Source organism: Panthera onca, chromosome B4 (assembly GCF_046562875.1).
Source record: "Panthera onca isolate mPanOnc1 chromosome B4, mPanOnc1 haplotype 2, whole genome shotgun sequence".
NCBI lineage: Eukaryota > Metazoa > Chordata > Mammalia > Carnivora > Felidae > Panthera > Panthera onca.
The window spans coordinates 122,239,539-122,383,717 of NC_138345.1; the positions used below are offsets into that span (position 1 = coordinate 122,239,539).

General features: G+C 39.1%; 1 protein-coding gene and 1 long non-coding RNA gene across 6 annotated transcripts; one reads left to right on the forward strand and one right to left on the reverse strand.

Annotated features, from left to right (window-relative positions):
* Nucleotides 1-17,548: 17,548 nt before the first annotated feature.
* On the reverse strand, nt 17,549-95,390 carry IGF1 (insulin like growth factor 1). 5 transcript variants are annotated; one of them, XM_060656588.3, is made up of 5 exons: nt 95,058-95,386; nt 90,273-90,429; nt 39,765-39,946; nt 38,207-38,258; nt 17,549-24,347 (listed from the first exon to the last, which is right to left on the reverse strand). In XM_060656588.3, exons 1-5 carry the CDS (start codon nt 95,118-95,120, stop codon nt 24,322-24,324), a joined length of 480 nt encoding a protein of 159 aa, XP_060512571.1. In that variant the 5' UTR covers nt 95,121-95,386; the 3' UTR covers nt 17,549-24,321. The 5 variants fall into 5 exon arrangements, with proteins under 5 accessions (XP_060512571.1, XP_060512572.1, XP_060512573.1 ...); XM_060656589.3 differs by lacking the exon at nt 38,207-38,258 and having other exon boundaries at nt 17,738-24,347; nt 95,058-95,379; XM_060656590.3 differs by lacking the exons at nt 38,207-38,258; nt 95,058-95,386 and adding an exon at nt 93,117-93,200 and having other exon boundaries at nt 17,738-24,347.
* On the forward strand, nt 83,360-105,260 carry LOC144616876 (uncharacterized). The gene is made up of 4 exons (XR_013556671.2): nt 83,360-84,423; nt 96,508-96,607; nt 96,709-96,878; nt 105,140-105,260. It is a non-coding gene; the product is annotated as an uncharacterized LOC144616876 (long non-coding RNA).
* Nucleotides 105,261-144,179: the final 38,919 nt, after the last annotated feature.

Genomic DNA, 144,179 nt, shown 5'->3' on the forward strand with positions numbered 1-144,179 from the left:
ACCATTTTTGTACTTTCTCTTGGCCTCACAGCAGCTCATCAGTACCTCCCAGAAAGGAGCTCATATACTTGTCTGGAGCCCTGATTTTTGCAACGTTGCCAAGGAGATACCCCCAGATCACCTGGTTTGAAAGCCAGCAGGATTTACAATTGCAACCCCACAGGACTGTGTATGTTTACACATTTTTAAAGCTGCTTTCTGATGTTCTAGCTTCCAATCAGCCTAAAACTAGGTGGTGACCGAGATCCCTCCCTCTGGAACATTTGACACATCTCAACAATAGGGTTCTATCAAGAATAAATCAGGCTGCTTGGACAATAACAAAGGCTCAAGAGACAACCAAGAGCTAGGGCAAGGTTAAATAATGTTCATCTTCTATACAAGGCTACTACTTCAAGACTGGGAGAGATGTTTCACCTAATACATAAAAACAAACAGTGAGAGTCAAGCAAAATGAGGTAACAGAGGAATATGTTGCACATGCATGATGAAAGAACAAAATAAAACTCCAGAAAAAGCCTTAATAAAACATAGATAAGTAATTTACTTGGTAAAGAGCTCAAATGGACATAAATATGCTCTCTGAACTTGAACTTGAACTTGAATATGCTCACTGAACTTAGACATAAATATGCTCACTGAATGGATGAACACAGAGTTTCAACAAAGAGAAAGTATAAGAAAGTACCAAACAGAAGTCACAGAACTGAAGAATACAATAATTGTATAAAAAGCAGCAAGGGAAAAACAACTTGTTAGGTATAAGGGAACCCCCATAAGACTGTCAGCAAATTTCTCAGCAGAAACTTTGCAGGCCAGAAAGGAATGGCATGATATATTCAAAGTGCTGAAAAGAAAATACTTCCAACTAAGAATATTCTACCTGGCAAAGTGATCATTCAGAATTGAAGAAGAGATAAAGAGTTTTCCAGCTAAGTAAGAGCTAAGGGAGTTCATCACCTACTAAACTGCCTTTAGAAGAAATTATATAGTAAAGTTAATGGATCAATCAATTATAAAGCTAGTATGAAGGTTAAAAGATGAAATTAGAAAAATAACTATAGCTACAATACTTAAGAGATACATAAAATAAAATGTGATATCAAAAACATAAAACATAGAGGGTGGGAAGTAAAAATGTAGAGTTTTAGAATGCATTCAAATTTAATTCACTATCTATCTATATATGCCTTGTGGTAACCATAAAAAAAAACCTATTGTAGATACACAGAAGGTAATGAGAAAGGAATCTAAGCATAACACTATAGAAAAACCACAAGGAAAGAAAGCAAGAGAAAAAGAGAAGAACTACAACACAACTAGAAAATTAACAAAATGGCAGTAAGTACATACCTACAATAATTATTTTAAATATAAATGGATGAAACTCTCCAATCAAAAGACATAGGGACTGAACTGTAAAAAAAAAAAAAAAAAAAAAAAAAAAAAAAGAGATCTATATGTGTACTGTCTACAGGAGATTCACTTCAGATGTAAGGACACACAGAGACTGACAGTGAAGGAATGAAAAAGATATTTCATGCAAATGGAAACCAAAGGAGGCTGGAATAACTGTAGTTATATCAGACAAAATAGACTTTAAAACAAAGACTGTAATATAAGACAAAGATAGACATTACATAATGATAAAGGGGTCAATCCAACAAGAAGATAAAATTTACAAATTTTTATGCACTCAACATGACAGCACTTAAATATATAAAGCAAATATTAATAGACTTAAAGGGAAAAATTGACAGTGATACAATAATAGTAGGGGACTTTAATACCCAATTTACACCAATGGATAGGTTATTCAGATAGAAAATCAACGTCAGCCCTGAATGACACATTAGACAAGATGGACTTAATAGATATATGCAGAGCATTTTATCCAAAATCAGCAGAGTATAACATTCTTCTCAAGTGCACATGGAACATTCTCCAGGATTGAACATGTATTAGGCCACAAAATAAGTCTCAAAAAATTTAAGAAGATTGAAATCATATCACACATTGTTTCCGACTACAATAGTAGGAAACTTACAAGAATAAAATGGAAAAAAACCCACAAATACATGGAGGTTAAACATGTGACTGAATAACCAATGGGTCAATGAAGAAATCAAAGGAGAAGTAAAGAGAAATAAAAATACCTTGAGACAATGAAAATGGAAATACAAGATACTAAAATCTGTGGGATGCAGCAAAAGCAGTTCTAAGAGGGAAGTTTATGGTGATACAGGCCTACCTCAAGAAACAAGAAAAATCTCAGATAAACAATTTAACTTTACACATAAAGGAACTAGAAAAAGAGGAAAAGTTAGTAGAAGGAAATAATAAAGAGCAGAAATAAATTTAATGGAGACTAAAGAGATAATAGAAAAGATCAATGAAAGTAAGTTGTTTCTTTGAAAAGATAAACAAAATAGACTAATCTTTAGCTTGACTCATGAAGAAAAAAAAGTGCAAGGATTCAAATAAATAAAATCAGGACTGAAAGAGGAGATGTTACAACTGATACCAAAGAAATACAAAGAATCTATAAACAAGTATATGCTAACACATTAGACAACCTAGAAGAAATGGATAAATTCCTAGAAACGTGGCACAAAAACAGACACATAGACCAATGGAATCGAATAGAAACCCCAGAATTAGACCCACAAACGTATGGCCAACTAACCTTTGACAAAGTAGGAAAGAACATCCAATGGAAAAAAGACAGTCTCTTTAACAAATGGTGCTGGGAGAACTGGACAGCAACATGCAAAAGATTGAAACTAGACCACTTTCTCACACCATTCACAAAAATAAACTCAAAATGGATAAAGGACCTGAATGTGAGACAGGAAACCATCAAAACCTTAGAGGAGAAAGCAGGAAAAGACCTCTCTGACCTCAGCCGTAGCAATCTCTTACTCGACACATCCCCAAAGGCAAGGGAATTAAAAGCAAAAATGAATTACTGGGACCTTATGAAGATAAAAAGCTTCTGCACAGCAAAGGAAACAACCAACAAAACTAAAAGGCAACCAACGGAATGGGAAAAGATATTTGCAAATGACATATCGGACAAAGGGCCAGTGTCCAAAATCTATAAAGAGCTCACCAAACTCCACACCCGAAAAACAAATAACCCAGTGAAGAAATGGGCAGAAAACATGAATAGACACTTCTCTAAAGAAGACATCCAGATGGCCAACAGACACATGAAAAGATGCTCAACGTCGCTCCTCATCAGGGAAATACAAATCAAAACCACACTCAGATATCACCTCACGCCAGTCAGAGTGGCCAAAATGAACGAATCAGGAGACTATAGATGCTGGCGAGGATGTGGAGAAACGGGAACCCTCTTGCACTGTCGGTGGGAATGCAAATTGGTGCAGCCACTCTGGAAAACAGTGTGGAGGTTCCTCAAAAAATTAAAAATAGACCTACCCTATGACCCAGCAATAGCACTGCTAAGAATTTACCCAAGGGATACAGGAGTACTGATGCATAGGGGCACTTGTACCCCAATGTTTATAGCAGCACTCTCAACAATAGCCAAATTATGGAAAGAGCCTAAATGCCCATCAACTGATGAATGGATAAAGAAATTGTGGTTTATATACACAATGGAGTACTACGTGGCAATGAGAAAGAATGAAATATGGCCCTTTGAGCAACGTGGATGGAACTGGAGACTGTGATGCTAAGTGAAATAAGCCATACAGAGAAAGACAGATACCATATGGTTTCACTCTTATGTGGATCCTGAGAAACTTAACGGAAATCCATGGGGGAGGGGAAGGAAAAAAAAAGAGGTTAGAGTGGGAGAGAGCCAAAGCATAAGAGACTGTTAAAAACTGAGAACAAACTGAGGGTTGATGGGGGGTGGGAGGGCGGGGAGGGTGGGTGATGGGTATTGAGGAGGACACCTTTTGGGATGAGCACTGGGTGTTGTATGGAAACCAATTTGACAATAAATTTCATATATTGGGAAAAAAATCCAGTAAAAAGCAAAAAATAAAATAAGATAGATAAATTCCTAGAAACGTATAGTCTTCCAAACTCCTTTTATATGGCCAGAATTATCCTGATGCCAAAAGCAGATAAAACATATCACAAAAACAAATTACAGACCAATATCCCTGATGCATATAGATGCACCACCACTCCCCCCGCTCAACACAACAAAATATTACAAACGAAATTCAGCAATGCATTAAGAGGATCATTCATTATGATCAAGTGGGAGTTATTCCAGAGGTGTCAGATGGTCCAACATTCACAAATCAATCAATGTGACATACAACATTAATGCAATAAAGGGTAAAAAACCAAACATCATCTCAATGGATGTAGAAAGTCAGCATCCATTTATGATAAAAACTTTCAGTGAAATGAATATAGAGGAAATGTAACTAAACATAGTAAAGGTCACAAATGACAAGCCCAAAGCTAACATCAAACTCAACCGTGCAAAAACATTCAGCATTTGATCAGGAACAAGACAAAGATGCCCTCTCTCACCAGTTTTATTCAATCACTTTTATTCAAGTAGTAGCTGGAACAATTAGACTCTTAGGAGAAAAAATGAAAGGTATTTAAATTGAAAAGGAAGAAGTAAAACTGTCACTATTTGTAGATGACATGATTTTACATACAGTTGACCCTTCAACAATGCAGCATCTAAGGATGCTGACCCTCTGCACAGTTGAAAATCTGTGTATAACTTTTGACTCCCCCCAAATTTGACTTAATTTCTAATAGTCTAATGTTGACCAGAAGCCTTTCCAATAACAGAGTTGATTAGCACATATTTTGTGTATGTATTTTATTACTGTATTCTTACAATAAAATAAGCTACAGAAAATGAACATGTTATTAAGAAAATCATAAGGAAAAGAAAATATATTTATAGTACTGTACTATATTGAGAAAAATCCATGTATAAGTGGATGCACAGAGTTCAAACCCATTTTGCTCAAGGGTCAACTGTATAGAAAATCCTAAAGCTCCACTAAAAACTTTTGAGCTAATAAACAAATTCAGTAAAGTTGCAGGGTACAAAATCAATATACAAAAATCTGTTGTGTTTTTATACGCTAATAACAAACTATCAGAGAAATTAAAACAATTCCATTTATAATTGCAACAAAAAGAATAAAATACCTAGGAATAAATTTAACCAAGGAGGTGAAAAACCTATACACTGAAAACTGACATTGATAAAAGAAATTGAAGAAGACACAAATAAATGAAAAGATATTCCATGCTCATGGATTGGAAAAATTAATAGTTAAAATGTCCATATTATCCAAAGCAACCTACAGATTCAATGCGATCCTTATCAAAATTCCAATGACTTTTTTCACAGAAATATAAAAAACATAAAGTTTGTATGGAACCACAAAAGATCCCAAAAGACAAAGCAATCTTTATAAACAACAAAGCTGGAGGCATCACACTTTCTAATTTCAGACTATATTACAAAACTATAGTAATGAAAACAGTGTGGTGTTGGCATAAAAACAGACATATTTATCAATAGAACAGAACAGAAAGCCCAGAAATAAATGGATACATATATGGTCAATTAATTTATGACAAAGGAAGCAAAAATATTCAATGGGGAAAGGGCAATCCCTTCAATGAACAGTGTTGGAAAAACTAAACAGCCACATGCAAAGCATGAAACTATATCACTATCTTAAATCACACATACAAATTAACTCAAAATGGATTAACAATTTCAATGTAAGGCATGAAACCATAAAACTACAAGAAAACATAGGAGATTAATTCCTTGACATCAGTCTTAGAGATAGTTTTTTGTATTTGACTCCCAAGGCATGGGCAACAAAAGCAAAAAATAAACAAATGGGAGCACACCAAACTATAAAGCTTCTGCACAGTGAAGGAAATCATCAACAAAATCAAAAGGCAGCCTACTGAATGGAAGAAGGTATTTGCAAACCATATGTCCAATAGGGGGCTAATATCCAAAATATATAAAGAGCTTATACAATTCAATAACAAAACAAACCAACAATCTGATTAAGAAATAGGCAGAGGATTAATTAGACAGACACATGAAAAGATGCTCAACATCACTAATCATCAGAGAAATTCCAATCAAAACCACAATGAGATATCACCTCAGATCTCTATTATCAAAAAGAAAAAAATAACAAGTGTTGGCAATGGTGTGGAGAAAAGGAAACCCTTGTGCACTGTTGGTGGCAATGTAAATTGGTACAGCCACTATGGAAAATAGTATGAAATTCCCTCAAAAAAATTAAAAATTGAAATATTATATGATTCAGCAATTCCATTCTGGGGTATTTATCTTAAAAAAATGAAAACACTAATTTGAAAATATATATTCACTCCTACATTCATTGCAGCGTTCTTTAGAATAGACAAGATATGGAGGCAACCTAAGTGCCCATGGATGAATGAATGGATAAAGAAGATGTAATGTATACATAATGGAATACTGTTCAGTCACACAAAAGAATGAAATCCTGCCATTTGTGACAGCATGGATGGACCTTGAGGGTATTATGTTAAGTGAAATATGCAAGACAGAGGAAGAGAAATACTGTATGATTTCACTTATATGTGGAATCTAAAAAAGAAGACACATGAACAAACAAAACTCATAGATACAGTGAACTCATTGGTGATTACCAGAGAGGAGGGGGTTAGGGAGTATGCAAAATGGATAAAGGGGATCTATAACCAAGTATATAAAAGGTACACACTTCTAGTTATAAAATAAATAAGTCATGGGGATTTCATGTACAGCAGGGTTACTATAGTCAATAGTATTATATATTGCAAAGGTGCTGAAAGTGTATATTTTAAAAATCCTCATCACAAGAAAAAAATTTTTGGTAACTTTACATAATGACAGATGGTAACTAGACTTATTGTGGTGATGATTTTGCAGTGTATATAAATATTGAATTAATATGTTGCACACCTCAAACTAATATGTTATATGTCAATTACACTTCAATTTTAAAAATGGACACTTTAGAGTTCCAGTGTCTGAGAGTGCTGAACCAATTCGGGTAGAGCTTGAGGATTCTTATATGCAGCTGGCTTTTGCCCCACTGATGTGCAGGCCTAGAGTAATATCAGTAGTTATGGAACAGGAGGACATACTGGAGAAGCACCAGGAATGCAGAATGCGAGGGCTTGATGGCTAAGTGGCTACAGGAATGAAGGAAAGAAGGATCAAAGATAACTCACTTATACCTATTGTTTCTCAGTTCATTCACAAAAACAAAAAGAATACTGCTCATTTAATTAACGGAGAAGCTCTCAGAACAGGTTTTTTTTTTTCTTTCAGAACAGCATTAACGAAGGAGCACCGAACAGTATTCTTCAAATGACTCTTTGATTTCAGAAAATAAATGCCTGATAGATTGCACACTTTTTGATTAACTGTATGTTTACTGAAAGTTGAATGAAAGGAAAGCTTAATGCTGTACATTTTCTCTGGTATATTTAACCTACAGTCACAAATGATTATATTGGCATATATTCTCAACTTCAAATAGACATTCTCTGCTAATACATTTCTCTACTAAGGTTGTCCTCCTACCTGCCACAAAAAATGTATTTTATACCTTTTGCTCCCACCTCAAACTTTGACCTCCTCCACTCCCCACATTGCCCTCACTTTTTTTTCATTATATGTGTTTCAGTTGTACAGCATTATAATTCAACCTCTGTTTACACTACAAAGTGATAACCCCCAAGTCTAGTTATCACCCATCACCCTGCAGTTGGCCCCCTTTGCCCCTTTGCCCACCCCCAGCCCCTTTCCCTCTGATAAGCACTGGTCTGTTCTGTGTATGTATGAGTTTTGTTTGCTTACATGTTTGGTTTTGGTTTTGGTTTTAGATTCCATACCATATGAGTGAAGTCATATGGTATTTTTCTTCTTCTGACTTAACTCATTTAGCATAATACTCTTAAGTTCCATCCGTGTTGTGGTAAATGGAAAGATTTCATTCTTTTTATGGTTACCTTGAATCCTCCTACTTCACAGGGAATGTAGACGTCATCAGACATGCACAACCCATTTCTTTTGCTACCGGATTTATAAACCTACCTGCAGTCGCACTGCTTTCTTCCCTTTTGCTACCCTTCAGGAAGTATCCCTTCTCTTATCAAATAACTTTTTTTTTCTGCAGGGGTCTGGATCTTATCCCTTCTAATCTTTTCAAGGAGTTTGTTCTTCAAGTTGTTCCTTTTCTCTATTTTAATCTTTGATCTTCACCTTTTTTACTGGGTCATTTCTCTTAACATACCTTCTCTAGTATCTTCCATTAAAAATAACTCTGGGGCCCACATTCCCATTGTGTCTCTGACACCTTCTTGATCAAAAGTTCTCTATATCTTTTTCTTCATTTCCTGACCTCTCATTAATTCTTTATTTTTGCCTTAATGTGTTGCTCTCTCTTGTCCAAAAATTAGTCAAGAAAAGCCACCAATATCTGCTATGATGCAAAAGTAACCTGCTAAACATTTTATCACCTTTCAATGTAGTGGAACACTGATAGTCTCCTTGTAACATTTTGTTGACCTCACTCACTGCACCTCAGTGTTCTGGCTCTCTTTCTATATTTGTGACTGAAGCTTCTCAGAACCCCCTTCCTTTACCCAAACTGAGTAATGTAGTTCTTTGGGGTTTAGTCCTGGGCCCTCCACTCTTCTCCATACTCTCTCCTTAGGTGTTCTTATCCATTTTCTCTTTCTAAATTGTCTTCCTTTTTTCCTCCCTCCTTCCCCCACCTCTCTTCCTATCTCCTTTTTTTCTATCTATCTATCTATCTATCTATCTATCTATCTATCTATCTAACATCTATCTCCATAGAAAATGCACTGTTTTGTTTTCTATTGCATATATTATAGGCTACTTTAGATATAATTATAAATCTTAAATTTTTTTTAATGTTTATTTTTGGGAGAGAGAGGGAGAGAGAGAGAGAGCAGGGGAGGGGCAGAGAGAGAGGGAGACACAGAATCCTAAGCAGTCTCCAGGCTCCAGGGTGTCAGCACAGAGCCCGAAGTGAGGCTTGAACTCATGAACCACAAGATCATGACCTGAGCTGAAGTCAGATGCTTAACTGACTCAGCCACCCAGGTGCCCCTTGATATCATTCTAAATCTTTCTTTGAACACCTAATCATATAGTTTATAGAGATATACCCCATTTTTCAAAACTACATGGTAGTGCTCATTACTGTGAATACATTCACAATTATTTAATCATTACCTCCCACCTCTGTCAACATTGATATTATTTACAGGTTTTTACTTTAATAAATAGTGGTGCATCAGATATCCTTGTGCTTTCCCCCATGCATACACTCGTGAGGACTTCTCTAGGGTAGTAAGTAGAATTGATGGAGGATATGGGCATTTTAAATTTTACTAATTACTGCCCACTCACCCTCCAATGAACTAGAATATACATCCACAAGTAGAATATGAGAATATGTTTTTCCACACTCTTGTCAATACTTGATATCACTAAACCTTAGAACTTTTACCAATATTATGAGTAAAAAATTCCATTTCACTGTGGCTTAGATTTTAATTTTTCTCACTATAAATGGGAGTGAGCACTCTTTTTCATATGACTATCAGCCATTTGTATGTTCACTTCCACAAGTTCTCTGTTCATATCTTTGCCCAATTTTATACTGGGTTATTTTTATTTTTATGTTGATTTATAGGAATTATGTGTAGATTCTGGGCAGTTTCTTCTGTTACGTATGTTCACGCTACTTAATATTCCTAAGCTCACTTTAGTCAATAGGTAATCATGAATACCTAATAGAGTTATTTTGAGGATTAATTGAGATAAGATATTTAAAGCCCTTCATCCAATACCTGGCACATAGAATTCCTCAAGAAATGGTTGCTGCTGCTATTGTTTATATTTTAATTGTTTTTATTTTATATGTTTATAATAAATAATATATTATTATTGTTTATATATCATATTATTATATTTTATTATTGTTTATTATATTTTTTTCATCACAAAATCCTACCACATTTTCCTCAGGCCCCAACTCAAGTTTTCATTCATTTATTCATACATCTCATGAATCTTTATTGAGGACCTTATATGTATCAGAAACTGTTGTAGGTGCTGGAGATACATCACTGAGGTCAACCAACAGTAAGCAAGCCAATACATAAGCATATGTATAATATAGAGCCAGTGGGAAGTGCTATGGGGCAGGGTAAGGGGATCAAAAGGCCAAGACAGGGTATGCTATTTTAGATCGAGGCCAGGGATGGCATCTTTTCTTTTTCAGTGAAAACTGTGTGAAGTAGGAAGATCCATGGGAATACCTGGGAGAAAGAGCAAGTACTTTGTTCATGTATTTGTTTATTTCCCATCTCACTCTTACTGTGATATACGACTATACTATACTATTACTATCATATAATGTTTTTTTTCATGACTATATTCCCAGAATGGTACCTCTCACACATTAGAACTCAATGAATTCCTATGAGATGAAAGCCAAATCCCTGAGTTCAGAGAATCTACAATATGGTTGATGGACAAGTGTTACATAGAGGAAAAATAAACTAATGATGGATTAGTAGAGAATTAGATTCCTAATGAATGTACTGCTAATGAGGGGTTCAGGAGTTTAAAAGAGTGAAAAATCCAGGAAAATCCTGGCTTGAAATAGGCTAGAGAGACAGAATTTTAACATGAGCCACATGTTAAATCATGGCTAGCCTTTGGATATTTGGAAAAGAAGGGGGGCACTTTCCAGGTAGGGTGAATGGTTTATGCAAAGGTGGGATACATGTCAAAAGTTTAGTTGTAGTAGATATTGGGAAAATTTAAGATATCAGATTGGACATTTGAGACATCAGTATGTAGTCACTGAGGTTTTTGAGAAGATATGCTAACTAGGATTTTTAGAATTTTATATAAAATAGATTGGAGATGGGAGAGCTTATAGGCAGTCATTGCAACTGTTCAGAAGGCAGTAGGTGTTGCACTATGGTGATGTCTTTGGTGATAGACAGAAAGAGAGATATGAAAGATGTTTGAGTAAAGATCTCAGGGGGATTTTGTTTTGGCCTAAATATGCATTGGATGGTCAAATGTGTTGCTAAGGACAACTCCAAGGTTCTTAACGTGATTGACTGAGTGATGGTGCCATAGACAAAAGTTCCAAATGGTAAATTCCTTTCAGGGGTAGGGGCTGAGAGAGGAAAGTGAGTAGAAGTCAAAGTGATGGAAGATATCCAAGTGGAAATTTCCAGTAAGACTTCAGATGACTAAGGGATTTAGAGAATGTAGTCTCTTTCCAAATATTTTTTTTCTTTTTGCCTATATAAAAAGTGTTTACTTTATGTGTTTCCCTGTGGCTCTGTTGATTACATTCTTATGTGTGGTTTGAAGCTCCTCTGCTTCAAACCTGTATTTGTTTTGGGCATGGTTGGAGTAGGGTGCTAATGAGCCCAAGGTCATGGGTTTGATCCCCAGAAGGGCCAGTTAGTTTCATGGAGAGGAAAACTGTGTTCTGTGGTTCACAGACTTCACCTCTAATCCTGTCTACTTGTCTCTAAACTATGTAGCATTGGTCCCAAGGCGGGGGACATGAGAAAGTATGAGTGATTATGTGCAATCCATTAAAACTACTGGAAGAGTGGCTTCACGTGGGTTTATCTGGGTTGCTTCTTCAAGAAATTTTGTTTGCCTTTCTTCAGAGATCATATTTTCAGAGACAACGTCATGACCAAATGCACATGGAACAGTATCGTTTATGGCCACCCACATCTGTTTTACCACATTTATTTACTTCTCAGGTAAAAGGCAGTATGATGATCCAAGAATGTGTTGTTCAGTGCAAGTGTCTTCTTGGAAGTATTTGAATATTATCAGTCTGACTTTGGGAATTGGCTTACTAATATTGTACAAATAAACCCTGGAGAACATGAATGTGCCCAAAAGACTCTCTAAGCAAACCTTTTACTGACATATTTTCCTTATCTTATCAGGCTGCTCTAGCTTGCTGCATACCCTTACTGGGAAATACAAGTCTACACTCAGAATTCTTGCGAAATGATCATACGTGGATGCAGCATAGAATGTGCTGTGTTTAAAAGAGTGACGGTGTTCATAGAACAACCTTTGGACAAACCCACAGAAGGCATCTTCTACATAAGTACAGAGTTGCCAAGATTTGCTGGGATAGCATCTGAAGTCTGTTTTTGTGGATACTGCATTTTCAAAAATCAATCCTAAAGGTTCTCAAATTGCTTTTCCAGTTGACTGATACACCCCTGGGTCCTGCAAGAGCAACCCAAAGAAGATTTGGAATAATGTTACACACATATTGAAAGATTCAAACTAAATCCTCAGTTTAAGAAGCACTTGAAAATAGGTTCACTTTTCTTTCAGGGACTCTTGTGTTTGCCACATCAGGGATATTTCTATTTGACATTATGGAAAATTTGAAAGGCTGAGTAGTAAGAGACTAGACCATCAAATATTATTTAACAGGTTGCCGAAAATTACAGTGATGACTTAGAAGAATACGGCATGGAACAAATATGACTAAAAGTAAAAGGTAGAATAACTGAAGTTATATGCTGATGAATTCAGGAAAACTGATTAAAAAGTTATTGGTATTTAGGTTGTGCATAATGAAACACAAGGGACTTATTTGCATTGTTTTCTTGAACTTATAGTAAAAGAGTAGTTATTTTGATATTATGTTGGGGCAGCCTGAAAATACCATATAAGCTCTTAAAAATCATTATATGGAAAGTTTGTACCTCTGATGGCTGGGCTGGGCCAGGATGAATAAAAAGAAAGGATCAGTGACACAGCAAGAAAATGCTGGGCTCACATTTGTGATGCAAGGATTTTCAGGTTCCAACAGTTCTTTTCACTTGATTTTGCTGTCAGAATCAAATTAAGGAAAAAAGTGGTCACTTGGTCAGTGTCAGAAAAGTTGAGGCCTTGAACCAGAGCGTACATAGGAAAGGGTGTGACAAGCCAATGGAGAGAGTTCTACCTTGGGTATCTTAGGTCTTTAATTACCTCTCTCATGACTAATAAGACAATGGAAGTAGAGCTAATGAAGGAAATCGTACAAAAGTTAGGAATCACACTAAACAAGAGCTGATGAGCAGACCAATGCAGAACTGTGCCAGTGTTTTAATCTAGACATAGAGAAATTGAAAGGATGAAAAGAAAAAATTAATACAAAGTGATGAGTTTCCATAAAGGTTAATTTATTAAATTTAAGAAACTTCTATTTATTCTGAGATTATATCCATGATATTTAAATGCATTCCCTTGTAATTACAGAAAGATTCTTTTTAAATGTCCTTACTGTAGTCAAATATATTTTTCTACCTTATGTCAATTTACACGTTTATTTTTGGAAATTGCACTATTTTGAGAAATCTAGAAGTTTAGGGACTTACATGATAATTTTCAATCCTCAAATACTAATATTAGGTAGACTATTATTATTATTACTATTATTATTAATTTTTACAAAAGAGGAAACCGAGACTCACAGAAGTTGTTTTAATTTGTCCAAAGCAGCCAACTAGAAATGTCAGAACCACAACACAAACCCACATCTGCCTGATTTCGGTGCTCATGCTTCTTACCACCATGTTATCCCTGTGGGTATGAGTTAGGGTCCAGTGAGGGGAGCAGAAACCATTCTAGGTATTGTAAACAGAGGGTATTTAATACAGGTGATGGAAGAAATGAGTATCCAAATAAGAAAGGGGAGTCAACCCAGAGATCAACATCAGGAAGTCACTACCATCGTTGCAGACAGGAGGTGGTGTTCCCATCTGAGAAAAACCATCTGGGTGGGTCTAGGTCCCCTCCTGGCACAGGGTGCTACTCAGGGTGGGAGCAGGAACCATGAAGGACTTGCCATCAGTGCCAAAGATGCTACATGAAACAGAGAGAGAAAATGGGGAAAACACCCCGGGTTCTTCCTTCCTCCTGCCTTGCTTCTTTTGTCACAGTGCCTCTTATTAGGCAAACCTAGTCAGCAACCAGGGAACACAGGGACTGGGAAATGTTCCTTGTGAAATAGCGAATGAAGGGAATGTTGGGAAATGGGTATGAGCACAAACAGATAAACATTCTAGTGTAAAATATGTACCTTTTACTGTGGCTGTGAGGTCCAGAGATACCAGGAGAAACTTTTCAATATTAACAGTGTAAGAGAATTTATTTGGTATAGGAAGGGGATGGGAATGTTTCCATTTCCAAATGACCTTTAAAGCAGAGAGAGGCAAAAGAAATAAGTATTTTGGTCTTAGGGTAACCTTGCCTTTGAGTATTTTAGGTTCTACGAGGGTGGCTGAAGTAGAAGTTCTGGGCCAAATAAAGTGGCAGAGCACAACCCTGGGTATGGTTTCTGCTTCTGATACTGTTGTCTCCTTCCTTCTTTACAGGAAAAATTACTTTCTCCTCACTGTCTCTCAGAGATTTGAGGTGGGAAGGACAGTCCCATAGTTGTGGGGTGGAATGATAGATTCAACCATAGTACTTATATAGAGACTTGCCATGAATAGAGATGATGACCACCCCACACCCCACTCCCCATTTCCATTTGGAGAGAGACTGTTACTACTGTTCCCTGAGAAAGAGGTTGGGAGCTAAGTAGGAGCCACTGAGTTAAATAAACAAAGTAGAGCTAGGAAATTATAGGACAGTTACTCCATTTTTAACTTTCCTGGTAGTAGTCATTAAAAAGAGAAACCTCCTTTCTGGGCCACATTTCCTACCTTGCTTGAAATCCAAGGTCGAATTTTACTTCGGATGTGCTGCTGCAATTGTCTCAAATCCAATTTACATCTGTTTCTGTTTTTACTGATTGCTTTATTCTTTTCAAAATCATCTCATCCCATCACAGGGTGAAGGAAAGAACATTCAGAAACCAGATGTTATATTAACCATAACCATTATCCTTTATTGGATCCCAGAGAGATTTAATCTCTATCCATAAACAGGTGAGGAAGACACCAGCTTTCAGCTCAGCATTTATACTTTAAAGACGCCTCACTGAGAAGAGGGCAAACCCAGGGAGGATCCTAATTGGTATGTATAGCCCAGTGGTTCAGTTCTGTCAAACCCAAAGCTCCCCTTTATGGAACAAATATTTTATGATATACCCTTTAATGCCCCAAAGAGAAATTCATAGATAATGCTGACATATACAACTTCAACAAAAAACAAAATGTTGCCTGAACCATAATATAAAGGAGAACTAAAATGAAAATAGTTTATAATAGAATAACATGCATTACAAGATAGAAATGCTCAGGCACAACTCTATTAGAACACATAATGAAGTGGTCAGATGTTTACACTTATGTGGAGAATCATGAATGTGACAGCTGCAAGCAGACTGATCCGTTCAGAGAATGGAGAGATTCAAATAGCACAATTAGCATTGTCATCAATGATGTTTTTTTTTTTTTTTTTCTAAAATAGTGGCAACACTGGGTAAAGTTCCAAATGAAATAAAGTACCACCTTCCTCTTAATTTACATGGTAATTACATTCCTGGAAAAAAATCAGCTTATATTAAAGTTATGGAAGAATACTTTGAGCTTATGAATAAATTGGAGTTACAGTCTAGGCTTACGTGATTACAAATAGGTTTGTCATCTATGTGAAATGTCTGGAGTCCTAACCCCTGTCCAGCTAAATGCCAATAATGCCTTCCTCAATCATCATGACTGACAACCCCAAATGTCCTTACATGTTTCCAAAATGTCATTTGGGGCTAGCATTATACCCACTGGGAAGCCCTAGAGCGGTATAATTAAGGCCCTTTTGAAGGGCAGGGATATAAGAACATGTGTCTCATGAAACTCACCCCTTGAATCCACATTTGTCTACGAAGCCCCAATTCAACCATGTCCCTGGAGACCACACTGGCTGTGATAAGCTGTCAAGAGAACAATAGGCATATTGTTGCCAAAGTTCTTGGCGAGATTCTTCATCATCAGCTTCTAGTTTTACTTATGTGGGAATGGTTCATTTCTGGACTGTATAAGGACCCAAGTCATACCTCCTCATTGAGAAATCCCGAGATTGGCTTACCATGGGATGTTACAATCACTATATGAAGGACTATCAGGAAGTGACACTGCAGTGTGAATGAGCAGAGAAATGGCGACAGGTAGGGTTGAAGGCCCAGTTAGATACATTGGTTATTGAGCAAAAATGCTTACTTATGTTCAGAATATAATATTCATAAATTATCACTCTAAGGTGCAATTAACTATATTTTTTCCTATAGCATGTAAAACCAAACTTTAACAAGAATGTATCTGTCAGTATATGGAACTGACCTTGGGTCTGGATTGAGGCATGAATGGCAAAATAGTAAAAACGCAGGTTTTGATGTCCCCAGTTCCAGATTCAAGCCCACCCTGCCTGTGACCTTCAGTAAGTTAAATAATGTCTTTGAGTTTCCATTTCTTCATCTGTAAAATAGGGTTCATAACAGTGCCTGACTCAGAATTTTTATAAGGACTAATGAGATAATAGAGGTAAACCACTTGGCATAGTGACTGACCCATAGTAAGTGCTCAGCAAATATTAATATTATTAATCAACAATATTACCACTCTTACAGATCTTACAGGAAAGCAAAAATGTCATTTTAAAAAAGCAGCTGCAATTTTACTCAGACGACCTTGAAGGAAGACAAAATTCCTCTTAGGGACAGAATTGCTCTTTTGTTTAGGAAAAATCACCTTTGGGGCATATTCAGTAATAAAAAGTGAGCAGGCCCTCCTCCCACTCCCACCAAGGGTGAAGCTGTGACAGGGAAGATTGCTCTGCATGAGAATGAAATAGAATGTCCTTGAAAGTTCTTTCTAAGGGAGAGTTTGAAGGATTGGATAAGAAGTAATTCCAGGGAGAGTTTGCTGAGGAGAGGAAGGGGTCTTACTAAAATGACAAGAGACACTTGAGCAGCCAGAGATTCCTTAATGGATTTTAGTGACAGTGATGTTTGACATTGGCAGCAGATTTCTGCCCCATGCTTAATTGCCTCCCACTTCATCATCCCCAGAGCCTTCAGTGAAAGGCGGTACCCACATTAGCCTAGTGTGAAGGAAGGGAGAAAAGTACTGTCTAGGGGGGAAGGTGGAGAGAAACAATGCGGTTAGAAGCTCATGGCCACTGGAAGCAAGATGCTGAGCACAAATAGGACAAGGAGGCCTGGAAAATGTCAGTGTCAAAGGAGAGCCGCAGAAACTCTGAGGGAGTCACAGAGTAACGGTGAGCTGCACGTGGGAAAATAATAAACTGGTATTGCTAGGAGTTTCTTAAAATAAGTACGAGACTCCTGAGCCTTTTAGACATTTAGGTAACTTTCCAAATAGTTCATGGGAGGTTTAAGAAAAGGCAAATAGAATGAAATGCTTTCATATAACAAGAGGGAAATTACTGATCTTTCCACTTTGTGCTTCCACAAATACTGCTATGAGTTTGATATTCAGTAAAGAGTTAGAAAAATTTATTGAAATAAAAACCCAATGCTGAGAGACCACATTCTGATGGAACCACACAATATTGGGAGTGTATTGAATGCTACTTGTAGATGTGTCCTACATGATAGAAAATCTTTTCCCAGACCATTTGTGTCATGGATTATAACTCACTGTTGGGTTACAGTGAGTGGGGTCAGTTACTTAAACCTGCTTTATTGTTAATGCATATATTGTACAATTCATACATCTTTTACATAGTTTGTACAAGTTCTTTGAAACATTTATTGTTAAATATAATCTGTAAATTCTATAAGATATCTCCATCCTGGTATATGATTAGTTTTATTTTTCTGGGTAAATTTTTTTGTTTATTTATTGCAGTGATTTAATTAATAAAAATGCTACATAACAATAGAATTCTTAAGGAATGACACATTACACCAACATTGTCCAAAAGAACTAATTAATCAAACATGATTCATTTTAATGTAATTACTAAAGAAAGATATATCATTTTATTATGACGCTCTAGCCATACATTTTTCCAAATATGGTTACTTAACAGTAAATGTAAGATAACGATTCAGTTAGTTACAGTTTTAGAAGTCATTAGGATTGATATCCTCTGCCATAAGTGAATAATGATTTCAAATGCAATCAGAATTAATTTAATAAAAAAATGCCTTTGAACTAAGACAGATATAATGAATGACCAATCATTATTTTCTTGTTCCAAAGTAGCAGGGAAAAATTCAGTGTCTGTAAGTGTCTTTATCACACCTGGTTTGTAGGTGTGAAAAAACAAACAAACGTATGAATCAAAGCACATGATATAATCCCAGTCCTCATAGTTCATTAACTCTCTTAGTAACAAGAGATCTGACATGGTACTTGGGGCCTTTATGTAAACTGAATACAAGCTGCATGGTGTTTGAAAGTTTTTAATATTTGAATAGACATTTTAATGATACACAGACACAGATAAGAGATGTGAGTAGACAGTTTGAGGTTGCAGACTCCCTCCTGCAGTGTGTTTAGCAGCAGGTACAAGATAAATATCCAAACAAAATCAGATTAAGAGATTCACAGAAGTGACTTTGCACTGGGTAGGTAAAGGGGGCCAGTGGGTGGCTTGGAAGGGATTTTGAGTTTTGTTTTTATTTTTCCTACTTTTACATCAGTGTAGTTTGGGTAAAAAAAAATGAATATAATGTTTACTTTTAGGCTACAGTAGGCCTGGGCAATTAAAAGAAAGGGCAGATTCTAAGTCTTATGAAAGGTCATTTTGAAGGTGACAGGTGATTCAGCAAGGACTAAGTAGGAGAAACTATCTCCATCTTAAATCACATTTCAATTGGGCAGTAACATTTGGACTTTGTGTTCTCCATTTTCAAATGAAAAAAATTTTTTTTCCCTTCAAAGACCTTATCAATGACAGCTGAAGAATGGGGAGAAAGAAGGACCATGTTTAAGATCAATGTGTAACCATAAATTAAGAGGGAACATAAGGAGTATTTATTTTTAAAGAGGTCCCTTTAATTCCAGGGTTTCAGCCTGGTCACCCCTTTATAAAATTTTGAGGCAGATACTAAATGAATGACTGGGAGGAATAGAAACAGTTTCAAAAACTCCCTGGGCCTCTGTCTTATCTATGAGAGGTTTCCCCAAAAAAGTATTGTTCCAGATAGGACTTGGTTATTTCAGTTGGTATCTTTATCCTGTACCATATGCACTTAAAGCTTCAGACAGTCTTCTCATATCCTTTTTTTTAAATAGAAATCACACACACAAAAATACCTATGTATCAGTTTCTAATACCTAATAGGAAAGTCTTTTAGAATATTAAAATAGCAATAAGCAAATATGTACTATAAGATTAAACACTAGCATTGAAAACAAACAAACCAAAAACAAAGAATCAACTAAATTTTCTTCTTGTTTTTGCCCCCTCATATTCTGAACTTCATGATCATTGCAGGCAAGGGGCATAAAGAATTCTTGTATTAAAAAATCAGATTTATCTTTTGAAAATATTGTTGGGAAAGCACAGGTGATTTGAGTGGGAATGTTCTTTCTTATGAAAAGAGCCAAACAGGATCTGTCTCTAATAAATTAGTATACTCTTTTAAGATTAAAAATAGCAAAAACATTTTAAATAGTCTGATTATAGTTTCAACAAGTCAAACATACACTTCTATCTAGCCTATAGTTTTAAAGAGTCTATGTGGGTTTAACTTATCATCCCTCATTCCAATACAAAAAAAGAAAAGAAGAACCAAGTCATTTTTGAACATTAAGATATTCATAAAGACTGTATAAAGTAAAAAACAAAACAAAACAAAAAAACCCAAAACAAAAAAATCTTCACAGATTGTTAGCCATCTCTTTCAACGATTTCTCATAAATTCTTCTCTTTCCTTATCAGTAGATAACCCCCATCTCATAAGGAAATACTTTCCAACACTTCCCAATGAGATCAGTGATTGCTTTTTATGAGAGCTACTGCTCTTTGAGATGTTTAGATGAAGGGAGAATATCTTCTATAAACCAGTAAATGCCAAAGAATGACTTAAGGGGGATATGGCAGAAGCTATTTTTAGCAGATTTAATCTATGCCTTTTTTCTCTTTGTTTTTATTTTCTCCACTTGCTGAATATCCGTTTTTAGAGCAGAGAGCACAAAAATCAATAAGTAACTTTATCATCTTTTGTTCTGCCAGTTGCCTGTAAGGTCCTCCCCGCCCTCCATTTATACTCTATGCTCTTGATTAAGGTATTTAGATTGGATAATATATTGCTAATTTTTCTGAGTTTGAGAGCCGGCAGAATAATGGAGGCTTCTAACTTCAGAAAAATGCCATCTTCTGCCTCCACACCCCCAAACTCACAATTTGGTGAACAGTACGCTACTTGTGAGTGATAAAAAGTTGAAAGGTGGTGGTGACTAGACCTAACGCTATTTTATTAAGCCATCTATCTATAGAATTGTTGTTTTCATACTTTAAAAAAATATGTCTATGCTTTCTTTTTTTTCTTTTTTTTCTCTTTTTTTTTTTTTTTTTTTTAGTCAAGTACTTTCTTAAAGAAACAATAGCACCACATTGGCATAGCTGGCCAAACAATAAATGGGAAAGCAAAATGTGCTACATCTTCCATTCAAGCAGTCTCCCAAGTGCATAAACTAGTAACAGAAACCCTGGAGCCACAGTGCATGAGATGGTTTCATCTACATAAACATTGACATTCCAAGGAGGGGATGGATTCTCAAGGGAGGCCAGGCTTTTTTTTTTTTTTTTTTTCAATAAGATTTTCCAAGGAAGTGATTTCTTCTGAGTATTCCATTGGACCCTTAGGATGAGCGTGTGTGTGTGTGTGTGTGTGTGTGTGTGTGTATACATACATGCACATGCATGTGTGTATGGAGGAGTGGGTATTGCAAATTTTTCTCTATCTCTAGAAGAGTAGATTCTGATGTAAAGATACATTAACTTTTTCAGTGGAGCCTCCTCATCTTAAAGTCTTCAAAAGATACTGTTCTATTATTTGGGGAATTGGGAACAGAGATTTGATGTAGGTAATTCAGTATTGTCAGTTAAACTAGAACTAAGTCTGTTATTACCAATATTGACAGCTTTTTCATAAACATTTTGAAATTGCCTCATTTGAGAAATCAAAAGCAAAGCTTATAAAAGTTTTGACTTGTGAAATTTCAGGTGCTCCTTTCTATCAATCCTGTGTCATTCTGCTGTAGAGTATGGCATCAACTGACTTTTGAAGTTTTACATTGATTTGTCTTCTAGTTTTATTTCATTTTAAAATAAGATAGTTGAGTTAGTATAATTAGTTAATTTTTAATTCATTGATTTATGGTATAAAGGAGAGGATTATATGTTGGAAAAATTAAGAAAGATAATATGACTTTGCACATTTAAGCTTTCCTCACTGGGGTATTTTTGGCTGTGAATAGAATTATTAAGTGAATCAAATAAGTCATAGACACTCTTAGAATTACCATATTCAACTGTGTCTGGAAACTCATAGGTCTGCAGAGGATTACAGGTAAAGTTTTGCTGGGAAACAGTAATTTTAGAAGGTATACATAAAGAACACGAAATAAAAACCAGAAGTGCCATTTTGGGAAGAGGGGTCAAGCACCTAATTCCATCGAACACATCTGTCTGGAAAATAGATGAAGGGCAAAAATGAGTTACAGTTTCTTTTACATTTGTCTGTAGTGATCAGAACATTGCTCAGCATGACAGAGGTGCTCAATTCAAATAATGCTGAGGGTCTGAGGGTTTAAACACTTTTTGGCTGAGCAGACGTACCTTCTCTATAGGCCTTCTTTTGGGTATGTCTGAAGATCCAGGAAGTCAGACTTTTTCTGGTCTCTCAACCCTGAGGTGAACCAGTGGGATGAAAACTAAAGCTGTTATTTTTGTTTTCTATGTACACTTTCTAAGAATAAAAAGGATACAATTTGCATGAAGTAATCAAGCCTGGTTGCTTTTCACCAAAAAGTTTGAAGGCAGATAAAAAGATCTAAATGATGGATGATTCATTGTTCTAATAAGAAAATCTTGATAAGTAGATGGGAAACATTTTCTAGGCCACCATGGGCCTGTCCTCTCTGTTGGATTTTCTTGATATCAATTTTCAGTTGAATGGATAAGATGCACCCACAGCGGGTCAGGGGTCACTTCTGTAAGCAGACGTGAAGGAAAATTTCTAGTTTTGAAGGAAAATTTTGCCTCTCAACTAGCAACTCTAGTCAAGTATATTTTAACATAAATTAAAAAAAAAAATATATATATATATATATATAAGTAAATACAGCTAAGGAGAAGCACAAATTTATTAAAGTAATTTTGTGATTTTTAAAAATTAGATATTATTTAAATATTTGAAATCTTAAATATTTGAAACCATTTTTTTAGATTGCCCAAAGAGAAAGAATAACTATATTGTTCAAAATGAATAAAGTTATCATTTATAATATCGCAAAAAGTATTACCACATTACTAGTAACTGCCCGGAAGAGTCAGATGGAGTAGTTGCTGTTTCACTGGTGGAAATCTTTTTTTTTTTTTTCTTTTCCTTTCTCTCTTTTCATTTTGTATTCATAAATCCAAACGCAGAATTCAGATCAAATGTAAGTCAGACATTTCTAAGTTATTTTGAAAAGTGTTTTAAAGGAGATGGAGCTGTTAGCTTTTAACAACTAGATAGTTGGATAGTTCATTGGATAGCTTCATTGACAAGAATTAGCATGTCAGGAGCATTTGGCTAATCAATTTTCTAGCTATATTGCAGATGGGCTGTTTATAGAATTCCTGGCATCCCAGCAACTCAAGGGCTCTGACCGTGTGCCCTCATAGCAACCCAGGAGAAAATCTGGAGCGTTATCTTTTTAATCCTCATACCACCCCTGTGAGGTAGGTAGATGGCATATTGCCCCCATTTTGTAGATGAGGAAACTGAGGCACAGAGAGGTGAAGTGACTTGCCCAAAGTCACACAGCGGTGAGTCCAAGACAGAGTGGGCAGATGTTTGTTTCTTCTGTGAGAAATAGAAACCAGGACGTTAAATTCCTAGCCTTCTGCTTTTTCCACTCCTCTCTAGACTCACCAATCAAATTTGCATCAGCGGACTTTGTGTCTTAAGTTTCTCTTGGAAGGCATAATTGCAGGAATTTTGCCTTCTTTCCCAAATGGATGGATTTTTAGTACCCTTCCCCTTTGTGTCATTTTTGGCTCCAGGCTTCTTTTGTTTTGCTTTCACCTTTTACCGTTTTGGCCAGACTCTTTCATATAACAAACTACAAAATAGCACCATTGTACTAAAAAACAGAGTTTTACATACTGTTTGTGATATATCTTGTATTCTTGATATGCTAAATTTACATAGTGCTCTATATGGAAAAAATAAAAAGAGAGAAATTACTAATCAGGTTGCACACTAACTCATCATTTGAAAGAAGTGTTGAGAGTTTGAGACTTTCTATGCTTAAAACATATGCCTAAAAATGATTGGCCTCAAAACTGCAACTACTTGCATTTTTTTAGCAGGATGTGGAAAAATAAAGCTTTGTGTCTAAAATAAATGCATCCAACTTATATTTGGTACAAATGCCACAGATGGAATCTTTTGGGTTAAAATCTTTTGGGTGTGCTACTGGACTGCTTGTTACTGCTCTTGAGGAGGCCAAATTTGGCAAATATAAAGATGATGAGGTGGGAGAGGGGGTGAAGATAGACAAACAAGATTATCAGACACTGTAAAACAAACGGCCTGTGTTGCGTAGAAAGAAGTGCAAATAAAAAAAATATTAATAAACCACTTAGACAAGGCTGCTGAATGAATGGCTCCAGCAGCCAAGACTCAGAGACAAATTTAGTGCGACTGGATCTATACGACGCCCATGCATTTGTGGCTCTTGAGAGGCAGGGACTAAGAAATATATATATATATTTCTTTTTTTCTCTATAGAACATTATTGTTAAAGGATCAACAGCAATCTACCAACTCCAGGACCATTTTTGCAAGGTGCAAAGCTTTTAACAATCACTCTTAAAGACAATGTTGGAATGTTTACTTGCGTATTTCATTGGGGGGAAATGCCCATCTTTTGAAATGTCATCAAACTTATTTTTTGGTAGGTCTTCTGGTGTTTATCAGGTAACTCATACAGAGCAAAGGATCCTGCCGGTGGCATGTCATTCTTCACAATTCAGGACGGTCTTCCTACATTCTGTAGTTCTTGTTTCCTGCACTCCCTCTACTTGCGTTCTTCAAATGTACTTCCTAAAAATAAAGGAGAAAAAGTGACATTAACTTGAAGTTTTATGTACCCTACCCATCTATTTGTAACATGGGGTTTCAACCTTTCCTATTTTATGCCTCATCAGTCAATCTCATAGAGAGCTTGGGTCTGTTTTTTTTTCCTAAGAAAGAAGTGGATAGGCCTTTAGTTTTTACTTTAGTCGAACCTCACTCAGGCTACTTTTATGTGCCCTTGGTGTCATGAGGACCACAAATTGCTTTATAAACACACAGAAATATGTTTCTATTCAACTGCTGCCATCACAGATTCGTTGACAGGTAGGAGATTCTGAAAAATTGAGAATTCTGGCCTGTGGCATCTTTCCCCGGTGAAAGAAAAATAAAAAAAAAAAAATTTAAAAAGGAACACATTCTGGGGTCATCCTCTATTGTTTTATTGCATTTTGTTCTATTTTAATTATTGTAAAAAGGAGACATTTCTTTTTCATTTTTATTTTTTTCTTCTTTGGACAGAGGGAAAGTTTTAGAAGTAGAAGATTGGGAGGTTTTATAATTGATTTAGAATCTATCAAATCACAGACATACTGAGCTGGGTTCAAATCTTGGCTCTTCCATGTTTAGTTATGTGTGAACTTGTGCAAATGGCAGTCTTTTGTGTCTCAATTTCATCTATAAACTGGCATAATAATAGTTCCTACCTGTCGGATTAAGAATTAAAGAATTAGGGGGGTGGGAGGGAGGGGAGGGTGGGTGATGGGCATTGAGGAGGGCACCTGTTGGGATGAGCACTGGGTATTGTATGGAAACCAATTTGACAATAAATTTCATATTAAAAAAAGAATTAAAGAATTAGTATTAGTATATAAGTAGACTTATAATAGTTCTGGCACATGGTAAGCACCATGTAAGTATTAGCTATCATTATTATTATTATTATTATTATTATTATTATTTACTCATTATTACTATTTTTTCATCTTCATTGGAAAGTCACCTTCCTGGACTAAAAACCCTGGTTCCTTGCTTTGGTGCTACCATTCACTTATTAGCAAACAATGCTGTTATCCAAGGAATATTGAGTTTTGCTTAAAATAGATGCCCTAGAGAGACATGTTTGTCTGTTCACTGTTATATCCGTATGTCCAAAACATGCTTGGAATATTGCAGTTGCTCAATAAATAGCTAGAGAATTAATTAAATGGATGACCATAATGGACCCTGTAATAATGTGAAGAACGAAGTCATTATGCTTTTCCTATGGTTATTATTTTATCAATGAATATATTTAAATAGGGAAGTTTATTTAGACAAATAAGATGTGAATTAAATCCAGGAAGAAATGGCATTTGCATGCATAAACATAAGGTGCTTCTCCTCGTGGTTTCACCTCTAGCCAGGAGGACCTTAGAGGAGAACATAATGAATAGTTATTGGTACAAAGTGAGGTCAAGAATCCGCGGTATCCCTTTTCCCCAGAACATGCTTTCATCATGACCCAAAACAAGAGTGCTTATTATGATGTCTGGAATCTCCAAATTCTTCCTCCTGGCTAAGGTAACAACCGCTCAATCCAATCATTCTTAGGAACTTAGAGGTCATTGTAAGGACCTTGGAGATTGCTCAGACCTGAGACCTGCAGAGTGTGAGAAGCTGGAACAAAATTAACTACAGTCTCTGGAAATAATATCTATTGGCTAAGGCCCATAGAGATTGGTAATTTTTTTTAAACATATTTTCCAGCTCTACCTGGAACATTAGAGTTATCACCAAGTCCTTCAAAAAAACTATTTAGCACTTTGTAAATTGGAGGTCAGTATCCTGTACTGACTGAATAGAAGGAAGATGGCGTCATTGTATAAATATGTTTATTAAAATAACTAGCTCAGTGGCCATCGAGAAAAGCTTGTGGGAGGAAGTTTGGCATTTGTACAGGATAGCTTGAAATGCCATCTGTTTAAAATCCTGGCACTTTCCCCCAAATATCATACAACTTTACCAAGTCCATTTAATGTTCATATGTTGCTGTACAAAACATCTACTGTTAAGCTACCAGTAAGTTTGTATTTCTAATCTTACATGTTATTCTGCTTGCTTAGGAATTCTCCCGACAAATGGAAGAAAGACAAATGGGGCTACAGAGGAGGATCACTACTGTCCCAAACTCCTTGAAACATTTCCGTTCAATACTCAGTGGACCCTGCTGATGGTAGGTGGCTCCCAAAACGGCGATTATTAAGGATACCACTTCTCTACCAAACGGCTAGCCAAGTAACAGGTCTAGAAATATACTAATTTGAGTTTGCCTTTTTTCTGTTTAACAGGCATACCAGCTTGGAAAAGAAGGTTTTTAAGAATCTGGATAATGCCCACATAGGAAAATGCTCAAGAATGAAATAGTAACAAATTAAAAGAAAGCTAAAGGAGGTGCTTAATCTCCAATCTTTCTCTCAAACCAAATTAATCCCAGGTTTACAGAATAAAAAAATTCAGGTATCTTCTATATTTCCCTCTTCAGATTCATGAAGGCCACAGCAAAAAGGATTGAGTTTAGATTGGTCAATCATATAGATCTTATCCTTTTCCCCAACAGAGAGATTCTTTTTCTTTTCTCTCAAAGTGGAGGTGTAAAGTGTCAGTCTGAGCACAGAGATACTCTGGCCTATTTCTTCTGGGTCTGTTTCGGCATTGCAGCAAAACCATGAGCAGAAACTCACTTGAGTAGAGCAGACATTGCTCCAAGTAGCATGGTTCCCATGCACAAACGCGTAAGGTGGAGGCCATTCAAAACCAGCTGGGATGTTGTCTGGTTTGCATTTGGCTCTCTTCCCAGGTTCTCACATGTGACTTCTTTGTTGCAGACAATGATGGTGACAAAACAAAAGCACTCAGGGATTTGGTCTCAGTCGCATCTGTTGCTTTGCTCATTGTCTTAATTTAATTATGCCGGCCACCCTTGACAATGGGCAGCAAGTGGAGGCATGTTAGAAGCAGCCGGAGCTGGCACCCACTTTCAATGCACTTCTTGAGGGTTATGAAACTGTCCCACATTCAGCCAAGCAAAAACTTTTCACTTCAACAGCTTGTCCAAGACAAACAAACCAGCTGAAACTGTTTCTAGTATGCAACTAGACAGATTTTTGAAAGGAAAACAGTAGTGAGTAAATACTGTTTCCTATTGACACCAGGGAAGGTAAGATTATTTAAAAAAAAAAAAAAAAAGTTGGTCCTCTAGCTCACTCAGGTTGGTTGAGGAAATTTATCACTCTGAAGGAAACCAACTCATCAGGGAATATGTTTCAAGGTCCTAATAGGCAATATACATTATAACACATTATGTACCACGCACAGATATTTAGGAAGCAGAAAAATGCCCTGAAATGTTGCATGACATTCACATTCTCCCATTGTCTTTTGGCTCTTATCCTAGCTCCTAACTTTATAAAGGAAAACAATCCACAAACTTTTTGATGAAAAAGATCACTGAGAGCTAATAGCAATGGCAGTAACAGTAACCTTGATTAATATTTGCAGACACATTATACTTTACACAGTGATCTCTAGTAAGGTGATATTATTTGCTTCAGTCCATTTATAATCTGAGGCTGGCTAACATTTGGTGACTTGCTTGAGGTCACATAAGAACAAATTGATAGACCTAGGACTAATAATAAAACAATTTATTATTTAAATAAGATAATTTTATCACTTAGGGGCTGGGCACTATATTATGTATGTTAATTGCATATATTTTTCTTAATTCTTCTAGTTCTCTTGGGGATGGACACTATGTCTTGCCCATTTTACCTTGAAGGAATCTGAATCTTAGAAAACTTGCCTAATTTTTTATAAGGAAGATGTGACCATGGTTGGGATTTGTACCAGTTCCCTCTGATTCTGGAGCTCATCAGTTAGCCACTCTACCATATTGCTTCCCCAGAAGATAAAACAATATTGGGTGTTTCAAAATCCAAATCTCTTTCCAATGACAATAACTGACAATGTTATGAGCTGCCCATGATCCCAGATGGTGGTAGATTCTTGTTTAAAGGGTAAGGCAAGACTCTAAACTCAGGAGTAGGGTGCCCTCCCTGACCACAAGTGTGAGTTGGGCCCCATGTCTATTATTATTGATAGAAATCTAGTAGCACAATATTCAATTAGTAAGAGTGAACCCTGTGGATATTATAAGCCCTTTTTTTGCTGCCTATCTTTATGAGATTTTGCCTGAGAAACAGTATCTAAAAGAAGGATGATAATAGTCTCTTTAAATTTCAGAAAGGAAGTAGTGATGTTTTCAATAGACTGTTTCCATCTCAACTACTCCAAACAAGTAAGTATTGTATGACATAAAGTCTAAGAAAAGCCTGGTGCCCTATAAAAAAATGCTGGGAAGTTATTGTCCAGCATGGAATATCAGCAGCTATTGTATAGCATAAAGTCATAATTCAGCATTGACCTTCTGTTAAAAAGGGCAAAATGAGGAAAAAAGATCATATAATTGGAAAGATCACCCACATATCAGCTTTTTACCTGTTGAAAAAAACATGTTATAGCTATTTTGCTGGTTTGGCCTGGAGACACATGAAATTGTGGAGAGTGGTTTAAATATTTCAGTATCAACTTTGATATCTCTTTACTTCAGGGAATCACAAGTTCAAATTCCATGAGAGTTGGGTCAGCCTTTCATCTCTGGGAGCCAAGAGAGTAAGTGTCATGCAATCTACTCAGCGCTTTGGGGTGTGACTTTTAAAACCAAAGGACAAAGGTGCACATTCTGAGAGGCTGGTAGGATGGTTGCCTCTTTAGCAAAGTGAAAGGTATATAGACTGGACACAATGTCAGTCTGTTCAGACTCTTATTTTTTTTGGAAGTTACCTCACCCTACTTTTTCTGTGGTTATGATGGTAATGGCCATTTTTCCAATATTACCCTTTCCTCTAGCCATGGGGAATGGCCCAGAGCTGGCACCTCACCCAATGCCAAGACTGAGTTTGGTGGGGATAGAAGGTTACCCATTCCTGAGAAACACGAGATTCCTTTGTTGGCAAACTTTCGGTTCAAGGACTCCCTAGTGACTTTTCTGAACTTTTCCTTAGCCTGTATGGCAGTATAGGACACTTTCACCCAATGTTCTCTCTCCCTCCCCTTCTCCTTCACTTGGGGTCAGACTTGCATTGTGTTCTGAGGGCTTGCCCAGGCTTCCTCGTTCCTCCCCTATTTCCTTTCACACTGGTATTTTTCCTAATGAAATCCTACTCTTTTAGCCTAGTCTCATCTTGGTTTCCCCAAAGACCTAGGCTCACATACCTGGTATAGATCCCATCTCCCCACGTAGGAATTAAGGGACCTTTGACAATCACTATATTGCTCTCTCCTTCTCAGTTTCCTCTTCTGTAAAACGAAAGAGTGGGGTAAGGGCACCCACCTCATAATGTTGTTATGAGTGCATGTGTTTACCCTTACACATTTACCTGGCATAGTTGTGTGCGAGAAAGCCTACTATTTCAAGGGCCCTTGATTTTGATCTATTCTGTGAACTCATTTATTAGCAACATCAGTCTGCTCAGGCTTCTTTGCTATCAGGGTTTACTCTGCCTCTATCTTTGTTGGAGTATTGATGTGCTACAGAGTAATGTATGTGTTTGTTTCCCCACTGAAAAGTAAGCTCCTTGAGCACAAGTAGCGTGTCTCCTTCATCTCCCTACCCTCCCCATAGACATGGTGCTTTGAGCAAACATAGCAAACCAGGAAATTCTTGCTAAATTGTTTAAATTTTTCTGAAGAAGTAGTGCAATGGAGTTCAGGCCAATAGCAACCCTTGCATGGCGTCCTACTTTTACTGTCCTCTTCACAGGGACAAACAGCACAGAGCCCCTCCTGTCTTGCAACTCACAATTAGTAGGTTGTGGCACAAGAAATATCAATGGAAAAATGCAGAAAAGAGAGGGTGGTACATGGTTAACACAATGGAGTCCATTTTGAGTATACATTCTGGTCTGGCCACTTGTTAGAGCAAGACTTTGGCGAGACTTTTAGCCTTACTCAGCCCAGGTTTTTACATCTATACAATGGGGGATAATTTTAGTATTTACCCTACAGGCTAATGGTGAAGATTAACTGAAATAATTCACTATAAACCTTACCACAGGGCTTGTGCTTAATAAATACCAGGTGTTCTCACTGCCCACCCCCCATTTTTATAGTTATTGTTGTCAAAAAGCATCCCATGGCAGGGTGCTGTCCTTTCCCTGGCTGGAGAAAGGGAATCTACTTATTGGGTGCTCAGAGCTCCCTTGAGTGCTGGGATAGCAGATGTATACCTCTTTTTTTTTAGTGACTGGTGCATCCCTAGGAATCCCCGGGATTTAGGGAATTTATATTTGTCCCATAATTATTCACAGATTATCCTGATTTAGCAACTTTCTTACTCTTCAAAAGATACCACCTGACTCCATTTAAATATTTCTGTCTGTGATGTAAGAAATCACTACCAAAATTGTTTAAAAGCCTGGGAAAGAAAGAAAAGGCAAAAAAAGGCACCGAAGGGTATTTTCCCTCATTGGCAAGAGGTATTTACGTTGCCTTTAATAGTCTTGAAGGATGTTGTAAAACACTTCAGGGTTCAGTCTGCTTAGACTGTTGATTTTATGGGCAGCTTGTTTAGTTAGCTGTTTGTGTTTGTGTTACATTTTTAAATTAAAAAAAAAAAAAGATTAAGCACACTATCTTTCCCAGAAGGAGTTGATTTTGGAATTGCTGAAAGGTTCAAATGTTGTGGTATTTTAAAAAGTGAAACACCAGATTCTAGCAATTTCACTGATATGTGCTAAAGATTCAGCACATTTTTACCTAAAAACTGGATTTGATTATTTTTTTCTCTCAAGCCTCCAAAATGCCATTGTTTCATCTGACATACAACTTATGCAGGGGTACTTACAGTGGTGTATGCAGTGATTTATCTTACAATGTTCTAAGGCCCAGGGTTGTACCTTTCAGTGTCATTTCAACACCATAGTGAAGAGTTCACAGAATCGGTAGGAAAGGGTGTTGTCCTCCTCTACTCATTCTTTGTGTGTGTGACACATCTGGGCAGAACACTCAAATGTTGTGTTCTAAATTTTCCTCCTCACTGAGTTGAGAGAAATTTTGGAAGTTTGGAAGGCTTGTCTGAACTTTTAGGATGAACAAAATAACACTATGACAAGTTAAAGTGATTTGCATCTGTTTGAGGTTGATGGGAGCCTTTCAGCATATAAAAGTAAACACACATGGTGCCAGACGGAGCTTTTCCAGGACAAAAACATGGCACAAGAACAATTCATGAGTGTATAGTTTTTAGAAATCAGAATTGCTTCATTGTGCCATCATCACTTTTACCTCCATCCTAATATTCGTTTGAAGAAGGAAGCATGTCATTATTTACACAAGGACAAGCCAGAGCATCCACTAGTGGCCTAAGTCAACTAATACTGACAAAGTAACAGTATGATGCTATATATTTACTGATTCATTTATACTTTTCTTATTTTCTAGTCCTGCAATGCCTCATGAAACTACTCAAGCATGCCACACTCACACCATGACATGAATATTGCATACCCTCCAAGTCTACAACAGTCCAACTGATTAGAAATTCTTGTTCAACCCTCAACCTGCCATGGTCTTGAACCTAATCATTTGAAATTTTTGTTTTGCCATAACTGTGATCTATGGCTAAGAAAAGAGCACATCATATTTTCACAGATGGCAGAGATGGCTGGTCTTTGATTGCTTGACCTCCTGGAGCTGGCCAGACAGAGAGCCCCATGCAAGCATTTATATATTTTACACAGAATTATATTAAAACTTTTGACATATGAATCCCATCTTGGAAGCCTGGGCCTCTTGGTCAGTTTGGGTTTGATGGAAAATCTCTTGGTCCCTCATTGGGAACTTAGGTATTATTTTACCAGACAGAGGAGTTGCCATCATGTGCAGCCTTTCATAGGTCTTACTCTTAACATCCTACCTTCTTACAGAAATTCTGATCCTACCAGTTAGAGGAGCCAAGGAGGATGGTAGAAACGATTGCCACCTTCTTTCCAGACTGACAGTGACACATGCCTACTCAAATAAATGTATGTTCCTTTATTTGATCCAATGGGAACAAATGTGTATGCCCAAGTGAATTGAGGAGGTTAGACTTTTATGGTTACAGAAGGGGAACATGGTAGAAAAGGCAGTTAATAGTTTTTGCCAATACCCCCAATCTCTAATAGAAATAGGGGAAGAGAATGCTGGAACGAAGACAGGCTGGATGCAATGACTTTTGTGCTAAGTCAAGAATTAGGCCTGAAAATTTCTATAGTTGCAAATTGGTTCTGTATGAAAGTTTCTGTTTTCTGATTTATAGAGTCACTCTCTTTCTCTATAGATCAGATTGGAAGTAGTTGAAATCCTTCGACCCTTAGGTACAACAGAAAGAAAACCAACTTCTTTCTGCCCCCTCAGTAATGTTTCCTTTATTTCCTGAATAATATTTAACTTAGTACTAAACCTGGGCCTTTGAGAAGACAAAGGGATAATGTGATTTCTCCTGAACGATGATTAGTTTTCCATAAGAATGTGCCTTCAGTGAAAGAAAAGCAAGGAAACTGCATTTATCTATACTTTTGGAAAGTGATTCACCCTAAATTCCTAGTGATTGAAACAATACTAGAACACAAAACTATACAAACACACACACGCACGCACGCACGCACGCACGCACGCACATGGAGAAGGTAGAGAAAAGAATCCCTTTCTTCTCAAAGCTATTTTCTGTAGTTAATTACAGATTGTAAATTACCAGCAAGGGCATTTAAAATTAAAATTAGTTGGTTGTACCAATAAGCATTCTTATTTCTATCAAACTTCTATCAAACTTCCACTTTTTCAAAAGAGTTAGTTTCCTGACCAAAGGTCTTAAAACTGTAACCACATTAGTTAATAAAATAAAGCTAGGAATTTTCCAAAATGTTTTCTAGCTTTTGTTACTTATCTAGCAGTAGCCCATCAGATCTGTAATTGAGCTTCTAGTATATGGTGAGAACTTTCCTGGCTGCTCTCAAGAAGGATCAGATATGGACTCACAGGCCCATTGTCCCACATCGCACATAATTTCCCTGCTGTTCTCAATTTCTATTTCTCTCTTTTTGAGTTTAAATATAAGTCTGTCTTTCTAAGCAATCTCTTTTGGTTGGTGGATACAAGTGAGGTAGCACTAAAGGCATAACAGAGCCCCATTAAAGATGAACCCCAATGTCAGGGAAAGGTGCTCAAATTTCAGTTAATACCCTGAGGATGGAGAAGCTGATTTTGACCTGGAAGTTTGGTAGCCATTGAGGAACATTTGCTAACCTCACCCGCTCCTTTAAAAATGGATTTGTCTTGCTTATTAGGTCAGTAAATACTGTCACTGATTTTCAAAGAAATCTGGTAGCTGGGCCTTCATTCATTTTGATGAGCATACAACCTGAGGAATTCTTCACTGAAAGAAAAGCCAAGAAACTCTGTTTACCTATAATTTTGGAAAATGATTTACCCCAAATTCCTAACCTCATAAAAGGGCATTCTGCTGCTGCTTCACCTAAAACAGTTTATCTTCTTATTGCTACCAAAGGCTTCCACTTTAACTTCAAACTATCAACTTTGCCCTTGGATTAAAAGTCAACTCCATGTTACCTAGTAAATAGTGCAAAAGCCCTATTCCTTTCACATAGACAAGTAAAAAGAATAGACTTCATCTTTCCCCATGGATGTTAATATACTTAAGAAACTGCAAAATGTATTACTTAAGAAAACATTATTTCTTGGTGGTGGTTGGTGGGAGGGAGGTGGTCAAGGGGTGACGGGAGGGAGAAGGGTCTCTTTGAGGACTCTTTTTTTTTTTTTTTTTGCTTCTTTTTCCACCCTTACATCCTAACAGCACGCACATTCGAAACTGTATGAGCTTTTGTTTGTTTTCAAGAGATGTTTGAAAGAAGATCAAATGCCTGTGAAAGGCACTGGATCGGCAGCCCTAGAAACTGAAATGTCCCGGAAGCTGTGTGAGCCCGGAAATATCCCACATTTCTATTTACTTTGGCAATTTTACTTAAAACTAGTAAGAGCTGGAGTTCATGCTACAATTAAATTTTCCTCAGGCACCATGAAATGAAAACACATATTACATTTGATTTTAACTGGTTGAGAAAAATGGTGGTTTTTTGAAAGTTCATTCTGTGACCTTGAAGTAAAAGTTAGCAGTTCCTCACATGGGAGAGCTGAGCTTCCATTTAAGTTGGAATTATTCATAGCACTGGTGTTCTCTGGGTTGGAAGGGCTCTTAGATCACTGAGTTCCCTTCTATCATCTGCTTGAAACCCTACAATTCAGAAGTGCTGAAAATTCACCAGAAAGTGCTGGCAAAGTTGGCCTCGAAGGTTTTGGTGATACAAGACTCACTTCCACATGAAGAGATCTGTTTCTTTTTCAGATGGCTCGAATTTTCAGAACTAGGTAAAATAATATTAACTAAAACTCTAATAGTGATTACTATGTGCCAGGTACCATTTTAAGCAATATAAAAGTTTGTGCACACACATTCACATACATAATCTCGATAAATTCTCACAACTGTAGGAGACAGATTCAATCAGCACCATCATTTGACAGATGAGTAAAATAAGGCACAGGTAAATGACATGATTTGCCCAAAGCCACACCACCAGTAAGTGAGAATCAGGATTTGAACCCAGGCAGTGTTCTTAGCCAGGTATTCTTAACTACTATGTTTTATTGCCTCTTCAGTCCTTATAACTCTCCTTCATGCCTAGTACAGAGGATGGCACATTGTAGGTGCTCAATAAAAATATTTTTCAACAAATTTATTTCAGGATCATGATTCCTTATATCTTCCCATTTGTTTTACACACAGTCAATTTGCCCTAAGAGAAACAGTAGAATTTTAAATGATGATCAATACTCTGCCTACTTCAAGAAAGCAGCAAGGAGAGAGATAGGTACATAACATTCACTATAAAGTACTACTCAGACAGTTGCCACCTTTAGCAGTAGGTCCATGAATGATTTCAATTTAAGCTATAGAGGGAAGTTCTAAACAGGCAAGACTTGGGTCAGTGCAACTCCTTTGCTCTCCTTTTTTTTACTGTGTCCTTGCCCTGCTATCCTATGCCAGGACAAGAGGAGTCATTTCATCTCAGCAATGCTACTCATTTTTATGGTCTTTCTCTTCCAGTATTAAGCTGCATATAACAATTATTTGTCTGTCTATTTCATCCATCCATCCATCTAGCATTATATGCCATGTATCACTAGGTGCTTAGTATTGATACTAGAAAGGAGGAGATGGAAAGACTATAATAGATGCTTCCTGTTTACCTCGTTCATGTTATTCAGAAATCATATGTTAGGAATTCAAGATGACTGCTTTAGAGTTGATAAAACCCATTCTAAGAAGAAGTGTATTATAAGCCATAGTGTGAGAGTTAAGCATTCTTTAACTAGAAAGTTCTATTCCTTTTTTTTCTTTTAAAGTCTTTGCCTTACTTCTTTTGAATGAAGTTTATCATAGAGGATAATTAATAGCTTATCCAAAGCCTTGAGTCATAATTGACATTTACTCAGTCAACAGTGAAATAGGGAAGAGAAAATCTCTAAGGAACATTTCCATAGGACACAAATCATTAATTCTTCTGAGGAACTTGAAGAGCCATCTGTGTTTGCAGGCTACTCTCAGGTGGTAGTCACAGTAAATATTGGCTTATGCCTGAGACTGATTCCAAAGCATGGATGTCTTAGCAGAAGAACTCAGCATCTCCTGAATAAGGTGGCTGGCTAGATGGGCTTAGGCACCAGCCTAGCTTTTGTCATTTCAGATCAGCCAGCCTTTTGTAACTACAGCAGAAGTGGCTTGGCTCCCATTTGGGGCTTTGACATGCTTCTGACTGGACATTTTCCTCCTGGGCTAAGTCTTGGGCATGGCCTTATATGTTTTGTTATGTTATGTTATGTTATGTTATGTTATGTTATGTTATATTTATTATATAATCCTGGGTTTTCACTGGACCATAGAGGAAGAATGATCCTGAAGTAGAAATACAGCAGGGACATGAAGGACCAGGCAGAAAGTTTCCTTTATACCATGACATCTTCAAAGTAGGTTACTTGGATGAAATGCTTCACTTCTTGGTTTAGTCATCTTCTTACCCAAAGTCTCATTATTTGCTTGACTGACCACTTTTCTCTTATACCCTCTCTCAGCATTTATAATTCACAATTTGGATGATCTGGAGACTTTTTGCTTTATATCTATTAAGACTCTAACCCTACTAATTAAATCAGAGACGCTGAAGGAGAAGATTTACAAGACCTAAATTCTGTGATTCTACTTAGCTCTTTTTACCCTCAGGGAAATCCAACCCCTTGCTCTCATTCATGTTCTTCCTTCGGGTGGAAAAATATTGAATTAATGGAAGATTTCATCTGCCTATTTATGCCCCATATTTTCCTTTTGGAATTCTTTCTTAGTCCATGTTGATTATGTGCTCTTCTCTGCTGGCCAGAAGGAGGGCAGCTTAGAACTCAAGTACGTCTTTACCCTTTTGTGGATCTCTGTATCCTTGTCTTTAAAATGAAAGGATTGAACCAACGAACTTCAGCTCTAAAGTAACACGGTCCTAGGGTTTCCATGGAACAGAAACTCATAGGATTTCATATATGAAAACCTAGATTTGTGCGTGTGTTTGTGTGTGTATGTGCGTGTGTGTGACAGAGACAGATAGACATACACACAGGTTTATAGGAGATAGAATCAGAAGGCAGTGATCAGACATTAGGAATCTGTTCTGGGCTGAATTGTGTCTCTCCTCAGCCATTCATATGTTAAAGTCCTGACTCCCAGTACCTAGAGTCCTGACTCCCAATACCAAAACTGTTTCCTATTTGGAGATACGGTATTTACAGAGGTAATTTAGTTAAAATGAGGTCAACACCTTCACCTGGACTTTCAGCTTCCAGAAATGTGTGAAAATATCTGTTGCTTAAGCCACCCAGTCTGTGGCGATTGTTATGGCAGCCCAAGCAGACCAATACATCTTTTGTATCTGATTCCAAAGTGCAAAAAAAGAAAAGGTTCAATGACTCCTCTTGCAGGTTACCCCACAGGCCTCATAGGCCTTTAAGCAAATACTGGATGCCCTTTGGCCTCAACCTGGACTTGACTAAGAAATGCAGCCTCCAATGACACTGCAGGAAAGAAAATCTGGGAACTTCTATGACACAATTCAGTCTTGCTGAGAATTTTGGGCTAATATTTAACTCTGGACATATATTGACATGGGCAATTCTTCTATAATAGCTTCACACAAGATTTTAAAATACATGTAAAAGCCTCGAATTTTGTCTTAATTCTTTAACTCTCACTTGTTTTTGGGGGGAGGGGAATGTAGTGTCTTATTTGCCTTTTTTATAATTTTTGTTCTTTTTTCATTCTTGCCACTGTCTTTCTTTGGACTTCCTTGAGCATTACGTTTTTCTTTTCCATTGTCTCCATGTTTGTTATCCACATTCTACAACAGGTTACTTCTCTTCCTTCCATCACATTCATTATCTAGCTCCACCAGGCCTACTGTTCTTCATTCCTCTATAGCACTTCCCACTTTTCTTTATCGCTGTCTGCTTCTCTCTCATCGTCCTTGCCTCTGTCTGCTTAGTCCTTCTCTCCTCCATTTTCCTTTTTTGCCTCTGTGTTCAGTTTCTAGCTCCAGTCTCCCTTCTCTGCTCTTTCTTCTTTCCTTTCATCTGCTGACTTGCTTCCGTCCCCACCTTCTGCTCCCCTCCTGGGTGTTTCTTTGGCCCACCTTTCCTTCTCCTCTGAGACTTCGTTTTCTTGGTGGTAGATGGGGGATGATACTGTAAACATCACAAAAATAATTGCATTGAGAACAGGTGGTTCCCTTGGTGTCCCAGAAGACAGAGCCTTTGAGTCAGCCCAGAATGCCCGGGATCCATGTGGTACAGGAGACAGCATTGGTGCTGGAGGGATGTCTAGGCCTCAGTCACAAGAACCAAGCTTCTAGAACTTTGGGACTGATCTCTAATCCCCACCCCCTCCCCAACTAGAAATTGAGAGGAACTGAGCCACCTAGGAAGAGAAAGATTTAACCTGTCTTTGTCCCCGCAAGCACACTTCTCAGCCACATTCTCCTGAGTTACTTCTGTGGTGCTTCCTCCCTGACTCACCCATTGGCTACTGTGTTCTCTCTGCACCAGACTGTGCCCAGTCCCTTTCCATCATTCAAGCTGGCTCCCTGGGGTCACATCTCTGCTAAGCTCCCTGGTCCTCCTCCAGGCTCAGCTGCAGTGTAGGACCAGGAAGCAGTAAATGTGTCATTGTGAACTTCTTGGTTTCTCTTCTTATGCTTTCTGCACAATGCTAGTTTGGCCTCCAAAGAGTAAAACCACAGTTTTTTTTGTTTGGGTTTTCGGTTTTTGGTTTTTTAAATAGTGCCCCCAAGGAGACCCTAATGAGAGCTTTTCTTTCCTTACTCACCCATCCTCACTTTATTTTTTTCTCCTTCACCTACCACCTGCTCTTTAGTTCTCATTCTTTCTACTTAGTTACTAGAATTTAATCACTTCGACTCATTTCTTCACCCATTCAACAAAATTTATCAAGTGGCTAATGTGTATTAGATGATTTATGTTGCTTTGGATGGCATAAATAGTACCTCTGAGGTTTGTTTGAAGTCTAGTTCATAGAAAAAGACATCTACAGATTTTGATCATTAGAAATTTCTAGGTGTTCTGAGAACCAAACAGAAATTTCTGTTTTTAATATATTTTTCTTTAATCAGGTTTGCCATTGAATGTGAGTTTCAAATACTTCCCATTTTAGCACATTTTTTTTCTTTGCACCTTTGCAGAATACCAGGACTTGAAAAGTTATGTGCTTTGGTATTAATTTTAATTATGACAGATGCTAACACTTGTCCAACAGTTACTTTGTGCAGAATGTGAAAAGAATTGCATGTGTATTTATTAATTCTTAAAACGACCTGGTGCAGTAGGTATTGTATCAGTTTTACCGATGAAACTAATGCTTGGATAGGTTATGTTACTTGGCCACGGGCTCTCAGCTGGTGACTGGTGAAGCTAGGACTTCAGTTTTATCTGATACCAAAGCTCACATTCAGTGACTGTTCTCCATTGTCTTCCAGTATCAGACTGTCCAGAGCGGTGAAAAGGAGACTTTGCAATATGGAGTGACCAAAGGGATGGACATCTGAGGTGAGAATGGTGGTTTTTGGACATGGAAGCCAGGAGACTATGGGACATAGTTTCTGTTTGGTCTACCCACAGGCATAAGATACCTCAGTCTCTTGAGGATGTTGGATCCCTCCCCACCAGCTGGCTTACCTTCTGAGCCTTGGGCATGTCAGTGTGGCGCTGAGCACGGACTGAGCGGGCAGACTTGGCAGGCTTGAGGGGTGCACAGTACATCTCTAGCCGCCTCAGATCACAGCTCCGGAAGCAGCACTCATCCACGATGCCTGTCTGAGGTGCCCTCCGACTGCTGGAGCCATACCCCGTGGGCTTGTCTGTACAAATCAAACAGAGGGGCCTGGCTTTAGAGGGGAATCAGCTATCTTCACAGTTCCACGCAGCCCCTAGAGCCTCTCCTCTCCCCACACCTGGTCAACCTACACACCTCAACCTCTTCCTGAAGCTTCCCCAACAATTCCTGATCCCACAGATTCTTCTGGATCACAGTGTGTCTCTAGACTCTGCATTACACTCCTTAGCACTAACTCATGCACCATGCAGTTTATTTTTGTTAATTCTCAAGTTCTCAGAAGCCTGTAGTCAAGGATCTTATTTATGCCCAAACCCAGTCTTTCCTTATATATTCCCTTAGTTTGGAGGCTGCTAGGAATATTAATTAAAGGAAGATCATGTTTCAAGTTTTCTTCATCTTTTTAGCAAATTTGCATAGTTTTTATGCACAGGATGGCTCAAGTGTTTACTCTTTTGCTTAACTGCTTCCATTGTAACATCAAATTGAGTTTCAAAGGGCTCCTCATTTTACTGACGTTGCTTAAGGTCATTCATGGAGTAAGGGATGGAGCCAGGGCTCAAACTCAGATCTATTCCCTGCAAAGTTCAAGTTCCTCAGACAGCCCAGGAGATCTGTTGAGTAGCTATGGACAAGACACTTAAGCCTCCTGGGGCCCAGTTTACCCACTTGTAAAGTAGGTTTAATACATTCCTTATAAGGTTCTATAAGGATTACATGAAAAAATGCACTAAAGGTGCTTAGAACACCCCCTGACATATAGCAGGTCCTAAATAAATATTGGTTCACCTTCTCTGAGTATCCTTTTCTAGGATCTTATATGGTCTCTGAAGAAACAGCTTTTGTATTAACTGCATCCAGAAGCCTTGGAACTTGGAATTGGTAGCAATATTAATGTCATAGGGCTTCCTCTCCTTTCACCCTAGAGAGACCAGAGCAATCAATTCTGTTTTCTTATAGAATAACTACTACACTGAGACAGAATGAACTAAGTGTCCATCTTTCATGTGATTCTAATTGCCCAGAGGGCATATGATGAATCAAATTTCTTTTGATATTTACAAATCAATTAGACCTCTTTACTTGGCAAGTAGGTTTTGGTTTAGTTTTATTTTGTTTTGTTTTGATTTGGACACACTTTTCCTGGCTCTACAACTAAAAGAGAGGGCAAAACAAGCTTACAGGAACTTAAAATGTACCTGAATTCTTTGTAAACTGTTTGTCACAGTAGAACTTCTGTTAAATCAAATATTGCTTATATACCAATAGATAAAACAGACAAAAGTGAAACTGCTCTGGCTTGGGCAAAGGCAGGGGGACAGGATCTTGGCTTTCTCTCCTCCCAAGGGAGGTAGGGGGCCTGGGTCTTCTGCACTGATATCCAGGCTTCATGGAAGAAAATTTGTGAACCACTGATCCAGAAGAATCCAACTCATCAATCTGGCATTTATTTGATCTTTATTCCTGACAGAGAAGATAATGTTATATTTTAAATAAAAAGTCTTAGGTTTGTATCATAATGACACCATTCTTCAGAATGGAGTTTTGAAAGTCAAAATCCTCATGTATATTTTGAACTCCCTCGTTAGGGAAGATCAGACCCATGGTAATGGCCTGCTACCAAACTAGTCTGGCTGCCTTGCTGCTTGAAGGGCCAACCATTCATGGCATCCTCTACAAACCCAAATGTTTTCCTGATGTTTGGCACAGGAGCCTGGGGATGCTTCCTCCCTGTAAGGCAGGTTTATTGTCATACTTAGGGCAGCTGGGGGGTAGTAACTCAGTGAGGGTTCATTTGTGGTCTCTTTGGGTGGGGTCTGCTTTCTTGCTTAGGGGCAAACCCTGTGGGCGCCTCATGGTTGAGAGGTTTGGGAGGGACCAGTCAGCTGGCCCCACATGAGGCCTCAGCAGTGCTTTCACTTGCCATTGGAGGATCTACCAGTGCAGAAGACTTGTTCTTCTCGCCAGCCGGGCCCTGGCAAGCTGAGACTCGACCAGTCCCTTGGGCAACGTAGACAATATTTTTTGGTTTTTTTTGTTTTGTTTTGTTTTTATAATATTTTCCTGGGACTATAAATTAGAGGAAAGACACAAATGAGCTTACATGGTTCTTTGTAATCCACAAAGGACTTCTACATACTTCTTGCTAAGTGGTTATTTCAAGAGATTGAAGGGGTCAGCCAGTTGAGAGTAGCTGATACACTTTGGTTTTTCTCTTAGGGTGAAGGAGAAAGTGACTCAGCCTACCTTGAGGTATCCCTGTTGTCCATCACGGGTAATGATTGCTCTTTGTCAAAAGTATACATTTCTTAATGAGACATAATTGGGATTCGTTTGTTGTGTCGTATAGTATAGTAATCTGATGCTTGGAGGTAGGGTGGTAAGGGTGATTCCAAAAACCTTCAAACTTGGCTAATTCAGAAACAACTGATTTCAAAATTCATCCCTGTGGGTTGAATATGGAGAGGGATAGGCTTTGCAATGCCTGGACCTCTTTAGCATTTCCATTTCATGCATCTCTAATATAATGTTCCATCTAGAGGAAGACACCAACCTTAATCTTGGGAAGGCAGAAAACACTGTATGTATTGCATACTCCCTTCTTGGAGATTCCAATAGCCATGAAACTCACCACAGGTCTATTTCCTCTTATGAAATAGAAAGTAATCATCAACATAGCAAAAATAATAACACATACTGGGCATGTGCTTTGTCACCTCTCTTAGCTGATCTCAGAGTTTGACATGGCTCAGTTCTATAAAATAGCTGTGCTTCTAGGTCAATGAATTTAGGAACAGAAATTTAGGACTTTTCTGTAATGCTCCATAAAGAAAATTGACCTTATGTCCATATTTGTTTGGCTTTTTTTTTTTAAATGTTGTTGAAATGGTGGTATAAAAACTTGGATTTTTACCATAAATGTAACTACTGGTTGTCTTTAGCTACCATAATTCTAGAGAGATGATTTTCTTTGACTATTCATAATATTACAATGGACTAACTATACTTCATTTGGAATATATGAATATAATAAGTGTTTAGTTATGACCTTTTGAAGTTTAATTCATCCTTTGAAGTATGCTATAGGCTTGATTTCTGGTTCTATATCAAGATATGTAACAAAAAAAATCATTTCTCACTAATTGAGAGGCCATAGTTGAGGGTCAAAGTTTTGTCCTTTATCTTTCAAATACCTCATATTACTTCTTTTTCTTTTTTAATTGAAGTATCATTGACATACACTATTATATTAGTTCCAGGTATACAACATAGTGATTCAACATTATACATTATGAAATGATCATCATGATAAATCTAGCTATCATCTGTCACCATACAAAGTTTTACAATATTATTAACTATTACCTCTGTTGCACATTGCATCCCCGTTTCTCATTTGTTTTATAACTGGAAGTTTGTACCTTTTAATCCCCTTCCCTTATGTTGCCCATCCCTCACCCTCTCCCCTCTGGCAACTACCAGATTGTTTTCTGTATCTGTGAGTCAGTTTCTATTTTGATTTGTTTGTTCATTTGTTTTTTTAGATTCCACATATAAGTGAAATCGTATGTTATCTGTCTTTCTCAATCTAACTTGTTTCACTTAGTGTGATACTTCCAGGTCCATTCGTGTTGTTACAAAGGGCAAAATTCCAGTTTTTTTATGGTTGAGTCATATTCCATTGTATATACTATATACTACATCTTGTGTATTCATTCCTCTATTGATGGACACTTAGGTTGCTTCCATATCTTGCCCATTGTAAATAATGTTGCAGTGAACATAGAGGGGCATAAATCTTTTCAAATTAGCATTTCATTCTTTTAAGATAAATACCCAGAAGTGGAATTGCTGGATTATATGAAAATTAAATTTTTAATTTTTTAAGAAACCTCCATACAGTTTTCCATAGTGGCTGTACCATTTTGCATTCCCACTACAAGTATACTCATATTGCTTTTTTTCTAACACCAAAGTAAAAGGGTGCCTGGGTGGCTCAGTCGGTTGAGTGTCCAACTCTTGACTTTGGCTCATGTCATGATCCCAGGGTCTTGGGCTTGGATCCCAAGCCCCGTGTTGGGTTCCACGCTGAGCATGCAGCCTGGTTAAGATTCTCTCTCTCTCTCCCCCTCTGCCCCTTGCCCCCATTTGTGCTCTTTTTCTAAAAAACAAACAAAACAAAAAATAATGATATTTGTTGGTATGGTTAAAACTAGAAATCTGAAACTATGTGGTTTACTAGAAAGGCAGTAAAATAATTTGCTCCAGTATAAATTTTGAGAAAAATAGGGATTTTTAAATGACATCTAAATTACAGCTATTGTTGTTATGATTAATTTTTAAATGAGATGGAATGAATTGTTCTATCCTTACCTTTAAAAACTCATTAGTAGGGTGCTTGGGTGGCTCAGTTGGTTAAGCATCCTACTCTTGATTTTGGCTGAGGCCATGATCCCATGGTTTCATGAGTTTGTGCTCTAGCTCAGGCTCTGTGCTGACCCTGCAGAGCCTGTTTGGGATTCTCTCTCTTTCTCTCTGCCCCTTCAAGCTCATGCTCTGTCTCTCTCAAAATAAATAAACTTTAAAAAAATAAAAGCTCCTCGTTAGTAACTATGTAATTCTACTCCAGTGGGCAGAGTCAAAATTGGTAGGTGAATAGGAAACGATATTGCCTTAGTATAAGAAAAAAAACTAACAATTTGTGTTCAAAAGTATTAAAAATGGGACAAACTTCTTTTAAAGGTAATGACCTTCCCATTTCTAGAAACAGTTAAGTAAAGGCTGTCTGAACACCTACCAGAGATCCTAGGAGCATACTCCTGTATTGTACACAACATATGATTGCCATGGTCCTATTTCAAAGATTCTCTAACAAGTAAAGAAATGTAGGAGAAAACCCTTCTAGGCAAAATATTCAATATGGTTGGAAGCTACTTACATTATCTTCAAAAAAGAGGTTCAAATATTTTTTAACTTAGAAAGCAAAAATATTTTTTCTATTTATCACTTAAGTTCCCCAAGAGTCTTAAAATATTTTTCTCCCTTGAAACTGCCACAAAACAAATAGAATAGAAAAAGGATAGACATTTCTACAACTAGTATAGTCCCAGAGTTCTGTGGTACTGGTCACTTCATTAAGAAATGACCATCTACTCACTCAACCATTAGCATGAAGAAACAACGCATGCATAAAATTTCACAGAAGTTTTCTTGCTGACAGAATCTTGACATTGAAATTTTATATATTTATTTTATCAGTAGTTTTTCTCCAAAGCATGCACATCAAATATTGCTTAGCAGACAAGCTGGCCACCACCTAACCTAGGCTTTGACTGCTCTATGTGTAGACAAAATGCATAGTCACAGTGCACTGCTGTATCTTGAAAGTTGGCCAACAGACAGAATTCCAATGGTTAAGCAGCTGGCTTCTATAATAATAGCACTTCCCTTTAAATAATGCATGGTCAGTGGGGTAATTCAATAATCTTCAGGGCAAACTTGCTAGTTACAAGGGTTTTGGGCAGAATTGTGGCATCATCAAAACCACACCAATTAGCTGAGTCTCACATTTTGTCATGGATGCAAGCAACTTGCTTCCCTCCATCTCTGAAGAAGGTATAATTCTGAGATTTAACTGGGGTCATCACTTCTAGAACAAAGAGCTCTAATTGTTCATTACTAGTAAAAATGGTACTACCTTTACTGTTACTATATATGCTTGTGTTTCTTATAGGTTTCTCAGAATACAGTTGGGATGCTGTACCCAATTTTAATTTCCTTTGAAACATCCCCTCTTCTTGAGAAAGCTTTACTTTAATTATTTCAACCCTATCAGTGGCAAGAGGAGACACTAATTTGAAGAATATGTATTTATTTTTCCTTAATTATTTTTAAATGTTTATTTACTTATTTTGAAAGAGACAGAGAGAGAGTGAAGGAGAGAGAGAGAGAATCCCAAGCAGGTTCCATACTCAGTGCAGAGCCTAACACAGGGCTCAATCCCACAAACCATGAGATTATGACCTGAGCTGAAATCAAGAGTCAGACACTTAACGGACTGAGCCACCCAAGAGCCCCAAGAATCAGTATTTAAATAATGAAAAATGCAAACATTTTGCAAATAAAGAAATATCCAGTTCTGAAAAAACACCTTGCTATCTTTTGGGTTCTGAGGAATAAAACTATTCTTTAGAAATTGCTAATAGGAGTAGGTTCTAAAGTCAATCATATTTTGAAAGCAGAAAAAAATAAGTAAGACAATTCAAGCTGGCTATTCCTAAAAAATTCATGATTATGTGTTTGATAGAAAACACAGATGGGGTTATTAAGTAATAATAAACTACTTTCCATTTAACTTTGATTAACTGAAGATTGATCACAAAATTAAATACTATACTGAGAATCTACAGAAGCCAAAAAATTAGGTTTCTTACACCAGCTATTTATCCAAAACCTCCAGGCATGTTGACAATTTAGAGTAACTCAGAATGGTTAGTTTCTTAAGGCAACATTTCCCCATGGGCCATCTTGTCTCATAAAAAAAAATCGTTCAGTTGACATAATTTTGCATGGTATACTGTAGGAAAGTTGAGTAAAATATAAGTAATCTTAAAGTTGTCTCTATTTTAGCATTTTAATTGCTATTTTCATTTGTGGAAAAGTGAGAATCACTTCTCAATCCTTCCTACACATTTTATGGGTTTATATGGAAAACTGGACTCCTTTTGTGAATTCCTAATGTAAGGAAAATTGTAATAAGACTGTTTATTCAAACCCAACATGTAATACACTGATGGGTGAATTCATAGGATTTGCATTTAACTCAAGGCCTTTTGATGAGTCATTATTTTACCTTTTAAACAAATTATGTAGAAATCACACTTGAATGAAAACAGTTATTGAGATATATGTCCCATTGTGCTTAGTAAAGATATGGAAAGAAGCTTTCATGACTGTAGGCCAGGCACATCATTATGCACTTAGAATAACATGGTATATACATACACATGTATCAGGGAGTCAAGTGACTTACCATCATATCAAAGCTACTATAAAACACTTTGAAATTAAGATAGCTTTTGAAGAATTTTTTCTAAAATATATACCTATTGCTTGCCTTATATGTTGCTAGTGGACTCTATACATTTCTGCTTCCCTGTAGAAGGATCTTTCCAAGTAGGATTGACCTTTGGCATCTGTAAAAGTGAATGCTGAGAAAATGTCCTCTTGTCTATGAACTACATGTCATGAACTTTTCTGGAAAACCTATCACATTTTGGTATTGATTTCACTCTGGTTTATGTTAATTTTTAATTGCTGGTGTTTGCTGGTCCCAATACTTCTCAGTTGGACGAGGTCATCTTTTCTAGGAATCTTGGCTCTATTTGACCCACCTCTACCCCCACCACTCAGCACCTCTTTCTCAGGTACTAAATCCCCACAACCCCAAAAGATCAAAGTATTCTCATTACCCAATCAAGTGAATGTGTGTCTGTGGGTCTGAAAGGAATGAAACAGAGATCTATGGGGCTTCCCCTTTCTTTAAACCCTCCTTTCTTTTGGAAGCCTCAACTCAAGGACAGGTGTAAAAATAATGCGATTTAATTCGCCTCCATCTCTAAGATCAGGATGCTAAAGCACAAGGCCCAGGGACAAGAAAACTAGAGACTCAGAGAAGAAACATTACCGTTTTAGGACTCTGGATAAATGGTCCAACAGAGTGGGAAGCAACATGATGTATTGCTTTAGTCTGATACAATGCCCTGGAGGATGAGCATCTTGCCAGGACAGCACAATTTACTAGCTTAGGTCTGATTCCAGGGCTTGGAGGAGATAGATGTAGCCAACAAAATTATACTTTGGCAAGAGAAATGCTTTGCTGGACAGAAATGTTGTCCTAAGGGAATGGTTTGGTTTATCAACGTCTAAGGTAAAAGATAATCAAATGCCAAGAGGTCATTTTTATGTTTGAATTACTTCAGTTGGGCCTGCTATATACGTTAGCTACCATTTTCTAGTTATGTAGTTTCAATTATTTAGAACATATTATGGGATTAGAGTATTATCTGCCAGTGACATCAGTCATACCAATGAAGGAGATAATATGTGCACTGGCTAAAAGCACAGGTTTTGGAGTCAGACAGACCTGGATTCTGCCACTTATTCTACTGTTTACCTTGGGCAAGGCACCAAAATCTTCCAAGACTCAAAGGTTGTATGAAATGGACATATGTAAAAGAGAACACGTCAGTCCCAGGACTGATGGGAAGATCAAGCAATAATGTACGTAAAGTATTTTACACAATGTCTGGTACACAGTAAAGCCTAAATAAATGTTAGCTATAATAGTAATTATTATTATGGAGTGGAGTTGAGTTGGATAACATAGCTAGCTGGGCAGGTATCCTCTTCCTCTCTTCCTCTTAAAAATGCATCTTTTCCAAAGTTTGGTTGAAAAAGATCCTTTCTAGATAAAGGAGGACTGTTCTCCATTAAAATAAATGAATCACTGTTCTTTTTAAAGGATATTCAAACTACATGCTGTATAGCCTGTTCTAAATAATTTTAATCTGGAATAGACACCCTCAGAATGGATCCTCATATCAAGTCAAACAAAGCAAAGTCATATGGGCTTTATCTTGACCTTTTGTTACCTTGTATTTCTCCCCAACAGTTTTTCACTGTTAGCATCCACGTCCATCTGCTTATTTCAAAAACAGTGTTGCAAGGCATGAGATGGGTATGGGCAAAATAGATGATCAGAATAGATGATCAGTGGTTTCCCAATCACTTTCAACCAGCCTATGTATCTTTCTCTCTTTACTTTGCTTCATGCCTCATCTCTTTCTTTTCTCTTCTTCCTCTATTTCTTCTCCCCTGCTATTGACAGCCACTGACGTTTTTACCACTGATGAATTTTAGCAGAAAAGTTGATGCTATGCAGACTTCACGGGAATTAGTGTTTAGTTCTCTCCCTGGAATGACTGAAAGTGGGGCTCCCTGTCCTGCCAACCACACTTTGGGAATAAGCAGTCAGCAAGTATACAGTGTCACCAGGCCCACTTAATCACTACTCCATCTTGGACCCATGCCTGAATGAGATGAAAACAGACAAGAGAAAGAATACGGAGGGACATTGAGGAATTGCATATATGGACTTCAGTTATCTCATTTTTTTTTTGAGAAAGGCATGACGGAAATTGTAAGATGAGTCTGGCTCCAACCTGGAGATTACAGCCATGCTACCAACATTATCTCCTACACTTGCATTGTTATTGTTCATTTACTCTTTCAGATGTGAGAAGAGAGGCCTTGTAGGCAAAACATAAGGCACTGGTGAATAGAGGGTAACGTCTCTCTCTCGGGTGCCACAGAAAGATGAATCAGCCAAAAGGGTATTAAAACACATTCTCTTTATTTTTAGTTTCACTCTAAAGTCTATCATTTCTCTTTTCTTTGCAACTTGGCACCTGCCTTGCGTTCTCAGGGGCCCTGTTCCCTGTCAGTCTCCTCACTCAGGCCTCTGTGTTTTGCTCAGGGTGCATCTGGAGATTTTCCCAGGGGTGGGTGTGACACGGTCAGGATGGCAGGTGAAGGGGGTGACAGCTGCCAGGGCAGTCTGGCGTGTCTGAAGGAGAGTGTTGGGAGGTGGAGGCCCCGTACGGAGAGGCACTGGGCCTGCATCAGGGAGTGAGCTGTTGGAAGGCAGCCTCCACAGCAGCAGAGACAGCCCTTGGCATCACTGCAGAGAAGAAACAGCCAGAGTCAGCGACAGACTGAACACAGAGAAGAGGAGGGAGAGAAAAGGTGGTTAGGGCGTTACATGATATAAATAACTACACGGAGCTCACTTCAGTGCCAGTTGGGTTGTGTGTGATGTCCCTTTCATGCCGGTGTTGTGAACAGTGTTGTTCCTGAACTGAAAGGTCCTGGGAAGTGTTTCTGTAGCACCTAGAACCATGCCATATGCAGAGAGGGAATAAAAAGAAGGCAATGTGGTATATTGAAAACAACATTGGATTTTTGCCTCAGATCCTTTGTGCAAACTCCCAAGTCACCCGAACTCTCTGAGATTTAGTTTTCTCACATCGACAAAACAAAGTACTGATAGTATCAAGTGCTCCTTCTAACAGTATGACTCAGGATTATCTGGATGGTTATGCTATCCACTTTTTAATCAATAATGTGTATATGGCATATCAGTGCTTCTCCCTAATAATAGGAAAATATATAGTGAAGAGAAGTTTGATGAGAGAACAAGGAGTTTCCTCTTTGTCAGGTTTAATTTTAGATGAAAATAAGATTTATAGGCCGAATTTAAGGAAAGCAGGGATCAGTGTTGAATTTGATGGAGGCAAATAGGGAATGTCCAACGTGGAGGTGGGTTTGAGTAAGAAGAGGGGACAAGACCATCTATGGGGATTGCAGAAGCCGGTTCAAGGAAGATACAGGTGTGAATTAGAAACAGGATAAGAAAGAGAGTCATTTATTGGAGCTATTGAAACAGTAGAAAGAACCAAACTATATTCTGAAAACCAAGGTCCTGAAGGCTTTGAGGAATAAGTGAGCCATGGCCTTCACTTATGTGGGCACTTGGAAATGAGGATTAGCGTGAAATCCTGGGCACCACCTTTGATCATTACCCCTCACGAAGCTGCATCTTCAAAAGATGAGTAAGTGACAAGCCCTAGGAAGGTTGCTAATGTTGTGGACTAAAGTGCTAAACATTGTAACCCTTGCTGTGGCTGACTTTTATTTCACTGGTTTCCTTGGTGTCTATGAATAGTATATGAATCCTATATGATATTCAGTTCCTTCCAGGGGGACAGATACATGGTTTCCCTGGAAAATCCTAGCTACAACTACATGTTGTCTCATCTCTGGTAAAGTGAACGGACTTCCAGACAGGTCATCATCTCTACTTTTGGTACCCAAGATCTGCCCAGAGCAAAATTACAAGATGACCATTGTAACATGTCTTTTCAAATATCACTCCCTTTTGTAGTAAAATAAACTAATGTTAAGGTTATTAAAGTTTAAAAATCTGTACAAGGAGTTCTCAAGAAAGTCATAGTATTTATCAAAATACCAAGCAGGTATGCAGACTGAGGCTGAATAATTTATTTAGAGTGATTATATTATTTCAGGAACTTTCAGCTAAAATCTGGACTCATGAGACCATCCTTTGTTTCTTTTTTTTTTTCTATTAAATTTCTATTAAACTGCTATATTTTCTCTCTCTTTTCTCTTAATTGATTGCTTGAACATGACCAAGAGACTTTAAGTGCTTTCCTCAAATTATTGTATTTTATAATTTCATATATCTTTGGACATGATAGCAAACTTGAGGTCAACTAAAGAGGTTTCTTAGTAATCTGGCAATCACTAAACTGTTAGCTTTTAGCCACCCACTCATCCCAACCTCCTTCCCCCAAGTATTTTTTTTTTCTGAGTTGAAGAAGTAAATTATGAATAAGAAGAGAGAGAGAGGTGTGGTTAAGTTGTAGCTTATCTCCAAGATAAAAACTTTTCTTAATTGTATTTCATCTAAGACTGTTACCATGCCTACCTCTTCAAAACTTATTAATGCTATTTAACAAATATTATCAATGAAGAAAATTCTCTGATTCTCTTATTTATTTTACTAAATTCAGCAAAGAAAAGTACTCTCATCTTGTGATATTGAGAAATCACCAAAGAGAAACCAAACTCTTTTATTTTTACTTTTTTCTCACATAGTCAAACATGCTGTGAATAACTACATCGCTCTGCTCTGGGACCCCACTCTGAAGCAATGGCCTCTTGGCCTTCTGGCCAGTCACTCACTTCCATGAATTTACTTTCTGAGAACTAAAGACAGTTGCCCCGGAAGTCATTTTTCAGTTTATCACAAAACCTTTGTCCATGGTTGGGGAATTAGTTAGCCTCATTAGGAACAAGGGACATGAGGGCTAATATAGCTGGGGAGGCTCCTTTGTGCAGGAACTCTGGGCCAGGATAACTGCTTGTGGGACATTTTATTTCCCACAACACTTGCTTTCTGTCTGCTCTCTTTGGCTCAGATCTGGGTCTGGGAAGGTTGCATGGAGGCATTGCTTATGTCAATAATTTGGCATAATTAGCTCTGTCCTAACTCAAGCAGGAAGTGAGGGCCCAAGTTCAGAGGCTAAAAGATCTCTTCTGATGCATAGTCTTTTAGCAGGGTAGCCTCCATTCTCCCTTCCCAGCATTCCAGCAAGTACCTTTTTCCTTGCAGCACTACACCAAGCCCCTCACATCTGTGGGAAAGGAGAATATCAAATCCTTTGACCACTTGATAAGTGTGGTCTCTATAATCCCCACCATGTCGATTAGATGCATATTTGTATAAAAACTGCATGTATAAACCTTTAGGATGATGAGAAGAAATGATCCTCAAGGTTTTATAGCAACTTTTGTATACTTGGGATGAGAGGAGAGAAGCAAAGCTTTTTGACTGAGTAGTAGGGGTTGTGATAAGAGAACCGTGAGTGCAAGTCACTGTTGATGACTTTTAAAGAAAAGAGTGATAGGTAAAGGTGGGGTGTTGGTTTAGAAACATTTTAATTACTTCTAAAGCCTTGCTAACATTTATTTTTATTCTCAAACAACTTCTTGTCTTCTACCTCTTCTCCTCCTTTGCTTTTGGTTCAAGATGATACTCTGGTAAAGGTCACTTGTGAAGTCCTGATCTTCACATATCTTCTCCCTGAACCAGTGCTCCCACGGTCCACTGAGACCTGCCCTTGGCAGGCATTTCTTGCAGTCAGACCATGAATCGTCATAAATTCCTTGCATTCTTCACAACATCTGTGCCTTCTTTTGCCACATCTTTTTTCCTGGTACTCAACAAGCCACAAATTACCCTGGACTTCTCTTTCCAGGCTGTTGATGTCTTAACACTCTCCTTTCAAACCAAATTCCTCTCTTGTCCTTGGCTGTGGCTCTTGGCTTCCCAGACTTCTCACCTCCTTCATCTGGGTTAGTCATCTGTGGTATCACCAGCAGTGTCTCTTTCTTCTAGCCTTCTATCTGGCCTAAAATTATGCATTTCTTCAAATGTCAGAGTTACTATGCAGACCATGCTACTTTGTTTGATGCTTGGGTAAACTCCCTGCCATGATTTAAACACTGTAGTGCAGACAACCTCCTCACACAGCAAGAACACTTGACAAGACTCAAACCTAGAAATAATCATGAGCTAGTAAGAGAGAAGGAGCTATAATAAGACCCAAAGATATAACCAAATGAGGTTGGAAACTTTTCCATTAAACCCAAGTTTCTCTTGAGATTGAAAGGCAGCATTTAATTCTTTTGTTCATTTTATATTTAAATTTATTTCTTTGACATTTAGAACAATGGGGACTTTTGCAATAAAACATTACCCATAGCTTCCCTTTGTTGAGTACTTTCTATTAAACTACTATAGTAAATATTACTTTTTATGTCTTTTTCCCATTTATGTCCTAGAGCAACTACTACATGGAATAGACATTATTACTATACCCACTTTACATCTGAGGAAATGGAGGTTTAACAAGGTTAAGTAACTTGACCCAAATCATATGGCTAGATTCTTAAAGGCATGTAATGCTAACATCCATGAAGGATATGGGTGAGGCTGTCTATGTCAGCCAACCCCAAGGCTTGAGCACATGCAGTAGACAGTTTTATACTTGGTATTCCAGGAGTATCAGAAGGAATGCCATCCATGGCTTTTGCCCTTGAGAGAGAAGTCTGTGTAATCCTGCAGTTTGGGGCACAGCTGGGTATGGGATACTCACATCTCACCCAGTACACTGTGATTCTTTCCAGTTGAGGAAGGGGCAGCAGCCAGACTATCCTGTTTCCAATTCTCTTGAATTGCCAAAGTTATAACAACTTTAGCAGAAATTGAAATAAAGAAATTTTACCCATAATCTTGGTATCTCAACAAATAACATTATCTTCATTTAAAATTTTTTTTCTAGCTTTCAAAAAAATTTTTTTCTAGGTCTCACCCAGATGCACACATCATTTTGACATAGCTACAGTCACAGCCTAAATTTAATGCAGTATCGTGTTTTCTTCACTTAACATTATATTGCAAGCATTTTCCATATTGTTACATGATCTTCAGAATTATAATGTTAAAGCAGAAGAATGTTTTATTGAGTAGATTTTTCATCATTTATTTCTTTAACCATTTTCCTGTTACTAGACATTTAGGCTATATCCAGTTTTATCATTATTTTAACTAATGTAGCAGTGTTTTCATGCACATAACTTCCTACTCCTTGAGATAATTTATAAGAATAAATCCTCAGGAATGGAATTATTGAGTCAGAAGATATTGTCAGACAATCCAATTTTCATGAAAGCCCACAACTTTGCATAAAGACCAGAAGGGAAGACCAAAGGATCAAAACAGAGAATTATATCCAGCTATTGTCTCAGGATTAGTAAAGACACCAGCCAAGGTGGAGCACAAACAGGAATCTTACCTGCATCCCATGAATTAGAATAAAAGAACCATTCCTGTTTTCAGTTACTAGTACAGTTTCCTCTGAAGGAAACATGGGGTGTAACCAAGACTTGGGCTTGGCATCCAAAGGTTTGTTAAGTAGAAGTAAAACCAGGGAAAATGAAATTGATGACAAGACACACTGGTTCTCAATCTTCAAAACCACCAAGTATCTATGAGGTTTCTTCTCTCAGGTGGGGAGACAGCACCACACCCCACTGTATGGAGTGGAGGGATTTGTATTGTAAAGACAAAAGTCTCTCCTCCTGTTCTCCTTCTGAGTGCAAGGTCTCTGTGGAATACCAGACTCTTGCCCAATCTACTTTTAGGGAGTAATATCCCTGACCATTGGCCTCCCCATCCAACCCAAAAGAGGAGTTTCTTTCAGGCCCTTGTGAAATTTCTTGTCTGAAGACTTCATTCCCTCTAACCTCTCTGAAGGTATAAAATGATTATTTATGCATCATAACTGGCACTTAACTATCTATTGGCCTTTATTTTCTGTTTTATGAGGACTGGCCCATTTTTGAAACTTGATTTGAAGCATCTTAAGAGCAGAAACTGTGTTTCATATCTCTGTGTCTAGAAGCACAGCACTGGGCACTAATCAGGGACTTCATAAATGTTTATTCATTAGTGAACTGGCAAGTCAGATGGACAAACAGTACACGCAGAGATGCAATATGAAGATATTTTTACCTTGGTAAGAAGAAATCCAACATCAGGGCTAGTCTCTGTGTCTCTGTTTATTTTAACAAATATAGCAGTAAGTGTCTTTATTCACGTAACTTTCTACTCCTTGAAATCATGTATAAGAATAAGTTATATTAATAAGGGGGATGATAATGGTATGTACCTCTATCAGATTGTGATGACTGAAGGCACCAGGAAAGCTTGGAACAGTGAGTGGCACAGAGTAACCCTTAGCATTACTACTCATGGATTAATTGTGAGGCTATGCAGTGAAGTCAGAGCACCAGAGCCAGTTTGCCTAAATTCAGATGCTGACTCCACCATTTCTAACTGTGGGCATGGGTAAGTTACTGAACATCCCAGTTCTCATCCAAAAAGGGGGATGCAGAATGTACCCACCTCAAAGGGTATTTGATGAGTGCGTGAGTAAACATTTACCAAATGTTAGTTATAATTATTCAGCAAAAAGTCAATTAATGGCCATTATGTGCTTGAGCTCAGGGTTTAGAGTACTGATAAGGACAGAAGAGACACAGTCCCTGCCTGTGCCATTCTCCCCACCCCTGCTTCCCATGAGCCTGCAGTTCATAATATTGGTTCAGCATTATTGATTTGTATAGCTAACTCGAGGGGTAACTGCATAGAGTGCTTGGCAGTTCACAAATCACATTCACACACATTCTGTCCTTCAGCCACTTCAACAACCCTATGAGGCAGATGGAATTGTCCCCATTTTCTGGATGAGAAAACTGAAAGTTTAAGTGATTTATGAATCTGAAATTTCCTTTGATTTCCAATGGTAGGTCTTCTCCAGCAACAATTTGTCTCCACTAACCTCCATGCAAGGATGAATTTCAGATTTATAAATCTGTGGGGGTTCCTGAAGCAGTCAGTGTGCACAACATGACCAACATAACAGTATCTCCTAGAGGGTTGGTTAAAACAACATCACTAGGCCCCATCCTCAGAGTTTCTGTTTCAGTAGGTCTGAGGCAGTGCCTGAGAATGTGTATTTCCAATAAGTTCTCAGGTGATGCCCATGCCAATGCCTATATATGATGCAGACTTCCAATGGGTATATATAATATATGACTTAGTAGAACACTAGCAAGCAGGAAAGGGCCAATGAGGACAGGAGTTCTGAGAAAGACCTCTTACGCTTTAAAAACTCCTGAAATGCTTGATATCTCTTTTGATAATTGCCTAATAAAGGTATCCATATGTTAGTCTGGTAGCAGGACCAGTTTTATTGCAAAAAGGAAAAAAAATCATAACCCTCAAAAGTAAGAAACTAAACTGAAACAAAAAACACATGTTGACCTTTTCCCCTTCCCTGCAATTTTTATTTGCACAGTCTGTGTCATTCTGACTTCCAGCTAGCACCTGAAGACAAGCCAGGTCGCAGGGAAGGAAATTAGAGCCTTAACAAATTCCCCGACCACATGGAAAGCTAGAAACACAGGGACGTCCTCTGATATTGAAAGCCACCTTTTCTAAGTACCAGGTTCAATTTATTTTTAGGCTTTCAAAATTGTCAGGTGGGTATTCAAGCCAATCTGCTCAATTGTAAAACTTACTTCAGAAGACAGACTTCCCAAGGACCCAAATCTACTTTTTCTATGCCTTCACCCTTTATAACCTCCCAGGGTAATGCAGCGAAGCCAAAAAGATGGGGTGGGTTTTTGGCACACCTTCAGGACCACATCATCAAAACATCCTTTCATGGTTCATTCAAAACTCATGGCAAAGGAGAGTGAAAGGGAAATACGCCACTGATGATTGCCTATAGAACCAAGGTGGTTATATAAACCAGAGGACATTCAGCTTTGCAAAAAAAGAAAAATCTTAATTTGTTATTTGTCAGTCAGGCTACACATAATCATCAAATTTCTCAAGCAAGTGTCAGGATCAATCCTGCTGAGGAAACAGGGTTAATTAATCTAACTACCTTCATACAGAAGTGGCAGGAAGAGGGCAAATGCTGCTCTATTTCTTTTCCAAGCCCTTCTCATGAGAGTGTGTGTGAGGCTCTCATAGCTCTAAATCAAACGGTACCCTGCAGGCAGGAAATCCATATTGGGAGCATGGAGAGGAAAGCAGGAGCCACTGCTGGCTTGGCAGTTATAACCCTCCTCCGGGTCCCTGTTTCCATTTCCCTTTTAAAGAAGAAGTTGGGTTTTTAATAATTCCCTTTCTAGTCACTTCCTTCTCATTGCCTCGCTAGGTCATTTCAGTGCACGCTTTCTTCACAGATCTATTTCTGGAAAAGATCAGAGGGAAAATGATCTCATTCACTAATTGGGAAGCCAACCAGGTATCCCCAGGGTTGGCTGGTACTTCTTTGTTGGGGGGTCTCCTCACCCTCCCTGGATGTTTCTCAGGCAGCAGCCACCACAGGACCCTCTGAAGAGGTGACTAAAGGCATAGGGAAACTTATTAGCATCCTTGTGTACTGAGCACTCCTCCAAAGCTGAAGGAGTTTGGGAGGTGGTGGAACACCCAGTCTCAAAAAACTCACAGGCTAACCAAAAATATGAACCAAGAGGTCAGTGTGATTTGAGAGCGGAAACTTAGACTTTTAACACTGAACACGTCCTTAGAAATCTAGTCCATGCACACATTTTTGTAGGAGGCCTGTGACCCCTCGGCATCATGTGTAATAATGTATATTTGTGGATTTTCCTGGAAAGAGGCTATTCAAGACACTCAAAAGACTCTCAAAAGGCTTCATGATCTAAGGAAACAAGAGAAGCACAGTCCCAGGCTCATGGAGAAGCTCATCTTGTTACCAAATCTTTCAGAAACATCCACGGTTGACCTGCACACTGGGTGATTATGATTTGGAATCATATCCCAAATGCCAAACCCTACATCAAAAGACAGCGAAGGATCCAGGACATCTCCTCAGCCTGGCATTCATCAAAAAATATTCTTTCACAGAGTCCATGCAAAGAGCTTAGGGAACAGCTGTAAACATCCATTTGGGAGAGTCCTAACGTTCATCAACCTATTCAAGATTGTGAGAAACTCTACAGTGAAGAAATCTATGTGATGCTATTGAAGTCCATTCTCTCCACACTTAAGGGACCACTGGACCCTTGTTTTCCAGGTATGTCTATTAACTTCTTGTGGAACTAAGACACCTATATCCTGAAATTCCTTTCTTTTATCTATTCTTTTGATTAAAGAACATGAAAGAGTCCTTTGGAACTATAAATAATTAACTAGGGAAAGTACATTATCAGCCATTAACATCCCAGCAAAAGTTACTTCTGGGTCTGGGAGAAGAGACCATGAACAAGGTTGGATTGCTAGAGGGAATGGGTTCAGAAGAGCAAAACCCTGTGAGACTGTAAGGTCTTCAGAGTCCCCCTCCCTGCCTGGGGAGGTCTCTCCTAAGATAGCCACCACTCTGATGTCTATTGTCCCATTGTTTTCTTTCAGAACATTTATCGAGATTTGACAAAGTAGTGTTTATTTATTGGTTGACGAATGTTTTGTCTCCCTCCTCCATTTTTCTTAGAATGTGAGATCCATAAAGGGAAGAGCCTTTTATGTCCTGTTCACTTCTATATGCCCTATACCCACCACAGGCCTGCAAAGAGTAGGTACTTTATAAATCCATTTTGTGTGCATTGTATGTACATGTTGCTGAATGGATGAAGAAATTATGATTTAGCCATCAATGTATGCATAGTGCTTACCATGAGTGCTTGAAAAGATGTTTGTTGAATAGATGACTGGAAAGGGGTTACTACATTGTTTTTCATGCTCAAACCATGCTTATGGGTATTGGAAGAAAATTGAGACTCCTTCCTCAATGAAATAATAGACTAGAATGTTTTCTCAGATTGCACTAAATCAGGAAAAGGTCTTCAAATATTAGAAGGTAAGGTTAGAATTTAAAGTGACCTGGGGCACCTGGGTCGCTCAGTTGGATAAGTGTCTGACTCTTCATTTCGGCTCAGGTCATGATCTCACGGTTCATGAGACCTAGCCCCACATTGGGCTCTGTGCTGACAGCATGCAGCTTGGTTGACATTCTCTTTTCCCCCTCTTTCTGTCCCTCCCTTGCTCCCTCTCTCTCTCAAAATAAATAAAATAAACTAGAAAAAAATAATTTAAAGTGACCTTTAACAATGTAGAATGGGGGAGGTCATTAAAAGCAGGAAGATGTTTAAATGGACAAAAATGGGCTCCAACTGGCAGAGACAAGTACTATAGCAAAATAGCTGTGGGCCCCAAGTCAGCAGGAGAGTACTACAACAAAATTGTAATATGAGGCAGGCGTATGTTGAGAATTATGAAATGAAAGCCTAGAGAGTAATCCTTCTACAAAACTTGGCATTGCTGAGGTTTTAATTAGAGTGGGAACTCAGATTTCATCCTCCTATTTTAAGACTCATTTGGAGAAGCTGGAAAGAATCCAGCTAGGAGTAAAAACAAAAAAAGATTAACTGGGTGGAAAATGGAGTTAATATTTACCACCCCCCCAAAAAAAAGGGCTAATAGATGACTTAATTACCACTCCCAGGTGTAAGAAGGGTTATTATTACACACAATATTCTTCCTCATCTCCACTGAGGACTAGACAAGGGTAAACAAACTAGTGCTATACTGAAAGTGTTTCCACTTAAATACCAGGAAGAATTTCTTGATTGTGAGGGGGAAACATGCTGATCTGGGGCGCTGTGGGAAGCTGCCCTCGAGATCTTTAAATGTAGGATGACAACCATCTGCCTTGGAAGGCTTAGATAGAGACAGGGGACTGGACCCAAGGACCTCTTGGATTTCCTTCCATCTTTGATTTTGTGTTCAGAATCACAGCCGCTAAGCACCCTCATTTGACAGTAGTCCTCCATTCCCGTCATAAGACAGACCCTGCACTGTCAAAATCCAAATGGCTTCCCCTGGGAGGAGCTCGACTGTTCTCTTCTGAATGGGAAGGAAACTGATAGTGTTGCTTCAGCTGCTTCCCCTCTCCAGCCCCCACAGAGAAAGGCCAGTTCTTGTCCTGATGGGCCTCCCCAAATACTGGAATGGGCCTGCTCTCCATCTTGTGTGGGATTAGAAAATGTGGATCCAGTTGGAGACAGCTGATACCTCCAAGAACCCAGGAACATCAGAGCTGCAAGGCATTTCAGAGCTAATTCAGACCAATCTCTTTGCTGCTCAAGTGAGGACACTGAGATCTTTTCTTTTTTTAATTTTTTAAAAATGTTTATTTATTTTTGAGAGAGACAGAGACAGAATGCGAGTGGGTTGGGGCAGAGAGAGAGGGAGGCAAAGAATCTGAAGCAGGCTTCAGGCTCCGAGCTGTCAGCACAGAGCCTGACACGGGGCTCGAACTCACGAGCTGTGAGATCATGACCTGAGCCAAAGTAGGACACTCAACCAACTGACTGAACCACCCAGGTGCCCCAGAACACTGAGATCTTGAAAGATTAAATGACTCCCTTCAGGTCACATAGCCAATTCTTTCTGCATGGGACTAACATCCACACCCTCTGGCTCCTTATTTTACCCTGTCTCCTCACTGCCTGTGTATGTACTTTAATTGGAAAGAACATTTTTAATCAGGTAAAATGTTTAAAAGCAAAGCTTTGGTAGCTGAACTGTAGCTGAAAAAATGAGCAAAGAAGAACAGAAATTCTACTAGTGGGTTATGGATACCTGGCATCACTATTCAGCATGAGTGGACAAGGATAACTCTCCTGGACTCTCTAGAAGGTCAATTTCCCCATATATAAGTGAGGAATTTGGACCAGGAACATTTTAAGGCCTATTCCAACTGCAATGTTATGATGCTGTAATTTTAAATTTTACTTAAAAAATAACAATGAATAAAAACTCAGTTTCTGGTCTGAAGAAATGGTTTTTTGGGGAGATCATATGTGATGTAATTGGATGATGCTCAGTTCTTGTGAGACTCCAAAATGGTAATTCTATTTCTTCCTTTTTATTTTAATTTTTTTAATGTTTATTTATTCTTGAGACAGAGACAGAGCATGAACAGGGGAGGGGCAGAGAGAGAGGGAGACACAGAATCTGAAACAGGCTCCAGGCTCTGAGCTGTCAGCACAGAGCCCAACGCAGGGCTCAAACCCATGAACTGTGACATAATGACCAGAGCCAAAGTCGGACGCCCAACCGACTGAGCCACCCAGGTGCCCCTCTTCCTTTTTATTTAAGAAAATAACTTAATATTTAAATATTGGAGTGACAGTGATCACACTTTGGCTACCATGTTTACAAGGAAACTTCCAAACCTGTTTCTTTGGGCTGCCATCTCTCTGAGCTTTGAACCAGCACCAATAATGAGCCATGGGAATTGTCTTGACTATGGCTATGAATCAGTATCTCTAAAACCAAAGTCAACATCTATGTCATTGACCAAGTTCAAATATTCCTCTGGACTTGTCCAGGTCTGCACCATCATCCTCTTGCTTATCTAGACTCAAAGTTTTAGAGTCACCTTTGTTTACTTGTTATTCCTTTCCCCCTTTATCCAGGCAAGCAATGTATTGCATCAAGTTTCTTTCTTCCTCTTCTTCCCCCTCCACCTCCTCATCCTTCTCTTCTTCCTCCTTCATTCTTTCTTCTTCTTCTTCTTCTTCTTCTTCTTCTTCTTCTTCTTCTTCTTCAAGTTTATTTATTTGTTGAGAGAGAGGGGGGCTGTGGAAGGGCAGGGAGAGAGGGAGAGAGAGAATGCCAAGCAGCCTCCACACCCGCAGCATGGAGCCTGATGAAGGGCTCAAACTCAAACAGTGGGATCATAACCTGAGCTGAAACCAAGAGTTGGATGCTTAACTAACTGAGCCACCCAGGTACCCCTCAAGTCTTTTTTATCATAGCTCTCAGGGCTCCCACAAAATTTCAGGCACTCACGACTTTCCTGTCTCCATGTTTTCCTATCCTTGATTCATCTTTTAGATGAACTATGGAAGAAGCAGCAGGTGACAGAGTATGGCAGTTTCAAGAGTGACAATAGGAGTAGAAAATAGTGGAGAAGAAAACTTTGGAATGAACTAAAGAGAAGCATGGTGCCCCAAATATTCAGAGCTTTGGAGAAGTGCATGGACTTCCCATGAAATGTGGAAAGGGGTTCTAAGCCATTTTATGTAGATAGTGGATAAAAGTGTGACCCTAGCATACCAGAAAACCTGGGGGCATCTGATTTATACATACACTATCTCATTTAATTCTTACAACAATCCTATGAGATGGACACCATTATTATCCTTATCTTACAGTTGAAAATACTAATCCTTAGAAAAGTCTATTAATATCTCAAGATCACCCACCTATTAAGTGGCCAAGCCATGATTTAAACTCCTGTCTGCCCAAGCACCAAATAGTTCTATTACAATACTTTTCAATTTGAATGGCAAGTTCCTGCCTTGATAGAAAACAATAGGAGGAGCTTAGTGCATCTTGGAGCATCTTCTAAGAGGAAAATAAAGCTCCGTATACCTCTTAACCCATTTACTTGATATAGCAGAGTGGACAGTGCCAAAGAGGTATGTATTCCTTACCCTTTTCCAGGGTGACTTTCCACAATAGTTTGCTTGACCTGATAAACAGTGAAGTCAAAATGAATACTCTTTGTATTCTAAAAATCCCACTACTCCCTTCATCATTTTAAGCTCCTTTCTGATCTCTGCTAATTCTAATTGTCATCTCTTCCAGTGCTGAGAACTTTATTAATTGCTTTTGTCTTGTTTGACACCATGCAACAAAGACAGAAAGGAAAGGACAACTAAGGATAAAGGCATTCTCTTGAGCAGCCATTCATTGCTCTAACACATCTGGCTAATGGATAGGGTGTGAAATTGTTTAAGAAATACCACCACTGGGAGCTTTGTTAATGTTTTCACACCCAACTTGGTCTAAAGCCTGGAACAGAGAATGCAGAGTCTTATATGTGGAGAGAATGATGATAATAATAAATGTGAGCAATAATAAATGTCTACTGTGTACCAGGCACTGTGCTATGCACACCAGTCATCTCACATCATCCTATAGGAACCTAAGTGGGAGGTATTATTCCCATGTTTAATAGCATGGGAAAAGGTTCAGAGGTCACACAGCTGATTAAGTGATGCTGCCAGAATTGGCATCTGGATCTGGCCGACACAAGATCAAACTTTGATTTTGTAGTGCATAGGTGAGCACCTAAGTGATATGACTTAAGGAGCTCTGTGGGTGGTCCTTTTGGCATGAATTCCTTCTCATTGCCCAATACCCACTCTCCCTCTTTCCATGGTACTGGAAACATTCATTTTCAGCTGAGTATATTCCCCAGCCTCCCTTGAAACTAAGTGTGACCATTTACTTAAATTCTAGACAATGGGATATAAGTTACAGTGTCACAAGACAGCTTCTGGATACTTCCTAAAAAGACAACCAGTATGTATCCTTTGCTTTTAAAAATATTCCTGCTGGCAAGAATGTTGTTCTAAGATGCTCCATCAGCTATCTTGGGCCATGTAGAGGAGGGCCACAGTGTAAACATAGTGACACAGAAAATTAGAAGTAGCCTGGATACCTGAGCTACTCTGTTCAGCTGATAGTTCAGCAGCCCTGAACTATGTATCTTGGGACTTCTATGTGGGAGAGAAACAAACTTCCATGTTGGTTAAGCCAGTGTAGCCCTGGAACTCTGTTATTTGCGCAGAATCTTAATGATAACCACTTCTTGAAAGAGCAAAGTTTGCTGAAGGTCACACTGGCTTGTTATTGGTGCCTCTAATGACCCTATTATGGCTTTGTCTCATTGGATTAGGAGATATTTATACAGAGCTTATGGGAAGGAAGGTAACAGATCACTCAGGGTTTATGAATGGAGTAGGAGGAGGCATAAAATAGGCAAGCTTGAGATTCTTATAATTCTGTTGCAGGCCTTGCTAGGTGGGGGCGGGGGGGGGGTCGGAATGAAAGGGGCAGAGCAGAGTTAGGGCCTCCCTTGCTCTTGACTATATGGAAGAGGCCCAATTTATATTTTATGTACTTAACAGTTTAGTTCAGGACTGTTCTTTTCTAGGAAATTCACCCAAATCTGTGATTACACAGAGCAAAAGTTCAGGTTACATCAGCATTGGGTTAACGGTGATGATGACACCTTTGTATCAGCAATACTAGACTGAAACAGGAGAGTGAGGCTCAGATAAGTAAAGCATTCTCCTAATACTGCCTTAACTTCACAGGGGAAGTGGGGAACACCCTCTATGAGCAGTTGTACATTGATTTATTCATTCATAAATTCATTCAACAAACTTATACACTGTCTACTATGTGTTAAGCATACTTTCTATGGATTAAATATTAAGAGAACATTAAGGAAATTTAAACCTATGGTGACAAAATAATTTCTAATGTAGATACTCTTCCTGTAGAACTAAGATAGAATTCCATTTAAAAACAAGTCACTTTAAAAAGCAAACAAAACTTTTTGTTACCTGCCATTTTTAAGATGCACTATCTTAAGTGTTATAGAGTATGACAGATAGTTGGGCAAGGCAAAGCCCTAGCTTTCAAGGAGTTTATGACCCAGCAGGGGATGAGATAACCCATAAATAACCATAATACAAAGCAGAATTGGCTAAGTGCCTTAGCAGGTACAAGGTACAAGGAAGGTTCGGAGAAAGCCCTGCTGAGTCACTGAGGGGTGACTTCCATCCATGAGAGATGACCATCTCGTGGATTGGTATAACACCCCATTGCTAAGATTTTCTGTTTGCAGAAGAGGGGCACAATAAGGTTGAGGAGGATTTCAGCAGAGTCCTTTTGTCAGGATGTTGAAGAAGAGATTGCTTTCTGAGCAGAGGGATTTTGAGTTTGAAGGTTTTTTGCAGCCCTATAATTCTACAGTCCCTCTGTCTCCATTCTTGACAGAAACTCTTACCCTCTGGACTACCAAGGGTTTCTAAGTCTTGACATATTTCTGAGTCTTGTCACTATGGTGGAAGTGAATTACAAACATGGATAAGCACGGAGACCTACGAGGGATTACACCTCATGGGTTCTCCTTTACCTCTCCAGTAGATGTAGGGTAGAGAGAGGGGTAAGGGAGAGAGAGAGCAAAAGGAAGTGCTCAACCACATTAAATGTGAAGTCACAAGACGAAGTCTTAAAAAAGCATTCAGTAAAGTGATAAGTTGTTCTGAACTGAGAAAATCCATCCAGAGTGTATCTGTTTTACAAGTGTGGATTTTCACATAGTATTTTCTCTAAAGAGGAAGCACTCTTTTCCAGGGCTCTTATATTATTTCCCTATCACTCTTTCCCTCACTAAATTTCATGCTTTTCTTGCCCAGTTCACTCATTTGCTGCTTAAAGCTAAAAATCTCCTTATTTTTATACAACTCTCATAGAAATTGCTCCATTACAAAGTAAGAGAGCAACACAAAGAGCTAAGTGAACTATTTTGGCTGTGACAGGAACCGTGTTTGCCTTTTGGCACTGCTTTCTGACTTTCTTTGTGAAGTCTCTCTTGCTCTGATGGCCCCAGCAGCTTTCTGCATGAACAGAAACACAGACACCAGGCAATGCTTCACTTGGAGACAAATGGACTCCCAATAGCTCTGGGACTAAATTAGACCTGATAAAATACTGCTTTTCTGGAATTCTCAATCTCTTTTCACTGCCCCCCCCCCCCCCATTTAAAAGCCAGAGTTTTCTTTTTTTTTTTTTTTTTTTTATTCTGAGTACTTTTTATTGAGATTACTTTCTGGTTTTTGGTGAACATGTCTTTTTTTTTTTTTTTTTTTTTTTGTACTTTATTTTTTATTTTTTATTTATTTTTTATTTTTTTTTTAATTTTTTTTATTTTTTAATATATGAAATTTATTGTCAAATTGGTTTCCATACAACACCCAGTGCTCATCCCAAAAGGTGCCCTCCTCAATACCCATCACCCACCCTGCCCTCCCTCCCACCCCCCATCAACCCTCAGTTTGTTCTCAGTTTTTAACAGTCTCTTATGCTTAAAAGCCAGAGTTTTCAACCATCTCATTTAGAGATTATGATTTTTCCTTTGTGTTGGCAAATACAGATAAAGGACACACTGGCTCTTCTTTCGAATTCTTTTGGTGCGCTTAAACAAGTTCTCTGCTATTTTTGATTTTATTTTCTCAAGATCTACATGCTGTTTATCAGTATTTTATCCTTATATCTAGGCATCTAATTTTGATTCATTCCTGTCATTCTAGTAAGACTCCAGTAACACCTTGGGTAGGTTTTCAGAAGAGTTTTGGATCATTTCTCCTAAACTTCTATTAATTATGGGATTTGGGATATAGGGATACACAATCTCAGAGGTTCAACCTTGAATGAAGTTTCAGATGATCTTGTTATTGCAGGTTAGTCTGTGATAGTGTCAGAGGAGAACAAGGAAGAGGATTTTGGAAAACCAGAAAGGCTACTGGTGAGAAAAATAGCAATGTCAAAATATGCATTCTAATGTCATATCAAGTGAGTCAGTTTCATATCTAATTTGATATGATTTTATTAATGATTCTCCACATTAGGTCTGTCTTGTATATTCCTAGAATTCTTCTAGGTAAACAATTTGGCTCCTTGATTGGCATTAAACTCATCAATGAAGTTGTATCAAAACCTGTGACTTCCATAGATTTTATCAAGGACCAGAGACCATTGCTCTCCCTTGCACAGAGCACTTGAATATTTCCTGAACAAATAATTTGAGACATATCCAGTGTTTCTTATCATTTTCTACTTTGTTTGCTTACACAGAGTGGGTAAAAAATTTCCAGGAAGCTGGCACTTCTAGAAGCTTGAGACCAAGGTACCAATACGTAGGCCCATGGACATTTTATGGTTTCCTTTTCTTAACGCCTCAGGAACTGTGGGCCTTCCCAGGACAAGAGACTCCAGACTCCAGTGTACCTGGAATATCCCAATATTTGCAGGAAAACAGAGGGGGAACAATGAGTCTGACTCCTGATGGAAGCAAACTAGTCACACAAGCTGGCTCCTTTGATTGTCTGGGATAAGAAGATGAAAGATCCAGAGCCCAAACTGAAGCTAACAGTGAGGCTTCCTTGACACAAGGATTCTAAACCAGTGCCTGTAACAGTGGGTGTGCAACAATGCCTGCTATAGAAAGCAACAATAAGAAGAAAAGCTAAGAAGAAAATAGGAGATTTAAACATAGTCCAACAGTTGGGAAGAAAAGAAGGGTTGGGGAATGTACTGTATAGTTCTCCTCCTAGACAACTGCAGGTCATAACGGCCTCACCACTCCTTGTTTACCTTTAGCACTGGCCATCCATACTTTTCTAGCTAAATTCTAAGTGCTTAAGGCAAGAACCCTGTCAGTTTGGTTCAGCACTAAATCCCCAACACCTGCCACAGAGCCTGGCATATAATAGATGCTCAGCAAATAACTGTGCACTTATCCATCACCTTTCAGCACTCAACTTTGCCGATCTATAACGCTCAATCTGTGTAGCGTTGGTCTTGACAATTAGATAATTGTAGGCAATTCCACATGCTCGTCTGACATCCTTTCAAAGGCATCACACTGTGCTTACTTGTTGTTATTGACTCCCTGAGCTTGGAGGTAATGAATGACAAACATTAAAAGGATACTTTTTAAAAAAGATAAGACATTCTCTTCCTATCGGATAGCCTCACCTATGGGAGAAAGAAATCTTCCATGCCGTTAAAAAGTTGGGTGAAAGAGGGAGAGCTTGGACTGGAATCTGCCCGAGCAACCTGGCCCTCAGTGATATCTAAGCAGCAAAGCAATTTGAGGATATGGGCCGTAAAAGGAAAACAGCACCTGCCTTGCTGAGCAGTCTAGTCTGGAAATTGCTGGGTTAGCAACACGTCGCACCGTGTGAAAACTTGTGACTTCAATGTGAAAAAGAGAGGTTTTAATTAAATTGGGTGTTTTGAGTCTCCCGCAGGGAGTTGGGATTTGGGGGTTGAGAAGCTGAGAACTTTATTAGGATAAAGGGAACCTTCTCAGAAATTCTGGAACCCCACAGCCTTTTGTGAGATACTTCATCCACGTGTGGCCATGCTTTAGCCTTTAAAAGCACTGTTGGAATTAGCATTCTTTTGCAGCCAAGCAGGGCCAACCCTGGAATGGTATTTTTGGTTTGTGGCCTGGGATTGTCCACATTGTGCTTTTCCAAATGGTTTTTGATGGGCTGTAGGATTTCAGGAGTGGAAGAGTTCTCTGTAGGGCTCATGATTTCTTAGTTTTGCTGTTGTTGTTGTTGTTGTTGTTGTTGTTGTTTTGAATTTGGAAAGATGATCTTAACGAGGTATGTGGGATTAGGGGACATATCTCCACGCTTCATCCAGTGGACTGTGATATTCATTTCAGGCTATGTTAATTGAGCACTTTCCACATGTAAAGTACTATCTCAGGGTCTAAGGATATAAAGGGGAATATGATGACAATTCTGGCCTGAAGGAGTTTGTAAATGAGCACATACTTAACTGTAATATAAGTAAGATGATAAAAATTACTGTAGATACAAATAAAGGGGAACCTCAAGTAGGGAAAGACAAATTCTTACTGATAGAGTGGAAGAGGTCTCATTAAAGAAGGAATATATGAACTTGCCCTTAGAGGCTAGCCAGTATTTTCATAGCTACGGAAGAGGGGATGGAAGAAAAAGCAAAGAATAAAGTCATGCTATGAGCAGTATGCTGAAAGTCTACCAGGTACAATGGGTGCTGCGGTCAGCTGCCTGAATTAAAACCATGGTTTTGTCCCACTTAGAAGCTATGTGCCTTTATACACATTATATCTTTCTCTGTGCCTCACGTTAAAGTGAGGATACTGATAGTACATACTTTATAGCTTTTTGTATCAGTGCTTTAAACAGTACCATGCATATAATAAGTGCTGGGAAAGTGCTAGTTATTATTATTCTTCAATACAAATGTTTCTCCAGCCTATCTCTTTTGGGCTTATTTTGCACTACTCTCCATGAGCATACTACCCCAACAACTGGCTGGATAGCTTATGCACCAGCAAAGATGCCCTATATTTTGGCATTTATATGCTTTTCCATTAAGTTGTTTTCTCTGCTCAGAATTTCTCCATCTTTCAAAATCCTATCTATTCAAAGCCTATCTTAAGCACCAGACGTGACTTCTAAACAAACGTGAATATACTTATTTCACTTCACAGGCATTGTGGAAAATTTTTGGAAGCTCCCTTTCTGAAACTTCCCATTAACCAAGGCTACTACTGACATTCTGGAGTGATTCATGAGGTCTTCGGAATGTCAGGGTTTTCCCTAGAGGGGAGTGCATGTACCAGGGGGAAGAACAGATTCAACTCTGTTGTTCCTAGATTTCCCTGAAAGAAGACAGCAACACGGAGGGAACAAGATAAAGCTAGTCACTTGAACATAGTAATGTTTCACTTAACTCAGTCTGAAGGCCATTGCTACTTTTGTGAATAAGACAAGACTCAGAACTCTTCATGAAGCTCCCAAGAATATTCTGGACCAACCAGCGTATTTAAGAATGGAGAAGGGTCTCATCTCCTCATTTTTGAAAACTATTTCATAGATTGAGCTATAGGAATGATCCAAGGGGATGAGGATAGAAGATTTCCCCATCAAAGAGTCAACAGAGTCAGTGGCCAGCACTGGAGGTAGAGTCAGGCTGTTGGACTGAGAGGTCCCTTTCAGAAAGGGAGCTTCCAAAAATTTGGGAGGTGGAATCCCAAATACTTGATTGGTAATGCAAGGCCAAGTGGAAAGAAGCCTTTCCTATTTTCTGTTGACCTATCAGTCTGGGAACAAATGGATAAACCCAGTTTCATGTTTCCACATCCTACTGTGTCAGAGCCCTCCATAATGCAGTGCTCAGCAGAGAAGTTCAGGACTGAACATGCAAGACCTACAGCTTCTTTCCATTCATCTCTCTCATGCCTGAAGATTCTTGGCTGAGAGTGTGGGGGAAGGGAATGAAAAAAAGGGAGGACATGGCCTGAGCCACCCACTGTGCCATTCCCGAGTTTTGATTAAAGAAGAAAATATTGGCTCTGACATTCTCCATTTGCAAGATCCAAATGTATTTTGACTTTTTAAAAGAACCACGGGCTCAGGTTTCACGGCAATGATCCTGCTCAGAACTTCTGACTCAAAACCTAAAGCAGCTCGACTTCTCAGTAGTTGAATGCACAGCAAATGCAGTTAGTAAAGTGACATTGCAATGGCTGTGAGTTGCACAACAGCATGATGTCAGCCTTCTGATGAGAGCTGGGCTGTTGAGCAATGCCACTTGGAAGAGAGAGGTCACACGCAGAAACCTGTCCAACAGTTCTAAGAATTTTATATCTTTAAAAATATTCAATATATTTCTTTATGTGTTGGGGCCCAGCCCTTCCAAATCCCTGATTAGTGTTTTTCCAGAAATCTCCCTTGAATCTTGGGTCAGGCAGTGAATTTCCAGTTGACAAGCTAAGTTCATTTTAAAATATCCTACAGTGAAACCAGAATAGGGCATTTAAAGTGGGGACAAATTTCCCAGAAAGGCCCCTGCTCACTGCATCTGCCCTCTCCTCCCAATTACCCCACCTATAGCCTCTTTCTTAATGCTGAGTCTGGGGCATCTGAGATCAAGAGTCTCCATGAAGCAAGGTAGGTTAGACTCAGGTAAGATTTTTCATTCCCTCATCCCAGTGGGCAGGAGACATACATTCCATTGTATTCCATCATGCCTGGTACGGCAGCACCCTGCTGCTCCCTCCGCAAATCCTCGTCCCAGGATGAACCTAGCAGACGGCTTGGATGGGAAGCTGCCACTTTTCTCCCTGGCCCTGGGAAGAGATGAGTCATGAACATGAGCAAAGGAGAAGGAGTTGGCTAACCAGATCTAAAGAGTTGGGATCCCTCTGGATATTGCTCCCTCTAGAATGAAAGAAAAATGGCTGCATGTCTGACAAGTGCTTAGTAGCAAGAGCCTATGGGATATGGCCCTTCCTCTATAGCTCTTTTACTCTGGTCCCTTAGGTCATTGTGCTAATATTTGTTTGCTAAGGATCCACAATTTGGTACAGAATTTGCTTCATGAAAAGGCAAATATTTGTAATAGGGCATGAAGACCATCTTAGGAGCTCTGAGGAGAGTTTTACCTCTTTTGAATTTCTAACACAGATATTCAATTTATTCCATTTTTTTTTTCAATTTAAAAAGCAGTGTGCATGTGTGTGTGTGTGTATGTGTGTGTATTCTAATCTAGAAGGTAAGGAGAGATACTGAGGAGGTGATGAAATATGAATAAATGTACTTCAAAGACTAAAATCTGGATTCTAAACACAAGTGTCTTCATTTAGGGAAAATCAGAGAAAATACCTCAGGGAGGAAAAGGTATCAAATCTAATTGTTAGCATGTAATAATATTTTGTCAGTTTTTCCCTCATTTCTGTTCAACTACAGACTTTCAGCTAGAACTAATCTTCTAATCAAAAGGGAACAAATCTATTTATAATTGACATAAATGATAGTCCTATTTATAGTTCTCTTTGGTGTTCCATGTTTCTCTGTGGGAGATTTTCCCTGAAACAAAAGCCTACTTTTTCAAACAACTGTGTTCCAGGGACAGCCTTGATCATTTCTGTTGCCCGAGAGATATATTTAATTAACCTCTTATCCCTACTCATGGGATAGTGGAATATGGGAAGCACTGACCAATAATATAGCTACTCCTACTTTGCCCTTGTAATGCCAACAAAAAAACGCACGCGACCCAAAAAGAGATGGCTGTCCTCAACCTCTGGAGGAAGATGACTGAATGTCATCTTGGCTAACCCAATTGTAACTTAGAATGTACTCTGACCTAGCAGTCCATCAATTCAAACAACACCTCATTCAGTTTATCTCTAGAAACCTGTAGCTGGCCTTGATTCCCTGAAAACTTTGTGATGCCTCCATGGGTATTATCTCACCTGAAACTCACAAAAACCCCTTTCTGGAGTCAGAACAGGGCTGACTGTACCCCTTTTAGAAACAAGATAATTACCTAAAGGCACCCAACTTATAACTAGCAAAGCCAAGTCTCCTCAGGTGTTCAAGTCTCCTTATTTTATAATCAGAGCCTCTTTTGACACCTAACGTTGACCCTTTGGTATACATACGTACATACATACATACATATTATTCAAATATACCTGGACACTCACAGTTGAATTTCTGTTTAATTTGGGAAAATATCTGTTTTGAGGAATACTTGTGGTGAAAGAAAAGGAGCCAATGATGCCCATGTTCTCTGTGTCAGATCCTGTTTGGACTGGGAGATACAGAAAATCAGATGGGAGGAGAGCCTCTGACTCCAGGTAAGATTTGGATACATCACTGAACTTGAGTTGGAAAGATTGGTCTGGCAACTTCACAAAGGGAGGGAGTTTTTCATGAACTTTCCATCAGCTCAAAGTCAAAGCAGCTTGTTCACCCAGTATTTCTTGCTTCTTTCAAGCAACAGAGCACATCCATACCTCTACCTAGTTAAGGATCCAGGCAGACAGAAGGTACATGAAAGTGACAAAGTCCACCTTCCTTTTAAACAACCATGGAAAGCTTTACAAAACTGAATGTAGAGAGAGGAGAATGAAAATTCTCAGTGTTCATTTGGAAATTTAGTAAACATGTTTGACATCTGCCATGTCTAGCAGGAATAAAAAAAAGAATGCCATTTTTATATTTTATTATTTATTTTAATGCTGTCAGTTTACTTTGATGATAATTCCTACACATGGGTAAGGGTTACATTCTCAACCAGATTGAAGGTAACTTGAGGCAGGCTTTTATGTCATACCTTGAGAATATGGTTAGTTGTCCCTACTTGCTTTCTTGTTTTAGCTTTCTCTTGATTTCTAGCACTATCCTGGGTGCATATTTGTCCATAAAACATTGCTGAATTGAATTACACTTTAGAAGAGTGACTTTCTTCTTTTTAGTTCATATTTTACAACCGATCATTCTGATTCAAAATCCATGAAGTTGGATCCATTTCTGGAACCACTGAATTCTGACTCCATAAGCTTGCAACTTGATGGCCCTTCTCCCAGGGCAAACAGGAATGAGAGTGCATTTCTGGGCACTCAGTAACTCTGGAAATGGACACTTTTGAATGCAGTGTGCAGAGTTCTTTCTGTTTCATTTTTTTCTGGGGTATTTGTGCTCTACCTGGCGCTGGCTCAGCTCACTGTTTCAGCTGGGCCCCCAGGAATAGACTGACTCCTGTAATTCTGACAAAGTTGAGCTTACTAAAGGGTTTGCTGACACTCCTTGTGAGACATGCAATAAGGATTTAATCTGAAGATCACAGCCAGCTTCCAACAAAAAGGATCATGTTCTGTTTACCTAAATTCCCTCAGTAGTTTCCTTTAGATACAGCATTTCTCACTCCCTACTTGAAAATGCTTAAAAGTCCATGGAGGCCTTCCGACTCAGCCATGTCTGCATTTCAAATGAGTTACTACCTTCTTATGGGCACACACAACTAATATAGGCCTGGAAGGCCAAAGAAAAATGGATAGCTTAATTAATTCCATGCAGACATTGACTATGTTGTATACAAGGGAGTATGTGGGATTTTACAGCAGATTAATAAAACAGCTCTCACCTTCAAGGAACTTACAGCCAACCAGATGGTATAAAGCACAAACACTCACCAAAAAACACAATATAGAATAGATGATAAGAGTTGTAAGAGTAATATTATTGCTATTCAAAGGGAAGAGAGTTGACATCTAGTAGAAGATTTTTCAGAGGAGGTGACACGTGAAAAAACGGAGGAAAATAATATATGTAGTAGGAAATCATCTAGGTTAGATGTTGGAATATGTAGGGAGCATTTGTAAACTCAAATGCCTACAAAAGCCAAGAAAATCATGTAAAGGAGTGAGTGGGCCACAGTAATGCAATAGAGAATGGTGAAGACTTTGGTGCCAATGTAGAAGTCAGAGTTATTTATATTGACAGATAATTCAAAGTTTTGTAAAAACACTGCATTTGCCAAACAAAATACTCCTGAAGGTTGGATACAATTTACAGACTGCCAGTTTGTGAGCTATGCTGTAGGGAAATGTTAGGAAATACAGTTGAAAAGTTAGGTAGAGGTCTTATATAAAATGCCTTACTGTCAAGTTGGGGAGTTTGGATTCAATTTACTTAGCCATGGATGGTCACTGAAGTTGTTTAGAAAAGGGATAAAGTGATTAGAACTGTGCTTTAGAAAGATTAATTTCATGGGTGGGATGGCTGGTGTCAAGCAATATTGGACACAGAATGATCATTGAGGAGGCTGTTGCAATAGTTTTGGTGAGTGATGAGGAGGACCTAAATAGTGATGGGAATGGAAGGAAGGACACATGTGTAATCTTCCAGTGAATTGGTAACAGCTGTTCTGGATCTTGGTGCAAAACAAACTACAATGCTACAACTCACTTTGTCTGAAGAGTTGGGTCTGATGGTCTCCATTGTCCTAAACACTGAGTGATTGCGTAACTCATCCATTGCATTGGCTGGGAACCTGGTCTTTCCTGCTTTACAAGGTCACTGGCCAAAAACTCCACTTACTCTTGAAGAAATATCCCTTTGATGATCTCTAAATTATTGAATGTTGAATTTTTCATATTTGGGTTCTCCCTTCACCAGGAGGACTTGATTGTCTTTTAAATTTTACCTGAACTATACCTTTTCTATGTTTGAGAAGAACTATGAAGTGCCTTAAATAAAAATTTTGTGCCTTATTAATATGAATCAGCAGTGGCTGGCCTAATGCATGGGTGATGGTACAAAGGCAATAAGTGAATGTTGTGTTGAATAAAAAAGAAAGTTGTGTTAAGAAATCTTGCATATCTGGGGTAGGAAAGGCATTTGTCCATGTATGCTAAGGCCAGGTTGGTATATAAATGAATAAAGCAAGCTTGTAAGGCCCTGTGGTGAGCTGGAGGGATACATATCCCACCTAAAAAGCTCTAGCCAATAGCTGCTACTCAGGAATGCTGGCCAGCAATGCTAGATCACCTAACTTTTCAAGAGGAGCTTTTAATCTTTGTTTTTATTTTAAATCTCTTGGTGTTTATAATTCCAAAACTTAGAAAGTATATTGGCTGGAGAAAACAAAACAGTTTTGAGCTAGATTCAGGTGGGATTGGAATAGGGCACCATTTGTGACATCTGCTCTAAAGTAACTCCATGAGGGTAGTAGGTATGCTTTACATTCCTTTCAATCATTAGTGTTTTGCTAACCAGAAGACACTCAATGGATGGTGTAGACTGGAATAAGACAGGGGAGAGATATTTCTATCTGACCCAAGCTTGGGGTTTAAGATTGATATTTAATGGGTCCTCATGCACCAGTGTGAAACCTCTTTCAAGGCATAGTTTCATCCTCCCTTGGGTATTGCTTAACACAGAGCAGATACTTAGTCAATGCTATAATTAAATTGGTTAGTACATAATTTTACTTCTATACATTTTACTGAAGCTCTGAATAAAAGTAATGAAAGAAGAATGCTAATAAAGAAACAATAATAGCTTTATATCCAGTTGGATTTCTTAAAGGATTTTAGAGATTTCCATGAAACAATAGTAAATATTAGTTTTGGAAAAGGTCTTAGTATCTTATCAACATTCTTTCAATGGGTATAGTGCTAAGGAGTAAGGGTTATTGCATTAAAATGCTGTGGATTAAGTCTGAACAAATAAAATATATAATTGTTAGCTAAGTCCAATACCACCAATCCTAGAATTGAACGCAATCAAGAGGTGACAGTTATTTAAAGTTTAAGGAAAACGAATATGAAAAAAAAATGTGAAAACTATGTCTATGACTTATTCCCTCCTCCCCCCCCCCCCGGCTCCCCCCCAGAAAACTGTGAAAAGAGATCACAGTGATCCCATTTCAGTAGTGGAATGTCATGGTTCATCTTAATAGTATTGTTCCAATAGAAACAGGTTTTGAGACTCATGGGACTATTCACCAAATTTACCAAGTTATTTAGTGATAAACCTATGAGTAAATCCAAGATTCCCTAACTCCCTAATTCAAAGCTCTCCCCCATTTTTCTAGTGTCATTCAAGGAAAATAAGTTATAAACTGGTCTTCTATCACTTTTACCTGCCCTGCTGTGGGATAAGATCTTTCTGAAGAAACATGTCCTTTAGATATCTAGACCTTCATTAAAGTTCAGGCTGGGGAGCTTGCCGAGTTCCAGAATGGATCTAGTGAAGGCTTTCAACTGGGGAGCCAACTGCCTCTTTGAAAAGCAGTTTTAAAGTTTACCCTTCATCTTCCAATAGGAGATAGAAAGCCACTTTTCTTAGCTCAAAACCATTTCTTTTAAATCTTGATAACAAATCTAATGGATCTGATCAACCCAGAGTCATAAGAAATAATATTAGAACCTGGCTGAGCATGACAAAGGAAGCAATTTGATATGAGTAAAACACACATTTGTCCACTCAATGCAATTAGAAATATTTTTTTTAAGGACTCTTGCTTGGCTGTTCTTATAAAATGTAACTATTGAAAAAGAAGCTGGCAAGATCTTAAGGACTGGATCTCAGTTCCTGGCCCCAGTGATGGGTTTGGAAATTGCAGCCACAGCAATTAGGAGTTCCAATTTCCAGTTCACAGAAGGTCAGGCCTTGGGGTTATCCTTGGAGCAGTTCTATACTTCCCCTGAGGAAAGGCTCCATTGACCTAAGGAATCAGGGACTTAATACTGTTCAATCAGTATATACATTGTTAATGATCACAAGCATGTTTGGCCCCAACAACATTTTTCAAAACTTCAGTGGAAGTTCGGCCCTGACTAGTTGGTGTTCTCTTTCTTCAGAGATAAGTCACTAATCAACATGTACCTGTTATTTCCTGTGATTCCCTAGACCAGGGCCCTTTGAATCCTAACGTGCATGCAAATCTCCTGGGTATCTGGTTACAAGTGCAGATTTTGTTTTAATTAGTCTGGAGTAGGGCCCCTGATTCTGCACTTCAAACAAGCTATCAGGTTGCGTTGAGTAAGTAGCAAGGTTCTGTATCTGTCTTCATACGCTAAGCTATATTTTTACTATGTGACATGTGTGCCCCTTAGAACATTTGTTAGTCAAACCAAATTTTCCTATCGTAAACAAGAGACTACTTGCCACAAATCACTTTCCATGGTCTTCAATAACATCTGGTTTCTTCTAAGAGATAGAGTTCTCTGTTTTTTATTATTGCTTTTGTGTTTTTTTGTGGGGTGGGATTTGAAATCATATATATTGAAAGAAATCAGTTACCTGCTGAATGACTTTAAGACAGTAAGTGATCAATGCCTACTTCAGAATCAGCCAGAAGTCCTTCCATGTCTTTAGCTTATGCAGGCCAGTGTTTCCGTGCATTGTTACTGAACCCTTGTCTGGCTTCTCTGGTAAGGGAGATTTCCACAATTGCATGCAAAGCACTAGTAATCTACAGAATGCCAGCCGGATTTGTGGCACTAATACCTTTTATAAGTCTTAAGATTCAAATGACTCAGGGCTCACAGACTATCTTAAGGTAAGTCTGAAGTGATGCTTATTGTGTGAGTATGTCATTGATCTCCTCAGAATCTGTCCCCAAATATCTATTCCATAGTGGGAGGCAAGAATCAGCAGAAAAGAAGGAATCTTTGGAAAGCCAAAAACTATCTCTATACCAAATTGAGAGAGTGGAATTATAAGGTGAATGCAATTAACTGGCAGTCACGTCTATGCCGAAAACATAATCATCCCTTTAATAAGGAACATTTGCCGTGCTTGACAAACTCACAGTGAAACGGTTAGATCCATAGGAAGGAACATGCTGAAAATGGTTTCAATATGATCCTGTTTTTTCACTCAATAACCATTGATTGAGGGTGTCCAGCCAAAAACAATGAGAAAATGAGCCAACAATAGTCTTGCCCTTTGACCATATTAGATATAGTTGCAGCTGAAATTTGTTATATGTTTCAGTAATAACAAAGCATCCATATGGAACAAATATTTGGCAGTATGGCAGCTGATGAAACCAGGAAAAATTAGACAAATTATCAATCGCTCGCTCCCAAATTACCCCAAAAAGAAATTAGATCCATTTTCAGTAGCTTTGCTTTCAAATTTCTTCATTCCATGAGTCACCACGACCTTCTGCCAAACTAAATATGTCTATGAACGGCTGGAAACTTTAATGGAAAGAAACATAAAACTCAAAATACGTAGGAAAATTTAAGCTTCTTCATGGAAGACCTTCATGGAAGACTAGCAAGTCAGGAATGTGGAGACAGAAATAATGTATTGACAGTGCCTTTTGTTTTGGGTAGCTTCTGAGTTAACATGCAATACAAATGCATAAACTAGGCAACCAACTGACATGACTTTAAATTAAAAGTATCTCTAAAAAGAAATGAGCTCGTCACTTTTTTTCTTTTAGGCCTCCAATTCATCAAACTACTAGGGTCTATGAAGATCCATAGTCCTGTAGTCAGGTTGATCAGATTTGAGATAAAGAGACTTGATGATGTTATCCAAAGGGTGGTAATAGTTGGAAAAAATGTTTTCTTGTTGGTTAAGGGCTCAGATTTTCAAATACTATTCTAATGCATTACAACAGAAGAATGACATAGCAGTTCTGAGTTGTTAATGCTACCTTCATGTGGGTTTCTCAAGGTTAAGTTCAAAGCATCTTCCTGTGTAAAAAAACCCCTAGACTGAGCAAGGTGACTGAATTGCAGTCCCAGCCTTCCCACCAGTGTACTTTGTGACCTGATGCACATTGTTTTCTTCTGGACCTCATTTCATCTGGGAAGTGAGTGCACTGGACCAGATTGCTCTCTACAGTTCTTTCTAGCTCTCTGATTCTTCAATTATACTTTGGCAAATAAAAACTGCTTGTAGAGTTCTCTGAGGGCTGGTACTCCAGCTGTTTTACCCACCTTGGGGGCTTATTTGCCAGGGATTTACCTTTTGTTACCTGCCTGCCCATGGCTACCATCGCTCCTTTTAGTATGGATACCTCAGATGAAATAGAGAGGAACTAAATAGAGGTCTGTTTTCAAAGCCATTTCCACAGGTAGAATCTTTTTGTGAAGGCTCCTATTGTAGACCTCGAAAACTCTCTGTTGACTAGAATTAGCCTACTGTTGAGCAAGGAGAAATTTTTACTGGGGCAATAGTGAATGGGTCCTAAGAGATGATACCTCAAATAGAGTTTTAATTCTATATCTTAAATCTCAGATCCTTAATGGTGGCAGCAGCAGATGGGGGTATATTCTGGGGACTGGTAGAGGGAAATAGTTGTTGGAATGACTTTGTTAACATCAAGTCAAGCAAGGAGTTTTAAGTGCCCAATATTGGATGGTGTGGAGGACAGGAAAAAAAGTAAAACTTTGTTTTTCTAAAAGAGCTCAAAATAGAACGAAAATTCACAGCAGTGGTAACCAGTACTTGATTGTGAGGTTCAAAAGTGTCTTTGCTAAGTCAAATATTATGTATCTGAGAGCTGTTGGATTTGAAGCCTCTGGGATAGAAGAAACACGTGCCAGTTGGTCACTGGACTGCATGGTGATAAAACTCACAATTCTGATTTCATCAAAGCCATGCTCGAACAAAAAAATTCAATTCCCCTAAGTCAGGCTATGATAAGGAAGCTGTTACAATGGGCAACCTGAGAGTGCAAAGATACTTTTCTGATTAGCGAGTACATTCCCTCTGCTGAACACCGCATTTTGAGGCTAAGCAGAATTAACCAATAGCTGACTTGGGAGAATGGAAATCTCTTGCCTACATGTGATACCTCAGTGCCTACAAAACCACCTTGTGGAGACAGACTTTTTAAGCAAGCTTAGTGTGGTAAAGTGATAGGCTCTGTCTCTTTCCTGTTCCCTGCAATGAGGACATAACAGTAACACTGGGTGAGCATTCTGAAAATACATTAATTAACTCTTGGGTGGTCTAAATGTAAAGTGATATAGAAGTGAACAGAAGATACCAACATACTTTTCTTTTTAATTAATAAGGTTGAGGTGATACACTGCCAAATTAACTTGTCTAGATTATAATTATTGCAGAACAATTGAACTAATGGGTCAATGTCATTAATAATTGAAGTTGAACCACTAAACTAATTTGTGGTGGTGATTAGAGGGACAAGGCAAAGCATTTAATTCAATCAATTATAGCAACATGTTTGGATGACCCCTTAGGTTTTCCAAACCCTTCTATAGTTGAGCCTCAAAAGAACTCTGAGGTATAATATTTTAATTCCCACTTTACTAATGAGGAATGTAAGACACAAGGATATTAACTAACTGCTCCAAAGGGGAGAAATGCTGTTAAGTAGGGGAGCTGGGTGAGGCCCAAATGTGGAACTTCTGATTTCCAGTGTTTTCTCTTTCTGTTTTCTGCTGGGGCTGTTTCTTGGCAATAAAATGCCTCTGATGATATTCAGATAGGAAAGACACAAGAAGGGAAGAGAAAAATCATGGCCACCATATCTGAACCAGGCCTGTTCAACTGTGGGACATTGACAGCTTATTTGTTATATGACTAAGAAGGGAATGGCCATAAATATTGAGGTCAAAGATAACTAGCTTATCTAGTTATCTTTTGCTCCAGGTGGTCATAATCATACTTCGAAGCACAAAGTTTTGCTTTACACCATTTCTGCCTTCCTTTGCTGCGTTACTAAAATAAATGAATTCCACAGCTATAAGACAAGAAGGAGCACCTACAAATACCTTCTAGATAGTCTATAGGAAGAGCTTTTTATTTTCAGGGAAAGACTTTTGAAACCACAATGAGTCTTCTCATTGTTACTCTGGGTAATGGAACATAGACTTCTGATTAACCAGTGACTGACGATTACTTTCTATGTTAGTTTCACTAATGGCTTTCTCATCTCTCGAACTGCTTCTCTTCTGGAAACCTCTAGTCCAGTAGTGCTCAACTAGGGGTGATTCCACACTACCCCTCACCCCCGGCCCGCCGCCGGAGACATCTGGCAATGTCTGGAGATATTTTGATTGTCACGACTGGGAGGAAGGACACTGGCATCCAGAAGGTAGGAGCCATGTGTGGTGCTAAACATTCACAATGCACAGAACAGCCCTCCTCCTCCAACAACAACAAAAAAAATATCTGGCTCAAAATGTCAATAGTGCTTAGGTTGAGAAATTCTCTTGCCAATGGCACTGCTCACGGAGGCAAGTGGGGAGTATGAGAATGAAGTAGGATTTAAAAACAGTCCACTTGGTCTCACAAAGGAGCTGGGGCAGGGGGCAGCGAGAAAGGAGGCCAAAATCTACAGTGTCCTCAAATCAGTTTAATCCAGAATTCTAACTCTTGGTGCTCCTTTCCCCAGTTTCATAGATTATCAGGAGTTGGCTGCTTGTGGGTTGGCTCAGTGTGGACTTTCTTAATCACTTGCTTCTGATGAAAGACCATTTCACCAGGGTAAATGGCACAGAGGTAGTACCATCTTCCCAGCAATATTCACAGTATTGAGTCTATGACTAACAAAATTTCAAAGTTTAAAAAGACCCCTTCAACAGCCTTTTTAGTACCTCATAAAGACCACAGATGAAAGAAGAAAGTCTGAAGAGATTCATAGAGTATTTGCTTGGAAGTCTGCAAAAAAATCAGGTGTAAATTTCTTTTGGCCTAGGGCCGTCAGAGAAATCTCCAGAAAAAAAAGCTGATCCAACAACTCGTCAGACTGTTTCAGATTTTCCAGGAGCACAGCTTTGCTAAGTCATTCCAAGGCAGTTCTACCCAAGTTGACATTGGAGAGAGTGACCAAAGAGTCAGAATAATATAATATACAATAATAGTCTAAATTATGACCTTAAGTGGAGTGGAATGCCCAAAGCATCTGCAGGTTTTGTGTAATGTATAAGAAACAGGCAGGGAATTATTTTAGTTTGTGAAAATTTCTACAGCAAGGGAACAAAAGTGTTAACTTTCAGGTGAGTTTGTTGGAATGAGAGCCACAAAGATCTACGTTCATTTGGGTGAGCTTGATTGGAGGCCCCTCCTGGCCATTTTAATTTACCAGGTAATTTTGATATAGGCATGGTTCATTGTTTCTAAAGGCCAAACACTGCATTAGAATCAGAAAACAGAATCAACAGTATCTTTTTCTATTTCTGTCACTAATTAACAGTGTGACCTTGGACACATCACTTCTCTCTGAGTTTAAATCTCTTTTTTAAATATTTATTCATTCTTGAGAGAGAGGAGAGAGAGAGAGAGAGAGAGAGAGAGAGAGAGAGAGAGAGAAAATCCAAGGCAAGCTCCAGGCTCTGAGCTGTCAGCACAGAGACTGATGTGGGGCTGGAACTCATGAACTACAAGATCATGACCTGAGCCAAAGTCAGACACTCAACTGATTAAGCCACCCAGGCACCCCTCTCTGAATTTCATTCTTGATGTTTGACTATTTTTCAAGGCTTTCCAAGCTTGTAGCAGTCTTTAATTTTACTTCCTTTGAACAATCAGGTAGTTTTAAGAGGGAGATATTAGAGAGATGTATGCTTAATCAATAATCAGTTTTTTGCATGTCTTCCCAGGGGCGTCCCCATGCCCCCCCCTTTTTTTTTGGCATGGAAACCATTATCCTGTAGTATGCCTGAGCATTAAATGCAAAAGGTTTTAATTTAAAAGACTGTGTGGTCTCTACTGGTTGCGCAATTTCTCTTTGTATCCGTACCGCTGCTGATCAAATATTGCAAAGCCATTAATTACCTTAGGACAAATGCAGAGGGCCACATGCAAAAGTTCTGGCCAACTGCATAAAGCAATATGCCAGATATAAAGTAAGTGAAGGGTTTTTCTTGGTATTTAAGGTTCAGTGAAAAAGTAAGAGGGGCAGCTATGCCAAGAATGAAAAGCCAGAGCTTGCCAAGTGCTTCTTTAAGTGGCTTTAGCCAATGTGAGACTAAACAATGCATTAAATAGGCATACAACTTACTACGGTTCAGGAATTGCACGTCAAATAACAGCTCTTTGCTGTTTTAAACATGATCTCACATGTAGATAAAGACAAACAAAATGCTGTGTTGTCATCTTCTTAGTCTAACAGCTAATAAGGCCTGAGGATTTGAACTTTCCAGGCAACCAAAAGCAATTCTTTGTGATGTAAGAGCTTGCTGATGTTTCACAGAGAGGTGTAGGATGGAACTTTGCCAGAGCAGCAGCTCAGTGCAAAAACGATTTTTTGCCACCATGGTTGTCAAAGACGTCTGGCTGCATAAAAGAGCAAAGGCTTTGTAGTCCGTTATTGAGAACAATGAAAAATGTACTTGAGAGAGATCTTGTGCCTGTTTTCAGTGTGTCGGATTCTTTGTTACAGGCTGTGAAATGGGAAGGAAGGTAGCTAGAGGGATAGTCATCTCTTAACAGAGGCCCTGAGGAATGCTGGCATGGAACATGATGTCTGGACAAGGTATATGGAGGCCCAAGGAATTTGAAGAATGCCAAAACTCTCTTCTGGATCTAAAATGCCTAACCTACCAGCCATTTAAGATACGAGACATCCAAAACCAATGGTCTTCAAAAAGCTGGTTGAGTGATACCTGCACAGGTGGAAGCCTTTCATCCAAACCCAAACCTGCTCTCATAACTCCTTCCATGGCCAAATTGGAGAAGCCTCTTCCTGCCTGGCACACTATCTGGATTATGGAACCTTGTGACCACCTCTCCTTTACCACATCTCTCTCATAATCCCCAGAGAAAGATTTCTGGTCCAAATAAACAGCCCTTCTTCAACCAGTCTTTGAGAAAAAGCAACAGAACTAACAGCTGCAAGAAATGAGGCACCTGAAGTTTGCTGGAAGAGAATGAAGAGAACTTGAAGTTGGCCAGAGGAGATGTCCCCCCCCCCCCCACGCAGATCATACTACATATCCTGGTGCTCACAGGTGAGCTGCAGTGTTCTGTCTGAATGGGGTCCAGTCTCTGAAGGCTCTTGAACAGCAGTAGCCTCCAATCAAAGATTTTGTTGTGCACCCTGAGGAAATTCTACTAGTATTTCCTAATTTTTCCTACAAGAGAAACTGTAGGATTATCACATGAATATCTCCCTCATGCCTCCTTCCAAAGAAGTTTTCAGAATCAATTCGGTTACCCAGGGGTTTCTGCTCCTTATCTCTCGGAAGAGGACTGGGATTTTTGGAAGCATCTCCCTATGCTATCACACGTTGGGCCTCTAAACAATGTAAATGGCCAAATGAATATGCTTCTTGGAGACAAGAGACCTTAGCTTTGGTTCTGGATCCAGCCAGTGAGGTAAGTCACAAAGTCTCAGTGTCTTATGTTTCTCATTTATTCAGTGAAGCCATAATTCTTGCATTCCAGGGGTAAAACCAAACAAAGTGAGAAAACTCATGCAACTGAATTTTGAAAAAGTAAATGTACTATTCAAACACAAGACATTCTTCTTGTTACTGATACTGCTATATACCAATTATTACTAATAACAGGTGTTATCAGTTGTCCCTAAGGAGAGAAAATGAGTGTATAACTTATTGGGCTGTGCAGATTCCTCAACCTTTGCAATAGACTCTGCAACAGATCCCAGAAAAGAATAAATAAATATAATTGCTAACATATGGATGTGCTTACTATGTGCCAGGCAGTATTCTAAGTCAATATGTTCTAATACATTAACTCATTTAATCCTAACACTACTTCTATGAGGTAGGCCCCCGTTTTACAGATGAGGAAATTGAGGAACAGATGTTAAGTAGCTTGATCAGGGCCACACACCAAGTAAATTAGAATTCAAACTCTAAATTTTTGTCAATAGAGACCAGGATCTTAGTCTCGAACCCTTCACTTTTTTGCTTCCCATAATTCTCCATCAGGAAGATAAACCCAAAGAACATTAAAAATGTCAGAAAAATGCAAATTAGTTTCTTATTTTGCATAGATACTATCACTTTTTAAGTGGTCCTTTGGTTGCATAGACTGGTCCTCTTGGGCATATTTAGAGTAGTAGCAAGCACTTCAGGTCAATGTAAAAACTCTTTGCTTTTCTTTAAGAATACCTGTGACTTATTAGTTTAGTGGTGCTAATGAGGCCAGGGCCATAGGTCAAACCCCACATGTGCCAATTAATTTCAAAGCTTTTCTCTTTGAAAAGCTTTTCCACAGCCAGTGACTGTACCCTTAACTTTGACCAGCTGTCATACAAATGCATGACTGGCAGTCCAAGGGGTACCAAAACAAGGAATACAAATGGTGTAGCCCAAACCCAGCCCCACTCAAAGCAATGCTAATAGTATGTATCTTTGAATGCCCCAAACTATACACTTCCTTCTTTAGTTGGAAAGACAGTATCAATAGGCTGGCAAAAGGTGGCTGGTCAAGGTTTAGAAGCCTATAGATTCTTATTGTCCCCTCAAATGTAATCAAGTGCAACTTAAAACTGACCTACTCACTTGTTCTCACATTCAAGAGAGTAAGAATATGTGAAGATGAGACCTGTGAGCTAGTCCTTCCTTGCAAAGAAAGATGGCTATCTGCTTTCATGAGGTGTGTGCTCCTTTGGCCAGATGACCCTCATGTATTTGGTCATGTCTGAGCTTTTATTCCATCCCTGAGGGGTTGAAGCTCACCTTAAAACAAAACAAAACAAAACAAAACAAAACAAAACAAAACAAAGAAGCTGGCTACTCTTTCATTAAGTAGGTGGAATCGCCTATCTTTAGGAGCAAACAGAAACTCTGTAGAGAAGATAAAGGACACTAAATGTTCTTTGGCCACTACTTAAATCCAAGGTTCTCCTTTCTTGAATAGCACCCAATCCTTGATAATTACAATCTGGACTATGAGTCCATTAAAGTTAGAAGAAGTCATTTGCTTTAACAAAATCCCCTTGTTTTATAGACAAGGACATTTTGACCCAGGAAGTTTAAATGCCTGCCAAAGTCATACAGCTAATGAATGACAGGTCTGGGAGCAGTTTTCTGAGCACTATATTTCAAATGAAAGAAGCCTGAGTTAATAATAATACCTAGATCTAGGAAGGTTGTTGCAATCAATAACAATGAAATTCATTGCAAAGTTTCACTTAAAGCAGTATGTTTTAATACATGAAGAATGCCTTTAGTTTATTCAGACCCGTTCTTAATAACTATGCATTGGAAGTATGTTTTACAAAAGCCATAAATCTGGAATAGCTGAAAGGGTATCCAACTTTTTTTTCTAATTGATTTACTTCTCCTTTTTCCCAGACCGCCGAGGTAAAGCATATACAGTTTATTTAAGGGACTGTTTATAGACTCTTAAAACTAAAAAGGACCCCCGAAACTTGCTTTCTTTTGGTTGCTCTTAATTGAAACCATCCAAGATAGTTGGTTGTCTGTCAATTTTTTAAGTATCTCCAAAGAGAGAAATTCCACGAGCCCCTAAAGTACATGTTAAAATGGTTAATCACCATGACTGTCAAAAAATTATATCTATGGCAAGCTTAACTTCTATTTCAGTTGAAGCTCTTTTCCTCTTGCTATGTTTCATGCAAAATGAGGTTATAACAAGCCCTCCTCTATGAGGGCTCCATCAATCTGGCAAGATAATAGCTAGCTCTTTCCCAACGTGCCACTTCATTATGCTACCATTTTCCTCATAGGACGGTGAGAGCACAAGACTGGCTGATACCTTCTCTTACTATGATACATAGGTAAGAATTAGTAATTAGCTGTTCATTGGAACTTTCATTTCATAAAATGTCTGGGGAAGCTGCATTAATTATAGAGGAACTGTTCCACTTATGCTGGGAAAATATTCACAAAACAGATAATCTAGAAGGATGCTTCCACTGTGCTGTAGTGGAACTTGTGCTTGTAGACAAAGATGAGCTCATTCACACACTGGGTCAGTCAATACAAAGTCAACATTAAAAACTTTTTTTATATTCAGAACTGTTCTTTTCTAATAGGTTGAGAAAATTCCCCTTGTTAAACATTCGGGCCAAGCAAAAAGATAAATATGGAGGCAATTTTCTTTTAGATGTTTGAATTTCAAACTAAGATCAGAAACTGCCTTCCACTATTAAAAAATAACAAGAACAACAAAACTATACTTTCAAAATGGATTTGACACAGCTTAAAATAAAAAGCACAGCCACAGTAAAACTTTGAAAATAAGGATAAAAACAATGATAAGAGTCAATTGACAGGGGATAGAGGTGGGGAAGACTGATTTCCTCTAAAAAGTATCTCAAAGACTGTAAATGCTTAAAGCTGACTTCTACACACACTAAATCTCAGCGGACAAAAAGGAAACTCAATAAAATTTGTTGACAACAGTTAATGCCTGTTAGAATAATTGGCTTAGACACAAACCAGACCATCAGTGTAGCTTGGGGATGACCAAAATGCAGTCTCTAAGACATTGTTAGTATACACTGTATTCAGTTGAATAAAAGAAAAATAGTTTTATCCAATAGCTAGATATATAGGAGGTATAAATTGTCCAAAGTACTTGACAAACCTAATTCTTTAAGGTTCTGAAGACTGAGATCCCAAATAAGTAATTCCATTCCATTCAATTGGATTCAATTAAATTCAATTCAAGCTTGTCAGTTCAATAATCAAATACGAGCCTTTACTATATCAGCCAGGCATAGGGCTAGATACTAGGATTCAATGGTAAATAAATATAGTCTTTGGCATCAAGAAGCCCATTGAGAGGGTAGATCATGGCTAGGTGATTTCAAATGGGACAAAATCTTCAGGAAAAGCATAAAGGACTATAATCTATCCTTCTATGATTGTGTTTCTCATATGACATTTGATAATAGTTACATGCAGTTTTGAAACATCCTGATCAGACTATGAGTTTCTTGAAAGCCAAGTCAATCTCTCATTCATTTCTAGGCATCTTATTCATGCCTAGTACAGTATCTCACATATAGCACATGCTCCATCAATGTTTTGAATTAAAGCTAACTTCTCTTTGGCAAAAGAGATTGTCCAGTTGACTAGAAAGTTAACAAGAATACTTTTGTTCATGAGGTTCTGTGTCAGACAAAAAATTTATGTAAGTCATAGAATTCTATTAGGCAGAATTTATGAAACATAGAGTCTCAATGGCAATGCTGACAATAATCACAATTTATGAAACCACTTTCTATCCAAAGTTATACTTCAAACATATAGAGTGCCTATATATAAACTTTCCCTTTCAAGTTATTAAAATGGAGTTTAAAAACATCTGCTAAAATTTGATCATTGTAGTAACAATAAAAGAACCTTTTCAGTGGCTTGAAATTGGTTTCCATCTTAGTTGTCCCATACTCTTAACTGTCTGTGTGCACATGTATCAGTATTATATGATTATGTGGGACCAAATCACTATTTCTGTTCCCATTTTTCATCATCTAATTCAAACATCATAGGCACAGAATGATCCAGTTTCCATGCACTGTGCATGGAAATCCTGCAGCACATCATGTCAAACAAGACAATTCAGCTTGGCACATAACAGAAGACAATTGTGGGCTTGGCAATCACCTGGATCCTTGGATCAAAGGAAATTTTGCAAATGGATTATCAAGGGGGAAAATCTCTTGAGCATAATAAGTGGAATTACTTATTCATTTTTTATATGTGGATCAGTAGCAGCAAAATAAAGAGTAATGACAACCCACCATTGGGTGATGTTGATGTAACACATTTGCCTTTCACTGGATATTTCAAAGGTAAAACAGGTCTGCTATTTTAAAATTACCCACCCAATGAACTCATTCATCTGCACTACAACAGAGAACCAGATAGAATTGCTTTGTTGGGAGAAAAATACCTGAATTCACTCTATTGAAGCATTAGCTGGAAACAGAGAGGGGGAATTTACTCATTCAAGTATAGAAAGCACTTCTCATTCTCTGTTAGTAGTTGTTTAAAGACTGTTTGTTGCCAAATCTGTGATGAGTACCCATCAGTCCTCCACCAGCCTCTCCTTTCCCATCTCCCCGACTCATCACAGACTGCTATATTCAGGACCCTTCCCCTAGTCTCTCTCTCTCTCTCTCTCTCTCTCTCTCTCTCTGTCACACACACACACACACACACACACACACACACACACAAGCACACGCCACCTTCCCCAGGAAGAAGATGAGAGAGACTTGAAGTCTGTGAGTCATCAGACGAGCTATTCAAAGCTTAGTGGGCAACTGAGGTAAGCTGTCTACACTCGAGTGATAATGAACCTCTAAGAATGATTCATGCTCACTGAGGACCTGAACAACAGTTTCCTGGAACTCTCTAAAATTCCAAACAATTATATAGAATGAGCAATTGGCTTTAAATCTTTCACTGTCCTATAATGTACAATTTGATAGGTACCTCTGAGGTAGATTCTTTAAGTGGTCAGTTCCCCCAGGCAACATTGAGTTATATTTGTGTTTATTATTTGGAAACATTGAGTTGGCTGTCTATTTTTTATTGACTGTCAACATTTTAATCACCTGAGATCTACTTATGGGATAAGTAACCCCGCACTTGTCAGAAACCCTTTTCCAGATGGAGAGTCCCAGAGAAAAGCTAAGTCAAAGGAAGGCAATAACCAAAAAAATCAAGGTCAATTTGCATAGAGGACAAATTAATATGGCATTTGAGTTTGCATTTAGAGACTGTCTGTGTATTTGCAAATGTGCCTTTGAGTGAAGTTCACCTTCTGTTCCTGGTGATTTCATATTGCGTGGAGACATCTGGGATGTGCCCCCTTAATTCTTTCTCCAAGTTCCCCTTACTATTTTACTCCAAATTACCTAGCACTTGTTTCCATATGTTTATATGTGCACCCACAGATCTTGAGACAAAAAAAACCCGCAATCCTCTAGGCTCCATCTTGTCCCATCCTTTCACTGAAAGGAAAGGAATAGTGAGGGTAGAGCACAATAGATTTGGGAAAGCTCTCAGCAGGAAGTAGTTAAAAGACAAACTGCTAAGGAGGAAAATTCCATCCTAAATCTGCAAAACCTGCCACAGCCCCGTTGAAACACTAGGCTTACTTTAAGGTGAAGAATCTCAGAGGCTGAGGACGGCTGCCAGCCACGGGCAGTCATTCAGTTATTCACACACTCCCTGCGGTTGTAAATCCACAGAGCAGTGAGAGGGAGGGCTACTTACTGAAATAAAAACCCCTGTCTCCACACACGAACTGAAGAGCGTCCACCAACTCAGCCCCACAGAGCGTCTCTGGTCCAGCTGTGGCAGAGCTGGTGAAGGTGAGCAAGCACAGGCCCAGATAGAAGAGATGAGAGGGGGACATGATGTGCATCTTTACCTGCCAAAAACACAGAAGAATGGTCATGTTTCCTCCCTGGTCCTTGCAAGGGCAGTGTGGGTGAGGCAAAGGTACATTGCCCCCCTGCCCCTCCCCTCACACACACATTCTGTTACTGCCATTAGTCAGAACTACCCTGCACAAAAGTGCATCAGAGTGCATGGCAGACCATAGGGTGGTGTGGACGGATCATGTCTTGGCATCAAACAACCTGTGTTTAATCCCCTTGCCACTGTGGACTTTTTTCGAACCCCTTCTTTACAGATTCCTATTACAATTCAATGAGATAAAACATCTAGAAACATTTACTATGTAAATGAAAAATGCTATTATTGCAGTAGAATCCCACACCACTCAGAGATCCTGGTAAACCTTCTGAATTTTCAAAGGTTAAACTATGCTCAGTCCAGATTTGGGGCCAAATACGTTTTATTAATTTAAATTCTCTAAAGATTGGCCATTCAAAGATGACATATGCAGTCGTTATGGACCAGAATATGAAGTTAACTAGAACATCATTCCCCAGCTACTTATTAAAAAGAATTTACTGTGGATAAAAGAGGACTTGTGAAAATACTGTATGTCGTTATAGGGTGGTTTTTTTTTTTTTTTTTAATTTTTCACTTAATGAGAGAGAGAAAGAGAGAAACAGAGACAGAGAGAAGCACAAAGAGAGAAACTTTTTACCTAGGGAATATCAGTAGTTAACACAACCACAAGTGGAAGTGAAAATATGAACAGAAACTGGAGAAATACGAGGATTTAGGAATGAAATTGGCTCATGCTAAGTAGACCCTTCACCTTCTGTATTCTAATGCCTTCTGTGTCAAGTGCACTATCAAATCAACGTATGTGTAGATATTGCCTTTCAAGAACAGGGCATTAAGCTCAAAACCTGCAAAAGACTTCCTTTTTTTTTTTTTTTTGTCACAGGAATTGTGACTTCATGTCTCGGAGGGACTTATGTGTCACTGTATCCATTTTACAGCAAAATATACCAAGGGACCCCTGGTTGACTTATTTAGCCAATAATAGAAGCCAAATGGCAGCCTTGCCTAAAGCAAGATTTCTGTGGCTCAAGGCTCCATCCACTCTCAGAGTAGTAGTGATCACTAACTTTCCCACATTGCTACTTGTGGCACAAAGATGTGGTTTCTTCCAGGAAGACTCCCAAGGCAAGTAGCTTCATCTCTTTCAGATGCATTTACTTTCAGTGGCCTTGGATGAGTCACTGACAGGATGTAAGCGAGGGACCCTGTCAAAAGGGTCATGGAGTTACGCTGGAAGTGATCATTATAAAAAGAGGCTTTTCTGAACCTCACAGTAGAGGCCGGTCCATTCAACCCCATCCCTTTTGGAGAAACAGACTCCATCATTTGTCCTCCTTGCCCTCCTAACTCTCAACTTAATGGCTCTCTACATCAGTGGCAGACTTTACTCCATCATTCTAATTAAGATTTCCATTTTTGTGGCCAGACCTTCAGCTCAGAAATTGGGAAAAAACCTTAAACCCCTGACTCTTGTTAACACAACGTAAATATTTAGTTAATGCTTGTAAAATAGTTTAAGATGAAAAGTGCCCTCTGTTTGCAGATCATCATAAATAATGACCGTAAAATATAAGAGAAGGTAAACACCCAACTGAACATCTCTTCCATTTTCTCAGGAGGATCTCTGCCTGGAAGCCCTCTGCCACCACATAGCCAAAGCCACCAGGACTGCTGGGCACAGGTCATCAGCCAATCTGCATTGGTCTTAGTTATAAAATAATTGGTGGGGGCTTTCCCCTTCAATACTTCCAGTGGAAATCTCAACAATTCCAACCCAACTGGACTTCACTGCGTTTTTCAAAAGAGCAAACTCCAAACTGATCTTACAGAACATACCCCACACTCTGGCAATGGGCCATTTTTAGAATGTATGCTAGTCTACCTGTCTCACTTCTCCATCTCTCCCTTCTTTGTTGAGTTTATAGTAATGCCGAGGGCCAAGCACCTGCAACTGTAGATGCCTTGAAGTTCTTTAGTTTTCGTGAAATCCAGGGAAAGAGGTAGCCTTAGTGAATTGAGAACTTCGGGAGATGTCAAAACTGTATTTTCCATAGTTATTTCTGGTATGACACATATAACCCCAACAATACCTATAGATCACTAACATTTAAGAATTTGAGATTGATTTTATATAGATTTTTCTTTTTCCTTTTCTTTTTTGCTGAGTTATATTGTTAGATAAATATCAGCACTTTTATCTCTAGGACAGGATAGAACCTCTACTGCATTTTCCTTTAGTTCAGAGAACAGTCCAGTACACCCACAGAGAACCAGAGAATTTTATCACATCATGTTCCCCTAAAAGAAAACAATAACAAACTCGCTTAGGAGTTAAAAGTTTGAAACAAGTGGCCCCATATGTTCATCCTTTTCTTGGTCTTTTATTTTGCCAAACACAAAAAAAACAGAGAAAGGAAAGATACAGAGAGAAAGGAAAGAAGAACCAGAAAGAGAAGGAGAGAAAAAAAGGGGAAAAACATCAGAACATTGTTTCTCAAAAATCATTCACATTTTAAAAATTTAAAAGACCTTTCTTTTTATCTTAAATAAATGGAATATCAATTGATTCCAGATGTCTGGGCTACAACGAAAATGCCCAGCAAAATTTCAGGGCAATAGTCATAAGAAAATACTCACTGTAGGTGTAACCATTTTTGTTTGTTCCAGATCTTTTACAGCAGGTCAGGGTGGGTATTATGAGGCTGATGTGAATAGAAAACAGGACTTAAAAACATGTGCTGCTTTGTGGGTGGGGCTTGTGAAAGCATCTAGTTACATTTGGACACCCAGGCAGGTATGCTATTAGCCTGGGTAAACTGTCTTTTGTCCATTCAAACAATGAACAAATTGCACAGCTGGGATTTGAGTCAATCTTTTCCTCCCAATCAAGGCACCAATTTCCATTGTGTGCCTATTGTAGCCACCCTGAACAGTGACCCAAGCTCCAGTCTTCTGCCTTACCCTCTTCCCTCTGACTCAAACACTTGCAAATATCTTGAGACTCAGTACAATCAAGTTGTGAATGCTGCCTCTAGGCAGGACACCTTTACTTACTGAATTATGTTTGAAGGATCACACGGCTTCCTCAAACTACTTACTGCTCCAGGAATGGGGGGAAAGCAATAACTTATTGCTAGCTTTACTTCTGAAAAGTTCATCTGGAGACAGTTTTCTAAACTTGTAATTAATGCAGAATAACACTCAACAACCTCTTTTATGAATATCTAAGTAGGGAGACAAAAACCCTAGCTGTAAGATCACCTGATCTATCTATCTATCTATCTATCTATCTATCTATCTATCCACACATATATATACACACACATATATATGGATATATATACACACATATATATATATATATATATATATATATATATATATATACGCACACACACACATACATGCATATACATATAGAGAGACTTCATTTCTTTTAAAAGCAAAGTACCCATCATGTGGCTTTGTATCTTGAGGGTAGCAGAATCAGGTGCCTGACAAAGCTGTATCCCTAACTCCTAAGCCACTTACTTGACTAAGAAAAGTCCTAGTGGTGGAGTATTTGAAAGCAGCGAATGAATGCTGTACTAAGTGCAGGGACGTTTTATGAATTGAGCTCTTAGGCAATTGCATCGAGAAGCCAGTGACAGCGGCTTAAAAGTGCTTGCAAATTGGAAAAACACAAGTCTTGAAGGATATAATTTTGCTGAGAATGGAAACTTGAACTAGGGCCAGTGATTGGAAACGAGAAGTTGGCATTAACAACAGCAGCCAAATTTACCTAAAGAGACTTTACAACACTGAGTATAAAATCAGAGTGTTACAACATGAAACCCTAAGTCCAAACTTCGCCCATGATAGTCCTCTTCAAAAGAGAAAACTTAGACATGCAGTTGCTAGAAAGTTTTCCCTCTCTGTATATACAGTATGCATTTGTTTAAATTATACGAATATGCGAGGTCAGCAAGAATTGTCGAGTTCTTTTTCGGAAGAGCAAATTAAACTTCACTCTAACTTTGACTCTCTGGGCATAAGTGCAGAGAGTTCTGGGACCTTAGCTCCAAAGATCATATTTAAAAGCTTTAATATCATCTAAAAGATAACTCTTCATATGTGCCTTGTAATAAAAAGTCCAGTCCTGACAAGTTACACACACACACACACACACACACACACACACACACACACACACATACACACACGAACATGGTCTTAAAAATAAAACATCTGCACCTGCAAAAAAAATCCAAAAGTTCATATCCATGCTCTACAGTCTTTAACCATAGACAGGATTTAAAGGAATCTTCTATAAGGACACCACTGAAGCCCTGCAGAAGTGGAGGATTTAGCACAAGTACCTTGCAATAGTTTCTACTCATACAGATATCTGTGCAAAGGCATCCATCTCCCGGAGCTATTTTTTCAGATCCCACAGAAATGCATATTCAGCAATTTATAAATAACTCCCAGTTCCGAAACAATGAAAATTCTAAAGTGAATAACATTTCTAGGCAGAAGCAAACAGTACACAATTTAAAGAAAATTCCCCAATGACTTTAAAGAGTAAGAAATATTTACCTTCAAGAAATCACAAAAGCAGCACTTAAATAATTGGGTTGGAAGACTGCTGATTTTTCCCATTGCTTCTGAAGTGCAAAGTCTGGAAATGAATTGCTTAGCAGGAATAATGAGGCAAAAAGAAATCCAGAGAGATGGGAGATGTTGAGAGCAATGTCACATTTCAATTTTGAGGACTTTATTCCATTGCGCAGGCTCTATCTGCTCTGAATTTAGCAGTGACAGTGAGATTTAGCAAACAGAAGAGGGATTTAGAGAAAATCCTCACATTTATCTACAAAACACAGACACTGTAGACAGGAAACAGCTGGGGGAACATTTGCCTTCTCTCTCTCTCCCTCTTCTGGCAAAGTTATCGAGTAAGGACTTTTTTGGGCATGGTGACAAATAACATCATACCTTTGCATTTTAAAACTAGAGCACAGAAGCATTTTTTTCCCTTAAAAGAATGTGTGTTAGTGACAGGGTTAGCAGACATTAAAATACTGATGCTGCCATAGAAAATAAGGATCTGTTCTCTGATTAACTTTCTGCTGGGCAGGGAGACACATCTGCTAATACACCTTACCAGTATTAAAGGAACATACGATGGAGGATGGGCAAACGTTTTCATATTCTAGAGCAAATGCAAAATTAAAAGACAGAAATGAAGAAAAAAACCAGCTCGAGCAAACCCTATAATTTTAACCCTGAAATGACCAGGGTAAACTAGGTTGGAAGATAGCACTGGGGTGACCCCTTGTCCTAGTTGCCAAGCAAGGGGAATGATCTCATTTCCTAGAACCTAGAAAAGGGGCAGGCAGCATTGCAATTGGCTCCCTTTAGGACACTGTCTCATGCTTTTTGCCCACAACAGGGCAAAGACTTTGCTGAGCTGTAAAGCCAATTGAAAAAATAAAATTTTTTTCTTCCTTTCTCCGCTAGGCTTCCTATCAACCCCCCAGGGGAAAGGCACCTGAGGGGCAAACTATTTTTCCATTGTTCGTGTTTTTCTGCATAACTTGAACCTGTGTGTGTATGTGTGTGTGTGTGTGTGTGTGTGTGTGTGTGTGTGTGAGTGTGTGTGTGTGTGTGTGTGTGTGTTTCTTTCTCCAATGTTTGTGTATTCTAAATAACACCAGCTGGCTAGCAATACCCTCTCAAGGGTTATGATGTCATTTAAATCCCTCAACTGGATGAGTGGCCGGCAACATGGTCCAAGCCAGCTGTTTTGCTATTTATAATGTATACTTGCCTTTGCCATTGAGAATCAAGTTCTGATCTTTTGTCAATACAGTTTGTACCAATTGCTCTTTGGTTTTGTGAGATAGTAGATAAGAAAGTAGATTATGAAATAAGGTTGCAAAAGCCCAGATCAGACATAACACTTTCCCTAGATGTCTATCCAGGGATGGTTTCCCGGGTTGGTGGAAATAACCTGGACCTTGTGTTTCTCTCTCGTGATTCTCAGGGGCCTCGATGGCTCTGACGCAACAACTAAAACAGAGGTCTGCTCCAAACCCTAGTCTGGACCTTTATGGTGTCCTGTGGCCAGAAATTTGTTTGCAGAGGTGAGTGTCCTCAAAGGAAAACCTGGTTGGTTTTGCAAAGGGGTTGGGTTTGGTCAAGTCTTCTGTGTAGTTAATAACTCGTGGCAATGTTTACCTTCCAGAAAGAAAAACTGGAAATCTGGAGTCATGCTGTTTGGATGGTGCATTATATTCAGCATCATTTAGTGAGTGTCTACTATGTGCCCAGCTGCATGCATTGCAGTCAAGGCCCCCACGGGGCTTTCAGCTGAGTGGCAGAGCCAGAGAGGAAAATGTCACTGTCATGTGGCGGGTATGTGCTCTTGTAAAAATACAAACAGTACACACCGAAAGGGAGTAAAAAATTCTCTAGAAAGATGGGGAAGTGAAACTCTTTGGAAATCCAGAATGAGGGATGTGTCACGAGAGGGTTTGGGGTACAACGTTGGGAAGTTTCAGTGGATTTGATGTGACCTGAAGAGTGTATACAAATACACATCAGCGGGAGGTGGCCTGGTAGGCAACTGCAGGTGTGTGGGCAATTCCTGTCCTAAAGAATAACTCAGATCTTCCTTTAATGAGCTCCTCTCTGTGCACTTAATTTATGACATGATTTACCAAAAATCCTTTCTGCAGCCTTTGTGGATCATGCCCTTTGTGAAAAACAAAGCCCACCCTTTCGTGGACATTGATGATATAGATTGTATTGAGCCAAACAGCTGTACCTATTTCCCAGGTAGAAAGAACTGCATTTTCCAAGCGTGCAGTCAGGTCTTGGCTGGAGTCTCGGTGCTGAGTGCCTTGCTCCACCACTGGACACCTTCACAGGTGAAGGCCAGGACGTTCCAACTGCAGTGTTAGCACATTTTAATCTTTCCAAGATGTCCTAGAGGCTCACTGCATTTCTCCAAGGCCGTAACCCAGTCTGATGTACTCTCTCGGCATATGCATTGTGCACAGATCACCTTATCCCCAACCATATCGTGTGAAAGGCTGTTTGGGACACAGGACACATATTGTTCCGTCAGACGCTGTGCTCCTGCGATATCGACACACTGACTCACAGTCTCTTGGTTTTATAACCCCAATTACCCTTAAAGGATAATTGGGTTTTAATTTATGTCCCAGTTTTTATGTCACAATCAAAGAAAACTGAAATTTCAGTGAGTCGTAATTATCATCAGCTGTGCTGTGGAAACATTCCGATGTGAGCTCTCAGTTTCCAATAGGGAAAGCAATTTCCTGAAGTGATTATTGTATACTTCGATGTGGAGAATGGTCTGTATTTCTGGGTAGGGTGAGCCAGCAATGGAGCGGGGCAATAATTCCTAGAGAAATGGAATTTCTTTGCTAATTCCACGAGTCAATATGAAAGCGAAAGGGCAATAAATGTGCCACATGATTACCTTTTAATAACTGAGGGCTGTACCTGTTTAGGAAAAAAAGAAATGAAATGTATCTATTACCAGACAGTCCAAGGTGGTAGTAAATCTGATCCTAGGAAAAGTTCAGATCATGAAGTCCCATGGGGAGAGAAACATACGGGGTCATTCTAAAATTACTGAATGATTATGTAGTCTCCTGTCTGGAACAATCTGACAGTTAGGTATGGGAACCGTGTGCCACCAAAATAGCTAACTGCAAGGATGTGCTCATCATGAGAACATCCACTCCTGGAAATTCAGAGATTCACAGTTTCACCTTTTGCATGTGTAATGCCTATGGGATATAAATAACTCTCCCCTAGAGCCGGCTTCTTGAGTAGCGTATTTGCATAAAGCTGCAGCCTCAGAAGACTTCTGACACCTCTCTTTAAACAAACAAACAAAAAAGTTGTTCATCTCCTTAAAGAGCAGGCTGATGGAAATTCACACAACGCAGTGGGCAAGGCCCAGTCTTCACTCTTTTTTCTCAAAACATGTTCCCAGCGTTCCCCGGGTCAACTGCAGAGGAACTCACCCAAAAGGCAATTTCGTATCCATGTACAATAGGGCATATTTACAATTTATTTCATTAATGGCTTTGCTGGCTCCCAAGAAATGCTCAGGATGGATATTTAGAGGGAAGGGGACTTTGGGATCAGAGAAACAGTGAGGTGTAAGGTTCTAGGGCCACCTACCAGGCAAAGAACATAGGGAACTCTTGGATGTATGTCTTAGACCATGATTTATTGGGACGGTTAGTCTGGAAGCCTATTCTGCAATGTTTGAAATCAAACGTTTGTCAGTTCAGAATGTAAAACTCAGAGAAGAAGGCTGGACCTCAAAAATACAACATGCTGCTGAACGAGGGCACCAATGTCAGCTCCGAAAGATCTGCTCAGAAGGAGCTCTGTTATTCTTTAGGACGATCTTTAGCTCAAATGAACTGCTTTAAATCCTTAGAGGAGCATTTTCCCCACAGCTAGGGAAAACAGTAATAGCGAGAAGAGATCTTCTCACTAAATAAATCAGTGCTTTCTTTTCAACATCAAACTTGGATCCCATTTCTTCTAAAATGTCAAAAGGGCAAATGCTGAAAACAGTCAGAAGCAAAACTGTTGTGGTTTGGGGAGCAAAAGAATTCTTCGTAATGGCAGACAAGGAGTCACTGCATGGGGCGGGGATGTCTTGGTGCAGTGAGAGAACCCGAGGGCGCCACAATTGCCCCAAGTTAAATAGAAAGTGGGGAAAGGAGATACCAATTCCAAACTTCAGCGGAAGTACCCACATACGCACTTTCTTTTGGAATCGAAAAATGTGCGCGCCGCCTAGTGGCCTGCAGGGAAAGTGCCAGGGCAATCTTCGTGGTTAATGTGTGGAATTTGGGAGGAGTGGGGCGTTTTGAAAAGCTTCGGATTCAAATAGACTTTAAGCTGCACTAATCTTTAATCTTTTCATCTTTTTGAAATAAATAAGCTGGGTCTTTGATTCGCTGTAGTTTTAAAAAGGGGAAGAGAGCTAAGGGGAGAGAAAGATGATAAACTTAGCGAGGGCGCACATGTCTTTCCCGTGACTGCAGTCCCAATGCTGAGCTCCTGGTATGGGTTCAAAACATTTTGTTGATTTAATGAAAGTCCGGAAAATAAGTGATGATAAAGGTAAACTATTTCACGTGAAAACTTTAATAAATTCTCTTGCAGGTGAATAAGAAAAATGAAGGGGGGGGCATCGATGGATAGAAAAGTGACTTACTTGTTTAATGAAACAAATTTAGGTGCTTGTAAGTGGATCTCAAATCCACTCTTCCTGTCTGCTGTATGCTCATCACCGTTCAAAATAAGGGCTTTTACACTGATGGTCAAAGACAGGGCATTAAAGAGTCACGCAAGTGTGGGTGTAGTTTTATTGTCAATTCTTTCTACCCTAAGTTTACCAGGGAGAAAATCTCAGTTTGGTACCAGCCTGCCTTCACTGCCTCTCTAACATTTCCTAATCTTCCTGTCTGATTACAACAAACAAACAAACAAACAAACAAACATGGACCTTAAGCCCAAAGGCTTTGCGTGCAGCGGTTTTATCCAGAATTTAAAAGTACTATTTTGTTTTCATGGAGTTTATTTTTAAGGATAACTTCTTTTTAAGGCAATTGATGCTGTTTTTGAAATAGATATTTTAAATCTCAGATTCTTTCAGAATCTAACTTAGCATCTAACTTTTAAAAAATCAATTTAAGAAAAAAAATTAAGTAAGTAGATAATATAGGTGGCCAACAGTTATGACCAAAAAACAAATATGTAATTGATATTTGAATATCTGATGTTTGAAAATCACTGCGGTAGACTCTGCCATGTGTTGGGGAAAAAAAGTTCATAGCCACAATGAAAAGGTATGGAACAAAGACCCTGCATGTAAAAAATGCTACCATATAAATGTATTGATTACGTTTCTTAATAATTTAAATACCCTTTAAACTCACACTCATTTTTATTCCAGTCTTTCATAGAGCTTAGAGATGTTGAAAAAGGAGTGAATAGCATTTGAGTTAGGTCTTGAGGCCAAGATGAAAAAAAAAAAAAAATCAGTAAAGGCTATTCTGGGCAGAAGGAACAGCTTGGACAAAGTTATATAGGAATGAAGAGGTTCCCATTGTTGGGGGGATGTGGGGGGATGAGGCTGTAGCTATGCTCTCAGACTTCTGCACTGTGGAAACCCTTTTGTCTTCTTTCACCATCAGTAGTCCTTGCTTGGCTACGAGACTGGAAAATAGTCTTAATTCTCTCATGATACAAAGATTTGTACGTAGCTGAATCTGTGATTACCTCTGGGAATAGCATTGTGCCTCAAGGTAAATATGCAAGAACAAACCTGGGTTACATTATAACATAGGTCAATTTGAGCAGTGCTAGGTGAGAAAGACTGAGGTATCTATTGGTCACCCAATGGTCTTGCCAGAGCTTCCATTTTGAAAGATTAAATTGTGTGTATACTTTGGTAAGTAGGTTTTAATGGAAAAATGAAATAATTATATTTGATAAAGATTTTGCACAATAAGTCAGAAAGGTCTTATTTCTGGTGAGACCTGAATTTGCTATAAAAACCGGTTCATGAGAGCATCCCACTCTTTATGTGGGTCAATCAGGGAAGTTTTGTTGTTCTCTTTGAGAGCATGGGGTGAAAGGAGGCTATGGACACCTTACAGGCAGGGATTCAGATATGCCTATAACACACTTTGCTATTTTTCACAACACCTGCTATAGGCCTCAGCTTCTTCCAGAACTCAACATAAATATTTAAACCCAGTTGTATTGATCAGAGTTCTCCAGAGAAACAGAACCAATAGGATCTCTCTCTCTCTCTCTCTCAATGTATTTTAAGGAATTGGTACATATGAATGTGAAGGCTTTGCAAGTCTAAAATCTGCAGCCTAGGCCAGCAGGTTGGAGACTCAGGGAAGAGTTGCAGTTTGAATCCAAAGGTGGTCTGCTGGTAGAATTCCCTCTTCTTCCGTGGAGGCCTTCACCTAATTGGATGAGGCCTACCCACTTTATGGAGGGTAATCTGCTTTTACTCAAAGTATACTGATTTAAATATTAATATCATCTAAAAATTACCTTCACAGGGGCGCCTGGGTGACTCAGTCAGTTGAGTGTCCAACTCTCAGTTTCGGCTCAGGTCATGATCTCACAGCTGGTGGGTTCGAGCCCTGCATTTGGCTCTGCACTGACAGTGTGGAGCCTGCTTGGGATTCTCTCTTCTTCTCTCTCTGCCCTTCCTTCACATTCTCTGTCTCTCTCAAAATACATAAATAAACTTAAAAATAATAAAAGTTCAAAAATAAAAAATTAACTTCACAAAACATCTAGAATGTGACCAAATATATGGCTACTGTGGCTTAGCCAAGCTGACATATATATTAATATCACACCACTGGTTCTCCAAAGGTACATTCACTAGTCCTCCCTCACTAAAATTGAACAATAATAATTGTCTTTTCCTGGCAGAAAAGAAAACTCAAGTTAATGGATTATATTTCCCAATTCTAAGTTTTCTTCCTATACATTTTTCTTAAACCTTTGGCTCCTGCACTCACTGTTCCCTGATTATTGGTAAAAGGAAGTCACAGGGCACTTGCCTTGTCCATGTCATTATATTTTATGAAGATACTTCTCACTGGTGACAAAAAACAATAACAGTTTTTTTTCCCTACCACTAATGGGAACAAATATACATAACACACATACACACACACTCACACAACTCTAACGTATGCACACAATAGCACTCAAACATCAGTGCTTAGTTTCTCTAGATAATAAGTGTATTCATTCTCTTATTTTAAAAATAGCTGTTTCGATCACTGGAGAGAAGTTTCAGGCCTATGGTGGTGTTTGGGTAGGATGATGTCTTGCCTTTTTGCAAAACGGGAGAGAAATTTCCCACATGCTTCTGCCTCCAGAGACTGACTCCATGCCTGGCTTTTTGGGGCTGATGCTCTTTTCAGATTCAGGAAGACAAGTGGTATTTTAACTTTCTTCTTAATACTTTCCTGCATTTTCCAATTATTATTATTGTTATTTTATATTCAGCAGGTATTACTTTTATAGTCAATAAAAGTCTCAAAAATTTTATTGAAAATGTCATCTGTCCTTAGTATTGACTGAATAGGAGCATATATGCATTTGTGTTTGAGAAGATGTGTATCTAGTAACTCGGTTTACCTCTGCAAATATTTTGGACTTCTGTGATTACTATCTTGGTCTTGGCTTACTTATGTGATGTGGATACACACTCACTCATCAAACCTCACCCTCATTCTTCCACCTTCCTTTATAATGTCTGAAAAGCTCAGCCCCTTCCTCTCAATTTGCCCAGCATTGTTTTAGATTGGATTAATGAATTCCTGGATTATTGCATGGGCTCCTAACAAGTCTTCCCTCATGTCATTCTAGCCAATTCTGGTTTCTAGAATCATCCTCCTGAAATGCCATGTTCATGTGTTTCACATTGCCTCAGAGTCCCTTGGCCACATCTAAGTCTTTCTCCTCCCATTCAAAACACCCCCTTTCCCAGTAGCCTCCTCTCTTGATAATGCTCATCATGGCTTCTTCATAACCTGTTGTTGTCCACTAGCATATCCCTAGTCCCAGCATAGTGCTTGCTTTTTAATAGGCTCTCAGTATATATTTGTTAATTAACAATGACAATAACTACTGGTATTATTAAGTATATATTATATTCAGTTCTTTATTTCATATTACTTTAATTGTATCACTTAATTCTCACATATCCCAATGAAATACTCTATTACCATTTTCATGTCAAAGTGCCTGGCACACTTCTTAGAACATAATCAGATTCTCCAAAGTATTTGTTGGATGAATGAAGAGAAAATTGAGCTAGGAGAACATAATGATTTGCCTAATGTCCCATGGTTGGTAAATTACAGAGCCAGGATCAAATTCAGGCTAGTCTACTATATAACATGACATGATTTATACATCTTTAGTAGATGGATGATCCTTTCAGTATTTTGTTGTATAATCCCTCCATCCCCCATTGTACAATATTCTACTTTCCTTGCTGCTCAGTAAAGGGATAATTAATTCTAAACATGAATTTAGAATAATTGTAATAGTAATTTCTAAAATAGCCAGCCTGAAGAGCTCAGAGATGAGCTCTTAGGGTGGAGTCTGGTTACAGCCAGGTTTGGAGCATATTAAGAGAAACTAACAAAGAAAGATTATGCTTACTTCCAGCCTGAGCTGCTGCCTCAGAAGCATAGAGAAGAAAACAAGTCCCCACAGAATTTTCACTACACTATGTTGTGTCTAATAAAACAAAACAAGTAACCAAATAAATAGACAATTACTCTCAAGAAGCAAAAGGTACAAGAGCCCAAGCCAAAAGCTCAGGCAGAGCTTGCCTCAGACAGGAGGCTTATACTCTCCTGATTACAGTAAGAACAGAGTGTAGATTTTCTGGGATGTACATGTGGGCAGCTGCAGTAAAGCAACTCACACCGCCAAACATCTATCTACTGAATTCTACTCTGCTTTATATGAACTTGTTCCAATGAGACATTAAGATCTTAACATTTCCTATTTGATGGTAATTTATGCTCAACTTCTTAGACTCTTAGACATTAGGGCAAACTCAATTTTTGGTGTCTGTACTTCTTAAGGTTGGGAAACAGCTACAGGTTGTCCTGGGATGGATAACATAGCAAATCCCTCTCAACCTGCCTTAGAACCAGTACAGGTTGAGGGTTCTCAGAAAGCTATTACTTTTCCTGTCTGGCAATTCCCAAATGGACCTCAGGATAGATTAGGAACAGTTCCTAATTTTTTGCTGACTTTTCTGCGATTCAAGGTAGGTTGCTTTGACCAGACTGTATGTTCACTAACTAGTATTTTGGCCTTTGATTCCCAGTTACTCTTTGTGTTCGTTTCCATACCCCTTTCTTTCCATTCTTTTACTGGCTAATGAATACTAGCTGAACTAGTTCCCTTTAATCAACTGCTCTCTGGCTTTCCTTTTCTGATTCTTCACAAAGAAGATGGTGACTTCAGATTTGGATCTTGCTGGGGCTAGATCACTGCCAATCCAACTGGCAGGCTCCTTCCCTGCTTGGGTTCCCATCAAGGTAGCAATCCCATATCCTGGAGTAGCTAGCTTCTCTGCAAGGTGCCAAGGTTGTTAAACTCACTCCACTACTTTGGAAAGCAAGAGACATCCAGAGGCATTTGTAGCATTTGCAGTGTTTGAAGAGAGGCTGGGGCTGCTAAGTGAGGGCATCTGTTTTTCCCAAGCGGCTATCTAGGTCAAGTTTTCCAACATCTGAACTTTTTCTACCCACTCATTTGTGGATTTTTCAGATAAAGCATGTGTTGTGAAACAACAGACCATATGCCAGTGTTGCATCCATGGATAGCCTCAGTGGGGCAAGGGACTCTTGTGATCCAAACCTAACCAACTCTTAAGACCCAAACACAAAATAGACAAGGCATAAAACCCAAAGTTCCTGGGGAATGAAGGGAATTTTTTTCAGTGGGAGAGAAGAACCAAGAACAAATGCTAAGTGTAGTCAGGAATAACCAGACAATAGCAATTGTCAGCATTTAGCATCAGTGATGATAAATTTGCATTTTTGCAGGTTATAAATAACAATTCCACAGGATCTTCATTGAGCTCTTTTGAAAAATTTTACCGGCAATCATGTCCTGAACATGCCAAACCCTGGGCTGTGTTATCCTACACAAGAGGGATTTTCTTTGTGAAAGGTAAGACATTTCTGAAACATATGACTAGAAGATCCAATTCATCATTTAGGGCATACCAGCTATTCACACTGAAGCTGGGGTCATCCCAAACTGGAGAAAACTTCATTCTCCTGAAACTACTAAATTATGCTGCCTGGAGAATACATTTACATAGCTCAGTGCTAAGTAATTTGGTTAAGTCCAGAAAATGGGCAGGAAATGCCAGGGCTGGGCTGACATGGGTGCCCTGAATTACAGCATCACTTTGAATGAGACTATTATTTACTTTTTAAAGTAAATATCATGTGACAAAATCAGCCTTATACAAACCAGCTGAAGTGTGTGATGTAACCATGTTAACACGTTTTTATAGTCCTGGAAGAACGCAATAGGATTGGGTCTATCAGTAATCATGTAAAGAAGCTGAGTATACATTCCAGATGTTCATTATGTCCCAATCATCTGCTGGGAGCAGAGTGGAGGCTTTCTCCTTGCCCAGGAAGTCTGATTTTAGTAACTGAGACAGAGAAACACTTGAAATATGATACGTGTGGAATTATAATGCTAAATCCCATAGTTCCAGTTAAGTAAGTGTACGTGTGCAAAACAAAACAAACACGTAAAAAGCAGTGGGAAGAAAGAGAAAAAGAAAAGAAAGAGCAAGCAAAGGCAATACTGAAGGACCTTTCCATCTGAGATCTTTCTTTTTCACTTTAGTCTCATGGTCCCATGCTCATTTCTACTGTCAAACGGACTTTTGCCGGAAATTTCTAGGGACAAGAAATGCAAATGCAGATAGAGATCACCTTGACTGTATCACTGAGTATCCAAACTTTGTAAAATCAGACCTTTCAGTGTCCTGCACTGTCAGAACAAGAGGCTTCTATTTGTTGTGTTGCTTACATTTCAGAATGTCCTCCAAAAGGAGACATTCTAAGCAACCTCTAAAGAGTCATCTTAAGAAGAATTTAGACTTGGGACACATGGGCGGCTCAGTCTGTTAAGCATCCAGCTCTTGATTTTGGCTCAGGTCATGATCTCGTGGTTTGTGAGTTCAAGCCCCGCGTTGGGCTTTGTGCTGACAGCAAGGAACCAGCATGGGATTCTCTTTCTCCCTCTCTCTCTGCCCCTCCTCAGCTTCTGCATTTTCTCTTAAAATTAATAAATAAACATTACAAAATAAAAGAAGTATTTAGATTCTTTGTAGATATCTGCTTCACAATGTTCTCTGTCCTGGAGGGTAATGTATTGAATCACACCAGCTTTTTATTTTGAAGTTATATAAATCAGTACAACTTCCAAGCCCTATACAAATAAGCTTAAACGTACCTTTGCAAACAAAATTACCTCTTGTTCCATAACTCATCTGTCCATCGGACCAAATTAGACTGCTTACTATACTCTAGACATGTGTTGCCCCATTTGTACCTTCGGCTCCTACTAAAGTCATTTTCATCGTTACCTCAACCTCAGCACATTTGGCTTGAAAATTCTGGCATGTTTTCCACCCATCCTTCCTTAATCCTCCTGCCATTTCTTCCACACCCTCCTCACCCCTGCACTGGCTAGAAGTGATGATTCATCCCTGTAAACTCCCATATCACTTGTTCATGTCCTTCTCCTCTTGTATGCATTTGTATAGGCATACAGACACTTATTTGCATATTTATTCCTTCATTCATAAGATCGTCAGTGAGCATAATAGGCAACATGGTAAGAAGTAGAAATACAATCTATATTCTTCTAGCTGCATTCCTCTATCCAGTACCTGGGTTAATTGATTGTGTCACTGACCCACTTTGAAAAAAGGCCTCCTAGAAACACAAAGGGAAAGTGTGCTGTGGGCACTAACTGTGGGCTTTAACTAAACAACATGAACCCAAAGTAACTTTTTTTTTTAAATGCAGGTAGAAAATAGGTTAGACTCAAGAGATGGTGAATAATTTAAATTTGAAATAAGATTAAAAATGTAAGAATCTAGAAGTAGTTCTTTGAAAGAAATTACCTGTTATGATAATCATGGTTAAAGGACCAATAATAAAAACTAAAATCTCAAGTTGCTTAAACTTTTTAGCTGGCAGAATAAGCTTAGTACTAAGAGTTGAATCAAAGTTTCCTCATTTAAAGTTGTAGTTTGAATAAATTGAAACAAATATTCAAATGTTCTTGAAAAATGAGCAAGCAAATGGATTAACAGTTAACTTATCCAAATGGCACAGGTAAAGATTTGACTGTGTTTTACTGTATTTGCCATGGGCTGGATAAAGTTTTGTCATGCATTCCTGGTGATGTTACTTGGACACAGTAAGTCTTCCAAAGACACCTCTGTAGTCTGAAGTCTCCACAGAGCATACAACTCTCCAGTGTAGATATTTGTATCCCAGTTGGTACCTTCCTAACCATTACCCCCAGTCCAAATCCCCAAGCTCTAAGACCAGGGAGCTCAAAATCAACCATTCTGAACCACATTCTCTTTTTGTGTTGGCATCATGCTTGTGAGTGCTGCCACATGAGGTCAGTTTCTGATTCTAGAGAGGGAGCAGTTATGGTTCTAATTGAATGCAGTGAGCATTCATGGAACTTCTACTACGTGTCCCACTCCATTAGTTGGCACCAGAAGGACACAGAGAAATACATGACATGATCTATGACTTGGAGGAGCTAGCTCTTTTGATTTAAGAGACACTAAACACACAAAAAAATTAGAGATGATATAACCATGAAGTATTAAATTGAATATGTGATGATGAATTCCTAGATTATGTGATTATTGGTATGTATTTATTGCTATGGTCAACAGAGAGGGGAGAATGGGCCCTTGACCTTGGCTAGCAATCATACTTCATTTCCTTTATCTGTTCACTCACCTCCTCTTATAGATGGTGGTTTTCATTTTCTCTCATTTCTCAAATTCTCTACCACCTCTACCACCATCCTCACTCTTAGTTGAAGACCTTACTTCCTGTTTCATCAAAAAGATAGAAGCATCAAAAGAGACTTCCTACAACCTCCTCCTATAGTATTCTTTTGTCCACCCATTTTTTTGTAGCCACATACTGTGGCTTTCCCACTAGCAGATGTACATGCCCATGCTCCTAGTTGAGACTAATCACCTTTGCCTTCCCTCTTGCCTGTTCAAGGACCTCACTCTAGAAATTCTTCCCTTCTCTCCTGTATTCTCAATTAGTCCTCCCTCCTGCATCATTCTCACTAGCACATAAATATGCTTGCCCTTCTCGCATCTTGATTCTACCTTCCCATCCAGCTGCCAGCTCATCTCTCTCTCTCATTTTACCTTTCTGTTGTTGGACTTTTCCCTACTGAATTAAAAATGTGTATATTGTTATAGGGAGTAGGGGAAATCACAGTGTTATCAGTGGTAAGAATTCCTAAAGATCTGATTCCAACTGAATAGAAATAATCTTTTCTTTAGGAAAAAAAAAAACACTTCTTAAAAGTAGGTAGAGTAAAAAGAAAATTGGAATAAAAGGAAGGGCTTTGTATTTCAGTGTGACTTCATAGCCAATATCCTAGCAAGTGGGTCAGTTCCTTCATGCAGCTACGATTTCTTGGAATACATAAACATTTAGAACACAAATCATTGGTGTATTAGATACTGCTTCTTATGTTACTGAATTATAATTATGATAATTTTAGTTTATTGGCAGAAAATAATTTAATCTCAGGCACCTGGGTGGCTCAGTTGGTGGAGTGTCCAACTTCGGCTCAGGTCATGATCTCGCAGTCTGTGAGTTCGAGCCCTGCATCAGGCTCTGTGCTGACAGCTCAGAGCCTGGAGCCTGCTTCCGATTCTGTGTCTCCCTCTCTCTCTGCCCCTTCCCTGCTCAAGCTCTGTCTCTCTCTCTCTCTGTGAAAAATAAATAAACATTAAAAAAAAAAAGAAAATAATTTTATCTAGTTCACAGAACTGAACCAAAATTGTGTTAGATGTAGGTGGAAAGCTATTTGAGAAAACTCATAGAAAATCAGAAGCTGCAATAGACAAAGCTTAATTGGTAAATTGCCAAGAAAGTTTCTAAAACAGACAATCTGTAGACATCTAGAAGAAGCACATGAACCACTCATTAGTACATATGGACTCTCAGCCTCAAAGACAGGAAAGCCAACATCATCTTTTCATCTTACTACTGAGTATGTGAAAACTTAGATGGCAAATACAGAAAACCATAACAACCTTCCCTCTTCATGACTAAACCTTATTACTTGACATCATAGAAGAAACTATAGAAATGCAAAGCCAACACTTAAAATAAATACTATGCATATCCTTGTGGAGGGGTGGAGGAGGAGTGATAGCAAGGAAAAGCACATATTTGCTATCAGTGCTTAATGTACCATGTTTCAAGACAAGAATCAGAAGTACAGTATTGAGAGACTCATGGTATTTTAGTATTGGAAGGGACCTTAGAAACCACAAGTCCACCTGACTATTCATTTGATATCTTACTGAAATGGAGAATGGGAGATCTGATGAGGGATAATGTACAGAATTATGAGGTACAGTGATCTCAACTAGGCAACAGAACAAGAAAGAAGAAATGTATCTTTGCTATATATGTTCACTAATATGGCACTTTGTGGAAGAGGTAGGTGAATAAATAGAATGGCCTCTTCGACACATTGATGGGCACTTGCCTGGGAAAAAGATTTCTTCTAGATTTATGTGCCTCAGAAAAGAGAAGCAACACTAAAAGAAAGGAAGTTTAGACATAGATTTTTGGGTGGATAGGCCAAGCTTCAAGATGGTCTAGGTTGGGACATAGAAGCATTGTGTTGGAAAGAGTAAATAACCCCAAATTAAGTGTCACAGAACTTGAGACAAGACCCGGATTTAAATCCCAGAAGTATTGCCAAATAGTTCTATGACCTTGGATATTTACTCATTCTCTCTGAGCTTTTCTATCTATAATCCCAGGTTGAAGCAGACTGGGACTTAAATCCCAGCAGCATCATTAATTGCTGCTATGATTTTGGGCTAGTTATTTATTCTCTGGAAAACTACTTACCTATAAAATTAGGATATGGATACATACTTCACGGATTGAGCACACAAAAAGTGCTAGTAAAGTAGATGTTGTTAGTGTGAGAATGTTTATATACATTGAGTATAAACCACTAACATAAAGTTTTCCAATTTGGAACCTATTTTGTGCTATCTGTATACAGAGTTTCCTGATGGCCTCTCTTTAGTAGAAAAATTGGGTCAAGGTCAAGGTGACCTGTTTCAAACCAATTTGGATGTTCTCAAATTTATTTAAGCCTTGATAGATAAGCTAGCTAATATGAATGATTGCAATGTCCATAGGAAATATCACCTACTATAAAATTTACTATCCCTGTCATTAATCCACAGTGGACACCTAATAGCTATCCAAAAGAATTTCAGATTCTGAAATTTCATTCAAACTGAAAATAGTCACATTGATCTCTCTGTCATATTTGTTAGCTTTAATTTAGAAAGACATTACATTAAATATTAGTGTTTATCTTATTTTGATGATTTGTTTATTTTTGATGATTTGATGATTAGTATTTATCTTATTTTGATGATTTGAGTAGCAACTGTAATTTTTGTTCTGCCATGTTAACTCTCTAGACAATTAGCTGAGGTGAAGTGGAGGAACGTACATAAAAATGGATCAGAGGAGGCAAGATGTAAAGGCCCAAATCCCTTCCCTCCATATACTTAAGGAAAACAGCCTCACTTAGAAGTACAAACAGTCCCTGGAAAGGTTCCAGTTTATGCAGAGGTTACTAGGAATTGCTTTGGGGTTCCTTAAAAGGCTAACAGAGCTTCTCGTGCTTTTTAGCAAGACCATGTTGCTTTCCAACACTTCCCACCTCATTACTGAAAACTGCTTCAGAGACCAGTCACAGAAAGGAGACTACAACCAGAGCTGGTTACTAACTTCCCTCTAAAAGACTACGTAGACTAATCCCATCATGTTTTTGATCCTTGTTTACATTTCAGGTCACATCTCATAATGAATATTCTTTATCCTGCTCTACACGTTCCTTAATCTGACTTAGTCTTCTGTATTCCTTCCCCAAACTCTTCAACTATGCTCTTTGGAACTCATGACATGTCAGCAGCAAAATCCCCCATTTCTTCATCTTTTGCTTCCCCTTTTTACTCTAACTGAAACCCATCTGTTTCTTGAGGACAGCAATTTTTTCTAGTCTTCTCTTGAAACTTTTATTTTTTCATGTTATATTTCATAAACAGCAAGGTCTGGAAATGATGGATAGATATCCTTTTTATTCCCCATGACAATTTTCTGATTTTGCTCTTTCTTTCTCAAGTTACTCTACTTCCAGCTCCTGGGGAGCACAAGCTATCAGAATATGCCACCTTCTATCCCACCTTATTGCTATTACCCATTGTCTTCCTAGTCATTCCCTTTCATTCATTGAAGATTTGTTGTCTGGATCATTGTCTTTCCTTCCATCATTGTTCTTGTAACCATTCTTGAGGACTATAGCATCCATATGAACAATCCATCTGATAATGTGGTCTTTGAACTCCTTGGCTTCCTTGCATCCAATCATCTGTTCCTCCACTCTGTCTCAGCTATCACCCACCTTCCACATGCACACACTATACCCTAGAGATTTCTATTTCAATTACTACTCTCTTGGGTATATCAATTGGTAGAGCATCAGATGTTTAATCCGAGGGTTCAGGGTTCAAGTTTATGTTTGGGGGTTTGTGGCTTTTGCCACTTACTTAGGTGACCAAGTATTATTCCTCAAAATTCCAATGCAAAAGCATGCTTTCACTTTAAATTGAATTCAATCCATTTTCCATTGTTTTCAGAATATGTTAGATAAACATGTTCTCAGGGAAGAAAAAAAAGAATCATCTCCAAAATCCCTATTCCAAGTATACCTACCACTGCCTGCATACCATCTTCTATCTTTCCAGTTTACTTCTTTCAGTGCTCTTCCTCTAACCATTCTTAACCCCACTGGGATATCCAATCCTTTGATTCTACCATATTTCCCTGTCTTATTCCCTCATGCCCTTGCTTCCTTCTCTACCAATTTAGGTTCTATGACCTGGCACTTTAATCCATCCCTATGTATATATATACCTTGTCCATCCCTCCTCCCACCACATTTGTCAGGCAAAAACCCCAACTCTAAATCTCTGTTGATTCCCTAGCTGCACCTTATCAGTTGAATGTGGCTAACGAAAACACATAATCAGGCTGAGCAGCCTCACATTAGATTTTTTTCCCCTCAAACATCAAATCAACCTACAGTACAGTAGGTTGTACTGCTTGAAAATCTAAGACCTTTCCAGAAGTAATGTGAAGAATATTGATGAAGGGGACAATACTACAAACAAGAACACTGAGTAGGATTCAGATGAAAGAATCAGAAAAGAGATGGTGGGCCATGAACTAGAGAAATAGTCACAGGAATGTTGGTTGGAGAATATTTTCCAAAAACATTTAGGAAGCAGAATTTGCAAGATTTGGTGAGTGAAACTTGACTTGGGAAATTAGATAATCAGTTTGGCTCATATCATGAACCATCAGGTAGAAGCTAGAGATAATGGACAAATGAAGTCATTCTAGATTTAAGATTTTACCCAGAATATTTCATTGGATGATTGGAGGGGCCTTCATAGGAAGGTTATTGTTCATAGGAAGTTGTTCATTTCTGTTGTTCATAGGTTGTTGTTCATTTCTTTACACTTCACCTTTCAACAAACTTCCTACCTAAGACTTCTCAAAAATAGTCTTTGTAGTTTCTCTCCATTCCTGTTTGTGAGGCTTCCATTCTACTATCCTTTGTTATTTATAACTTCCTGTTTGAAGGGATGAAGACAAGATATTGATCCCTAATAGTTAAAAAAAAATTATGCATTTAAAAAGGAAAACCAATTCAAAGAAAACTGAGTAAGAACTTCAAAGTAGGGCATATGCTAATTTCAGTTTGGGAATTTTAATTTTCCTATTAAGTGATAGGGTCAATAGGCAATTGATTATAATTGTTAAAGATGTAGACCTGGGAATTGTATCTATTGTTTTTACCCACTTAGAATTCATTATTCCTTCTGTTAACAACATCCTGATATTTTCTGGGAAGTTACCCCTGTCCCTCTCAGCAGCTTACCACTCTCCACTCCCTTATCTTCCTATGCTTATCTTCCTTTGTTTGTTTCTTTTATTTGTTTATTGACTATATCTCCCTCTGTAATATAAGCTCCATGAGCCTAGGGGCTTTGACTCTGTTGGTCACTGTTGCATTCCTAGAACAAAGAACTGGGCACATAGTAAGTGCTCAATGTATGCTAAATAAACACCAGTTTTTTTGAGGTTGACCTCACTCCTGCCTCCAGAAATGGTGATATGACTCAGGATTAACAAGTAATCATATTACTTTGTTGGAGACAATGATTGGTTTAAGATGGGCACATAAACCAATATGGCCCTGGAACTGAAAGCGTGTATTTTTGGAGCTTTAAGGGACCACATAGAGGGACGTGGACTAGAAGCAAAACCAAGTTGGATGGAAGCAGAGTTAAGAGAGAAAGAGAATGAGGCCAAATCCTCATAACATTATTTAAGATCCTGGGGCAAGACAAACATGTTACATGAACCAATAAATTCTATCTTTTGTTTAACATTGTTCAACATCACTTAAGTTGAATTGCATTTTCTGCCATTTATAACCTAGACTCCTGACTAATGCTGGTTGTAATTGAAGTATTGTAAATAGATTACACCACATGGGCAGGACAGATAGTGAGATAATAGAGCACCAGGAAAAACCGTATTTATGGATGAATGGAAGAAGGAGACTAAAAAGAATAGCTTAAAATATAAAAGAAGAATCAGTACTATCTAGCTCACAGAAATTAAGTGAAGAAGGAATCTTGGAAAGGAAGAGGAAAAGTTAGAAGTATTAAACTCAGAGTCACCTAGAAGGCTTGCTGAAACACAGATTGCTGGGCCCCACCCCAGCATTTCTAATTCAGTAAGTCTTGAGTGGGGCCCAAGAGTTTAAATCTCTCAAGAGTTCCCAGGTGATGTATGTATGTATGTATGTATGTATTGATTGATTGACTTATTGCTTGCTGGTCTGGGGACCACCTTTGAGAACCACTGCTATGGAGATTTTGAAGAAGGTTGAAATGTGAAAAGAGTTTATTCGACTTGAAAATATGGAAAAGGAGAACAGTACATGTGTTTGTGGTGGGTGGATGAAGATGCAGGGAGTTTGGAGTGATGGGGAGGTGGAGTAAAGGCAGTGAGGATAGGCAATTATTTCAAGGCATAAAATTATCAAAGAAATTAGAGAGGGAGCGAGTTTGAGGGAATGACCCAAAAAGCACCTCTTAATTAAAGTTGGGAAAGATTGGGCATGTTTATTTGCCAAAAACAAAGGTCTGTAGTGAAGCCTTGGGAAAATGAAGATACAAGAGGTATAGGAGGTGAGCCCTAGAATAATGAGTTGGAGGAGACCAGAGAAATAGGTGAGGTCCTTGAGTCCTCTCAGTAATTGAGAGCAGAAGATGGAGCAGATATGGAGAGATTTGTGGATGGAGGAGCCCATGTTTGGATTGCCCAGTTTTTCCCCTTAAAATAGGAAAAAGTTTCATGTGCTTAGATTAAGGCAAAAGGTAGAAGCTCAGGGGGGTTAAAGAGAAAGGAGAAAGTTTAAAATAGCTGCTGAGAAAAATGGGGGAAAGTTGACTGTGGGCAAGCATCAGGTCATATTCAGAGCAACCAGGGCTCAGCTGTGGTTGGAGTCCATGATTTTAGAATGGAGCTACTTCTTCCCAGCAAAGCTTGGCAGCCTGGTTTAGGAGCAGAGAAGGCAGACTGTGGCATTTGTCCAGAATAGGGGTGACTTTCCTTCTTGTTCTTTTAAGAACAATAATACCTCCATTAATTAGTGCTCTGGGAATAAAGTTCTTTACTATTAAAACAGGCAGTCTGAAAAACAAAAACATGTCCATAAATCACGAAAGCAGAACACTTGTAGCTGTATGACAGAATTGCTTGCTTACTACACAGTTTCTTTTTGTACTGGACCAGACCCTAGTCTCGATCACCATGTGAAATCTCTGAAGAATATCTTCTGTCCTAGGTCCCTTTGCCCTACTTCAAAGGTCTGACATCTCCTGTTCTCTTCAATCCCATCCATCTACAAACCTGGGGAGGATTTGATAATCAGTCTTGTTGCTGCTGATAACAGATTTTTGGAATCCCTCACTCGTGTGTTTCTTTAGTCAAGATTATGCATTTTCAATGCTTTTCCTCTGACTGTGGAATAATATTGGACTTCCTTTTCTTAGAAGCAATTTAAGTGTCAACCTAAAGGAGGAGGAATACAGGCAATGGAGGTACGTCTGATCTTTAGTGCTTCATATTGTATCCAGGGGCCAGCTAAGTGCCTGAAACATAGAGAATACTCAAGAAGTATCTATTGAACAAATGAACAAATGAATAAAAAAACAATAAAACAGATAGTGAGTTGGAGTGGGGATGGAATTGAAATGGGGATGGGATCAGACATTGTTTGTAGAGGTGCAAATTATCACAAATTTTGTGGAGGGTACTTTTAAATTGTGTTTCCTCAGAAGTAAGCTCTGAGACAAAGATTTGAGAGCAAGTAGTTTACTTAGTAGGCGATCCCATGTAGCACGGGTAAAGGCGAGGGAAGGGAAGGAAGCCAATAAAAGGGTACGTTAATGAGAGGGCTATCATTGTGGATAGCTGAGGCTCAGTTCCACTACAGACCTCAGTATAGAGATGTTCCCTGCCAATGGGTGAAGAAAGTGGGGGCATTTATTTGTCATTGACTGAGGACTTCTCTTTGGTATGTTCAGTTCCCAGCTTTTCTGGCCTACCCGAGAGCACTCAAAACACACTTTGACAGCCAGGGAAATCCCTCAGACAAAGCCGTGCAGGTGCTTGTAGTAGGAAGCCATTAGTGACTAAGGAAAGGGTATGGTGGGGGCATAGGAAGCAAAGGGCCTGTATGGCACTATATTTCAAAAATTTAAATGCTCATACCCTTCCATGCAATAATTCCAATTCTATAAATTTGTGCACTTGATAAATGCATACAACTGCACAAATACATACACATATACACACAATATTCACTGCCTAATTATTTGTAGTAGCAAAATTTTGGACACAGTTTCAATGTCTATCAATGTAAGAGACTGATTAAACAAATTATTGCCAACCATATATTGGAATCCTATGTGGCTGCTAAATAAATAAGAAGGTTCTATCTGTGCGGATACAGAAAGATCATCAATGTGTATTATTAGTATAGAAAAGCAAGATTAATAATGGCCTGAGTAATATGCTACCATATGTGTAAAAATGTGTGTATATATGTGTGTATATGTGTGTGTGTGTGTATATATATATATGTGTGTGTGTGTGTGTGTATATATATATATATATATATATATATATATATATATATAAAATATCACTGGAAGGATGTAGAAGAAACTGCACACAGTAATTGCCCTAACATGGAAATTGGAAGAATGAGAGACAAGATAGACAGGGTGAAAGAGAAAAACATTATTTTTACTATAGTATGTTGTATTGTGTAATTTTTTTAATATGCTCAAGTAGGACCTATTTTAAGAAATTAAAATGTTAAGTGAATTGGGGTAGTTGTGTATGTATGTGTGTATGTGTAGATTGTAGTTAATGAAACAAAATAGAAACTTTTTTTCCTATTTCCATTCCCACCTTCTAATCTTAAGGGAATTGAATATGAAAGGATTCCAGCAATTTTCTTGAACTCTTAGATGTCCTAATGCTGAGATTATTCTGCTCCCAGCCAATCATGAGAATGACCTCCTCTATACTTCTTCTGCTGTTGCACTGTTCTCAGGTCTCTGCTTTCCTGTGAACCAAAGAAATGACGGCTGATAACTTTTTAAGGTAAACACAAACAACAAATAAGTTCTGGCACAAGCTGGGCTAGATATTCTTGATAAGACATTGCCAGCAGAAATGTTCTCATCCTTGAGGAAAGTCCCTCGAGTGGTCCTGACACTCTGGGGCAGGGAAATCACTCCTTAAGGGTGCCCAGAATGTCTCAACACTTGGCTGGGCAGTGGCATGTCACAGAAGTGGCTAATACAGATCTTCATTTTGAGGAACTGGTGCTTTCTCTGAAGTGCTGGCGCTGGAGGAACTAATTTTCCCTAACAAAACTGGTGACCTATTGCTCTTTCTTCTGCCTTCTCAGACTCTCCATGGAAGAGAGGATTAATCAGCTAATTGCTCAGTTTAATCAGTCCAGACAGTCACATTTAACATTGACTGCCCAGATTAGATGGTTTAATCTTTGGCAGGGAGTTGGGGAAGAGGTACAGAATTCCCATTTTTCTTAGTCGGCACCACTGAAGAATAATAAAGATCTTAATTTCACATCTGGATCATTGCTACAGCAAACCTTAAATGCTCTTTCTGTCTCCAGTGTTGCCATTTTAAAAATTTTCTTCCAAGATGTGACCATTGTAATCTTTCTAGAATGTGGGTATAACTCTGATGATCCATTTCTTGAAACCCTACAGTGGAAGCCTATTTTCCTCTAAAGTAAAATACATTCCACTAAGCAGGGTACTCACAGTCTCTCATGGTCCAGCCCATGCCAACTTCTATAGCTATATCACTTACCAGTTCCCATCCTTTTGTATTTTCAGCAGTGCCAATGGATCCCTGTATGCTGCTCGTGTTCTGCCATATTTCAAAACACAGAGACACTGTCCCTGTCCTTTAGGTTCTCATGGACTCATTAAAATCCTCCTGTCTCATAGTACTTATAACACTGTATTGTAATTCCATGTTTGTCTATATCCTTTATTAGATGGCAAGCTTTTCTAGATAAAGGCAGTCTCTTATTTTTATATTCCCATGTAGTAGGTAATCACTAAAAGTTACTTACATAGACTAACTTCCCTCTACCCTATTTCCATCAAGTGCCTGTGCTTGAATGCCTTCAGCTTGTGTCCTTTGTAGACATCTCATTCTATTTTCATGATGGATAAGAATAGTGTTACAGGTTGGGTTCCTCGAGAAAAATATTCTGAAATGGAGATTTGCATGCAGGAAGTTTTGGTGGAGGTTTCTCAGGATCTGCACCTGTGGAGGAAGTGAAAGAAGCAGATTGGGAAGAGAGAGAAGCTGTGCTGTGGCACAGCAGCAGGAAGGCCTTAGTTGACCTCAGAGAGTTCTGAAGCTGGGGCAGCCCTTCAGAGTTGGCCCAGGTCAGGGGAAGGAGGCTGAGCTTTCATGTCTCTACATCAACCAGATGTTGGATGCAGGCTGCTCCTGGAGAGAGCCATGACCTTAGGCAAGGTGTCTCTTTTCAGCCAAGGGCAATTACAGTAGAGGCCTGAGAATTGAGAGCCATTGGTGAGCAACATACGCAGCACTTGAGTGAATACACCTTTCTTTCCTGCAGGGAAATCTGGGCAGTGCAGATCCTGCATCAACTCTGTATCAACTGCAAATGTGGACTCTGGAGTTAGAATACCCGTGTTCAGGTGTGAGCTCCACCATTTGTTAAGTGTTCCAGTTATCTGTCGTTATGTGACAGACTTAAAACATAATAATGTTTTGGCTTAAAACATAATGGCTTAAAAACAATCATCATTTATTTACGGCATAAATCTGCGATTTGGGTAAGGTTCAGTGGCTCATCTCTCTTTTGCACAGTATCAGCTGGGGGTGGCACATTTAAGGTTGGAAGATCTACTTCCAAGATGGCTCACTTACATGGCTGACAATTTCAACAGAGACCTCTCCATATGAGAGCTTGGTCTGTCTTGTAGCTTGGTGGTTGAATTCCAAGGATGAGTAGTTCAAGATAACTGGGCAAAAGCTGTATTATCTTTTATGACCTAGCCTCAGAAGGCACAGAGTATCACATTTTGATAGAGGAGTGCCATCCCCTTCTCCCAGAACCTCAAATCTCATCTCGTTATGGCATCAAGTACAGTCATTTGAGTATTTATTCTGATGGCTTGTGACTAGAGAGGCAAATTATCTGCTCTTCTCATAGCCAACATATAATTTGGGATAGGCATTAAATAACCTGACAGACGTTGTCTTTCAGAGAGAGGGAAAATAAGAAACACACAACTGTTTGGGGCTATAATAATTTTGGAATCCAGCCAGACACATATATTAGTCCTTGATTAGGGCTTATCCTACTCTCTAGAATGGTTCTCCACAGCTCTTGGTTCTCTACCTTCTAACTCTTGGTTCCATCTTCTGAATTACCCTTTATTATGCATAAACAGTAGACTGTGTTTGCAGCTGAGTAATTTTCTTAGTCCATATCCCAGTCCAAAAGTCTTTTAATTTTATATAGTCTTTGTCCTTTCAACCTAAATTGGCAGTGCTTCCACCAGAAAAATTATTTTAAAAACACTGTGGGTTTTCTATGCATCATATTGATCTTTACCCATTAGACAAAAGTTATACCCACAAACCTATTTCAGACCTTTAAATATTTGGCCCCCTGTGAGTCGACTGGATGACATTGCCTTTAAGATTCTTGGAAACCTTATTATTTAATGGAGATCATTGGTGATCTATGCCCCTCATATTCTTAGAAGTCCTTTTATCAAGGTCTCTGAGGCACCAGGTTAAATTTTTCTGAAGCCCTAACAAAAGGATTTATAGTCACACCCTGTATTTAATCATCTTTTCCTTGAAGCCATTTATAGATTTGAAAATCTTGGAAAGGCTAGGAATGAGACAGTTTTATTTTCAAACCCTGCAAATCCTGGCTTATTTGTACACAATAGTTTGTTCTTTAGCTAATTTGTCTCCTCTCACATTTTATCATAGATAGTGAGAAGAAGCAAGGTGGCTTTTTCCAATATTTTTGGAAATCCCTTTAGCTAAGTCATCAAATTCACTGGGTACATTTCCTATTGGCCATGTTACCCTAGGTGACTGACTTGTCAAATTTTCTGCCACTACACAATATGGATACCCTTTCCTCTAGCTTCAAAATAACATTGAATTCACTTTTTTTTTTATACCTTCTTAAGGCCTTTTGGCTTTCACTCTCTTCAAGACCCTTTAGATTTCTGCCCACTGTTCAATCCCAAAGCTGGTATGGTGTATTTTACTTTTTCCTCCCGTTCCCAGTACCAAATGTTATCAATTGCTCCATGATATACCATTCCAAACTTACAGATTAGAGTAAAAGCAATAATTTATTTAGTTCATGAATCTTCAACCTGCACAGCACTCAGCAGGAACATTTCATCTCTGATCCTCGCAGCTGGGGTGGTCCGTCTATTGTTGGATGAAGCACTTCCAAGATGGCTTATTCCCGTGACTGATAATTTGGTGCTAACTGCCAATTTCTCTCCATGTGGGTTTTATCACAAGGAGACCTTGGGCTTCTCACAGCATAGTGTCTAGGTTACAAAGGGAAGTGTCCCAAGAGAACCAGATGGAAGCTGTATCACTGTTTATGAACTTGTCTCAAAAGACACATTGTGCCATCATTCCGTAGTCATAATTTTGCCCCGAGTTAAAGGTAAGAAATATGGACCCCACCTCTGATGAAAGGATGTCAAAGTCTCATTGTGTGAACAGCATGTGCAGTGGGAGACGTTGTTATGACCATATTTGAAAAATATGCATACCATAGGCATATTATGTAACCTCTCTGTGCCTTAGTATATTCTAAAATTGTAGTACCTGCAGTTGTTCTGACTAGCACAGAGTGGAGAGAACTTGCCTTCTCCTTTTATCCTTCATATCAGGGTTCTACAAACTATAGCCCAGGGTCAAATCTGGACCACTGCCTGTTTTTGTTGATAAACTTTTATTGGAACACAGCCACACTCACTCATTTATGTATTAACTATGGCTTCTTTCACATTATAATGGCAGAATCTAGCAGTTGCAACAGACACTGTATGGTCTGCAAAGACTAAAATATTTACCATTTTAGAGAAAAAGTTTTCCAATGCCTCCTTTACATCCTACTCAGTCATAGAAAATGGGAACTGAGAGTCACCAGAGAGATAATCTTGAGCACACTCTGTTCTGTGGATGAGGTTGTTGAGACTAACAGAGGATTAAGTGACTAGTTAGAAGTAGAGGAACACCTATATTTTGCTATTTACTGTATACCTTGTTAATGTGCTTATAAATATTTTGCAAACATTCTCTCATCTAACAGGAAGGTCTTATTTTCATTCTCAATTTATACCTAAGGAAAGTGAGACTCAGGTTAAGTAATTTGTCTGATTATACATGGGCAGAGCTGGAATTCCAACCCAGGTCCTCCTGACTTCAGAACCTGTGCTCTTAACTACTGGAGCACCCTTTCTGAGGGTGCAGCTTGCATTCTACTTGCCTCAGAACCCCCAGTCTGAGACCCATTGCACCCAGTATAGCACACATATGCTATACTCAAGATTCTCAATCCTGACTTTACTTTGGAATTATCTGAGGAAGTAGTTAAATATACATATGCCTGCTAAAAATATAAACCTGATCTTACTCCATTTGGGTTGGCATAACGAAATACCATAGACTAGGTGGCCTAAAAACAACAGGAATTTATTCTTCACAGTCCTGGAGGCTGGAAGTCCAACCACAAGGTCCTGGCATAGTTGGGTGAGGGACCTCTTACCAGGCTGCAGACTTTTCATTGTGTCCTCACATGGTGGAAGAGGCAAGAGATCTCTCTCAGATGTCTTTCATAAGGGCACTAATCCCATTTACAAGGGTGCCACCCTCATGACCTAATTACTTCCTAAAGGCCTCTCTTCCTAATACTATCACCTGAGGTGTTAGGATCTCAATGTATAAATTCTGAGGGGAAACAAACATTCAGGTCATAGCTGACCTACAGATTGAGTAAATCTATAGTAGCATTTCTATTTTTAACAAATTTCTTTGGTGATTCTAATGCTCAGTTAGTGTTGAGAACCATTATTCTATACCCACTAGAACAAGATACTCCTAACTCTTATTTAGGAGTTAAATGGACAGATGTTTTCATTGTTGTTGTTGTTGTTGTTGTTCAATTCACATCTTTCCATCATCACCTCCCCCTTATGCTATCCTTACCATTGTGGCCACAAAGAGACCACAAGAAAGGCAGTTTATGAGAGCTGTACCAAACTCTGGAGGGCTTTAATGCAATGACAAGAAGGAAGGTACATCTTTTTCCAACTGACCTGACTCTTCCTCCCAAGGCAAGTTCTCCCCTGAGGCATGGGTGATGGCCATCCAAATCCTCACTCTGGAGCTGCAGAGAATTAGACTAAGAAAGGAAAAGTGAGAAAACTTAGAAGAGGAAAAAGTGGCAGTTTCTATGAGCTGGGGAGCAGCTTCTGGCCCAGCACTATGATGTGGGGATTTTTGCATTCAATTTTCTTCTGCCTTCAATCTTAAGCATATTTTCAGAGGATCTAAAAATGAAATAGAAATGCAAACGGCACCTCTAACCAGTAAAAGTCAAAGAAACTAGCAACTTTTTAAGTCACTATGACACTCATGAGCTCATTTAAACCTTGGAACTTTGAAATAGTACAACAATTATATTTCCATTTTACATACAGAAGTTTGATTTTATTTATAGGAGATGTTATTTCTACATGTATCACAGAAGTTTGGTAAACTTCACCATTGGGAGGGTAGGAATTTAATCCCTGCTCATCAGGCACAAGACTGGCAAGAGAGAAGCTTTCTAATTAAGATTCTCACGTTCATAAATAATTTAAAGCATTACTATTATCCTAGGAAGTGGCTTCTGAAAAATTATACATTCTTTTGATGTGGGAAGAGATGTTTTCTTTCCCTTTTTGCTCACTTAACCTGTTACAAAACTTCATAGTGTTTTGCAAAATTTGACAGTCCTTTGGATTTTTAAAAAAGTTATTTTGTAAACTAAATGTTGAATGAGGCCTCCAACTCCCATAACTATGCATGTTGCCATGGAGTGATAAACTATCCTGGTTTGTCCAGGACTGAGGGTCTCCTGGGGCATGGGACTATGACTCCTAAACTAGGAAAGTCCTAGGCAAACTTGGATGAGTTGGGACAAGTCAGCCTACTGACTGCCTCAACTTGGGTACAGAACATAGCTATTTCATGGACCTCCCAAAAAAACACATCTATTCACCAATGTTTCATGACTAACATTTCTCATCTCTTTCCTCTTTCCTCATCCTTACCTTTTTAAGGAAAAGATACATTTCTCTCCTCTTGTGGAGAGAGGTTCTGCCCTCTTCCTAAAGCCTTGGCACCAACCATTTCATGACCCCATGGCCTCAACTTCCAGTCCAAGTAAGCTTATCATAACATTCCTTGAAGCAAACACTGTGCTCTCTCCTTCAGTGGAATGCTGGCGGACACAGTTTTCATCTTGTTTCATTACTGATTTTTATACTCCACCTTGTTCCAGATGGATAGTTTTGTGATGGGTCTTTCCAATATGTGGTAATCTTTCCCCATTCATCATATGAACCCCAATATACTTTCTACATAGTGTCATCTGTAAGGACATGACTAGCTCTGTAGCCTAAGACAAGTCACTTGACTCCTCTGAGTAGATGCCTCATCTAAGAAAGGGAACAAAACAAATTGATTTTGAAGATTCCTTTATGCCCTGAAATTCCATTGTATTATTATTCACTGAGTCTAATGCAACTGGTCAAGGCAATCTTTTATATGTCGCCTGGAAAACTTACAACATCCTCTAAACATGTAACGATATAGAACAGGGAAATGTCAACAGGGTTGATCCTCAAATCTTTCATACACATAAATGGCTATTTATATCCCCATCATTCTCAGAAGTCCGTGCTCTCTGCTCTACAACCCTATGGGGCAATGCTATTTGAAGAGTTGTTTTTAAATCAACTACTTAGAAACAAAAAGATGCATCCTTTCACCCACCTCCTAATTTTGAAAGCATTGTAAGTACTTTATGTGGGTTGCAGAAAATTTAGAAAATATACAAAATAACAGAGGGTGACAAAAACCACCAATAATCCCTTCATGTAGATGTAACCGCTGTTAAGCCTTTGGTGTATTTATTAAAAATAAGTAAATGAAATAATTGTTCTATGTTGTTTTATAGTCAGCTTTACTCACTTAGCAACAGATGACACTTTCTCATTTCATCGTGAAATGTCTGGAGGCTCATTGTATTCCATTTTATGGGAAGCTATACTTGATTTAATTAAGTTTCTGGGTGGATATTGAGGGGTTCCCCTCCAAAGTGTTATAAACAAACATCTAATGTATTATTTTCCCACCAGGTATTCTTAATGGTGAATTTCTAGATCACAAGTTATACACATTTCTGGGGTTTTAATATGGACTGTCAAATTGTCTTCCAAAAAGTATTCTGAATTTATACTTTCCCTAGCAGGACATAAGAGTGGTGGCTCTTCTTTGCAGCTTTGTTAACAATTAGTCGTGACTAATGATCACGTTGGCCAAGGACTTTGGGCAAAGTCCAGTGTGACAGCCAAACTCTGATATTGCTCTTTGATATTAGTGTGTTTATAAAACATCCAAAAATAGAACAGGAAAGCAAACAGCAACATTGATCATTTGGGGTCAGAGTCATCCACTGAGTATTGGAGCATGTAAACATACATCAGGGACTCTTCACCTGGTGTCTATGAACCTTACCCCAGACTTTTTTAAGTGTTTGCTCCAACTGTACAAACCTATCAAAAATAGAGGCTGTGGCTGCTACGAGGAAATCTGAGAATATATAAAGTGTTTATGAAAAAAAGGAGAAATGAAGGGAATTTTCCTGTAGTGAGTACACTTGTTGTATGGATCAACTGATTTCATTTTCAAAGTATAGTGTGGGTATTTCTTATACCCATTTTATCAATGAGAAAAATAGAACTCAGAGTCTGAAACTTCTCCCATGGTCATGCAGCTAATTAAGAACAGATATGGGACCCTAAAGCAGTGCTGTTTCTGTTGTAACGCAAAGATATTTCTAGAAAGGAAGAATAAGGCTAGGATTAAACATGAAGTATGAAGATAATGTTAGGTTAAAGGCATAGTGACTAGTGCACATAGGACTTGAATGCATTTGTGCTGAGGAATCGAATGAATGACCAATATTTCCTTCTTATCCTTGGCTTCAAGTGTTCCTAAGCAATGACAAAGGGGTTGGGAGGCTTTCTCTTCCACAGAATTTTTTGGTCTCAGACTTCACCCTTTAATTATGGTCCATATTTTCTTCACTCCAAGTTAGTCTAAAACAGCTGACAATAGTTTTGTGTGCCATGACTGGGTGGAAGAGGCATGTGGGAAATGTTCTAGGCTGACTGATAAGAACCTTCTTTTTTGTTTTTTGGTAGGTAGCATACTGGCAATTTCATGTAGTTCAACTTAATAGTTCAAATCTGCAATGTTGATGTTTCTTTTTATGCTAAGTGTTTATGAGAGAAACAGGCCCACTTCATCTTCCTTTTCAAGACCTTGGGGACACCCTTTCCATCTTCCACAGAGGAGAAGCAAGACCAGTTTGCTTGCTCTTGGTGTAATAGTACTTAAGACGGCCCACCATTCTGGTGTTGGCTGCTTTGGTCAAGAGTTGGTGAGAGGCTTCAATGGGGGAGTGGAGATAGACCCAGTTGAGACCCACCAGGTCAGCAGCAGCATGGCCCAAGCACAGGGATAGGATAAGGACCAGGCTCTAACTCCTGTGATCGGGGGAGAGTGGATAAGAATAAGGCAGAGGGAGAAGCAGGGAGAAAAAGGCAGAGTCTATGTATGACCTGAGGAATAATGTGGATATTTAGGTGAAGGAATCAGCCACAACCTTAGGAGTTAGACCTCAGGCCCAAAGTGGGAGCAGGCTTCACATGAGGGAAATTAGATGTGAGAGCCAAGCAAATCAGGGCTCTTTCAGCATTTCCTACAGTCTGGGTCTGAGGGGAGCCATAGTGCATCAAAAGGTTTAGCTGTATACTGCGTTGAGGCCCAGGATAGGGGAGCAGCAAGGTTGATGTAAGGATTTAGGCATTCTGCATTCACAAGTTATAAAGGTTTGCCTTAATTCATTCACCTAGTAAACAGTTATTCAATTTATTTTCTGTTTTCAGCACTGTGCTAGTTGTTGAGAATAGAATGGTAAAAATACAAACTCTCTGTCTTCATGGAGCTTCTGTTTTAATGGAGAAGAGGGATAGTCAACAAGGGAAAATATAAATAAAATAAAATGATGATGGTGTTATGAAGTAAATACCCACAGTGATGGAACAGAAGTAAATACCCCCAGTGATGGAACACCAGGAGGAGGGAGGCCTATTTTAAGTAGGGTTTTCCCAGGGCGATTGATTAGAGGCCACCCTTAGGAAGATCTGTGGGGGAACAGGCCAGGCAGAGGGGAAAGCAGGTACAAAAGTCCTTGGGTGGGAACAGGCTTCAGGTTCTAGGGTCAGGGAAATGAAGAGGCCAGTGAAGGAGAAGAGAAGCTAAGAGAAGAGGCTAGAGAGATGGATATGAGGTAGGCTAGATAGGAACTTGGGGTTCCCAGCTAGGAGTTTGGGCTTTATTCTAAAGCACAATGGAAGGACATTGGAGGGTTTTCAGTGGTGGAATGACATGATCAGAATTGCATTTGAAAAATTTCACCCTGGCTGCTCTCTGCAAATTGTAGAGGGGCATCAGAGTATCCAGGTAAGAGACTTCAGAGCCCTGTGGGGGAATCAAAGCCAGTCCTTGACCCCTTGTGAGAGCTCCCAGAAAAGGCATTTTGCAAAGGATTACACTGCTTTTCTACAAGTATCTAAAATTTATATTGAGATGGAATCATGGACAGAATCTATTAAAAGCTACTTGGCTTTCTTTTATGAAGATGTATGTAGAAACTAATGTTTAGAAAAGTGCCCAAAAAGTTCATGCATCTTTTAATTAAATTAAGTAATTATTCATTCATTCATTTTTGTCTTTCTTTGATATAACAAATATTTAGTAGTCTTGGCTCTGTGCCATCTGCCCAAGGAGTTCAAAGGAGAATAAATAGATAAGCTCTCTTCCCTCCTGTGGCTTGTGGTCTACTCTAGGAAGTTTTCATGGCCTACTAAGTTCTTTACGAACTGAGCCACATGGAAGGATGGAGAAGAAAGAGTTCTCTCAGGAGTGGGAACTTGATATATATTGGTTGACAAACCAATGATGTTGAACAAATCCTTAAGCTTCTTTGGTACTATTTCTTCCTTCAAACAGAGGAGAAAAGCTGGGTAGGGGGGTCATAAATTCAAAGTGGCTTCTTTAAGTATTGAAATTCTATCATGGAGAAGTTGGATAGAAGATCAGGGTGGCATCACCTGAGTAAACTTAACATCACTAAAAGGACAATCAGACATTACTAGCCTCCTGAAAGGCACCATACAACATATGTCACACCCTCCGTGAATTCTTCTTGCCAAAAAATTGGACAATAGTCCAAGTCTGGTCAAGCTTCTGATTCTACCCACCAGCTTTCAGGAAATAATGGGATTGAGGGGCATACCAAATCCTTCCCAGGGAGTGAGAATCTAACCAGCCAAATTTAACGTGGACAATTCTATGGACAAATGACCTGGTTTCTTTAACAAATAAATGGCACAAAATGGCGCCGGGTTTGGGGTAAGAGGGCACTATTAGATTAAAGGAAATTTATCTTAATAATATCATATTAATTTCATTAAGGATGAAAATGATACTGGATTTTGCTACAGAAAAAAAAGTCCTTAGTGTTTTTCACGCTGCAACATGAATGAACTTTGAAGAAATTATGTTAAGTAAAATAAGCCAGATACAAAAGGACAAATATCATATGATTCCACTGAAACTAGGATCTAGAGGAGTCAAACTCATAAGGACAGAAAGTAGAGTGGTGGTTGTCACAGGTTGAGTGAAGGGAGAACGGGGAGTTACTGTTTAATGGGAACAGAGTTTCAGTTTGGGAATATGAGAAAAGTTCTAGGAATGGGTGGTGGTGATGGCTGCACAAGAATGTGAATGTTCCTGGGGCGCCTGGGTGGCTCAGTCGGTTGAGTGTCCGACTTCGTCTCAGGTCATGATCTCGCGGTCCGCGAGTTCGAGCCCCACGTCGGGCTCTGGGCTGATGGCTCAGAGCCTGGAGCCTGCTTCCGATTCTGTGTCTTCCTCTCTCTCTCTGCCCCTCCCCCGTTCATGCTCTGTCTCTCTCTGTCTCAAAAATAAATTAAAAAATGTTAAAAAAAATTTAAAAAAAAAATTTAAAAAAGAATGTGAATGTTCCTAATACCACTGAACTGTACGCTTAAAGATGGTTAAAATAGTAAATCTTGTGTTGTGTTTATTTTACCATCGCAACAAAAAAAGTCCTCAGGTGTTAGAGATAAATTCTGGATTAGTCACAGGTGAATAATACGACAGCTGGGATTTGCTTTATTTTTTTTCCCAATATATGAAATTTATTGTCAAATTGGTTTTCATACAACACCCAGTGCTCATCCCAAAAGGTGCCCTCCTCAATACCCATCCCCCACACTCCCCTCCCTCCCACCCCCCATCAACCCTCAGTTTGTTCTCAGTTTTTAACAGTCTCTTATGCTTTGGCTCTCTCCCACTCTAACTTCTTTTTTTTTTTTTTTTCCTTCCCCTCCCCCATGGGTTTCTGTTAAGTTTCTCAGGATCCACATAAGAGTGAAACCATATGGTATCTGTCTTTCTCTGTATGGCTTATTTCACTTAGCATCACACTCTCCAGTTCCATCCACGTTGCTACAAAGGGCCATATTTCATTCTTTCTCATTGCCACGTAGTATTCCATTGTGTATATAAACCACAATTTCTTTATCCATTCATCAGTTGATAGACATTTAGGCTCTTTCCATAATTTGGCTATTGTTGAGAGTGCTGCTATAAACATTGGGGTACAAGTGTCCCTATGCATCAGTACTCCTATATCCCTTGGGTAAATTCCTAGCAGTGCTACTGCTGGGTCACAGGGTAGGTCTATTTTTAATTTTCTGAGGAACCTCCACACTGCTTTCCAGAGTGACTGCACCAATTTGCATTCCCACCAACAGTGCAAGAGGGTTCCCGTTTCTCCACATCCTCTCCAGCATCTATAGTCTCCTGATCTGTTCATTTTGGCCACTCTGACTGGCGTGAGGTGATATCTGAGTTTGGTTTTGATTTGTATTTCCCTGATAAGGAGCGACATTGAACCCAGAAAACCGCCAGAGGATGGGATTTGCTTTAAAATAACCTGATAGAGCGGGATGCCTGGGTGGCTCAGTTGGTTAAGAGTCTGACTTCAGCTCAGGTCATGATCTCACCATTCCTGAGTACAAGCCCCAGATGGAGCTCTCTGCTGTCAGTGTGGAGCCTGCCTGGGAGTCTCTGTCCCCCTCTTTCTCTGCCTCTCTCTCTCTCTTTCAAAAATAAGTAAAATATTAAAAATAAATTAATAATCTCAGAAAACAAAACAAACGAAACCCTGGAGGACAGAGAGGAAGCAGAACTAGGAAACTGTATGTAATTGCTGAAGTTGAGAGATGGGTAATGGGGGGTCAGTCACACTGCTCCTTTGCTTTTATGTGTGTTAATCACTTGATAATATAAAGTTTAAGGTGCATCTATCATGTTTTGGTATGTTGAGTTTAATTTTCTGAGATGCTCTGAGCATTTAAACTCTTTTTAGAGGCCTCAAAAAAAAAATTCCCTTCAGTCTCTTGGTGCCCGGAGCTGTCATAGTATGAAATTGAGCATGAAATAAGCCCAAGCTTGAGGAGGTCACTGAGGCTGCTTTATAATGAGAAATCCCCTCCTGTGTTATACTTGATACCCCTGCCGACCTTGTCAGATTGTAGGGGAGAATAAACGAAATTGTATATATCAGCGTGGCTTATTGCTGCCTCCAACTTAGAATCATTAGGGAGCTTTTTAAAATACTAATGCTCAGCCCCCACCCCAAACCAATTGAGCTAGAGTTTCTGAGGGTGGGCGCCAGGGAGCAGTAGTTTTAAAAAGCTCCCTCTGTGATTCTCATGTGCATTCAAGGTTAGGAGCCACCATGAACCACCCTGTACCTAGCTGGTGCTCACAAAATGCTGATTGAAAATGAATCTGGAACTAGTTACCTAGTATGCTCTGTTTCAGTCATTTGATAAAGCCTTTTATGGAAAAGAATTTATGTGCAACCTTTTTTTCCCTCCCACCCAGGAGATCCAACTTCCAGAGGCTATGAACTTATTTCTTGAGCCTTTACTAGAGCAGGCACACTTATGCCCAAGAGAGTATCATGGTGGCTGTTAGCAAGAGCCTGGAAAGATAAGAACAGTTTCAAAAAATGTTTTTGGGGCATCACAAAAACCCCATTGTAACACAACACTCTTTGGAATAACATTAAAGAAAAGTGAATTATGCCCGTTTATCAAAGGGAAAATGAAAGCCCCTTGGACACGAATTTTATTTTGAAGCTGAAGCCTTTAATCAAATTGACAATAAAAGATATGGTCCTTCTATGAACTGAGGAATGATAAGCAGCCATTTGCAATCTCAATATGTGGCTGCTGGAATTTAACTCTATGTTTCACCTCTAATGTGTTGAGAATGGACAGATTTTCCCAACGGAGAGAGAAATGGAGTCCTTACTCAGTTAACTGCACGAGCACAGAGTGTAAACAACTCCACATATCTTCCCTCCCTCACCTCTGCACCTTGGAATTTGGAGAGAATATTCACAGGGCAGTCACTTCAAACAAACTGACCCAAAAAATGCTCTAAACTTTCATTGCAAATAACTCTTCCATGAAGTGACAGAGTAAGTGATCCTAAACCTGAATTGTGTGTGTGCTGTGGGGGAGGGGCATCTTTTTCTTTTTTCATAGCCAACCAGAGTTAAGCAGTAGAGGAGCAGTGTTGTCAGATTTAATATATATAAAGTGCAGAATGCCCGGTTAAATTTGAATTTGAAACTTTGTAAGTTTATTTATTTATTTTGAAGCAGGGGGGCGTGAGTGGGGAGGGGCAGAGAGAGAGGGAGAGAGAGATTCCCAAGCAGGTCCCGCACTGTCAGCATGGAGCCAGACACAGGGCTCGAACCCACAAACTGTGAGCTGAACCCATGACCTGAGCTGAGACCAAGAGTTGGACGCTTAACCAAGTGAGCAACCCAGGTGCCCCAAATTTGAATTTCAGATAAATATTTGCAAATATTGCTCAGAACATACTAACACTAAACAACATTCAGGTTTTATTTGAAATGCAACTTAAACTGGGCATCCTATATTTTATCCGGCAACCCTACAGGGAAGAAAAGAGAAGTCTTTTCAGATGTGAAGTCTAAACATCTTGCTCCAAGATGCCCAGGATATCTAGTCAGTAAATGTCCAAGAATATGGGCCAGGAAGGTGATATTGACAGCCAGTATAAGGAAGTCAGTGTATCAGTTATCAAATGCTACATAACCTATCACTCCAAAATCATGTGGTTCAAAATAATAATCATACATTGTTAGTGCTTTTGCAAGTTGGCTGTGGTTTTTTCATCTGGAATGGACTTGGGTGAGCAAATCTGCCTGTAAATGTTATCTTTGGTTAGATAGGGATAACTCCATTCAGGCTATTGCAGATTGGAAGGCTCTCACATATCTCTTATCCTCTTCTAGGAACCAGTGATAACAAAGTGTAAACAGAAATATGTGAGCCCTTTTTAAAAATTTTTTCTTAAAATGTTTATCTTTTTGAGAGAGAGACAGAGTGTGAGCAGGGGAGGGGCAGAGAGAGAGGAAGACACAGAATCTGAAGCAGGTTCCAGGCTCTGAGCTGTCAGCACAGAGCCCCATGCAGGGCTTGAACTCATGAATCAAGAGATCATGACCTTAGCTGAAGTCAGACACTTAACTGACTGAGTCACCTTGGCGAGAAATATGTGAGCCCTTTTAAGGCCTAAGCTTCGAACTAGCTCGTTTTTATTTCTGCCCACATGTCACGGGCCAAAGCAAATCATGTGGCCAGACTCAAAAATCAAAAGGTAGGGAAGCCCACTGCCCCCATGAAGAGGCCATGAAAGGCTGTGAATGTAGGAGTGAAGACCTGGGACTGGTGATTCAATCGACTACAGGCAGGCGTGGGGAAAGTGAGACTCAGGAGAAGGAAGTGAAGTCCCTGGTAGCTTCGGAGCTAAAGAGGACTCAGACACAGGGGGAGGCGGAAGCAGGAGGTCAGTTACTGTGAAACGGGGCTTCAAGGGTCAGAGGGACCCAGATATAAGGCCTACTTATTCCAATATATCCATGTTTGCCTAGAAAAGTCCTCATGAACTGAGGTGAGGCTGAGTGTGAAGGTGGGGCTTTAATGGTCTCAGTTGTGGAAGTTTGAGGCTGAGCATAAGGTTTGATGTTCTCTTAAATGTTATCCACAACTCACATGTACTCCTTGCTGTCTTGCATTAATTACTCCTTTGGCTGAAGGGACAACACATTAAGACCATTAGAAAAACAACAGCTAATTTGCATCAATCAGTGTTGTAATCATTACTTTTCCCATTCCAGTAAGAGAAATCCAACTTAAACTAGCTGAAGCTATAAAGGGAAATTATTAACATAACTAAAAAGATGGGACACTAGCTTCAGGCAGGGCTGGATCCAGGTGCTCAGATGATGTGAATAGGATTCTGTGTCTTTCCATCCCTAGGTTCTGTGTTGGCATCATGCTGAGGCAAGCTGTTGCTTCATGATGCCACAATGGTTGCTGAAAACTCCAGATTTACTTTATCAACTTGGCAACCCAGGCAGAAAGAGCATTCCTCTTTTCATTTATTTCAGTGAAAATCCTGGAATTGAATTTTAGGCTTAATGTGGGTCAAATGTCCGCCTCTGAACCAATCCCAATGACCAGGATTCTGATTTGCTAGACCTGGGTGTCCAAACCCGGATCATGAGGTTTGGTCAGCCCCACCTAAACCACATGGACTGAATGGGAGAGGGAAAATGGAAGTATGATAAAAGGTGAGAAATGGGTGCTGGGTAGGCAACAAAGCTACAGATGTCTCCATCCAATGGCTCCCTGTTTCCCTTAGAGTAAAAGATCGTACAGCATCTGCTTTTCCTAACTCATTCCCTCATCTCCTACCACTCTCTCCATTCCATTCTACTTTAGCTTTACTGGGTATCCTGCTCACACATAAGCATTCAAGGAGCACGTGGTCTTAAGGACTCTAGGCCACCTGTTTGGTCACTTTCTTACTGAGACCTATGCTAAACCCTTAATGTTAATAGCAGTCTGACCTTCTATCACTTCCAATCTCTCTTACCCTGACTCTTTTTTCCCTTTTTCATAGCACTTCTGATACTATATAACTTAAGTTTTTTATCATGTTTATCGTTTACTCACTATCTCCACTTTCACTCCTGCCTCTCTTCATACCTCCATAGAGTATCAGCTGCATGAGGACAAAAGTTCTTTGTATCTTAGACTAAAATATCGCAAGTACCAACGGTAATAATTGATGCTCAATAAATATGTGTGGAATGAATGAATGGACCTGATATAGTTTCCAAGAGATGCTAAGTATCAGGTTAATTTGATAGGAGAGGAGGAATTTGTCAGGGTTGCAAATCTGTGGCAATCCAACTGTATAACTCCCCAGTTATGTACCCATGACAGAAACATGGTTTTTTCATAAGGTCTTCCTCTTGAATCTGGACAAGGCCCACCAGGCAGGCTCTATCAATCAGTGGAGGGTGTCCAGATATTAATATTTTAGTCTTTCACACAAGTTGGAACTTGGGGTATCAGCGCAGGGGTGATACAAACTGAGAGTGCCAGATGCTTGTCTGGTGGTGGTGGTGGCTTGGGGGGTGGAGTTTGATGAAAGTGCTAGATGCCATCAAGGTGGAGGTGATGGGCATTGAAAGGGAGATAGAGCTATGTCTAAAGCAAGACTAGATCTTTATATATCATACCTCATCTTGGAGGGAACAATCTGAGTTACCTAGCTCAAAATCAAAGGGTGGATTATGTGCTCATGGCATGTATATACTCATGAGGCATCTAAATATATTTTTGTTTTTACCAGCTGGTCAATTCTCTTCCCTATTGACTAGGGCATCTCTCAAAGTCCCTGCCCTGTTGCCAATATCATGAAATCCTCCAGGTGTGGGCTTGGAGCTTTCACCCCATTTTCTTGAGCCATTACCTGCTCAGGAAATTATCTTTCTCAGACAGGAGCAGCATTGACTGGGCTCTAGAGAGATCCAGTGCCTGCTGCCCAATTTCCATTTGGTTTTCTTCCTTTTTTCCTCCCTCTCTCCCTCCCTCTCTCTATCTCTATCTCTTTCTTTATTTCTTGAGAGAGAGAGAGAGACTCTCTCATGACTGTGAGATAATGACCTGAGCCAAAATCAAGAGTCAGATGCTTAACTGACTGAGCTACCCAGTGCCCCTCCATTTGATTTTCTAAGGAGGAAATGTTTGTTACTCGCTAATACTTAGGTCGATGCTATTGAGGAATATAATAGAGAGATGGAGAGTGAACTGGGATTCATAGTGAGTGGGAATGTGTGCCTCTTCTGGACAGAGCAAGCATTTGGAATAGAACACATTCCGAAGGCCCTATTTGAAAGGTTATTTCTTGGGGCTTTTCTGAGAGAGCTGCACTTTTTAACTTAGAAAACAATAAAAAAAAATATAGGCAGTTTGTGGTGAAAGCAGAACAGTGGGTGGAACCCCAAATTAACACTTGGGGCTGTCTTAACTTGGGGATCTCAAGGACAGCACAGATCCTTAGGAATGTCTTTCTTTGCCAGTGACCTCATGTGTTTATTTAACTGTCCAGCTGAGGGCTCACCCTGACAGTTCAGCAACTAAGCAGAGTCTGCCCATTTAGGGTGACAATTCAGACCTAAGAAAGGGAGAGCTGTCCCACAGGGCTGCAGGAAGACTATTCAGGGACCTTCTGCTTTTCAGGATTTTTCTTTTTTTATCCTTTTCTTCTTTCTCTCATCGCAAGCTGCTGGTGATTGAGCTCTCATCCTTGTATTCCGTGATTGTGCTCAAAAGGACTTGCAACTGTGCAAAAGTTGGCAACAGGCAGTTGCTGCCCTCCAGGGAAGGGCCAAGAGGCCTTGGGGTGGAGGTAAGGCGGGGAGGTGGGAAAGACACTGGAAAGAAGCAAAGGATGGCTTGTGTCAAGAGAGTGCTGCCCTGAACGGTTGGGGGAGGTAGGAAAATGTGACTGAAAAGGAAGAACTGCTTCTTTACTCAAAGGGGATTTCAGCAAAACATCTTCCAGAAGCTGCATTTGTTTCCCTCACAGAGGTGAACAGGAAAGGTGGAAAGGGACAGCCAGGTGAGGGCGATTTCTGCTTTTCATTTGATCACTCTCCACACTGTTCAGATAGGTTACCTCATGTAGGTGTTGCTTTTTAATGGAAATTTTAAGAAAAGACAAATTTAATGAGAACAAACTAAATCATACGGACTTTACCTACTCTATTTTCTAGGATGCAAGAAAAAGGGCTTCATTTTCTAGCTGTGTGGACTTTGGCAAATTGTTTAAGTTTTCTGTGGCCCATTACCTCATCTGGAAAATAGGATTAATGACATCAGTGAATGGCATCGTGGAGCGAGTGTGGGGATTCGATGACAAAAGGTATGTAAAGTGCTAACAGCGGTCATCACAAGCGCTCCGTCATGCTAGCTATAACTGGTATTGTCCAAATTCTGTTCTAACACAGAACTCAGCAATTTGGGCTTGTTTGTCCTAAAATCAGTGCCTCATGGTCATGGCAAGTGACCACAGCATCTGGAGCTGTGATGGATGATGATGGCGGTGGCGGCGGTGGTGGTGAATAGATAGTTCCTGAACATCCAGCCCATCAGAAGCGGGGAAAGGAGCAGATGTTTGAGACTGAAGCCATAGGAACGGGCAGAAGGCAAGGTTGATGGGGTCACAAACACACCTGTCATCATCTTAGTAGAATAAATTATCTGCCTTTCAACATGTCCTGAATATGTCTGAGATAGATCTGAGAGGAATAGATAATGTGAAATGGCCCAAGTGGTAAACAAGTATTCTTTCATTTGGTGAAAATGTAGTCGTCCCCGCCGTCTTCTACCTGTACCCCTTTGAATTATTTACCTTTCTATTGAATACATACAGGGCTAGAAGCTACATGTAGATCTTAGCCACATCTAGGATCATAAAAGACTGAAAGGAACCATACAAATCAATTGGAGAGTATCTCAAGTAACAGAAAACAAACTAATTTATACAACTAGGATATTTACTTATCACATGTAATAAGTTTAGCAGTAAGGTGGACTTCAGGTTTGGTTGATCCAGGAACTCAACGATGCCATAAAGTCTGGGTTCTATTTCTCTCTCTGCTGTGCCATCCCTGGTGTACAAGTTGTGTTCTTGGGCTACTTCCTATGGTCATAAGGTGTTTGTCAGTGGCAGGTGGGACAACATGCTTTCTTGTTTCTAACCAATGGAGAGGGAGAGGTGAAGGAAAGAGAATGAGATAGAGGGAGAGAGAGAGCTTCTCCTTAACCATGGAAAAACAAGTCCTTTTCTGCGGTCATATTGAGTTAATTTAGGATAGTACTCACTCCTGGACCTGTGCTAGTGGCCTGGTGGATGCTGTGTGGTACAGGAATTTTAAACCAATCATTAGCAAGGAGTATAAAATGATTAGCTTAGACCAAGATTTTCAACCTTGGGTCTATTGACATTTAGGGGTAAGTCTTTATTTGGGGGGCTGTCCTGCTCATCGTTGACTATTTACCAGCATTCCTCATGTCTACCCACATGGTCCCAAAAGCAAGGGACAATGTGGCTTCAGGTGAGGCTGGGAAGACAACAAGGGCAAGATGAGGCATATTAAGGATTTCAGTTTTTATCTGGAAAGCACCAGTAAGCTACCAAATGGTTTTAGTTGGGATCTGTAGAAAGAATAGGAGAAGATTTGGAGGGAAGACAGTGGGACCAGTTATTGCTGGAGAGCAGGTAATGAATGATGGCAATTTTAGTTAGGGTGGTGGATATAGAAACAGAGATAGATGGACATAATTTCAGTGTATTCATGAGTTAAACTAGGGAGGACCTCGTGCTGAATAGACAAGAGGGGTGAGGAAAGGAAAGTAGTAAGGATGTCTCATAGGTTTCTTGTTTTCTCACTCCAGTGGACATATGATTTCTCATGAGATGGGGAGCACTTGGGTAGGAGCAGACTGTGGAGAGAAGATTGTGTTCTGGTTGTGCTGAGTTTCAGGCCTGTGTGAGTTACTCAAGTAGAAATGTCAAGTGGGCAGAAAGAGATACAAGCATGGTGCTCAGGGGAGGATACACAACTGGAGATAATAACTGGAGCCATGTGTGTGATAAGAACTCAACTTAGGGACTTGTAGGATAGAGATCTATGAGTCCTGGGAGAAACATCTAGAAGAACAGAAGGGATTCCAGGAGAGGGTTTTATTCCTTAACCCATAGGAGGAGAGCACTTTGAGAGGGAGGGCTGGATCAGCAGTGGTATATGCTATTGGGGGGAGATGGGAGATAAGGACCAAAATATTGTCCTTTGGATTTAGTGACATGCAGGCCATTGGTGAACCCCGCAAGAGCCATTTTGGGAATGGTGGGTGTTGGGGTCAGAAGACAGGCTGGAGAGGCCCAAGCAATGCCTAGGAGAAGATATGGAGTAGATTCCTCATAGAGAAGTTTGGCTATGGAAGAATGGAGGATAGGCTAGTAAAGGGGAAAGTGAGGATGACATTCTCCCAGAAAAGGGGAGAGCTTTTCTGTAGGATGAGAGACACTTTACCATGTTCAACTGGTTTATTGGTTCCAAGAAACAGAGGTTGGAAAATATAGGAGAGACAGAGGTAGAGGTAGGGGGAGGGAGGGAGGGAGGGAGAGAGAGAGAGAGAGAGAGAGAGAGATTGGAAATGGATACTGTAAGTTTCCTGAAAATACAGGAGGGGATAGAATCCAGACCTATGAGCCTTAGAATTATAACTAGAGAGGAAGGACAAAACTGTAGGTGGGCTTGAAGTGTTTGTGGCAGGAAGTTGATAGCATTCCTATTTGAACTCTTCTACGGTTTCTGTAAAGCAGGAGGCTCTGTGTCTGTATGGAGAATGGACGGGAAGTTTCTGTGCTCAGATACATTTAGGAAACACTGTGTTAAGGTCAAGCAATTATCTTCACCAATGGACTTTTCAGAGTCTTTAGTACACAAGAATTCCTTGTGGGTGTCCAAGGAGGGATAGAGCACATATCATTCCTTATTGCACCACAGAGCTCTTTAGGTGCATAGCACCTCATGGAACCAGTGTTTCACAGCAGACTTTCTGGAAAAGGCTGAACAGGATCAACAACTTCACTTTATGGTGGAGGAAACTGCAATCCAAAGATGGAAAGGGACTTGGAGAAAATCACTTGGTTAGATTAGCAGGTGTGGAGGGCCCTTCTGTAGAGAGAACAGGGACTTCCCCAACCCTTACTTTCTGCTAGCATTGCCCTCTCATTCTTGATTGTTCTGTGTGACCCTAGACTCCAGCCATATTGGGACAATCTGGTTTTACTTGGAAATATAAAATGAGACAGAGGTAGCCATTACATCTTTCTATGTGACATGAAAGAGTATGAGGCAGGATACAAATCTATTGCCTCTGAGTTCAGCCTACCTGGAGTCCATAATAGAACCAGCTGTGTGCCCTTGAGCAAATTACTTAATTTCTTCTCTGTGTCTCTGTTTCTTCATCTGTACAAAAGTGGTATTCATGGCATCCTTACCACAAAGAATCGTTGTGATGCTTAAACATGATAATACGTATAAACAGCTTAGAATAGTGTCTGACCCACATTAATAGTAACTATTAGCTATTATGGGGAGCAGAGGGGCAGCTGTGTTCCATCCCATAAACAGGGCAGCAGGAAAATCTACTCTGGCAGAGAAAAGAAAAATAAACAGATGTGTTGAGCAAAGTAGAAAAGAATAATAGAGAAGGCATATTCTTTCCAGAGGCTTGGATCTGTCTTTTGGACCAATGAAACACCCCATGTCTCTATGATAAATCTGTTAGTTTAAGCTATCCTGGTGACTTGCAAACAAAGACATATAATGAGCACAGTGGCTGAGACAGGATCTGAACCCAAGTCCCCTGGCTTCCAACCCAGTACTTTGGTGATTATGGCATGAAGTTTGTTTAGAACCTGGATGTGACTTAGTGAGAAAACTCTTCTCCCAGAGGAACAAAGCAGACTTTTTCAGCCAGGGACAGACTATGTCAGGAATTATATTAAGTGTCCCTGGTTTCAAGAGAGGCAGACTTTTGACCTTCCAGCTGTGGTAGCCCAGATCTGATTGAAAAAGCTGAAGGTGTTAGAGACTCAGGGACTAGGGCTCCAAAAGCATTTTAGCTCCTCCTTTTAAGATTTTCAACTCAGTGGTTAGTCTGTGACATCACCTAGAAATGGATGCAATGGATAATCCTTGTGGATTCTGAGTTTTCCATGAACGTCCATAACTCCAGACATCAGTTTGCACACTTCTCCCTGCCTGGAATGTTCTTCCCTTTCTTTTCTGCCTGAAGAGGGCCTCCTTTGGTGGATCTCCAACTGTAGCAGGCTGGAGAATCACCTGGGAAAACTTGTCCACTTTTTTGGACCTCTCATGAAATTCTGACTCAGGCAGTCTGGGATGGAACCCAGGCATCTGCTTGTTAGACAGGCATCTCAGATGATTCCGATGTTGGAGATTCAAGGGCCACTCTTTGAAAAAACTCCATATTCTTTTATCCAGACATTCTGAAAAGAATTCCAGAATTAAGGAACATATGGGTGATATTTTTAAAGACAATTTTGATGTTGAAGTCAAGGTTATGTGGGGGCTAGTTTTTTTTATCTCGAGCCTTAGTTTTCTGGTCTGTTAAATAGGGTTGTTAGTGGAGACACCTCTCTCTAGAGGTTGCTGCACAGCTCATATGAGCTCAGTGCAAATGAAGGCAGTTTGTTAGCTGTGAGGTCAATGGCACTAATTGTTTTGTATTAAAATGTGAATCTCTTCTGGAAAGGTCTCAGTGATATATAATCTAATGTTTAAGTTTTCAGCAGGAGAGGACTAGAGCAGGAACCACATCTTATTTTCTACTGTATCCCCTGTCCTACCTCAGTGCCTAGTGTATAGCAGAAGGCTTAATTTTTGTTGATAAGGACCTAATATTTTTAAGCTTTTGAATGCAAATGAGTCATCATTCAAGATGCTGATTGGCTGACAACAGTTCCCTTTGGTCGGATACAAAATAATGAGGATGAAGAAACTGGTTATTAATGCAAAGAGGCTAAGAAGAGGCAGTGAATAGCGGCACAAAAATAGCCTCAATAATTATAAGTCTTACAAAGCCTGTTGTGACACATTTTATGAGTCAAAAATGAAGTGTGTGTGACATGAAATGAATCATTATGTGAATAAGAGAAGGAATCTTATTTATCTAAATGTGTTTTGTCAGCAGTAATGCTCTTTCCTAAATGATGGGTGCCCTTAAACAAAGGTGATGGGTAGCATTGTTAGTATCTAACAAAATATGTGTTGAACACTTATGTCCCTAATATGTACTAATGTGTAAAGTAACATATGTGTCTAACATAAAATGGGTAAAATTCTTCTTGTAAAAACATCACGGTTGTTCAGTATTATGTTGGCTCTGGATTCACCTTAGCGAAAAGAGGAACAAGACACTTAAGTAAGTTTTCATGTATCAACTCCTTGCTCTTTGAGAATGTATGGCTATATTCATACTTACATTATCTGTAATTATTTCTAGTGTTTTTATTGAGAGTGGGGATGGAAGATATTTCTTTGGTATATTGGTACCTTGTTTCCAGAACAAAATTGACACAGTTTACCATCTATACTGATTTGCTATGATACATTGAAGGTATTGGGTTTTAGTAAATAAATCCCTTCTTCCACTTCTGAGTTTGAAACAATTGAGAGAATCACATAAGAGGCAGACCAATGGAGATCCACATTTTTCCTTCATGACTAATAAGTGAAAGGGTAGTCCTAAAACACAGCTAGATGGGTTTGCTAAGATCTCTCTTATGAATTAAGTAGCCAAGACTTCTAGCCCTAATATCCAATCCCTCTTTTTCCTTAGTAATAAAATTCCCAGGTGTTAGTGAGACACATAGTCATCCATAATAAAGACCATATTTCCTAGCTTCCTTCGCAGCTAAATATGCCCATATGATTAGGTCCTGTCCAATGCAATTTGATGGTGTGTGTAACTGCCAGATAGCCCTTAAAGGGAAATTTTTCCTTATCCCTTTCCTTCTTTCTGCTGAGTGGAATGTGGTGTGATGACTGGAACTCAATAAGCCATCTTGCCCCACTGAGTTCTAACTACATGTTGACAATGATGGAACAATAGGACAAAAAAAGCTGGTCTTCTGATGGCCATTGCGATTATTAATTTTATATTTCAATTTGACTAGACCACAGAGTACCCAAACACTTGGCTAAACATTATTTCTGGGGGTGTCTGTGAGGATGTTTCTGGAAGAGATTAGCATTTGAATTGGTGGACTCAATAAAGCATCTTGCCCTCCCAAATATAGGTGGACATCTTCCAATCTGTTGAGGGCCTGAAGAGAATAAAAAGGCAGAGGAAGGGAGAATCTGATCTCTCAGCCTGACTGCACACCTGGAACATCAGTCTTCTCCTGTACTCAAACTCCAACCAGGACTGTATCATTGGCTTCTTTAGTTCTCAGACTATCCCACTGGCTTCCCTATGTCTCCAGCCTGCAAGTGACAGACCATGAGATTTCTAAGCCAGTTCTCTCTGTGTCTGTCTCTGTCACTATCTCTGTCTTTCTGTTTCTTTGGAGAGCCCTGACTACAACAGATTTTAGTTCTGAGAATTGTCCAGAAGGTGGGCCTATTGATAAAGATCTAATATTTTTAAGCTTTTGAATTCAAATGAGTCATCATTCAAGATGCTAATTGGCTGACGCCAGTTCTCTTTGATGACATAAGATAGCTAAAAGCGGATCTGAAAGGCAGAACATTCAGCTAAAGAGTTTTGTTCTTGAGTGTTAACATCTCATGGAGTTTGCCTTGCTAAATTTTAGATTACCCTGGGACCTGTCATCCCTTCTTTATTTTCCATTTCTCACTTTCGAAATGGGAATGTCTATCCTATGCCTCTAGGTATTCATGTATTTGAAGCACATAACTTGTTTGGCTTCACATGTTCACAGCTGGTGAGGCATTTTGCCTCAAGAAGAATCATATCTTAAGTCTTACTGATTTCTGATTTAGATGATATTTAGATAAGACTTTGGACTTCAGACTTTAGAGCTGATGCTAAAATGAGTTAAGACCTTGGAGCTTCGAGGGTGGAATTAATGTATTTGCATGTGAGAAGTACATGGATTTTGGAGGGCCAGGGGCAGAATGCTATGGACCAAATATGTCCTCCCAAAATTTACATGTTGAGGCCCTAGTCTCCAAAGAGATGGTATTGGAGATGGTAATCAGATCATGATGGTGGAGCCATCATGAATGGGATTAGTGCCCTTATTAAAAAAAAAAAAAAAAAAAGACAAGAGAGAGATGATCTTTTGTCGGTCATGTGAGACCACAATGAAAAGACAGCAGTCTGAAAACCAGGAAGAGGGCCTTCACTTGAAATTCAATTGGCTGGCATCTTGGTCTTTGACTCCTATCCTCTAGACAGTGAGAAAGAAATTTCTGTTGTTTAAGCCACTAGCCTGTGGTATTTTTTGTTTGTTTGTTTGTTTGTTTTAATTTTTTTTAACATTTATTTATTTTTGAGACAGAGAGAGACAGAGCATGAATGGGGGAGGGGAAGAGAGAGAGGGAGACATAGAATCAGAAGCACGCTCCAGGCTCTGAGCCATCAGCCCAGAGCCCGACGTGGGGCTCGAACTCACGGACCGCGAGATCGTGACCTGAGCTGAAGTTGGATGCTTAACCGACTGAGCCACCCAGGCGCCCCTAGCCTGTGGTATTTTGTAATAGCAGTTCGAGCTAAGATAGTAATAATGTGCCACTGTGGTCCTGAACTACCTACCTCTGGATTTCATTTACACAAGGTAAAAGATAAACTTCTGTGTGACTTAAACTCTAGTCATTTTGGGTTTTCTTTCATTTGCAGTCAAATGTAATATTAAATAATAGTTATTTAAGGAGCTAAAAAACACCTTTAAGATCACCAGCCCAATAATCTTCATTTTATTGATGTGAACCAGAGTGGTTAAGAGATTTTTCAAAAGTTGGTAACAGGGTTCCTATGGGTCCATTAAACTAACCAGGACCAGAACTTCAATCCCTCAAAGGTCTGTGCCTTTCTCCTGGGACTTTGATAAATTGGGAGGAAAAGAGGAGCAATACAGATGGAAGAGAAAGACATGAACAAAGGCTAAAAAATAGAATTGCCAACACGTTCTGCAGACAGTAAGTAGACCATTGTGGTTACTACAGTGGGTGAGTTATGGTGTTAAGAAGTAGGATGAGCAGGGCCATTTATATGCATTTTTAAATGCCAGGTAAGTGTTGTGAATTCATCTTTTTTCAAAGAATGAGCCATGAGGATTTTGAAGCTGGTTTATTGTTATGTGACCCTAGACCAGGCACCACGCAAATTATGTGTCATGAGACTGTGAGCTCCTCAAAGGCAGGAGGGCTTAGCTAAAGCATCTCCCCAGTGATTTGCAAGACAAAGCTCAAGTACCTTAGCATGCCCGCCAGACACATCTCCTAACATTCTCCTCCATGATTTCAGGCTCCAAAAATACTAAGGTGTTTTCAGGATGCAGCATCTGACAATTCCATATTTTAGTGGATTAAAGCAAAACTTATTTCTCCAGCATGCTGCATGCCAGT

Coding starts and splice junctions, on each gene's coding strand:
- IGF1 (XM_060656586.3), bottom strand. CDS start 95,120: ATGGGAAAAATCAGCAGTCTTCCAACCCAATTATTTAAGTGCTGCTTT. Junction 90,430..95,057: donor GCTTTTGTGATTTCTTGAAG/GTAAATATTTCT, acceptor TGTTTTTGGCAG/GTAAAGATGCACATCATGTC. Junction 38,259..39,764: donor ACATGCCCAAGGCTCAGAAG/GTAAGCCAGCTG, acceptor TGATGTTTACAG/TATCATCCCCCATCTACCAC.